The sequence below is a fragment of the Artemia sp. Qi Xiang Cuo genome, chromosome 3 (assembly GCF_049724085.1).
Source record: "Artemia sp. Qi Xiang Cuo chromosome 3, ASM4972408v1, whole genome shotgun sequence".
Taxonomy (NCBI): Eukaryota; Metazoa; Arthropoda; class Branchiopoda; order Anostraca; family Artemiidae; genus Artemia; species Artemia sp. Qi Xiang Cuo.
Window position 1 is genome coordinate 60,385,660 of NC_142796.1, and position 121,896 is coordinate 60,507,555.

The following is a 121,896-nucleotide window of genomic DNA, read 5'->3' on the forward strand; positions in this document are numbered from 1 at the left end:
GGAAAGTACTATATAACCTAACAGAATCAATTATTGGAATTTTATTTGCAAGAAAGTGTTCTTGTTTTATACGAGCATTGTGCTTTGATGGAATGTGCCACACAGATATCTAAGGATAAAGCAGAGCTTTCTAAAAAGGTATATATAACGATTTGTCAGGGGTTATAGAAGGTGTCATATTAAAAAAGAACTGGATTTTTATGGGGGCAACAAACTCGTCTGGTGATTCGTTCAAACAAAGGACAAATACACACACACAAAAATCTAGGAAATGAATTAAGGAGGAGACTATCTCCGTATAAATCATATCAAATAAGTATGTGACAGTTATTAGTATCTGGATCTTCTTGGTATCAAAGAATTACGGGTGACTTACAATAGTGGGAACTGGCGCTTGCGTCGGCAAAATAAACCCTGAACGCTATCTAGCATTTGGTGACACTTGGCATTTTTTTTTTTTTTTCAGTGTAATAATATGAATAATTAATTTAATTTGTGTGGTTGGTAAAATTAGTGTACTAAAAGTGTTTTTTATCAATTCCTCGCAGAAAAACCCATACAAAGCTTGAAAAAATGCTAATGGTCGCCGAACGTTAGATGGCGTTGTTTTCTTTTTTTTGCCGACACTTGTGTCAGTTTCTGCTCTTAAGTTTCCACTCTTTGCTTGGTACTTTAAGGTAGGAAGCGAGGCTAGTGGTTGTTTATTTGTTGAATTAGGAGGTAGGTGGGGTTGTGTTTCAAATTTCAGATGAATTTCGTTCTAAGAAAACTTGGCAAACGCTATGGAAGACTACGGTCAAAGAAACATATAAGCAAATTAAAAGAAGTAGGAGAGTTCCTCCATATAAAACATATCCTATAACTAACTACGTTGAAGTGATATAAACATATAAAACAAACATATATGGAACTTTTAAACATATAAAAGCTCCAAATAAAACATATCCTATAACTATGTTGAAGTGATAGTGCCACGTGCGAGAATAGTATTGCTATTGTCAAAGTGCCAAGGATCATGAAGTTGAAGTTAAATTATTCGAATTGGTCAAATGTAAACTTACACTGCCGTTATATACTTATTATTATATTCTATTATTTTTATTATTATATTGCTTACTATTATATTATATGTTATTATATTAATAATAATTATATTATATGAGTAATATTAAATTAAGTATTATACTTTTATATTATATACTAGTAAATTATTATATACTTTTACTGCCATTATATTCTTAAAAAGTTGAAAAGAAGGCGATTTAATTTTAAATGAAAAAGAGCTAAATGTGAAGTTAGGCAGTTTTTGGGAGTAGAGAGTACCAAATTGAAAAAAAAATGAAATGTGAGCAATCAATAAAAAATAAGCTAAAAAACCGACACCATAATAATTTCAGAAGGTATAGCTTTCCTTTGAAGCTGTAGTTGTCTTTGAGAGTCAACAGGTTGTTAATGTTGTATTTTTTTACGGACGATATGTGTTGTCAAATTTAACTCATTAGCTTTGCTTATTTATTTTCACGGTTCAATGTGGCAACAGTGTCAAAAATGTGATACTGCCCTAAAAAATCCATAATTTGGAAACGACCAAAAACAAAATTTGTGAATCCGCTATTGCGATAGATGAACAATTGCATAAAGCAGCGGTTGCCGACCGAATTCATGTCCCACCTAGGCATCTCTAAAAGTCTGATGCCCCCTCGCTTGTGATATATAAATGTTGTTGTTCAAAATCACCTGAAGGAAGCTTAAAAGACCATTAACTTGGGTTTTTTTTAGGTCTTCCTTTAGGCATATCTTATGCTAAAGAAAAATATTATCTGTATAAAACACCTTTGTTACAATGCATGACGTTTTTACGATACTAACATGCATTTTTGGCTCCTGAAATGCATATCAATATGACGTCAATCACATGATTTTTTTTTCGTAATTAAGGCTCTAAAATGTTGTCATCCAAAGGGTACACGTTCTACCCATAACCTACCAAAATATTCCGACGCACCACCGGTGGGGCTTGAACCCCACGTTGAGAATCACGGGCATAGGGTAAAACAAAAATTCCTAAAGCCCTGTTTGATCCCTTCACAATGTTTATTTTTTGGTCCAAGTCTAAAGAAGCCCCATATAGAAGAATTGCTGTCTCCCATCTTGAGCAATAAGGAAAATAGGTTTTTCCAATGGGAAGTAGTGATGTGTCTTCTTTTTTTTCGTCGCCGCTAGGGGGGCACTGGAACATCATAGAGAGGCTATCATATAATTACCAAAGGTGAATATATGCTTTGGTGACCTAGAGTTTAAGAATGATAGAAGTTGGTCATTTTTACTCTGTGTGGATAAAATTCTACCTGATATTCGAAAGGTCTTTACACCTTCCTTGAATGCTCTTTCTAATGAAAGCAGATAAATTGTGTTCTGTAACCCTTATTGTACCGTATTGTACCCCCCTTCTTTACCAGAACACCTTCACTAGTCATCTGGCTCCTCTACAGAGGCTTCAGAATAAGGGAATCCATGTTCTAAAAGAGTTTGTTTCATCTCCCTCGTCACTGCCAGATTCATATCCCGCGAAGAGTGTCTAAAGTTTCTGAACATCTTGCCTGTCTCTCAAGTTCTTTAGTTATTTTAGATAGTTTTGTAGCGATGCTTCTTCAAAAATATTCTGCTTTAAATAATATATTATCTCGATCTGCTTCCTACTAACCGTGTCCATCATCATAATACTCATTTTGGTTCTAATCCTCGTCAGCCTCTGATCAGATGCGAGCGAGCTAAAATTAGTTTACGTAATTGCCTTATTAAATTTTATTTATTATTGGATGATAAAAAAATTGTTCGCCTTTCACTTTCCTTGTTAAAAAAAAAGTCTGAAGGTGAATTTACTTGATTATTATTAAAAGTTGGTTCAACGTTTTATTTTAATATATTGGTTAATTTTTTTTATTTTTTTTTGTTAGTGGTTTGGCCTATGATTGGTTTTGTCCGTTTTCTCTGATACCCCACCTAAAGATGTTTTATTTGTGTGTTTTTTTAGTCTTGGATCCGACATGGTAAGTCGCTTTTTTTTTTTTTTTTTTTAATTTTGCTTTTATTTAGTATGTCCGGGCATTTTGTTATCTGAGTGTCCTCGCTGCTGGACAAGTTTATATATGTAGTTGTACTTTATTTTGAAGATTAAACCTTGAACAAAGCCACACAAGTCTAACAGACAGCGATACTATATTAATTCCTGCGAGTTCTCCAGTCCTCGAGAGAGACTTTTTGACTGATGTTTTTTTAATCGCAAGAGTAATGCCCATGTTAATTATTTAAAGTTCGGTGATGGGACAGTCCAAAAAACTTTATTTTTAATCTATTTTGTTCCCCCTATTGGCTGCGACACCAAAATCTGCTCGTTTTTTAGGTTGTCTTGGATAAAGTTCGTACGGCATACGGGGTGCTTATATCTTCGAGGTTTTTTGAAATCGTTATTTCTGCAAGAAATTATATACTTCCCTCAATCCTTGTTTTTTTTTTTTATCTTTTTTAACTTTGTTTTTATTCACTTCTAATTTTGCATGTTTGCTTCTTTTTTTTTTGTGTCTAATCATTGAACTTTGTGGAACGGGTACGACCACGGAAGATTAAGACCGATTTTCTATCCGTATCTTGCTAATCTGAAAAGAATTCAGAAGTTACGGCATAGTTTAGTACAAAGAACGCCATCAAATATTTGTCTTTATTAATGATTTTCTGAACCTTTTTTCCTTTTTATTGTTTCTTACACTTCTGATTTTGTATATTCGCTTTCTTTGTACAATAATAACGATTTCCTTATTTTTTCCTATATATATATATATATATATATATATATATATATATATATATATATATATATATATATATATATATATATATATATATATATATATATATATATATATATATATATATATATATATATATATATATATATATATATATATATTTATATGTATATATATATATATATATATATATATATATATATATATATATATATATATATATATATATATATATATATATATATATATATATATATATATATATATATATATAAATGTATATATATATATATGTTTCTTACACTTCTGATTTTGTATATTCGCTTTCTTTGTACAATAATAACGATCTATCCATATATATATATATATATATATATACTACTATATATATATATATATATATATATATATATATATATATATATATATATATATATATATAAATGTCTATATTTCTCTTTTTTTGGCACATATTTTCCTAGATATTAAATGTTGGCTTTTCATCTGATAGAATACCTTTTGATTGAACTTCCAACTTCAACTATTACATGCCAATGAGTGAATCTTGATTATTTTTTTTTTAGATTGTAGAGCTGCGAGACAAGCTGAACAAGGTTGAGAAAGAAAATGAATCTAATAAAAATGAAATTCTGCTTTTAAAAGCTGAAAATGCTAATTTAATTCAAAAATCAAAAGATTCTGAAGCAAGGATGTCAATAGTGACCTCCAAACCGAAAGATGATGAGGTAAGTTTTCTTATAGAAGTTAAATAATGGCATATTGTGTATCAGTAATAACTTCACGAGGCTACATTTTTTGACAGCTTCTGTAATGCCAGAAAAGAACAACTCTAGGCCACCATTATACAATCTTACACGGGAGGGGCTCTATGTGATACTCAGGTAGGAGTTACTATACTAATAATTCCAACCCTCCGCCACCTTTTCTGTTATCATATATTGATATTACTGTACTCCTCCTGGAGGGAGGACATTTGTTGTAATCTGTAAGATTTGGATATTTGAGCCTTGAAGTTTTTTTTAGTATTAATTCCCCCCTCCTTGCAAGCATTCCCTCACCCCTTGAAATTTCGGCCTTGTGTACCATCACTGCTATTACTGTGTCCATCTATTTGCTGATCTATAACGTTCAACATTTTGACCAACTTGTATTTCTAGAGATGGGATGATTCCAACTATACCTATTGGTTCTATTTCCGATTCGATTCGGATTCCGAATCTTACCCAGATTGAGCGTTCTGTATTATCATAATATCATATCTAAAGTTATCGGGCGAAAGAGAGCGTGTGAGGTTGAGATATCTCTTTCCTTTGTAGTTTAACTTGTGTCGTTTGACCATACATCGATATTTAGTTGTTTTTTGTTTTTTTAAGACTGTTTTTGTTTAATTTGATTTGTTCATCTGATTTCTACATTTGGAAAAAGAAAATTTTCAGATAAAAGATTCGTTTAACGAAAGTTGTATTGTCTCCTGTTTACTTTGTATCACGTATTGATATAGTACATATTATCGCACGTACTACACGTTATGTACGTATTTACGTATATAGTCACACGAATATTTTGCCTGTATCACAACAAAGCGTCCTCAGCGTTAAAAGAGGGAAAAATTCAAACAACTATGAATCTCATATCAAAAGTGAATTTTTAAAAAAGTTCAAACCAATATATACAATAACTACTTCATGTAAAATCACGGAAGTAGAATATACTCCTTTGGGGGTTTTGTCATAGGGGTTTCGAAATATATATACAATTTGAAATACAAATACATATTCGAAATACAAAAGAAGCACATTCTACTTCTGTGCTTCTTGTCGTGCTTTTGTCACAGCAAAGATACTTTATTGTGATGACATCATCTTGTATACGAAGATGCAGTTTTTGAAAAAAAAAGTCTTTAGTACAAGGTTTTCGGTAATTGGGATTTAAATGGTGTACTTTTCGTTTTGGCTCGACGTCATTTTTGAGGGTTTCAGGCTATTTTTCGAAGTTCCCAGAAATTGGTCTTTAAAATAACATATTAATATTAAGACTAATCTAGAAAATAGCTACCATTCCTGAATCAGTTACAAATTGGAATTTTTTTTCTCTAGCCAGTTTTTCTTTAAAATGTGTTGTTTTTTTTGTTACTTTGGGCCCTAGTTCGTTTTTTACTAGGTTGCAACTAGCGCTTCGACCATGATATTTGATATATTTGTTTGATTGTTCTTCTTCCTCTTCTTCAAACTGCTCATAGACCCATTTTTTTAAGATTTACTTTTTTTTCATATAGGCTAGTTTGGCGGTTGGTTCTATATTAGTGTGGGTAAGCCCATAAGCCCCTTCAGTGGATATTTAATGACTTTTGGATTATAAGAAAATAAACTTGAGGGCAAGGTCTGGTGATATTTTACTTTGTCAAATAGTATCAGAAGGGAGGTACAATAAAATCACGAAAAAAGGCTTCATTTTTTCGCTTGCTAAGATTTACCTCGTTTTTCTTCCCTGTCCTACGCTTTCTTGTTGTGTCATGCAAGTGTGGTCTCAGAGATCATTTTAGGAAAACAGTAAAAACCTACTATAAAATCAAGAATTCAATAATATAGATGTCATGAATTAAGAGAAGTTTTTTTCTTAATTCTCCAGAAAAATCTGGAGAAGGGAGAGAATAAAATGTTGTTGGTGTGAGGTCTTGAAACCTCGAACGTTGAAAACTGGAATACAATTCGAGTTTTAGCGCGATCTTGTTCCAGTCTAGGACGCCTATTCTTTCTGTAGTTATTATAACGAGATAGGGTAAATGTTAATTGTTACCCGCTAATTAATCTTCATTAAAGTTTTGTTTTTTTTTTTTTTTTTTTTTTTTTTTCATTTACATTTAGGGCAAAAAAATCAGAAAGGCATTTGGCTTTTGGGCAAACATTTTATCTCCTTTGGGGATGTTGTTTTCTAATGGGTACGTTCACCGACAAATTTTGATAAGACGCTGCGAAAACTAACAGAAAAATTAGTGTGGTATCTCAAGTTCATAATATGCTCGTACTCTTCAATGCTTCCATTAGACGTGCTTTAGAAGTGCTTCCATTAGAAGTGCTTTTGTATAGTACATACTACACAACAGCATACATTTACGAGCCACTAGTGAACTCGTATAAAATATTCACTGTGACTTTCTAAGAAATCATTAAGCGAAGAAAGAACTTAAAATCTTAACTGAAGAAAGATTTTTGCGGGAAGAGAAATTACAGATGCGTGTTCTTTTTCTTTTTTTATGGGTTATTGTATCGAACCAATGGTCATGGAAGATCTTGAGAGGACTCATTTGAAAGGAAATCAAAAGTTCTAGTGCTCTTTTTTAAGTGACCAAAAAGATTGATGGGCAACTAGCCCTCCTCCCATGGCCACTGTTTCCTCTTATTGTGTGTCAAAAACAACTTTCCCTACTTAAAGGATCCCAATGTCTAATGACGATGCACCACGATCTGTAATCTAAAGCATTTTAATTGAATTTATTTCAACAATAACATGTTTTAAAGATGCGTTCTAAGATAATTGTACTTGCTCTAATACACATTTGCCTCTTGTACTCTACCACCTGGCTTGGTACTCTTCTCTCCCGCCCCCTTATTCAGGTATCACAAATATTGTAGTTATACTGGCTTATATGTGATTAATGCCATATAAATATTAGTCCATTTTCTTGTTCTGATGACCAGCAAACAACCATGAAAATTTACAGAAGAATATGGTGCTAGTTGCCAGTTTACAATATTTTCATTGTTTCAGTTGTTTGATGATTTATTGTAAGACGTGTCAACATAATTATTTTGATTGCAGATTTATGAAATATTCAATATTCAAGATCGCAGCATCAGGTTGGAAATAAATTTGATATTATCCTCCAGGATTTTTCCATATGAGACAAGCATGATAATCAGGGACGCATTAGGGGGGTGCCCCAAGCCCTCCCCTATAAGCCAAGTGTTTACCTAGAAGCAATGCGATCGATCTATAAAAATCTTTATAGAACCTCCTACTCTCTCCTAAAAAAAAAGAATAAAACCTAGAGTCTCAAATTTTTCTGTTATTTTGTGTTCTGTATTTTTCTAGGTTCCTGTAAGTTAGGCCTTGGATTTAAAACCTGACTAGGACTTTTCTTTGAAAATTTCATGTATTTATTTTCCTTCTTGGTTTTGTTTTTTTGCTCCAGCTCCAATCAACTCTGGCTGATTTGATAATTGAGGGACGTCACTCGATTGCAACAAGCAAAGTATTCAAAAAGCCCATTTCATCTGCATCTGTGTCGTCAAAGCGAGAGTCACTTTCCTCCGTTTCTTCTGCCGAGTCTTTAGGATCAAGTAAAGTGGTTCCTTCTGGCACCGGTAAGTTTTATTTTTACTTCTTTTATTGTTTTTGTCTGTATCTTATAAACCCATGTGCCTGTAATAATGAAATGTTTTTTTTTTATCAAGGTTTTATCAAGGTGCTGTTCTGCTACCTCGTTTCACTTCGAGGTTGTAAGTGTATGTTGTACCTTTTCTTTTGAAGGACTGAACAGAGGAGTTTGCAGGACAAATGCCACCAGGTAGATCATTCCGAAAGGAAATCCAGCTACCAATGGGAATCGTTCCGTAATTACTCGTTGTCTCATCAGCATATGCACACACGACGATTGTCAATCATAGAGGGGGGCGGGGGTGTTGGCAAACTAGTCAAAACAAGCGAATTATAATAACAATTATAGGAAATTATACTTGGAATTAAAATGGATTCAGGTTTCGATGGATCACATTATTGTGTCGATTACTGGACAAAATACGTTTCTCCGTATTTATATTTTCGAGCTGACAAGGGGAGGAGCTAGAGGGCTCAATACGGCAGAGGTCGTGAGTTAGAAGTGAATTCATTCCTGCGCATGTAAAAAACAGGTATCGACGTTACATCACGCCTTTCTCTTAGAGGCCAATATCATATAAGCTAGAAACAGAGTCAGTCCTTCAGGTCGCTTAGGCCGCCAGCCTCTGTAAATATAGCTAGAGACTATCTTTCATTGCTCGGATCTTTGACCCTCGCAAATTTCGGCCCTTGCTCATTTGTTATCATGACGTCACAATTGTGACTTCGTCTCGTGTTGAGCCTTGTATAGTATACTTTTTCGGGAGGAACATCCTCGTAAAGGTAGTCAAACTATAACATTAAGAGTGGAGTTTTAGGGAATGAACCGGCTCCCCCCTCATATACAGGATAATCTTTATTAGTTGTAAGTTTTAATGTTTTTATTAACTTTGTTTGAAAAGACCTTTTTATTTGATTTTTGTTCGTTTTAAATGTCATATTCAGGGCTATCGTAAATACGAGAGGGTCTACTGTCTCGTTTTGAACTATTGATACTTGTATAGTAGAATTACTTTTTTTGATGGAACATCCTCGTAAATGTAAATAATCAAAAGAAGTCAATCTACTATTGACTTCTTTTGTCTCTTTGCTTTGATGAAGGCCTAATTGTAGTGTTAATCTCATGTTTATGTTTTGTTTCATGTTGTCATTCTTATTGACCGCCTTATATCATGGTTGCAGCAGTAGCTGCAACCTAATAAAAGATTGAAGCCAGGGCTGCTATCCATGCTCAGATTTACAATATTATCCCAAAAGTACTAATATGGAAGTTAATTCGCCCTTTTTGCTTGTAACGATTGTCACAATTTGTCAGGACAAATGCGTACCATAGTCTACAATAACATACCTATGGCATATACAAAAAAGCACCGCCTGTGGTACATTATTACCATATATACCAATTTACCATATTACCATTATTACCAGGTAATCTTGATTGAATTATTTGGTCCTCCCCAGAAAGAAGTACCAATATTCCAAAAGGACAAAAAAATTTGCCCGGTTAACAATGAGTTTTTTTTTCCAGATCTATACCCACACGAATTGGTCACCAGGTATCCACAACCCGTTGACCATTGGTAGCTTAATTTTGGTTTAAGGGGCCGTACCAGCGCACAAGCTATTGCCTAAAAGTGCATTTTTTTTTCCGTGTTTTCACACCCCTGTAAATAATCATAAATATTTACAGGTAAAATGTTCAACTGTGATGAGGAGGATGGAGAATTTTTCACGAACGCATCGCTTGCGGACTTGAAGGCTGGACGATGTGTAGTCGACGATATAAAGGGGCGAATGTCAGAGCTACATCGACGAAATTCCCTCTATCCCCAGCATTTGAGGTCTGCATACCCTGTGGAATTTGGTTATGAAGGCCTCAGAGTAAGTTCTCGTTTTTATTCCATCTCCTTCCTTCTTCTTTTGTGAAGTTGGAGACGAAATAGTTAAATAATACTTATCTATATAGAAATGATATAGAAATATGTAGATAAATAATTGAAAATATAGATAGATATAGAAAAGTAATACATAGACAAATATATAAATGAATAAATTATTTATATAATTATAGATAAGTAATATAGAAATAATATTTTGTTTGTATCTTACTCCATGTCTCACCTTCCTTTTTACATGTCTCTCCTTCTTCCTTTGTGAGTTCGTAATTTTCTACATTTGGTTTTTGTCTTTTATTTCTTTCCATTATTCTTTTCTCTTATATTAATTGTGCATTGCTTCTAGGCTCTCTCTCTCTCTCTCTCTCTCTCTCTCTCTCTCTCTCTCTCTCTCTCTCTCTCTCTCTCTCTCACTCTCTCTCTCTCTCTCTCTCTCTCTCTCTCTCTCTCTCTCCTTTTGCAAATGGATTTTGAAAAATATAGCTGAATGATTCTATATGTATATGTTTCTTTTCACTTCTCTAGAGTGATGTTCCTGATTTAACTGCTGCCACAGAAAATCTTTCTTTATTGACGCCACCTGCTCACAATACAAGAAAACGAAAGTCGTTGGGTGCCGGTGCTAATGTTTCCCATTTCTCGTTGGATGCTTCTTCTGCGAGTGGTGGCAGCTCTGATTCAAGTATAGAGAAAAGACGGAAAAAAGAAGCTCTACAGGTGAGTAAGTTATGCAAGTCTTTGCAAGTCGAGTAAGTAATTGAATAACACAGGTTTCAGATCATAGGAGCACGTACCCTTTGGGATAATATATGATTAGTGGGGTGACTTTTAAGGGACTCCTATACAATTACCTTATATGGTAGTCTGCATTTATAAAGGTATGTTTTCTGGAAAATTCTTTGTTTGAGGGAGTGGAATTTTTGTTTGAGGGAGTGCGAAATAATATTCAAAGGGTTGACCTGTAAAGTCTTCGTTTGTGTTGGGAATTTAGCTAACCTCCTTCAGAGAATTATTGTTGATTTTCGAATTCTCAGACAAGCTCAAGGTGGATCATAGGCACACACTGTGCTGGTCCCTAGGGTGGGATCTGGGGATTTTGTTTGAATGATGGGTTAAAATATAAAAGTGGATTTTGAGCATACGTTTTTCTAGGGGGTAGGGGATTTGCAGATTAATTTAGTGAAAACCCCGCCTCCTGTTCACTCCTCTGTTTAAATGTGTGAAAATAAATCAATATATTTGTTGCTGTTCAAGGGGGGTGGAAGTGTTCGCTTACATTAATATGATTTTTTATGAGACCTTATGTCAATAAAGTCTTGTAAGGGCTAATAGGCGTGTTATGTTAATGTCCCTGAAAAAAAACCCATAGAAAAGTAAATACTTAATAATATGAATTCAGGTAAGGTATCTCTTCAGGTTAAGAATTGGTCCAAAATCTGTATTACATTTAAATTGCCTCCTAATTTCCTCATTTTCACTAGTCAAAATTGTGCCAAAATACAATTTCTTTGGACAATCTGAATGAAAGAGTAAGGAAAACTGATAAGTACTCTGATGGGTTTAGCAGGATTTAAAACTCATGTGGCACCACTGAGATCCTATTTTGATCTAATATTACTTTATTTTATTTATAGTGAAAGAGTGTTTAAAATATATTTGTTCAGTTTGCGGCGAAAAAGGACACTCTAGTTCTAAAAATGATCCCTGTTCTAGACCGAAAAAATGTGCACTATGTAAATCTACTGATCATCCCTGCTATAGCTGCAAGTGTCCCGTAGCTCAATCTCTACAACAACAAGTTTCTAAATAGTGCTGCGTTCGAATTTCACTCAGCCATGGAAAATAAAAGGAAACGTTGCTGATAAGATCCGTATTTTTACCCAGCTACTTAAGGAATTTGATATTATTTGCCTCCTAGAACATTTTTGTCAGCAGACAAAGGGGAATTGATTAAAATCTCGTCGGATTGCACAGTGTTTTTCTCTCCGGCAAAAATAACAGCAGCTTGTAATCGCCCTTCCGGCGGCCTCGCTATTCTGAATCGCTTACCCTGTAAATTGATTAAAGCAGGGGATCATATTCTTGCAGTTTCATATCTGAACACGTTCATAATAAATTTTTACCTACCAACAAGCTATCGTAATGAGAAATCCGAGCGGAAGTTTATGGGGCTTGCGAGAAACTGTGTAAGCTGATCAAGAAAAACGTAAAATCCGCAGTCACTCGCTCGATATTAATAGGTTACTTTAACTGTGATTTGACTGATAAAACGCTCCCCAGAAGTCAGCTCCTTTGGAGCTCCATTCCTCCTTTGTATTCATTTCTTGACAAAAATGAATCCTATACCTATGTTGGCCCCAGCTTCAACTTCAAACCTCGATCATGTTGTTTCTTCCTTTTCGATCAAACAAGCCACTTTACTTTGTGAAGGCTACTACTTTGACCGCTGATCTTTTTGTGCGACAATTGAGTGCAATGTTTGAAGCAAAACCCCGCATGAGGAAAAGTGGTTTTATGTTCAAGAACGGAGTCACGTTGATCGTCAGTTATTCATGTCCGAGTGTGACACGTTACTCGCAAAATTAAAGTTCCTTTTCACCTGCTTAGTTCAGAATACAGGTCTTATATTAGTGAGTTCGAGATCGAAATACAGCTTACGATTTATCTTGCAGAAATCAACCACGCGCTTCGATGCGCAGAAAAGTGTGCTGTCCCATCTAGACGAGGTCGCAAAAAGACAGAAATCACCGACTGGTCTAAAAATCAAAGTCTTGTTGCAGCTTGTAAAGCAGTTAAATTGTGGCTCTGAATCTGGAACGAATCCGATAAACCGCACTCCGGTATAATAAGCGAATTGTGTCTGAAGACAAAAAGAAAGTTCACAAGAGCCCTTAAAGACCACAAAATAATGTTGATTCAAAAAAATGTTGATAAGATAGCTAGTGATCCTTTTCTTTTCTGGAAAACTTTTAAACGCAGTGACCGGACTTCTGTCGGTAGTATTCCAGAAAAAAGCTGGATTGATTATTATAAATTTGAGTTTTCGTCTCCTGACCTTGTTGCAGAAAGTAAATATGAAAAAGAGCTTGACCGTTTGCTTGTTAATTCTATTCGTTCTGCTTTTATAGTGACGCCGTCCGATATTGGGTTTAATCTAAAAAAAATTAAGAAAAAATCTTCTACCGGTGTTGATTTTATATCTGCTAAACACTTTGAGCATTGTAGTAGTCTTTTGTTGCAGTACCTTTCGTTACTTCTTCAAATGTCTACTTCTTCTGGTATTGTGCCTCAACAGTTTTGTATTGATAAGATAAGATAAGATATTTATTTCAAAAAATGGCTGTCACAAGCCCCGAAGGGCCGAATTCGCATTTCGGGGTCATATAATAAAAAAAGACATAAATAGCACAACAAATAAAGAACTGGCTAAACAATGCCAAAAACAACAATATCAGAAAGGCAAAGCCATTCATTAGTCTAACAAAAAGTGTCAAATGTAAGAAAGTTAAAAAGGCACAAATTAAAACAAAACCAAAAAAAAAAAAAATTGAGATAAAAATAATGTTAAAAAGGTTTAAAAGAGATTATATAAAAAGGGGAGGGAACGGAAGAGCCAAACGGACACCAGCATGGGTATCACCATAAAAAAAAAAAAAAAAAAAAAAAAAAAAAAAAAAAAACTAGTGGTCAGATTACGGCTATACCGAAAAAAGGGGAAAACGATCTCGATGATTGTCGATCATATCGGCCTATAACGATCTCAAGCACCACTTTTAAAATATTTGAGTCCATTATTCTTAGAGATATTTCCCAAGAGTGCTCTATGCCAGCGCATTAGTTTCGTTTTCAGAAAGAACTTATTCGTGACCATGCTCTTTTTTCCCCTTTTACAGTTCTTGTAGTTGTGGAAGGTTCTGGGGATTCTATTGTTCTATGTGAACGGGACATAGCCAGAGCATTTGATTTGTGTATTTTTGCCCAGATTTTGGTAGAAACTCTAAAAAGAGGGGTGACTTCTCAGTTATAACATGTATAAGCATCTTCGTGCCAAAATGAAACGCAGGTCAGAGACTTTTAGTGTGCTAAAGGGCGTCAGACAAGGAGGTCTCACTTCCCCCGCGCTTTTTAATAATTCAGTCATTCCAGCTCTAAGTTCTATTGACTTCACCTGTATTTACGGGGGTTTAGACGTCTCTTTACTTACGTTTGTTGATGATATCCTAAATCTGAGTCGCACTTTCTCTGGTTGGGAGAGCACTTTCCCGAAGTTAAAACTAGAATATCAGCAGCTTGTTTTAAGTTTTATGTGGATAAAACTGTAGCTGTCGGTTTCAACCTCAAAGGGTAGTCTGATAAATCCCTCCAAATTACTGAAACTTGAATCCCCCTCTCTAAAAGCCTTATTTACCTGGGAATACCCATTGGAAATTCAATTAAGGAAACTATTAAGCTTGCCATTCAAAATCATGAAAAAAAGACAAGGATTGTTTATGCGTGACTTCTCTCTAAGGTTACACACCTTTGTCTTTCCGACCCTTCTAAATTTTATAATTGTCTAACTCTGCCACATTTTCTTGCGCTTTCCCCTATTCGGAACCGCTTTTCTTCTTCAAGAAAAAACTTTTTAATTAGATATATTTTAAATTTGCTAAATTTCTTTTAAGTATGTCCTCTGGGACTAGTTACTCTTTTTTGTCTCAAAAATTCAAGCTCATTTTCCCTTCGACAATTATTGATAAAAGAATGAAAGATTTTAAATCTTCCACCAGTAAACTAAATCATGATTGGTCCTCTTTTTTTATGTCTTTTGATTTATTTCTTATCTTGTGATTATGATATATGATTTGTGATTATGTCTATGATTATTATGATTGTAAAAACTACATATTTTTGTTCAGTGTATAAGTTTTATTTGTCTTTTATCTTTTTTTTCTCTTATGTATTCTGTCATTTAGGGGACTTGCGCCCTTTTTTTTTTGACAGGTTATAAATAAATTGAATTGAATATTATTTCCACAAATATATATAATTATATTGATCTTACTGGACTTGGTGATTTTTTTTTCTTCTTCTTCCTTAAGCCCTCCTTCTTTTCCTTCTTCATTTTACTCCTTTTACCTGCTATTCTGGAAAGAATTTCTTTTATTTATTTGCTTTCCTTGCGATTTTGTGCGATATTATTACTCGTTGCCAGGTTCTTTTCTTTGATAATATTTTTAATATTTGTGAAAATTAATAAGTCGAACATCACATAATAGTATAATATATCGTATAGTTGAATAATATCACATAAGCACAATCAATCGAACGTCCCAACTTATTAAGCTTGGTCTTTTTTCTTCTCCTTTGAGAATCTAAGTTTCATAGCCCTTGAATGCTAGGGAGCCTAAGGAGACGTTTGCTTTAGAAGCTGACCTTTACTTAATATTATTACTTTATCTGCATACATGTGTAAAGAAAAAAGGTTATATATATATATATATATATATATATATATATATATATATATATATATATATATATATATATATATATATATATATATATATGTATATATATATATGTATATATATATATATATATATATATATATATATATATATATATATATATATATATATATATATATATATATATATATATATATATATATATATATATATAGAATAGTAATATGGACTATTCTGACATAAATATTTCTCACTAATTATATTTTTCAGACTTCTTATCATAAACCAGGATTGCCTACACCTTCCAGGAATGTAAAAAATTCTTCCATGTCAGTAAGTAATTTTATCGTTTTTTTTTTCAACTGATTCGAGTTATGTGAAGTAAAAGCTAAAATATCTAAAGAAGCTTTTAAGTCAGTGTTTTTAACCTTTTTTCTATCACTAAGAACTAGTAGGATCTAAGTTGCCATTGTGATCTGAGACAATCATAGTTCACAAAGGTCATTTATTTAGCATGAACTGTAGCCATTTATATATGATAAGTTCTAGTTTTGTGTCCCTTTAAACTTATGCCTACCCTTCAAAATGTTCTAAAGCCGTAGGAATAAAATCAGTCTTTTCCTCTCGGTATGAGAATTTTATAGAATTAATTTGTGTTTTTCAAGATTTTTCTAGTTAATTTTTGTGTTAAAATATGGTTACTAACTATTGATCGCATAGGATAAGATTTTATTGCAAAAGCCCGCGGGCTATAGCAACACACAAAATAGAACTGCAAACAAAGCCAGAAAAACAAATACTACCAACCAACTAACCAAAAAAAAAAAAAAAAAAAAAAAAAAAAAAAAAAAAATGTCAGCACTTCACAATTCCCTATGTTTAATCCTAGACGAAGAAACTTACACAACTATTTAGTAGCACTTGTGTTCCTCTCAGACATCCGGTCAATTAACCAACACTCACTCCCAGACACTTCAAAACAATTCACACTCGGATGCAAAATTTACACATAATATATGTAAAATTTTAATGATATGCAAATTTTCAGTTGTCGCTTTTATCAGATATTTTGAAAATGTGTATTGTGATGTCACCCAGATACAGAAAAGATGTTGATGTGTGAATGGACCTGCATTTCACCAAGCAGACGGGGTAGACTCTGCACCTGTTCGTAACAGTAGGCGAAGTAAATAGTAAATCGTTATTAGATTAGTAATAGGCTGTAGATTTCCAGCTTGCTGGAAAGATACTTTTATTCAACAATCACTTCATAAATACAACAAACATAGTTACGTTGTACAATCTGCTAACCGTCTACCAATAGATTGGTTTAAACATTTAGTATTTGATTGCAGATTGTCTACTTTTTATGACAACTTACTTTTAATAAAATGACAGTAGACGTTCACGATAGTAGACGAAGTAGACAATAAATCGTTATTAAATTAGTAATAGGCTATAGATTTCCTGCTTATTGTGAATATACTTTTATTTAATTCCTAATTTTATCTAATTTTAAGGTACCTAGATTAGGTTAGGTTACGTGTTTAATATATGCTATGCTTTGCCCCCTACCCCCCAAATGTGCAAATATATACCCCAAATTTGTTTCTAAACCATTATATATTCATCCTATTTTATTTCATTAGCATTAACCAAACAAGACTATATAAAAGAGTCCGTTTAATAGAAGAGTACCGGAATAAGTTTGTGATGACAGTAGACGAAGTAGACAGTACAATATGTCAACCGTCTACCAATAGATTGTTTTAAGCATTTGGCATTTGATTGCAAATTATCTACTTTTCACGTCAACTTACTGTCAATAAATTGAATAAGAAACGGAGATATGTAAAAGTTGTCAGGTGCCTATATAGGTTTTTCAGGACCCAGGGACAATTTCAGTCCCCTCTCATCCCACTAAAAACGTGAATAAATGTGTCGGTCAGGAAATACATCCCAGTGGATGCTTTGTTTGATTACAAGTGCACGCCTGTGCCCAAAAAAGTATATCAAGGATATCATTTTTCACAATTTAAGACGGCAGATACGGAATGCAAATCCAGACGATTTGGATAAAATTGAAAAGAACTAAATAATTAAGTAATACTTAATTCTGCAATTAATCTCTTAGATTGTAATGGGCGATAGTTTAGAACACCAAAAAACCTGTACAACTTACATCCTGTCCCAAAAACACTGTCACTGCTGTTTTCCTCACATCTATAACTATAATAAAAAAAAATTAAGGTTTTTCACTTGTATTTTAATATATTTATAATAATGATTCTGGTTGAGAATCATATTGTTAATTTAACTACCTTACTGTTAAATGAACGACATAGCTGGATTGAATCTTCATGGCATCATTTATGGCTCTTTGCCACTAAAAAAGGTGCCCGATCAAGGGTATATTATGGATTTTTTTTTTTTTTGAGGGGAGGGGGGACTTTCTAAAAAGCATCAAAAATTTGTTTATAAACAGTTTGTTGCGTTTTTACGAGTCGGAAAAGTTTCGAGAAGGGGGCTTAAACCCTTAACCCCCTTCCCTGGATACGGCCTTGGGCCTGATATGTTACTTGTCAGCATTTTACCTAGGTTTTCCCTCTAGAATTGTCATCTTTTGAAATAATTTCTTAGATCACACTGCTTTTCCATTTAAAAAAAAAATAAAAAAAAAATTTTAAACAAGAAAAACGGGTTTTAATTTTCTATAAAGCAGTGAAATATAAGACAATTAATTATACACAAATACTCCGAATATTTCGGCCCCACGTCCGGGAGCCTTTCTCAACGGAAAAAAATATGAAATGAAACAAAAAATGTTCTTTTTAAAAAAATCTTAACTTACATCAAAATAAAACATACTAAACACATAAAGAGAAAGAAAAAAACAAAAGAAAAAATATAAATAAATAAGAAACAAAACTCACATATTAAATACACGAATCAAATGCTCTGGCAATGTCCATTGCACATAGAACAATAAAATCATTATTTTGTCAAGTTGAATCATTATTGACATTCAGTGCATGGAAGTGTTTATTCTTGCTCTATTGCCAAATTTGTCTTGCTCTATTTGTGTTTAATCGTGACTGCTGTTATGCATGAGTTAGTCCCCCGTTTCCTATTTTTGTGTTTTTTGTATGATCCCTTTTTTTCTTTTGTGTGATAAGGGGACAAATGACCAGTAACTGTGTTTATGACCAGTAATATATTTCATCGATGTCCTCACGGAGCAAGTCAAATTTGTCACTAAATGTGTACCAAAAGCCATTTCTCATTAAAAAAATACCCCCTCCCCCCAAAAAAAAGTATTTTTCAAAATCTATGGGGAACATCCCTTCCTATTTGAAGTCACTGGGTAGACTCAGTGCAAAAAGGAGCCAAGTCTCAACAGTGGAATTTTGCAGCATGTTACAGACTGACTCAGGATACAAATGAGCTAAAGGCCGATCGGTAAAAAAAAGAAAAAAAAGTTCCTTGGTTTACTACTAAGAAATCAGTAAGGCGAACTAAGTCTAGGCTTAATTTTTTCGTTCACCTGACAAAATAGCATGGGAATTGGGAGTGTAAGTTGAATTAGCCATTTTAAAATGGGTTTAATGGGAACTGAAGGTTCTAGTGCTACTGACAGTTGAGGTTTACTCAGGATGAAATCAAAATAAACTTGATTTTAATGTATTTGTGGACAACAACACGCACTTGATTTTGTGTAAATGGCAAGGGCCTCAGTTCAAAAAACGTGGAGGGGGGATTTTTTTCAACGAAAATGCCAAAATACATATTTTCAATGAAAATACAAAAAAAAATCCCACGCAAAATGAAGAACTTTTTCTGAAGATTGGGAAATGTTTACTTGGATGGGTGAGGGAGACTGTTCAAAAATGTTTTTACGCTTCCATGCTAGTCCATGTCTAGGGAAAGGGTCTTTGAATCAATTGTTTGGACATTTCCCGCTAATGCAGACTTGCTTCTCTGGTATAACTTCTTTTCTGTTTTTTCTTTAAAGCGAAATGTAAAAACATTCATGGACATAGTACTATCATCGCAAAGATCTCCTTTTCCTTAAGGTTAGCTCTCTATCTCTTTTGTAGAACAAAAACTAACAATTTCTCTTTATTAATCCTCTTGTGTGCCTTTGGTTTTTGGGGTACAATATCTCTAGCTTAGTTTTTTTTTAGATTAATCCTTGAAATGGTAGTTTAGTGATAAATTAATCAAGCGATTGCTACTTAGAGGCATATTATGAACTATTCAATCTCAACCAAATTCTGTGTCGTCTGTACCTCCAATCTCTCGCGGTCTCCGCTCTCTCTGTTGCTCCTCGCTCTCTCTCTTCGCCCACACTCTGTCTTACTCTTCGCTTTCTCTTACTTGCTCTCTGTCAATCCTCACTCTCTTTCGCTCCTCTCACTTCCTCTTGCTCTCTCTTTCGCTCTCTTTCTCTCTATCTCTCTTTCTCCCTCTATCTTTCACTCTCTCCCCCTCTCTATCTTTCTCTCTCTCCCTCTCTATCTTTCTCTCTCCCCCTCTCTATCTTTCTCTTTCTCCCCCCCCCTCTCTCTCTCTCTCTATATATATATCTCTCTCTCTCTCTCTCTCTCTCTCTCTCTCTCTCACTCTCTCTCTCTCTCTCTCTCTCTCTCTCTTTTTGTTTCTTTCATTTTTTTTCCTTCCCTCTATCATGAAACAAAGGGCGATTCATAAAAACTAATCCATTTGCTTTCATAAAAAGGAATTGACAGATTGCCCGTGGTTTAGTGTTCTGGTTTAATTTAAATTAATTTTTTTTTATCGTATTAAGCTATGCTTGCATGTTTTTATCATTTTTTTATTATTGTAAATGATCTTCTTTTTTTCCATTTATGTTTTGCCTTTTTATGTCTTGCAGATTGTTTAAAATAAATTAGATTACATTAAATAGCCATGCCAATTCACCCAAGGATATCAAAATATCTGTAAAAAGTAAAAATACATAACAATAGGCTATTATTAGAATAATAATAATAAGGATGTAATATAAAAAATATATTTGGACCCCCCCCCCCCTGATTTTTTTCCGAATCGTAAACAAAGTAACAAAAATGCATGTAAACAAATTTTTAATGGGTTTTATAAATTTTTGTCTCCCCCCCCTCCCGAACAAAAATCCAGGATACGCCATTGGTTGTAGGGTTTTAATCTTGACCTGACGTTATTCTTGCTAACTTGTGTTAAAAGACGGGTCTAAAAGAAAACAGATATTGGCTCACATTTGGAACCTCCCGAGTTTCTTTTTAAGTGAACTTAATTGGATTGAGTAATTTTGAACGTCATCCTTAGCAGAAGTGAGACTCAAATACTATGAAACGACAGCGTATATCTTGTCGTAGTTTTTGTTTGTTTGGGTGTGTCAGGAATTTAATGATTTATTAGTGGTTATTGATTATTAAATATAAAGTAAGCATTTGATATTCATTTGTCCTTCTCCTTTTGGTCTGGAATTATTTTCGCTTTTTGGTGTTTTTTTTTTTTTTTAGTTATTTTCTTAGTATAAAGAGGAAATGTTTAAGGAAATAGTTTCAAATAAATGGTAATCTAATAAAAAAAAAAAACCTATTCTTAGTATTTTATTGCCTAATGTTTTTCAAATTTTGTTTTAACATGAAAAGTAAAATTTTGACCAAATTCTTAGAAGGGTATGGAATAAATTCACGACGGAATATTCTCTTGTATCGGTTTTCATTGTTTGTTGTTTTTTTTTTTTGCCAATATTTGCAATTATTATTCAGGACCGAGCCTACCCTTACTTGTTCTGTGGATAATGTGTTAGTTTTTAGCTTTTTTTTTTGTCATGACACCGGAAAATCCTTTAAGGGTTCATCCTCAGTTGAGTGCAGGTTTGTTAGTGTATGAATAAAAGATGACAATTTTTATTTTTCTGATTCTTCTTTTAATATCAAATTTGACTCTTTCTTGTGTGATTTATCTTCTTTTTTTCTTGCGCCATATTTCTTTTTTTTTCTATAAGATCTTGACAATCACCTAATAAAAGCAATTTCCTATATAATATAAGAAATGGAATTGTATAAACTAAGAAATGAATATAATTAATAAAATTAAAGAAAAGAAATATATAAAGAAAAGAAAGGACCAAGAAAGAAATGTAACATACCTTTAAAACTTTCTATGGAAATCTAGGAGATCATGTTATAGAGAAAATTTAAGATTTTTTTTTTTTTTTTTTACAAAAAAAACTTTTTTTCGGAATTTTCGTTTGCATTTTAATATTCTTGCTTTCTTCTCAGAAACATCAGCTAAAATAAGAATTTTTGAAATAGGTTATTTATTTTCCTTGCTGTTTTCTAGGCTACTCCCACTGATTCAGCTGGTTCTAGGACACCCCTGGGTGAGAGATCAAACATGTGCCAATCATTTGAAGTATTAGTCAAGGACAAAAATAAGAAACAAGCCACGCCCTCTATTGCAAAAAGACTATCTTTGCGCATTAAAGGAAAGCAAAACGATGAAAATAAGGTAATTAAAATACAAAATTAAAAATTTAAAGAATGTGACACTGTGGAGCTTTAGCATAGGTTTGAGTGGCGAAATATATAAGACATAGAAAAACACAGGACAGGAGGGTCAATCCTTTGGTTATAGGAGCGTATCGGGATTTATATGGTAACCTCGTGGTCCAGATTTACATTCCTGGAAAGAGTGATGTTTATGTTTTACTACCGGTTTATAAGGGAGTGAGACAGGGATCTATTATTTCACTTGATTTATTCGACAACGCAGTAATAAAGCCGCAATCGCAAATTGAGTGTTCATGTTTTGTTTGTGGTTGGATCTAAGTCCAGTTGGTTATGCTGAGGATTTTTTTATGCCTTGTCGGACCATTGTGCGCATTGAGGAGAATTTGAAATTTTAAATGATGAATACCGTAAAATTGGTCTTAGTTTCAGTGAAGCTAAGTCTGAAATCGTTCTTTTTAATTGGGATGATTCGACTAATGTATCTATTAGACATGGTAATGCTACCTTTAACCCAGTGTCTTCGTTAACTTATTTGGGCCTCCCCATCGGAACTGCCATGCGAGCTACCCGCTCCCCCTTGTGAGTCACCTGCAAAAGTGGATTCCCTCGTCATATGGTAGCATTGTGGCAAATAAACTCCGTTTTAATCGCATTATTCTAGCTACATTATATAATGCAATTGCTCTGTCGCATATTCTGCATGCTGCACCGTTATGGAGAATGCTTCAGAAATCAGATACTAAGCAAATTCGGTCCTGTCACTTTCGTTATGCAAAGTATCTGTTGAGACTACCTCTCTGGACGCGTAATTCTTGTATTACCCTTTGCTATAAAATCCCAAGACCATGTCAGGCCGTTCGAAAGCGGATTAAAAATTTTAACGCAAGGCTTTCGCACGAGTGCTCGTCCCTCTTGCTTTAGTATTGTCTATATAGTTTTTTTTATTTATTTGTCTTTTTTCTTTCTTTTCTTTTTTCTTTTTTCTTCCTTTTTTCTTTCTTTTTTTAGTTTGTATTGTGTAATAATCTGTATGTTTGCTTTTTGTAGTGACGGGTTAGAAATTAAATAAGTAATTATAAATAAATAGGCTTGTAAGTTCCCTCTTAAATAAGATTTTGTGATAAGCCTATAGTTGCAACTTGCATCCTAAGGACAATATAATTATGCAATTCGGCTGATTAGTTCCAGATTCATAGATTCATTGAGCCAGGGTTATTATTACTTTGAGTTTTTTAGAAAATGACAACTTGTTTAAAAAAAAGGAAAAGTTTTTCTATTTTCGCACTTTTGTCGCCTATTTTCAATTTTATTTTTCACTGCAAGAAAAGGAAAATACAAAGCATATTTCAAAAATGTGGTACAATAGGTGTATAAAGTGGAATATCAGCTAAATATTTTGATACAAAACTTATACATAGAGTATAAGCCTCGACTGGAATTGAAGCTGATTACGTCACTGGTAGCGGTTACGGCAAGCTTTAATTCAGTTTAATTGTAGTCTATCAAAATTTGGATCTTACAAAAGGTCAAAGCTTTTATTTATTTCCAACCTAAATAGGCTGAGTTTTTCTTCTTAAACTTCATCTTGTTTTTAAGATTATTCTGGATTAGGAAATAGTTAAGGCTAGGTTAGTTTAGAAAACATAGGATTGTGTCCCAAGAGTTGTATCATCCTATAGGATTATAGGACTCTAAAAGACAGGATTATTTCTCGAAAAGCAAATCGATATTTCTTTTCTATTTAAGTTAATTATTCTGTCTGAAACAATCGAGTTTGTGAAAAGCCTACTGTTGTAACTTGCACCAAAAGGACAAGATATTTTATATGATTGAATTCATTAATCCCAGATCCAGCCATTCACCGAGACAGAATTATAATATTACTTAAAAATTTTCCGCGGGGAAGGATCTAAAATCGCATAAAAACGGAAAATGATCCATCAAGAATCTTCAACCAATTATAACCATATTTTTGTACATTTTATATATTTTTAACCATATTTTCGATATAAAATACCAAGTAGACTAAATTACAAAGATGTAATTACCGTAATTAGGTAGATGGATACAGTTGAATCTTAACTACGAAATGGTATCAGGTTTGTCGTCTTGTGTTAATATATATAAAACCGTAGGAGAGCAGAAAAATAACAGACTAAAAATTCTTTACTAAACAAGATCAGCTATTAGAAAAGTGACTGAAAAAAAATGTACATGAACTGCTTAAAGAACTTAAAACTTTTCTGCGCTTACTTCAAGTACTTAAATACTTACTTTCAAGCACTGCACTTACTTCAAGTACTTAAGTATTTCATGTACCAATAAGCACTTTCCTTTTAATGACTGTTTAATTGAACTGCATGGGTTCTGCATGAATCAAAGGTACTGTGGTTTTCGCTGTTGTTTATGTTAGTAATAAAAAGTAGATAAATTGAAATAAAATTTCGGACACTTTAATTTGAAAATCAAAATTGTTTTTTTTGTAAAATTATATAAGCATCTATTAACTCTGAACCACTGTATGGAAGCTACTCAGTGGATTTTTTAATCGTAATAAGAAATGGAAGAGTATGGTCCACATTCTTTACCGTAGGTTGCACAGCCTCTCTCCCAAGCCGGCTTTATAAGGGCTAACTTGTATCTTCTAAATATTGTTTTCTTTATGGCTTATCCCCGCCCCCGCTTCCAAACTATATTTCCTACTTCGTTTCTCTGTATTGGCCATCTCTTATAGGGGACATAATTTTTTTAGTTTGTAATTTCCTTCATACGTGGATAAAGTTTAAATAGAAGAAACTTTTCTTCCTCAGAAGTATCCTTTTTTACTGCTCTAGAGTTAGGTTTAAACCTTCTTCTTTTTTTTGCTAGTTGCACGACATTTCTGTTTTTTTTAGGTGGGAGTAGGTGTATTTCAAATAATACTGCAAATAAACACCTTTTTTTCCTCACAGGCTGATTCTTAATTAAACTGCTATCCTTGTGCATGCTAAGTTTTATTATAAGTTATAGAAAATGCAGTTCATGCCTCGATTCCAGCCAATCAGAATGAAAATGGATGTGAAAGCACCCGTCTTTAACAACTCATCTCCTCTCTAGATTGGTTGAAACTCAGGCACGAGTTGTAGCTTTTACAACTAGAATTTTAATTAGGCGTGCATGAGGACACCGCCTTAGGTCGTTTCCTTGAAAACTTACAAGTGTCGTAAGAGAAATTCTTTAAAAAAAAAATTAACATCCGGAGTGACCAATTAAGCCCATCTCTGGGAGCTCAGTAGAATATAGTCCCTTCAGTATTCTGAATATGGAACCCGCCACCTTTAGGCGGAACTTGTCAATATTTCAGTTTTTACATTTATTCGTGAATTTATCCTTGTTTTTTACACTTTTCCCCGAACTTATCCTGGTGTTTTACACTTTTTCACTTTTTTTCATTTTATACACTTTTTCATGAACTTATCACGGTTTTTTACACTTCTTCATTTTTTTCATTTTTTACACTTTTTTGTTATTTATCCTCTTAATTTACGATTTTCAATTTTATTTTTATTTTTTCATTTCTTTTTGTTACTTTTTCGTGAATGTATACTTTTTTCACTTCTTCATTTTTATTTCATTTTTTACACTTCTTGGTGAATCCATCCTTTTTTTTTGTCGTTTCGTGTAATTATCATCAAATCGCCAATCGCCGAAAAGTTGCACTTCTGAACTTCATCTTGTATCTTGACGTTTAAACATAATTTCGTGTTTTTACTTTATTTTATTCGTCTAGAACAGTGGTTCTCAAACTGCGGTACGCATACCCCTTGGGGGTACGCAAAAATTCATAGGGGGTACGCGGGCGACCAACAAAAAAAAAAACAACCTTTTAACTCTGGGACTGGAATTTTATTTATATTTTAGCTATAGTTTACTTAGTACCGGTAACTAAGAAGGTGTACCTAAAATGTTTTGTGGGTAAAAAGGGGTAAAGTGTCTAAATAAGTTTGAGAACCACTGTTCTAGAATATTACGTCGATTTGTTTAAGATAATTTTGTGTGGGCAAGAGGGGGAAGTGGAGTATTATATAAGTTGATATATACCAAGAGGCCCTTAATTTAAAAAAAAATGTGATCGGCCCCCAGCTTAGAGTGAACGAGACCCACGAGATTCTCGTGGGAGGATGATTTTAGAAGTGATTTCCACGTGTTTACCAAATATGGTAATTAAATACATATATAACTTTGAGCAAAATCTTGCAGGCATTTCTAAAAGCCCTGCTTCATTAAATACTAAAGGTCTGGATCTAGGAGTGCTAGGGGTGCTAATGCTACCATACTTACGGATTTATTGTGAGAACTCATGATTTTATTTTTCATCATACAGTCGAAAAACATGATGTTCTATTGATAAATACTGATGCTCTATTCAGTGGTAATTCTAGATAAATTTTGCTAAGTGAAATCCAAAAAATTCACCCATTTTTCATTTTTGACCTGGTAACAATCCCTCAGACTCATAGCTCAGATTGCAGATCTTGAACCGTATTAAATAATACACTTGCTCTTGGGTTACACCAAATTTCGGTGAAATTTGACAATCCTATCTGTTAGATGTTCCAATGATGAGAATTTAGGGGCTTCTCTCTTGCAGAGGTCAATAGGGTTTTGGTAACTATTAAGTCAGCTTATGTTTGCGTCTTTATATCCAAAGTGAATAACTATTTAATCAGCTTTATGTCTCTATATTTTTTTTACATTTTTGATAGAGTTTTTTGAATTTTGTATATTTGTGTTTTCTTTTTTTAGGAACTCACGCCAAAGAAGACTAAAATTGGAGGTTTCAGAAAGCCTTTTGGTAGTCGTTCATATTCTGTTAATAAATAATTTTGATTGTTTTACGCTTCCAGATCGGATTTTATAGGATTAGAGATTTTATGAAAGGAATAAAGTTTGATTTCGTTTAATTAAATCATTGCGTCTTATTTTTCTTCTTGTTTTGGCATACATTGGCTAGTTTCTTACTTATTTTCTTAAAGGCAGATGTCAGTAGCATTCAGTAGTGTTAAGTAAAAACTGTCAAGTCATATTGTTTAGTGAGGGTGAATTGTTAATGGATTCTTCCGCAAAATGTAGGGCCGTATACAGGCCTGGACTTACCAATAGGTCCACTAGGCCCGGGCCTAGGGGCACGTAATAAATTATGACTGAGATCTTTTTTTTATTAACAAAAATTGCACTGATGACATTTATCGTCAAAGTGCCAGGTCCACTCGCTGCCGTGCTTTCTACTCATAGAAAAGTGATTTTAAAACAAATCAGGAATTCCGTGGCCTTATAGACTGTCAGATGTCTCCCAAGAATGGTAGCTGAAACTTCGGTATTACCTCTCTTTCATTACCTTTGGCTCATCAGTTTCGTTCTGTTCAGCGCTTCCACTATCCCCGAATTTTTGGGGACTTTCCCGAAATTTCGCAAAAATGGAGCGGCAAAAACGCTTGGGCCTAGGAGTGTCAAAGGTTTAAATCTGGCCCTGGGTGTATGGATTAGTTCAGTTGTATGTTTTAATGTTCAAGTTTGGTTACAATTCTTATTTCCTTACAAATTTTCGTTTAAATAATTTTTTAAATTGCAAGGTTACTCTAAGTTCAAAAATTGGGATTGGTTCCCTCTCTCGAAACTAGTTTCAGTGGTAGTCTTATAACCAAAATCTCTTCATCTTTCCTCGAATAGCACAATCACTTTTCAAATTCTTTTGTCGAACCGGATTTTCCAGCTGTTTTCTAATAGCAAAGTTTCTTTAACTTTCCATGAATATTAGGATTACCTTACTCCAAATTACCTTCTTGCTTTTTTTTTTTGCTCGGATTCGCAAATTGTTTTCAAACTGCAGAATTTCTATATTTTCGGTTGAACCCCCAATTCCCATCGCCATCTTTCAGATTACTAATAATACTACTGCTACAAACAACTCTGCAGCTTTTTTTATCCTTTCCCATGAAGTTGCAGTTTTTATATCCGTATAATATTTTTTTGTAGTTTGAGAAAGTTCTGTGAATTTCAAATTTCAGCAGCAGTTTTAGACCTCATATTTGGGAGGTTGGTAAGGTGTACAATAGGATTGTAAAAATATAAAAGAAAAGGAATTTAATGTCAGACTTCATAATAACTAGGAGGGGGCAGCTCATCCCCACCTGCCCAGGCCTGGAACGGCCATTGGAACAGATTCTTTGCTTGAAACAAGATTATTAATTTTTGGATTAGTGGTGATTTTTTAATTAATTTTTTTTTATTTTTTTTTTTACAAACTAATGGCTCCACCTTTTTACGAATAAACTTACTTTCAGATTATTTCTTCGTAATTTCTCTCTTGTTTCCTGTCAGCCAAATATTTACTGCAAAGACAAAAAAAATGAACGCAGACAGGCTTCTGCTAGGGGCTGCTGATTGATAAATGTCTGCTCGTTATCGGTTTCATCAAATATTGTTCTTTCCTTTAAAATAAAATTTCTTTTATTCCTTTAACTCACTAATCCATATGAGATAGTTTGAGTCATGACACCTGTAGGAAACATCTGTGACACCTGTAAAAACTTGTAGGAAACACCAGTCCCAAATATAAAGCGTAGCATTGTTAGTCCAGAAATAATTAGATTTATTCAGAAGTCTTAACCGCCTCTCTCATTTAAAGCATTTGAATACCAAATTAGACGTTCTAAGTTTCTCTCGATATTAGTAAATTAATCTATATTAACATATAGATCTGTACACTTTTTTTCTTTGTTTTTCTTTTTTTACTTTTAAAATCGATTAAAAAAGTGTGGTTTCCTAATTTTGGAAGATTTGATTACCTCTACTGCGTAATGTTTGTTATTTGCTTTCTTTTTTTTTCTCTTTTTTTAGCAATAAAAAAGCCCTTGTCGCTTTCCCAATATTTCTTAAAATTTGTTTCCAATGTATTGTTTTCTTTCATTTCCTTTTGCTAATTTTTTTAAGCAGCCTTAAAAGATGATTAAAATGCAAAACGATGGGAGAATTTTCTTATTTTTGGGCTGAAGCCTCGACGAACAAATAAAGTTTCGAATGGGGATAAGTCCATTTATTTAGACAGTGAAAAAAACAGGTACAAAAGTCCAGATCACAAAAGTCCAGATTTCGATCACATATACAGCGACCGACCGTCTTCCCAAGACGGTTTACTGAACGGTCTATTTCTACTGAAGACGGTCGCTGTATATTTGATCGAAATATCTGGACTTTTGTACCTGTTTTTTCACTGTCTAAATAAATGAACTTATCCCCTTTCGAAAGATTATTTGTTAGTCTAAGAACGGCAGTTTGGTCTAAGAAGACAACACCTAATTTAAGGGTGTTACGTTGAAAATGTGAAGCATTGACATTTTTTCCTAAAAAAAAAGAAAAAAAAGAAACGCTAGTTTAAATTAAAAACTCATTGGACAACGTGGGTCTCATAACGTGTCTTGCATCTTTACTTTTGGCTAGTTGTTCATTTTATGCTGGGATTTCTTGTTTATTTTAGCCCCACAAACACCTGAAAGTGTCATTATCTAGTCATTTCTTACACGTCTATTCCTTGTTTTTTCTAAATGAGTTGAATTCAACAAAAATGGTACAAGCGTTGGGCTTTAGAAGCTTATGCTTTTCCAAAAAAAAACCACTAACATCCTTAGATGTAACATATAAGTTACCTAAAACATAAAATAAGGAAAAAGCAGTGATGGCAGTTAACGAAAAGAAGCAAATTCCAAGTATACGTAGCGTCACTAAGAAAAATTTTGGACGTCAGAAATCAGTCGGCAACTAAAAATGCAATTTGGCTTAAACAAGATTTAAACTAAACGATAGGCGTCAACCAGCTTCCTTAATCGACTGAAGCTTTTTTTTTAAACAAGAGGGCCCAGAGACTAAGCTTTGCTAATAGTGGAGGGAGCAAGGCACTACAAACCATTTTGTAATTTTTATTTTAATGTATGTCTTGTTTTCAAATCTTCTATCCCTCCTGGCCATCTGTGAAATGATGAATTATAATTTTTTTCTGGAAACAGGAGGGTCTAAAGTCTGCTAATAAAGGAGGGAGCAAGACTTCACAGATCATTTTGCAATTTTTCCTTTTAATGTTTGTGTTTTATATTTTCAATCTCAGCGGCCTTAATGCCATCTGTAAAACTGATGAACTGCCTTCCTTTTTTTGGAAATAGGACGCCCAGAGTCTAAAACCTGCTAATACAGGAGGGGGAAAGAATCCACAGAGTATTTTGTAATTTTTCATTTTGATCTTTGCGTTTTGTTTTCAGATTTTCAATCCCCGAGGCTCTCTTGGTTATCTGTAAAAATGATTAACTATTAGGGAAGGCAGATGGTAGGCTTAGTGGATGGTTCCAAGTTGAGTTCAACCTGGAAAAAGTTTCATTCTTTTAACTGGAGAGTTGTGGTCTTGTTCAAGTCCAATTAAACCATGCCCGTTCCTTGCATGGGCGCCCATAAGGGGGGCAGGCATGGGCGTTGGGTGGGGCGGGCAGCTGCCCCCCACCTAGACCTTCAAATTTACATTAGATATGGCTGAAAAAGCAGTTGATAAAAGGCCCTCCATCGCACTATCGACTGCCCCCCCCTAGAAAATATGGTGCCTACGCCCATGGGGGCGAGGGCTGAATGATGCTGCCTTATTTTTATATTTTCGTTCTGAGATTTCTATTATATAGCATTAAAAGTGCCGATTGGACGAGGTTTCCCCCCCCCCCCCCCCTGGAATTCAGCTTATGGACGCCCATGGTTCCTTTTGGATGTATTTACGCCAGATTTTACAATAGAAGTTAATTCTAAATTAAAATTCAATTTAATTATCTATTGCACTGACTTATTTAAATTTGAAAGTGGTTTAACAGTAGATTCTTGGGAATTCTTTCAGTACCTTAAGCTCATTCAAACTTACCCAATATGGTTCTCTGTAAATAATTTCATAGACCAAGCTGCTTTTTGCTTTACAAATAAAACAAATGAAAATATAAAAAACGTGTATAATATTTTAAATAAGACAAAAGTCAGTGCACGTTTATTTTTCCATTGTATGTATGTTCTGTTCATGGTAGAAGTGACATAGCAACAGATTTTAGCCCGTGGTACAACATCCAGAAAGTCAGCTCGAATTTAATGTTAAATTAGCAAAAGATGCCAGGGCAGTGATCCAAAACTCATAAGTTATATTTTCCACGTTTCTTGTATAATGCAGGGACGGATCCAGTTTTTTTTAGGGGGGGGGGGCAAAATAGGTTGATTCGAAAAAAAAAATTGGGGGGGGGGCAAAATAGATTGATCCGATAAACTTGCGATAGGAGCAAGTTTAGTTAACGCAAACTTTTAGTTAACGTAAATTACACTACTTTAGACTACGCTAGGGGGGGGGCACGTGCCCCTCCTGGATCCGCCACTGGTATAATGATAATGGCGGCTTCCATTATAAATAAAAATATTTTTATAAAGCAAATGTTATCACATATTTATACGAAAAAATTTTAACTCAGTCTTCGTGAATTTAAGACATATCCATTAAATTGTTCTTTCATAATTTTCAGGTGTAAGGAGCAAAATCATCAAATACAGATAATAATTTCACACCTTTTTTTCAATTTTTCGCACCCTATTATAACAATTTTACCCTGCTACACTTTACTTACGCAAATTGAGCATCTGTAACTAATCCGCAAAAAAAAATATAAAATAAACCGCTTCGAGAATCTTTTACGTACTATACTTTAAGTTGACATCACCGGTAAGACTCTATTTGTTTCTTCAGTTATATTTCAGTTGAACCATATTCTGCAGTTTTTTCAATTAAGTGATGAATTGGAAAGCTAACAATGATATCTAATGAATTTAATGTAATAAGAATAAAATCTAAAGAATATCACAAGAATAATCTAAAGGACTAAAAAAACACTAGTTTGGCGTCCCTCAAAGGTCTCTCCCGGGGAAAGCCTTCACCCCTGCCTTCTCTAGCTAGTCTACTATACAGAATAAGATTAAATTAAATGAAGGACATAAGTGCGATTCCCTGGTTTGTAGTAATAGCCGTTTTGGCCCGAAAATTGATATTGCATGACGTCCCAAAATATTTAGTACCACCACTGTGTATGAACTACGTCTTTTTAGTTTCAAAATTTACCTTTTTGAATTCTTCCGAGAAAGCTGTGTTTTTTAGCTTCCTTTGGCATTGACCATGTCCCACTTTTCAAGGCTTCAACGTTTAGAGTGCAAACGGGCCAACTCGTGAGGGGAGTGGAGCAAGCCCTGACATAAGATGTCGGTTTTCCCCGGTTTCCAAACATCAGTCTAATATTTTACATAATTTTGTAAAATGTACCGTATTTTGTGGGATTGTACTAAATTGTACCAGTAGAGGTGAAACGTTCCAAATGGTACAATTGTACCACGTTTGGCATCACTGCCGTTTGGCAATACCGGGCCAACGCGTGAAGGGAGTGGAGCAAGCTCCGACATCCCCCGGTTTCCAAAAATCAGTTTAATATTCTGGACCCCATGTAGGGACCGTATCAGATATTACAATGTTACAATTGTACCATTTTGGTACATTTCACCTCTACTGGTACAATTTAGTACAATCCCACAAAATATGGTACATTTTACAAAGTTATGGTACAATGTGTTACAATTTAGTATTTTTGAACCTATGTTTGTATTCTTTCATCTAAAATATTTTATTTCATCCTGATCTGTTCAGCATAGTCAAGATAATTTAAAAAAGACAAAGTTTTTCCGAGGGAAGCAAAGAGCGAAGTTGAAACTTCAAACGGACAAAAATTGTTATTTCACAGCCTATTTAATATATATCAATATAATTAGTACAAATAAACCAACTAATTACGTTTCCCTATGCTTTTATGATTATAGAAAACTAGCGCTTTACTGAAAACACAAAAGTCATGTGTACAGAACAGGGTTATTGATTTAAGATTCAAAAGTGAGTATGTAGCCTGACAACTCTAAACGAAACGATGAATTGGAAAGGTAACAATGATATCTAATGAACATAATGTAATAAGAATAAAATCTAAAGAATATCACAAGAATAATCTAAAGGACTAAAAAAACACTATTTGGGCGTCCCTCAAAGGTTTCTCCCAGGGAAAGCCTTCACCCTACTACTACTACTACTACTAACAACTCACCGCAGCACCAAGCCGCCTGAGGCCAACACAGCTACGCACGCTTCTCCACCCCAATCTATTCAAAGCCTCCCTTTTTACACCCGCCGACGAAGCTCCCATTTCCTTTAAATCTTTCTTTATGACGTCCTCCCACCCCAGACGGCGACTACCTGTTTTCCGTTTAGCCCTAGACGGTTTGCCAAAAAGAACAATCTTCGGCAATATGTCATCCTTCATCCGCACAACGTACCCTAGCCACCTCAACCTTTCTTTCATTACAGCCCTAGAGAACGGTATTGAACCACATTTTTCGTATAGCCTATTGTTTGAAATACGGTCAGTCAGCCGAGTTCCCAGAACAATCCTTAAGCAAATTCTATGGAAAACATCTAGCAAATCTTCATCCACTTTTCGGAGCGTCCATGCTTCAGAGCCATATTTGACCACTGTCATCACTGTAGCTTCTAATATTCGAATCTTGGTTTGCAGACTTATCTTCCTATTCTTCCAAACTTTTTTTAACTGTGAAAAAACACCCTGAGCATTGGCTATTCTACTCTTCACTGCTCCCACCATCTTTACTAATAATACTACCAAGGTAAGTGAAGCTGCCCACCTGATCAATCTTTTCATTATCCAACGTCACCTTTCCATCTTCACTTATTCCTAGCCTTAGTGACTTTGTCTTCCTAACATTAATTTTCAAACCAATTCGAGCACCCTGAACTCGCAAAACCAAAACTTCATTCATTTTGCTCACACTTTCATCTAGGATGTTTAAATCGTCAGCATAATCCAAGTCCAGGATACTTTTTCCTCTCCATTTGAATCCATGGTCTCCCATGGCCTTTCTTGTGCTCCTTAAAACAAAGTTCATCAAAACAATCCATATAAAGGGGGATAGAACACAATCCTGCTTAACTCCTGATTTAATACAAAACCAGCTGCTAACATCATTACCTACCTTAACCGCAGCGGTGTTATTCTCGTACATAGCACTATTCACTTTAATGTATATTTCTGGTACACCATACAAGGATAAAACCTATACCAAAGCTCTTCTATCAACAGAATCGAACGCTTGCTCATAATCTATGATACTGAGGACCAAAGGTGTTTGAAAACTCAGGCACCTCTCAATTATTAGCCTAAGAGTGAAAATTTGGTCAACATATCCCCTACCTTGTCTAAAACCGCACTGTTCTTCTCTTAAAACATTGTCTACGGCATTTCTTAGTCTAAAAAGTATCATATTACTAAGTAATTTACTACCTACAGAGACCAGACTAATGCCTCGATAATTACCACACTCACTTTTATCACCTTTCTTATAAAGTGGCTTAATTAAGGTTTTTCTAAAATCGTTAGGTACTTCCCCCTTTTCAAAAATCATATTCATAATCTTCAGTAAATTATTTCTAACCTCAGAACCACCATATTTAAGAAACTCATTTACCACCCTATCAGCACCTGGAGCCTTATTATTTTCTAATCCTTTTAGTACTGTTGCTAATTCCTCCTTACAAAATAAATCTTCCTTCACATCCAAGGTATCACAAACTTGTTCATTTTTCTCTATATCTTTTCCTGCGACTCTATCTCGGTTAAGCAAAGTTTCAAAATGTTCGGCCCATCCTTTTGTAATTTTTTCAGTGCCGGTGATAGTAGCCACATTCCAATCTTTAGTTGGGCTAAGTCCGCCTTAGCTATTCCCTCTCATATTATTAACAAGCCTACAAGGTATTTCATTATTATACTGCCTAGCTGTATCTTTCGGATCCTCGGCAATTTCATCCATGACCTCCACTTCACACCTCCTTAGTTCATATTTTAATACATTCTCCACTTTCTTTACATTCCTTTTGTTTTCATAAAATCTATCACTCAGATAATTCTTGTACAAGTCCTTTCTCCTTTCTATTAAACATAAAGCTTTACACTAATATTCTTAGCTGCAGTTCTAGCTTTCTTCCCTAATACACCGTCAGCAACTTCACAAATTATTTTTCTAAAATTATTCCAACCATCTTCCACATTATCGAATTTTAAAATCTCAAGTTTAGTATTCAACTGTTCCTGGAAAATTTCTCTCAAATTTTCATCCTGGAGTATACCAACATCATAACTTCCCGAGAGGTAGTTACTTTTCCGATATTTCAGCTTTAAATTAACCCTTGACACTACTAGATGGTGATCTTTACTTTTAACATCAATAACGGCACTCCTATATACCTTATGTATCTTGTATTGATCCTGCCAGTCTTCGGTTTACTATGACATAATCAATAAGGTTTGCTGTTTTACCACCACGTGAATACCATGTTAACTTATGAGCCATTTTATGACCAAACACCGTATTGGTTATAACTAGATTGTTATACCTACAAAAATACAAAAGTCTGTATCCATTACTGTTTTCTTTTCCTACACCAAAATTACCAAAGCTAGGGTACCATCTATCCCTATTTCTACCAACCTGGGCGTTAAAATCTCCCAGTAATAACATCATATTTCTACCTGGGACCCTGTCTATTTGCTCCTGTAACTGTAAGTAAAATTCATCTGAGTCACTAGTATCTCCGTCAGTTGGTCATACAGGGGCGTATACTACTATAACTGATACCCTGAACTTTTTAGTCATAAAATGAGCAATTAGTATTCTATTATTAATACCTTCCAGCCAAAACAAGACTTAGCCGCTTCCTTATTCATCATGAACCCTACTCCCTGTCTGTGTACCCCATCCTTCCTGCCTGAGTAAACAAATTCTATATCACCTAATTTCATGCTTCCTACCCCTGGGATATGAGTTTCTAAAACTCCTAATAAATCCAGTTCGAATCGTCTGAATTCGTCAGTCAATATGTCGATACGATAGTCATTTTTTTAACTTCGTAACATTCCAAGTTCAAATTTTCATGTTCTTTAAATCATTGAATTTTTTTTCCCCTCAGGAAAAGCAATGATCCCGGATACGAGTGCAGGACGGGGATCACATATCTTCTCAAGTCTACACCGAAGTGCTTAAGCCGGCTTAAAACCGGACAGCAAGAAATCCCTGGGACCTCTATGAATGGAGGCTTTGTGCAATTCAGGGCCCATCTTGGTCACAACATAGTTTTCAGCACTTGGCGATGCTCCTCTATTAGCAAGAGTCAAAATCCTGCACAGACAATCTCAAGCCTATTACCTCTGACTCATTATATATTCATGCCTACAAATATTATGCTACTACGGGGAGGCAGCCCATAATAGATGAATTAGCTATGAAGAGGTTTTTCAGCCCGAAGACGCACAACAAAACATACCAAGCCCAGAAGAATTGTCCATTAGTCAGAATCCCGTGCGAATGCTGTGTTGTTTACTAGAATATAATTTCCTTGAGGGGCGCCATTCTTCAAGTGGGAATAGAGTTAAACGCAAGGTCCCAAGTCTTGCAGGTACCCCAAAAGGGTCGAGGCAGCCCTTTGCAGAGGCCGTTGTCTATAGATCTGGATCTTACGCCCTGCCACAGTTGTCCTCCTATAGAGGATCCTCCCACGATGGTGTTCTGCATCACCCTACAATTTAACCCATTACTGGGAGAAGGTTTTAACTCAGGGGACTTGTGGACAAACCAGTGGGCCCTTTTTGAGTGTACATTTGAGGGCCCTTCTTCCTCCTCCGCCTGTATTTATGACCCCGGGCGAGGGTGCTCCAGTTTCTATCATGGACCCCCAGGGACAAGGTCCCTCCTTGGTCCGTGCCTCCTATGGAGGTACCCTACATATCTGTAGGGCGTTCTCCTTTTCGCCACGATGAGACTGAATGGCCTGGGGAGGCCAGGAACATAAAAATTAAACTAATTAAAAATATTATGTTTCCTTTAAACATGGAAAATGATATAGTCTTCTGTATGACTTTTTAAACATCAAATTATTATAGAGAAGTATGAACAAAGTTATACAGAAGACTTTTTGGTTTTCTTTTTGGTATTTAATATAACTCAACATAGCTTGTAAAACTAATGTCTATCCGAATTTATTGACTTACTTCAACATTAGCTTGTAAAACTAATGTAAAAGTAATGTCTAGCCTGTTTTATTGATTTACTTCAACATTACTTTGTAAAACTAATGAAAACTAATAAAAAATTAAAGCCTAACTTATTAATTTATTTCAACAATAGCTCGTGAAACTAATATCTGGCCTAATTTATTGATTCACTTCAACATTAGCTTGCAAAACTAATGTAAAATTAATGTCTAGCCTAATTTATTGATTTACTTCAACATTAGCTTGTAAAACTAATGTAAAAATCTAATGTAAAATTAATGTCTAGCCTAATTTATTATTAATTCATTATTAATGTCTAGCCTAATGGTACAATTGTACCATTTTGGTACATATCGCCTCTGCTGGTACAATTTAGTACAATCCCACAAAATATGGTACATTATATAAAATTATGGTACGATGTGGTACAATTCAGTATTTTTGAGCCTATGTTTGTATTCTTTCATCTACAAATATTTCATTTCACCTCACCTGTTCGGCATAGTCGAGATAATTAAAAAAAAATAAAGTTTTTCCGAGGGAAGCAAAGAGCGAAGTTGAAACTTAAAATAGACAAAAATTATTACTTCACAGCTTATTTAATGAATATCAATATAACTAGTACAAATAAACCAACTAATTATGTTTCCCTATACTTTTATGATTATACAAAACTAGCGGTTTACTGAAAACACAAAAGTCAAGTATAAAAAATAGCATTATTGATTTAAGAGTCAAAAGTGAGTATGTAGCCTGACAAAACTAAACGAATCTATAAAGCTTTCCATCTAAATATTTTTTAATAACCGTGAAGTAATTGAACAGCATACAGAAATATTGGATTGATTTATCAAGCAGCATTTTGCTCTCACCAGCTATAACACCAATAGTGGGTAATATACAGTCATAAATTGTAAGAAATATGCTTTAGTATCACTTGAAATGAAGATCAAATAAGACACAATATGAACTCTGGAAATCCAAATATTTCTCTCTATGCAAGAGTGAATTTCATGCTATGATACAAATTTAAAAGCTTGTCTGCTTCCATAATACTATTAAGATGGCCTTAATTTGAACTTGTGTAGAAAATTATCACGGCATGTCCTTTCAAGAACCAATACAAGAGCAGGTCAGTCAATTGAGCAATTTTGGAGAAGTGATACCAAATTAAACGTAAAAAAAGTAAAGAAGATCCTAAAATGGATTGTTGCTTTATCATAAAAGGGATTGATCCTAAGAGGGATTGCTAATATTTTGATTCTATAAAAGGTGTCCTTAATTGGTTTGCTTTTACTGTACCAAAACTCCTATATTATTTTGTGTTTTCAGTAAAGCGCTAGTTTTGTACAATCATAAAAGCATAGGGAAACATAAGTAGTGCAGGCCCTGAGTTTTCAAAGAATTTCCTAGGGACTACTCCTTTCTTCTATAGGTTCAAGAAGAATGTTTAACGGCGATTTACTCTTTTAGCGACCAGCTGTCGCAATTTTAGGCGATTTTCCCTCCCACGCAAGATTTGGCACGACCAGGTATCACAATTTTTGGTAAAATTTCCACCCCTGGCAAATTTCCAGGCATAAATACTTGGAATATGGTCTGTATAATACACAAGTTCTTACCCCCTTGCACCTGTTTCTAGGAAAATTTCTGCCCAGGAAAGATTAGGCATGTCCAGGCAAGATTAGGCATGTTCCAGGCAAGATTATGCTGGTGCGGGCAAGATTAGCATGTCCAGGCAAGATTAGGCATGTCGAGACAAGATTAGGCATATCCAGGCAAGATTCGGCACGACCAGGTCTCACAATTTTAGATAAAATTCCCAGGTGTTTCAACTACTCGGAATTTGGTCAATATAATACACAAGTTTTAATAATAAGTTCCTAACCCCTCGCACATTTTTCTAGGCGAAATTTCTGCCCAGGCAAGATTAGGCACTTCTATGACATGCCCTCCCCAGTTTCTAGGACATACCCTCCCTTTTCCATTGAATTTCTATGACATGCCCTCTGACTTCACGGCATCCCTGTTTCTAGGCGACATTCCCGCCCTTGGCAAGAGTTCAAAGGTTAGGTGACACACCCTTCTCCCTGTTACTAGGCAAAATCATGTCTAGACACGTTCCCAGGTGGTTTAAACTACTGATAGAGGGCCAGTTTCTTTCTGGAAGTGGGACAGTCAACATAGTTGCTTACACATTATTGAATATTAAAAGTGTTGATGAAACGGGACCTAGAGTACCTAAGATGATTGTAGAAATTACAAGGGGTTCTCGACTAACCCTAGAATGGGATAAGATTATAATGGATATGTTATAACATTAAGTAAATTCAAGTCGGAAGAACAATTGTGCTTTGCGGCTAAGGTGAATATAGCGCATATACAGAAACTAAAAGATGGATTAAATGCGCTGGCGAAATATATTTTAGAGAACAATTTAAAGAGTCTGTATTTGACAGTGAAAGTGTTTAAATGGATAGATTTGAAAAACAGAAAATTATACTGACTCTAGTAAAATTGGAAAAGTGGTAAGTTTTAGATGATGACTTTCTGGAATTATCTCTTCGAAGAAAGATATTTTCTGGAGAAATGTTTAACGATATAATGGGAACCGATTCCCCTTCTTTGGACAATCGTCGTCGTGACCCGCGAGCTTCTACTCAATTTATAGATATATTGATTGAGACAAAATGACATAGTGGTTTTGTTTTAACCACTACATAGACGGCCATTTTATAACCCTCCTAGGAGATGTTGTTTGAGAGTCAGTTTGTTTTTGGAAGTGGACCAGTCAACAACAAAAAATGTTTTACACGTGCCCATTATGCTTGTATACTTTGGGCAGCTGGTCAGTGAGAATTTTACTTTTGCTGATGAGTATTATGAAAAGTGTAAATTATGCAATCCATGTAAATTGCATAGAGGATATGCAGTGCAAATTAAAGACTGTAATTCTTGTCTTGAAGAGATTTGTGAGCCTCATAATAGAGGATTTTTTGCTCCAATTTTCACTATGATAAACTTGATCAATGGAAAAATACTTATCCTGGCCTGATTGTGAAAAACCCTAAACGTGAGTTCAGTTTATTTTTAAGAGACTGGTATTGTCGTGGTTTTGAATTAATTTGAGAGGAAGAGCCTGGTATATGCTTCATTTCTTTGATTGGTATATGACTGTGATTTTTATGGCATTGCTGTGAAGATACTGGCTATTAGGATTATTAGCCTAGAGACTTATACATTGCCGTTAATAACAGGAATTCTTTATATAAGAGTTGGTTGCGTTACAATATATCATATACCCATAATTTGACACGAGATTCCTATAATATGACTCAGAATAATAGTATTGTCTTTACAAAGAGATTTAATAAAAATGGAGTTACCCTATATTGTGGAAAATGTGATCTTGAATTTACACGTCAAGACGAATACAAGTTGAATCTCGACGAGCTACCACCACTTATCGTTTCAAATGATTACCTATACGTAGAAGAAGAAATGTAAAGGACGCAATGTTTTGTACAAAATTTTATTAATAAACGAATTTACATACATTTTTAAAGAATTTCACTTTTAGGGCACCGAAATTTATATTATAGAGGTAGGAATGAGTATTTTCAACTAGAAAATCGTTCACTCGAGGATTGTCGCCATAAATCTTGATAAATTCCATGTAAGTATGTCCACGACTTCGAAAAATAAAATATAATAGGGCATGAAAACCACAGCTTTTCGTTGATAAATCTTGTACTCGCTTCCGATTTTGAATAATAGATTTTCCGCTCTGCTCGAGAAAATTTTTAATATGAGGTGTGTAGAATGTACGGCAAGCCAAGCAGATCAAAAAATTCTATATTGCTTCTTGTTTGAAAGATGCATAAGCAATGCCCGGCCTCTACGCTCGATGGACTGCTATTAACAACGATTAGAGTGTTGTCAACATTTTGAATATGCTCCAGGAAATCTTAAGTTATGTAATAAGATTTATGTTTGGACATGTAGGAGTCCATGTTAAATACATCAGTTATTTGTTTTGTGTTCATGGCGCCAAGTCTAATAAAACACTGCCATCAGGAGTAATTTCCCAATAAGTTTCAAATTGGTTTAGTGAGATTAATGCAATACTTTCCTCCAACGTTTTGGCAAAGGTACACTCTATCCGTACATTTCCCGTCCGGACAATACTAATATACTGAGTAACAGACAAATCTAATTCAATAATACCATGTGTTTTCGCAAACATTTCTTCATTTGTACCATTTTCGAATAATTGAGAATCTTGATCTAGGGATTGCAAGTCAATTCATAGAGGGTCCTATAGGATTTATCAAAGGATAAATTGTAGAGTGGGATTCCATTTACTTTACATACAAGCGATGAAAGTCCAAATAATTCAAATTTATGCGAAAATGCCATGTAATCACAGCCAAACGTTTTGTTATTGCAAGAGGGTCACCCCATTCGCTTCTTAATGTTAACTGACAGAGCTCCAAATACGAAGTGTTGACTGGAATGAATTTAAGGTGCTTTATATTGTAGTGGTGAATATCGTCATTTGAGGTTTTTCATTCAAAAACACGTAGGAGGGGGACACTGGTATTGCCAACTCTTGATCTCTCGACAAAGGATGCATAAAGGTATATACAACTGTCCGAGGTGAAGGCCGGCGGATACTCTGCGGAAATGACACGATTCATGCCACTAGCGCTTCCTGCACTTTTACCGTTGATTACATTACGTTTAAAACCAAGCACTTCTCTTAGATTATCATTGGGAATAACCTTTTCATTGGCAATGGGTGAACTAATATAGATCTTGCCCTTTTCCTTTGAATAGTTGAACTGAAAGGCTCCTTTTTTACAAGCGGAAATCCTTTTATTGATAACACGAAACAATTCGTTCATACTCCCAAACCCCGTATATGATAATGTGGCAAAGGGGTATTCAAATGAATTCATATTTACAATCACATATTGATCGTCAACAAATGGCCAATCATGGGGTCTAATTTTTATATCATATATACGATCCTTTCTTAGGATATCATATGTATTTTTGAGAATACAGAGGAAAAGAGCAACTTCATACCTTCCCTCAAATTTAATGGCCGGGGAAAATTTTGTCCAAAAATCGCTAGTCTTATTCAAATCGTCATATATAGGATCAGATACATTGGACATGAATGTCACATAAAAATCTTCAGACATTATGAACGTCTTCAGCAGATATCCACGCATCAAAATCAGAGTTGTATCGTAGCCAGCAAAAAAGCAACTGTTTCTTACCCTGGCGAGTACGAGTCTTTAATACCTTTTCAATTTGATACATTCCAGTGTTTTTAACTTTTTGTAATTCATAATCATAAAATCTGCCAATAATCTCTTCATCTTTCATATCACGAAGTCGATATGCTATAGGTTTAGTGTCTAGGATTTTTGACACTTTAAAAAGTTCAGTAGACCACAAGTAATTTCCCTTTTAAAAAACATTTCTTGTACGATTCATTCGAATTGTATCACCAACATTAAATTTTTCTTTCTTGCTTTTTCATTAGAATATTGTTGAAGGAAATGTATAATCTCACTATAATGAATTTCCTGAGGGCTAGTACAGAATAGGATCGATTAGGACGTTGGTTGTATATTTGCATGATTTTATCTAAATCATGAATAAATGCAGCCGTATTTTTCAGTTTACAATATCTTGAAATTAAAAGTCGAATAGTTCGTATTAAACGTTCTGCCAATGCGGCCTTTATAGGACTATGACTATGAAAGAGTATTGTTTTATATTTCAATAAAATTTTGTTTACCTGAGGATTAACAAATTCACTTCCACGGTCTGTTTGAATTTTTTTTACATGAATCTTGTAGAATTTTAGGTTCACCAGGATAAATTTGTTGGTTTAGAGTTATAAGAGAACTTGAATCACGAACAACTCTATAGGTAATATAATAGGTACAATTCAAAGCAAGAGTTCTCATGCATTTACTCTGATGTAAAAGATAATGGAGAACAATAGTTACAGAAATTTTTCGTGATGAGTCCGGACAGTAAATAATTGTAACATTTCTCGCGGCCATTCTTCAAAAGATTTAGCTAAATCGTCAATAATCAACCACGAGGTTGGTACAATACTAGTAAACACGTCAAGTCCTTGTATGAATTTTATGCTTGGATCAATCTTCTTTATTTTTCCATAAGATTCTTGCCATATACTGTAGCAATAATAAATATTTTTTGGGTTCTCTAAGAACATTTTATCACGATTTGAATGATTCTCATTAAAAGTGTCGTTTTGCCAGACATAGACGGTTCGCAAACAAACGTCCTGAAGGGTGTTTTAAATTGATTCATATTCTTCAAATGCCAAAATGCAACTAACCTATCCTAACCTCAATCCTAACCTATCCTCCAGAGGACGCAACGGTCGTTACCGCGGGGGGCAACGGACGGTACCCGCGACGGCCGGAAGGTTCCGCGGCGGGCTAGTAAAAACAAGTAAAAACACAACAAACATAAACACTTCAAAAATACCGCTTTGCGCAATGAAATTTAATAAATTTAAATGACTAGATGAAAAAGGCCAGTACCGAGCATGTGACGAAAAAACGACTAGATATAAAAAAGGCAGTGTTAAGCTGTTGACGGAAAAACTGGCCCCTCTCCCCCAGCCAACGGCCCTCCCCCCTCCCACAACTATAGAGCTCTCTCCAGACCGAGCTCCTTCCTATAATTTACACATTCAACACGATTTGAATTAAGATAATGGCCATGTGGTAGTAATGTCACACAACCCTCGAGTTCATTGACTTTGTCCGATATGGTGGACATGTCATTTATTTCGACTCGAACTGCATAGTTTTTGTATTTTAAAGCGCGAATGGCCATGACACTCTCGGAACTAAATTTTGTTCTATACAGTTCCTATAAATACTCATCTTGAAATTTTCCTTTACATAGTATGATGACACCCCTTTGCAGACTTTTTTGGTAGTTTCATTGTGCTTTTCCAAACAGTACACCTTCAGACCGGGAAATACACAACGTGATACCAAATCACTTCCCGTTTCCGATTTTAATTTTAACAACTGATTTGAGGCTTGGCGTTTCACTAGCTCCGAATAGCGGAACTCATCCCAGTTTGTGTAGTCCATCCGAAAGCTAATGTACTCTCCATTTTCCAAATCGTCTAATAAATTATGTGTTTTAACTTTTAACAATAAAGAATCGGTATCCCCATATAAAACTTGAAATTGTCCCTCCCTCGGCCATTGGCACTTACATACATTGTAATAAAACTCCAACATTAGTTTCTTTGATATTTCTAAAATGGCACTGCCAGCGGCAATGTTCCTATTTAAAATTACGTTTCTTTTTTTCCTATGTAAGAGGACCATAATGGAGTCTATGCTTGTGAATGATGTGAAGTTTGGATCCGCAATGATTCGGGCACATTATTCTGGGTCGGTCACAGCGTCACAACGACCCCTGTTTCCCACACTCTCACATATCTTACCAAAGGCCGAATTTAAACTGAGTTTAAAGATTTCCTTTTCGACCTTTGTTTTTGCTTGAGAGCGTTTGTTGACAAAAATGTCAACAAACATCTTCATATAAGGTTTTTGGTCAAACTGGAGGGCTCTATGAATCCTTGTGACATTGAAATCGTTGCCAAGCATCCACCGCAAAAGAACATGGTGTACAACAATATTCCGTTTCGGCTCCAGGTGTGCAGTAAACTTTTTTTTGAAGGTGTCCATTGCATACCTTCATTTTATACTAATGATAAATTGTAGGGACTCAGCGAGTCCCTATGCACTGGTCTATTGATGCAGGGGGAAACAAAGTCTTTTACCGAGTCACGGAGTTTCAGAGGAATTTCACCATCAATTTCGAAAATCATCCCTGTGGTTTGTTTTCCTCAACAGTGTGAATATTGGGGAAATTTGAAGCAGAAGGATCGTTAAGCCATTGGTAATGCCCACACGGCAAATAAAAGTGAGACATTGCCGACGGATAAAGGGAACTAATATCCAAGAAAACGGCATCCGACTTTTCACCGATGAGTTTTCCAGTCGGGTCGGTTTCAAGGATACGATCCCCGTAAAAACATATCCTCTCCGAATGGATCTCTCTACAAACAGGTGCTGATCCACGTTGGCGATCAGACCTATTTCTGCTCCACTGATTTTAAAAATCAAATCCATCACAAAATGAGGAGTGGAAAAATAATACCCCAAATCCAACCAGAATTCTTCATGAATTTTGTCCGTGTTTTACAGACAATATCCAACAACGTCAATACATCACTTGCCAGGTACATTTTACAATCATCCTACCCATTTTTACACCCTCCCTCTGCCCAAACCCTCTTGGCAAATTCATAATCTGCAGTGGTGCATTGACGATCGTGAAGTGAATCATAAAACTCTGCGATGGGCGGTAATTTTCCTCACTTAGCTTCGAGGCTGAACTGTAGTACTCGTACGGGTATATGCCCTTACACGTTAATAAATAATAAAGTTCCTCATCTGGAAATTGCTGTGTGAGGAGGAGTAAAATATTAGAATCGTCGCTTTTTTGTACTTGTATGAATTGACTTAGGGAATTAGGAAGAAACTAAAAGAATCAAGGAAATGGATTTTATTCCAACAAGTATTACCATTATCAATTGTTTGCCATTTAAATTCTAAGACTAGCAGCTTTTCAGATGATTTCGGTATGATGTTATATGAAAACGAACCATCTACCCATGCGCCATCTACAATTTCCCCTTTCTGCAATCGTACCAACGCTGGTAATATGAATTTCAAATCATAGTTGGAATTGTGCATGCCAACCGGTAAAAAGTATTGTTGCTTAACATTTAAATTACACGATTTATTCGCAACCCCCCCGAAAGTTACTCCCCCGTGATGAAATTTCATGGCATAAATGATCATGGTCCCGGGTTTTCGCTGACCACTAATTAATTTTTTTTCTTAAAAACCCAACAAATGTCTTTATTTTTAATTGCCAACTCTTCCTTTGGTGATAGATCCATTGTATAGTGTGTATGACGCAGCCGTGAAATTGCCTCATTTGCTGTTTTAATGAGAGCAACCATAGCGGTGCCAACACAATCTTTTCCACCCAACGTCTCACAAAATTCTAACAATTGCATGGTATTACTTGAATCTCTCCGCGCATGCGCAAAAAAGATCATATTAGCTTCATTTTTTTCACATGATTCGAATTTGACGGATCCGACACATCCATGAGAGCAGCTCCAATCTCCAATGATACCTTGTTGCTCTGCAACAGTGTGTTCTGAAAGCTTTTGAACCGCAAGGTAGCATTGTCCCCTGAGACCGTTTCCACAGACTGATACCCATGACCCTTGCAGTGTCTCAAATAATTTTTAAATTTCAATTCACTATAAAATCTAGAAAGACACATTAGGCAGTAATAGAATGTTTTCCCATCATTATAATTTTTACCCTCACTTAAAACGCTGATAATATTTGTAATAGGAAAAAAGTGTCCAATTGATTCAGGATCGTAGAGAAGCCATACCCAGTGTTTCAATGAGTCAATGGACGGTGCTCTTACGGAATAAATTACCCCTTTTTTATCGCTAAGTCCCCATCTTCAAATTCTTCGTCAAACTGTGACCGGGCTTATGACCCGCTACAAGGATGTAATACCTGAAACACTCCAAGCCTGTGTCAAAACGAAAGTGTCGTACACCCCTGGTAGCTTTTAAATTACTATTATATTTTTTAAAGTTACCTTTTCCAGCCCCACTTCTCAAAGCAACCTCCGTTTTAAATTTAGCTATGTTTAATTCTAATTTTTCTAAAAATAAAACTGATAGACCACTCCCATTTTCATTGTATCCCTCCATCCTATTAAAAATTTCACCCAGCCAATCCGAAGAGACACCCTCAAAATTATGTAGATCTGGGTGTAGCATCTGCATCTGTGTTTGAGTATGATGCTCGCGCAAAACACCCAAACTTGTACTAAAAAATAATTTTAAATGTGATGCATGCTTTTAAAGAATCCCGCCCTCCCGCCTCCCGTAAATGTTTTTCAAGGAGTGCCCGAATCATTCTGATCTAGAGGTGTTCGGTTTCTATGGGGTTCGTTTGAATAGTACCACCTGACAGGTAATTGATTGGGTAACAAAACTCGGCCCTATATACATGAATATTGCGCAAAGCGGTATCTGCTAGATACAAATCAGGCAATACTGGGGGCGAGCCAGCTCCACTTTGTTCCATATCACTGTGAGGGGCGGGCGCTTCTAGCACCCTCTCGACCTCGTTAGCAGGTAACTGATCAACCCATTCAAAGTCAATATTGAGGCCGATATCCCTCACGAAACTTTCTAAATAAAATACACTCGCAGGACTCGCCCCGGAACTTAAATCCCCCTCGCGTTCACTTTTATCCGGGACCTCTTGCATATTCATAAAACTCTCTATATCCTCGTAGAGGCTGTAGGCCCCTTGAGATGGTGGTTTGTGAACCTAGAAAAATAAGAGCATATTAGCTCACTGGAAGCTATTGCCCTATGAAAAAGAGAGAACGGTTATGAAAGTCATACAGCCCCACTTCTCATTGCATTATGCATTATCGGGTACCATGCCCCGTTGGAACTATATACACCCCACTACTCATTGAAATATATCATTGAATTATGATGGGGTACCATGCCCTCTTGGAACTGTATGCACCCTATTGCTCATTGGAATACAAAGGCGTCCTCACTACTGATATAAATGGAATGCACCTTCCATAGAACACCTTTTGTATGTATTATGTAACATTGAAAAGTTTGCCCAAATTAGTACTATACCCTTTAAAAAAAAGGCATGAGAAACTTACCGAAGGGGGGTTTGGTTCTGACCATTTGGTAATAAACTCCTCAGCCCAGGCTAATAGCTCGTCGGAGGCTTCCTCTGGGGGTGTGGGTCCTGCTCCGATGAATTGGGCTACAAGTTGGTCAATGATATCCTGAGAAAGGATCGCAAATATGATATAAAAATTATATTCTATGATTGCCCACCACCTGCAGGTGATCAACAACAAATTAAAAAGATCAATTGGATGGATTAGTTGTATGAGGAGCTTAGTTGTATGAATGATTTGTGTCGTTCAATCAATAAAAGAGTTTCCACTCATAAAAAAGGAGCCTTTCATTTCAACTATTCAAAGAAAGAGGGGAAGATCTACATTAGTTCACCCATTGCCAATGAAAAGGTCATTCTCAATGATAATCTAAGAGATATTCTTGGCTTTAAAATCAATATAATCAATGGTAAAAGTGCATGAAGCACTGATGTTATTTTAGCTGAGTATCCACCAACCTCCTCCTCGAACAATTGTATATTTATGTATGCCTCATTAGTTGAATCGTCGAGAGTTGGCAATAGCAATGTCCCCCCCCCTACGAGTTCTTGAAGGAAAAACCAATCAAGATCATATTCATCATTACAATATAAAGCATCTTCAGTATGTGCCTGTAACAACTTCATGTCTGGAACTTTGTCAGTTAACACTAAGAACTGAATTAGGTGATCCTCTAGCAATATCAAAAGGTTTAGCTAGGATTACATGTCATTTTCGACCCATCGTCATCACTGCCAAAAATGAACAATAGAAGAATTCCATTTATCTGTCCAGATATTGACTGCTATGCTGGTCCGAGTCCACGTAAAAAAGGTCATGGATTGGACAATTACAAAGGGCGTACTACAAAGTCTGGCTATGCTCTTGGTAGTTGGTTTTCTAGGCTATTTCTTACTGCACTACCCCTTGCCAGAAAATATCTTGTACCTGCTGCATCAAATTTTGCTGCCTCAAGACTAAAGGACTGGGGATCGGGTAAAAATTTCAACGAGAGTGTTAAGAAAAGTATTAGATCTTCAGCAAGAGCCGTTGGTGAGCAATTAAAATCTCAGCAAAATGGGAGGGGATTAAAAAGGGTGCGTGGTTATCATTCACTCATCAGTCTCTACCCAGGCAGGAAGCGAAAGACATCAACAACGACTTTGGGGAATAAAAGGAAGAAGAACAATAAGCAGAATAAAACTAAAAAGATTGTTAGATCAAAGAAGGATTTCTTCTCTTAAGATGACCTATCTCCCCCATAAAGAATCACATCCTTCAATCACCTCCTCATTGAATCTGTTCAATGTTGAAAATATTGATGTAAGTGTCAAGTATAACTACAATGAACAATTTCATCCTCAACAACCCCTCTCGGAAAATATACACTTTCAGATATTTTCCAATGAAGACAATTTCATTGATTTATCGTCAACATTTATTGATTTAAATGTTGTGGTGAAGAAAAAGTCCGACAATAAAACTCCAACTGCTACCGATGGTCTGTCCTATGAAAACTGTATCCTACACAACCTGTTCAAACAAATTAATATGTTCATTAATGGAACATTGGTGAGCACTAGCAATAATTTATCCAACTATGCAAGCTACATACAGTTTATGATGATGATACCAAAGGCATATAAGGAGTTGACAGGACAGTCATTGGGTTATGAATATTGATCAGGTGTTGATACTGACGGTGAATTAACGACTGCAGTGACCCAGGAGTATCATCTAGTTGTAAAATTAAATCATGAGATATTCAATATATCCCAATGGCTACCCCCCAATGTAAAGATTAACATAAAGTTGCAACTAGCCCCACCAAATTTTATTTTGAGAAAAACACTTGCTGCAGCACCTGATGCAAATGTCATTATCACTTCGGCAATTCATCATGTTCGAAAACAACAGGTTATGAGCTCTGTTCCATTGGCAGTGGAAAAAGTAAGAGCCAATGGTAAAAACATTAAACTTCTTTTCCCCCATACGATCACCAGTCAACGGCTCTCGCAGACTGCGAGAGCCACTGGCTCTCGCAGTTATACCGATGCATCATTTATCAAAGGATAAATCCCACCAAAACTCGCTTTGGCCTTTGTGAAGAATGGCAGTGCCGTTGGATCCTGGACGGTATCCCCCCTTGATTCTAATTATTTTGGTCTATCTAGCCTTGTGTGCAAAGTGAATGGTATTCCATCTACACTCTTATCATTTGATAAAAAATCCTATAGAACTCTGTATGAGTTGACCATGCAATCCCTAGATCAGGATTCAGAACTATTTGAAAATGGAATAACCGATTCAATGCTTTAAAAAAATGGTGTAATTGTTTTGGACCTGTCTGGTACCCAGGATATGAGTATAGTACGAACGGGAAATGTACGTTTAGAGTGCACATTTGCCAATGCTTTGACTGAGAGTATCACACTAACATCATTCGAGTCAATTTGAAACCTATTTGGAAATCACACCTGACGGCAGTTTTCTACTAGACCTAGCACCATGAACACAAACCAAATAATCAGCGTAGTTAATATAGATTTATACATGTCCCAATACAAGTCCTATTGTATACCATCAGACTTCATTGAAAAAATTCCAAGTGTTAACAATACCCTAATCATTGTTAATAGCAGTCCATCGACTTTGAAGACAGATCATTGGCTATGCATCTTTCAAACAGCGAAGAATATCAAATTTTTTGATCCTCATGGTCTATCATATAAATTCTACACTCCACACATCAACAACTTTATTGAGAGCAGTTGGAAAACTATTATTCAAAATCAGAGCAGAGTACAGGATTTAACGACTAAGACATGCGGCTTTCATGCATTACTATTTTTCATATTCAGATGTCGTGGCTATACCTACAAGCAGTTTCTCAACATTTACGTTGACTTTCCTCGGTTGAACAACTTCCTAGTGGAAAATATACTCTCAAGCGTGTTTAATATTGATTTTAGTGTCCTACGAATTAAATTTTCTAAAAATGTATGTTAAATTGTCTATTAATAAAAATAATGAATATACATAATAAAAACGACTTTTTCTACACTTTAGATTTTATCTTCTATTACGTAGAGGTATTTGTCGAGAACGACTAATGCAGGTATATTATCTGAATTCACAGTATACTGATCCTGATATGCTGAAATGTAAGGATCACATTTTCTAAAGTAAAGTGTAACTTCACTCTTATCATTATATTCTTTGTACAGTCAGTGATACTATTCTCGTTCATTTTATAAAATTCGCATGTTTTAATTTGCTTATTTGAAGCAATGTCATATACAGTGTCCTCAAGTGATGAATCACATTCCGTAACAGCCAAATAAAAATCAGCCAAATAAATATCTTACTTTGAATAGATAACTCCAAAAAATCATCATCTAGAATCAAACTTTTTTCCATTAACACAAGATTCCCCATGATTCGCTCCTTCTCAAATCTATCCATTTTTTAGAGTCCTAACACTCTCACAACCAACTTCAGACTAACCAGGATTCTTTTCTACTCTAAAAAGTATATGCTAGCCTACTATAGAAGGAAAAATATCTTCGATTTAGAAACAATTTTATTGAGTATAATTACATCAATAATAATCACTGATTCAATTTGTTTTCAGCAATATATTTCAATAGTGCATCTAATGCAGTTTGAAGTCTATTTATATGCACAATGTTCAGTTTCGCAGCAAAGCATAATTGCTCCTCCGATTTAAATTTGCTCAATGATATCACGCATCTAGCATACATATTGTCCCATTCAAGACTTAGTCTACATCCTCGTGTTATTTCCACAGCCACGTTTGGTACTCTCACCCTTGTATCATTGCTGCTACCTGCTCCACCATCAAGCTCCAATAGTGTAAATTTACCACTCATTTTCTTTACTAATATCGTCTCAAATAAAATATTCTCTCTAAATTCAATTCTCTTACTAATATGATCTAAAATAAAAATCACTCCTTATGTTTGAATCCGATTACTAATCAAGTTACTGTATATGGAGTAGCCTCTGCTCTCTCTGATTGGCTCCCTAGCCAATGGGCGTTGCCTAAGAAACCTGTCCGGTTGCATTACACAATCTCGCCCATTGTTCCAAATATATCGTGTTTGATCGCTTCATAAGTCCATTATATAGAGGGATTGGTCACTTTATACCATCTAGTTTTGTACCTTATACATGCACACTACTGAAATGACATTCAGATTACCCCACTCCCTCCAAAAATGGGTACCCCGAACACCCTGATTCACAGAAGAAAAACTTTTGTGTAATTTTTCCAGGAGAAAATCTTTCCAGGTTTCCATCTAAAAAATGGAAAAACAACACTAAAGTACAGTGTAATTACTGGGACAGCTGCAACAATTTTGAGAATGATCATTTTTATATTTTCATGGAAAAAATTTGTCCCGTCCTTCACAAATTTTGATAAACATCGGTCTAATTATTTCTTTAATAAAGAAAAGATCAAAAGAAAATGTTCTTCTCCCAATATTTTCCCGTTTATTACTGACAGTTAACTAAAAAAAACTATTTACATAAAGTATGTTTTTCAAGGAAAGTGAAGAACTCCATTAAAACAAAAATAGGCAAAAATAAAATAAAATACTCTACAATTACTACTACTACTACTACTACTAACAACTCACCGCAGCACCAGACCGCCTGAGGCCAACACAGCTACGCACGCTCCTCCTCCATACCAATCTATTCAAAGCCTCCCTTTTTACACCCTCCCACGAAGTTCCCATTTCCTTTAAACCTTTCTTTATGACGTCCTTCCATCCTAGACGAAGACGATCTGCGTTCCGTTTAGCCCTAGAAGGTTGGCCGAAAAGAACAATCTTCGGCAATCTGTCATCCTTCATCCGCACAAGGCAGCCTAGCCATCTCAACCTTTCTTTCATTATCAAGGAGGCACACTTGTGCCTCTATCAAGAGGCGACCCACCACAATGTTAAGCGATTTCAGGTCCTAGAGGTTGCAGAGAGACGGCGGTAATCGCATTTTGTAGCCTAAGCTCAAACTAAGAAACTTGCAAAATTTCATCCTCCTCCGACTTTATCTTCATGGGGTAAACTGGGCCGGAAATTTCGACCCTCCCACCACAACCCCCCTTTAACGTTGTCTGATTGGGCTGAAATTTAGAGGTCAGGCTTTCCTATAACCCGGGAGCTTAACCTCTAACTATCAGCTCATTCCGATCACTCCATACCAGTTTTCAAAAAAAACAAATATAGCCACTTAACTTCATCATCATCTCTTTTTTTTTCTTAGCCACGCCTACAGGACACAGTTGGCAACGGATCTGGGTGAATGAGGACTCATTCAAAGCAGAATTTGACGTGTTAGGGCCTTTTGATATTTTCTGACCGAAAAAATTACCCCCCGAATTTACATTTACGAAAAACCTCGTTTTCCTATATTAGCCCATGTTAATTTTTCCCACCACAACCCCCCTTTAACGTTGTCTGATCGGGCTGAAATTTAGAAGATAAGCTTTCCTGGGGCCTGGGAGCTTATCCTCGAAATTTCAGCTCAATCTGATCACTCCTTCCCTGTTTTCCAAAAACCAAATATCAAGTTTTTTGGGAATTTGCTTGCGTCGAAAATAGCTTCCATATACTAAAAAACAATTACCATTGTATCTGTATTGTCCAGCGGTTTATACTTCAAGCTTTCAGGCGGAAAACTCGGGTTCGATTCACCATTAGAGCAAATTTTTATATACTGAATTTAGACTTTGAAAAGAAACTCAGTTTTTTTTTAAATTATTTAAAAAAAAATTACGTTTTCTAAAGAGTTAAAGAGGCTGAGTTACAAGGTCGACCCTTAAAACGTACAGGGATTAGGAGGCACAGTTGGGGGGCTGTTAAAGAGGCTGAGTCACAAGTTCGAACCTTAAAACGTACAGGGATTAGGAGGCACCCTGTACGACGTGATTTGAGTATTCAGGAATTAAAAGCCTTAACACAAGAATGTTCAAGAGCGGGGGTTTGGGGGGCGGCAGCCCCCCAACTTTAACTCCTGACACGATCAGCTAACAGTTAGTCAAGCAATAATAAGTAATAAACTGTACAAAAACGTGCAGAAATTATTTGAAAAAAACTACGTTTTCTAAAGAGTTAAAGAGGCTGAGTTACAAGGTCGAACCTTAAAACGTACAGGGATTAGGAGGCACAGTTGGGGGGCTACTGCCCCCAAACCCCAGCTTTCGCAGCCTTTAAATATAAAAAAAATTTCTTTAAACTGAAAGTAAGGAGCGACATTAAAACTTAAAACGAACAGAAATTATTCCGTATATGAAAGAGGCTGTGCCCTCCTCAACGCCTCGCTCTTTACGCTAAAGTTTTTATTGTTTAAAAAAAGAGTTGTGAGAAAGTCAAACTTTAGCGTAAAGAGCGAGGCGTTGAGGAGGGCACTGCCTCTTTCATATACGGAATAATTTCTGTTCGTTTTAAGTTTTAATGTCGCTCCTTACTTTCAGTTTAAAGAAATTTTTTTTATATTTAAAGGCTGCTAAAGGGGGGGTTTGGGGGCGGTAGCCCCCCCAACTGTGCCTCCTAATCCCTGTACGTTTTAAGGTTCGACCTTGTAACTCAGCCTCTTTAACTCTTTAGAAAACGTAGTTTTTTTCAAATAATAGCCCTATAGAGCGGTATTGAACCACATTTTTCGTACAACTTATTGTTTGAAATACGGTGAATCAGCCGGGCACCCAGAACAATCCTTAAGCAATTTCTCTGGAAAACATCTAGCTAGTCTTCATCCGCTTTTCGAGGCGCCCATGCTTCAGAGCCATATTTGACTATTGTTATCACTTTGACTTCTAATATTCTAATCTTGGTTTGCAGACTTATCTTCCTGTTCTTCCAACTTTTTTTAATTGTGAAAAAACACCCTGAGCCTTGGATATTCTACTTTTAACATCTTCACTGCTCTCATCATCTTTACTAATAATACTACCAAGGTAAATTGATATAACCAAGTAATAGTCTGACAATTAAATGTTTGCACTTTTATAACTTTAACAAATAAAAAATGATTAACATTTTAAAGAATAAGTATGAGCAAATGTATATTAAACTGACAATGCACATTCATTTGTATTTTTTCAGTAGAGTGAAAACTGTGTTTTGGCTCTGAGAAGGCATAGGGGTTGTGAGCCTTAATCATGTTAATTTCTTCTCGCCTTGAGTTTGAATAGGTTATTTATTGTAGTTTCTGTTCATTTTGGGTTTTATTTATTTATTGATGCTGATTCGTGGTAGTTTTACACTTGGTAGATTATTTGATTCTATTTTTGCTCATTTTTGGTTTAATGGAGCTCTTTACTTTCCTTGAGAAATTTATTTTGCGGAAAGACTTTTTTTTTAATTATTCGCCCGTAATAAACGGAAATATATTGGGAGAAATTCATTTTCTTTTGATCTTTTCTTTATTGAAGACCGATCCTAATTAAAATTTGTGAAGGGCGGGACAAATTTTTCCTATAAAAATATTGAAAAAGGTCATTTTCAAAATTGTCGCTGGTGTCCAGTAATTACGCTAGCTCAAATAAAGTGAAGGAAAATAGTTCCCATATTGGTTGAGGAAAAAACTGGGGTTTTGAATGGGCAAGGAAAAAAAATTAAAAAGCAAAAGTAAATTTTTGATTAGATCATCGATAACCAATTCGGGGGAAAACCTTTCGGGGGATAAACCCAGGGTACCAAATTAGGAAAATACAGGAAGGAAGCAAGGATTTTATTCTATTCTTTGCATAAAGATCGATTGAAGACCGATCCTAATTAAAATTAAATAAAAAAAACAAGTTTTTTAAGCTGAAAGTAAGGAGCGACTTTAAAACTTAAAACGAACAGAAATTATTCCGTATATGAAAGGGGCTGTCCCCTCCTCAGCGCCTCGCTCTTTACGCTAAAGTTTTTTATTGTTTTAAAAAAATAAAGTTGTGAGACAGAGTCAAACTTTTGCGTATTCGCTACGAATGGCGCGAGTCGGAAATTGGAGAAAAACTTGCGAACTAATTAGGCTATGAAACTTTGTAATTTGAATTTAATTATTGGGAACGATACAGACATATAAGAAAAGTGATTAGGCCTATTGCCGCTAAGCTACTACAAGGAAACCCTTTAGATATCTCATAGGAGATAATAGCCTCCCCCAATACATATATACTATATTTTTATTTTCTTTAAGTTTTAAATGTTGGAGGTTGGGAAAACTGAATCGAGTTGACTAAATAAAAATTGTATATTGAAACAGAAATGGCTTTGTCAAAGGAGGAAGGTAAATGGACTTCGCTTTTAGCGGCGCTTGAATTAGCAAAACTTCGAGCAGCTTTGCTTGAACTTTGGCTATTCGAAATAAATTTGTATCCCCTCAAAGAGTTGGGTACAACAGAAAAAATGAAGAAAAGGCTCGATGAAGAATTGTAAAATGAAAAAAAAATAGTATCCAGTTTTTAACAAGTAGAAGCAAGTGTATAATTAGTAATTTTTTTAGTGTTAGCAATAAATGCAATGTAGAAGCGACATATATTACTAAATAATAAAGTATTTGTAACGTGAGTTGAAAGTATAAAATAAAAGATAATACGTAAAGAAGAAAAAATCTAGCTGGACCGATGAAACGTTGGTAGAAACAGAAGAACTTTAGGCAGAATAGTAGCAAATGGGGTCCTAATTCAGCCTTACTACAGGTACAGGCTATAATCTTGTTGTTCAAGGATAACACTGCTACTGTTGGGGTTCCACCCCTGTTTCTTTTCCTTTCAGATAAATGACCTATTTTCGTTTCTTTAATTACATTTGTGACCCTTTTGGAAGAATACAAGTAAGGTATTCTACAAACTGTGTAGTATTTTCCGTAACCCAGGCAGGGTAGAAATAGAGCTACAAGGCACCGTCATTATTATATTGACAGGGAGAGTTATTACCTCCAAGGAGAGAGTAGAGATTTTCAAGCCGTAACCCAAGGCGGGTACATTTGGCTTTAGGAACTGGCCATTTGACCACTCGATCGCGTTACCATACCCTGGGACAGGGTATACTGTAAATAGGGTAGTACCAAACCCGATATTTGCAGAACCATTTGGGTAAGAGTGGGAATCTCACTAACATTAGGGCCGACAAGGGGTCTCCCCTTCGAGTACGTGGCATATCAATCTTTTTGCGTCATTCGAGTAAGTGGCATAGCAACCTTTTTTGCACCATTTTTGCCTTTAAAAGTGGTGACCCCGCACATACACCCCAATAAGTGGTGCCAGTGGTAGCTAGCACTACGAACACTGCCATTTCCGAGTGTTTTAGGAGTAGAGATGCTTCGAAAATATGGCATTTTACGACGTAATAAGCAATAGAATTACCTTTGTTGAAGCTAACAAATACTAGGTTAGTTATGTAGTTTCACAAGCAAAGGGAAGGAAAAGATATATAAATATATAATTAAATTACTTGAGGAAAAGAATGGAAAAAAAACGAGAAAAGTAACAATAAGTAAGAAAACAAAAGTGGAAGCTTAGCATTCGGCGAAAGAAACCGTTAATCACAGAAAATTGAGGCATAGGGATAGGTCTTAAAAGGGTCTCCTTTACCTACACAGATGACCTTCATCTGAATAATGGTGATAGAAAAATTCGAATTCTGAATTAGCTCCGCAAAATGAGTGAACAAGAAAATTTGAATTTTAAACCATGGCTGCTTTAGAACCATTTAGATGTAAAACAAGCCAGTGTTCATGCTTGTTTACAAAGAATGTAAGCCCACGGATGACCTACACAGATGACCTTCACGTGAATAATGGTGTTAGAAAAAATTCAAATTCTGAAGTAGCTCCGCAAAATGAGTGAACAAGAAAATTTGATTTTAAACCAGGGCTGCTTTACAGCCATGTAGATGTAAAACAAGCCAGTGTTCATGCTTGTTTACAAAGAATATAAGCCCACATTAGGACAAACGGAGAGATATTGATAATTCTGGTCCGCTCTTATGGTTACTCAATGATGAATCATCCTCAAGTTTAGTCTGATTATAAATCAGTAGAGTTTAGTCGAATATCAGATAGATTTTATATCAGATAAATACGATCTGATAGTAGAAATCAAATAGAATGAAGCCAATAACCCCTTATCCAATTAGTTAAGAAATAGATTGTGCCTAGAAAGCTTATCATGCTATAACATATACCTTATCACGGAAACAATTACACAGGGCGTTAATAGGTGACACGTAACTTTTAAATATATAATATAAATATATAGTATATATGTAATGCAAGTGATGTCAAAACGTCGGCGATCAGGGAGAAAGGCCCAAGGTGGGAAGCTCGTGGTCGACCAATGGTGACAAATAGTGTTTTTAGGTCCTGTGTGGCACATTTTGCCTATTAGGTAGCAACCTTACGAAAAAACAACTACTGCCTTAATATATTAGTAGGCGTTGAAAGCGGGGCGGGGAATCATTGAGCTACATTGAAAATATTTGAACATGGACCTTTTCAAGGCTACTTGATTTTGATCTTCTAACTCAGAATATTAGAATTGACATGTATCAAAATTTGTTTTTTTATGCAATTCTTTATGCTATTTCCTGCCTTTGACACTATTTAAGAAGTATGCTTACTTAATATTTTCTTTTGAGAATAATTAAAAATACATGAATGTATTTTTTTTGGGGGTCGAGTGTCATTTGTATTGCTGGGGTCGACTCCCCTCGCACACGTTAGGTCCCCTAGTGGATAAATATCCGCGTTATTTGTACTTATTAATTTTATGGGTTATTTGTAATGATGGCAAATATCAGACTTAACTTAATACTTTTTTTTATAAACAGATACCATTCAACACAATTAAGACAGGTCGTCAAAAGTCTGTCTATTGTTCTTAAAAACTGCTTATTTGAAAATGTCAATTTTCTTTTTATGTTGTTCTATTTATTTAAGAGCGAGAGAGGATGAGCATATGTAGGTTTTATTTTTGTAGCTAGACATAAGACATACCTTAGTACTTCAGTTTAATTAAATATACGTTCAATGTTTTGTCACAACAAGCATCCTTGATTGCTATACTTTGCGCACCTTAGACTAAATTAGTCTATGTTACTAAGGATTTGATTAAGTTTTAGATGTCTTATTTTTGTTAGTGTTATTTCTATGATCTTTCAAAGGATAATAGAAATGTTGGAACAGAAAATAACCAAAGGTAGGAAGATCTTGGTCGACTGAAAACGACAACTGGCGTTGTACCACGTCTTGTGGGAAGCCGGGGGCGGAACAAACGGCCATTTTTTTTTTTTTTTTTTTTTTTTTTACACGACCGTAGGAAGGGATATTTCTCAGTCCTTCAAGTGTAAGAAATTAGTATTTTTATGCCAATCAGGGCCAGTCAATACAATACTTAAAGGTTGAATAGAAACTTCTGTGAACTAGTTAAGTTTTCGTTTATTTTTTGGATCAGAATGCTTTGAAAGAGAAACAGAGAGTTTACTTTCTCATAGCTCCGAGGAAAAAAAAAGAGAAAAGCCTTTTAATTTCATTATATTATATCTATGACGTATGCTGTCCTACAGCTCTGTGTTAAACATTACTTCCAAAGAGAAACAGAGACATTAATGTCTTTAGCTCCTTGGCGAAAAATTTAATTTCATTAGTTTATATCTATGACGTATACAATAACAGAGAGATCACTGTTCTATAGTTCTGTGACAAAAATGTTCTTTAATTTCATTGGTTTATCTATGACATATCTTGTGCTCTAATTTTTGTGATATATTTTCGCAATTCAGTCACGTTATATCTTACCTATACCGACTCAGGCCCCCTCGGATTTTCTATGAAAAATCGACCCATGTCCTAACTAAGATGGATATTATCCAAAACAAGAAATTATCAGTACAGAAGCGTCTAATTATATGAAATATTTTGTGTTAGTGCAGATTATAATTGTTTTAGGCCTACACATAAAATAGGATACCAGTGTAATTATGTGCTGCAAGCTTACTTATTCATGTGTTTCTTACTCGAGAAATATAGTGTTTGGTACTCGAGAAATATATGTACCTATAGTTGGCTATTGGTACGTTTATATGTAGAATTTCACGGTGGATGTGGAATTATATCTCAATAATAATATGTAAAATTTTAAAACCAGTTTATCAGTTAAGATACATGGATTCAAACCCTGTGTGTGCCCAGTGGCAACTAAGTAAAACCAACACGGAATTCCCCATTAATGTGAAGGTGTTTCTCACGTAACGGATTCTAATAAGACTTTAATATCATATTTATTTATTTAGTGCTGGAGGGTTTGCTCAAACAATAGCCTTCTAAAAAGATATTGATGTCAGTTCTTCATTACGCTTATATTCTTTGCCAAGCATCAACTGGAATCTATGCAAGAAAGCTTGGAATCCTGCATCTAATGACCTTATTCGAAAGGCGAATATGAGGCACCAATGTTGACTTGTAATTACGGAAAATCCAAGAGAAGAACACGGGGAAACACAAAGAAGAACAGCTCTGCATTTCAGCTGAGGTTAAACCCGGAACCCCATGAGAACGTCTAAGCCAAGAAATAGGGAAGACATCAGAAAACGAGTGGGCATTGAGGTCACCATTTGTCCTTGTTATGTCTTGTTCCCTCACTGTAGTATCGTTTACGTAAAACCGTGTGGTTACGACGCTGCAACATGCGTTTCTTAAACAGCACTGACGTGCATAAACAATGCAGGCATGAAATAAGTTGTAAAATTAGACCTCAAAAATTAACCATGTAGCATAAACTCGGTTTAAATGATTATTTCAAATCTAATGTAAAATTACCTAAGTGTTAAAAGAAGTTAAAATAGAGTGTATGTAGTAGTGTATTTTAGAAAGTATAATAAGAGACCACACTTATAGTTAAAGAATTAAGATTTTATAAGAAACTTCTATGTATTGAATTTCCCAATGGGAACTATATTGTTTTATTATAACCCGATTAATGCGTGTATTATTGTATGAGTATTTACTTCAAAGAACGTGTGATTCTGCCTCGTTATTTTTCTTACAGGAAGTAAATGGCAAATTGGTCATCGAGTATTACAATGAGCTGCCAAGTACAGATACGGTCCAGTAGCATCTATTTTCATCATATCTCAACCAACGAAGAGTACTCACATTAGACTTCAGGCAATTTTCATCCCAACTTCCTCTACGAAAACAAGAGTTACCTTTGATCGTTGTTTCTTCGACCATGAACCATATTACGTATCAGGTAACACTATATTTGAACCTCTGTATCAAGCACTTTAGCGAATTATATAATCACATAGATGCTGATAAACACATTGATAAATACAAGATAAACTATATTTGACGATGTTTGAGGTTAAATGACGCTTAAAGACATTTGAAGTTATTTGCAGTTGAAGTTAGGAACAATTTGAAGTTTAATTCTGAGAATCCCATCAATCAATACAACATAAACGATATTTAACGATATTTGAAGTTAAATGATATTTAAATACAATTGAAGATATTTGAAGCTGAAGTTAAAGCCAATTTGAAGTTTCATTCTGAGAACCCCATTGATTGATACACGATGTACAATATTTAATGATATTTGAAGTTAAACAATATTTAAATATATTTGAAGTCAAAGCTAAATACAGTACATTGAATGTCACTATAGTGTGACAACATTCCGTTTCAAATCCAAACTTCAACTACCTTATTATTAACCGATGAATCAATGCAATGACTAATTGACGCAAGCCGTACGCTAACAGTTTTATAAAAGACAGAAATGAACCATTTTAAAGCGAGAATTCATTCCCTAGGTGCCTTAAGATATCCTAAACATTCATATGCTGAGAAGAAATACGCCAACACCTATAGTTGGAAGCATTATTTCCCAGTTGAATATTAGAGAAAACGTCGCGTAAAGACAACCAGGGTCAAACTGTTCCATGAAGAAACCATAACGTAAATACTTCAAAATTTCTACCGAGATAATAAGAGTGAAGGACAATTATTTACAAAAGAAGGTTGTAGTACACTAAGGACTCTAAGGTGATGAATAGATGTGAACCTACATGTGTTACTTCCCAATAACTTGGACAATTCAAAAATTCCAATAATGAGGGTATTAATGTTACCAGCGAATATGGTGAACCCAATGTTGTATGTTTAAAATCATTCAAGTATGTACCAAAAGTAGAATTAGTTGTAATATTATCATGTTATTCATTTAACGTAATGTAGATAGAATGTAGTATGTCATATAGACAGCAAAATAAAAAAAAAAAGCCTTGTAAAAAATCAAAAAAAAATCCTTAGTATAGTAGCAAACCTAGAACCATGAATAATCTTAGTCCGGTAGATGAATTTTAGATAGGGATGTAGAATAAAATAAGAAAGGTAATAGTGAAAATTTTAAGCACTCCTGATTAAGCCATAACATAAATATAAAATAATTATGTAAAAGAAATAGTTAATAAATGGCGAACATTTAAAAAAAAATACCAAAGGCGAGCAGTTGCTAATGAAGACATGTCATTAATTAATATGAATGGTTATGTTTTAAATAAGTGAAAAACTACTTATTTAAAATACAAAACTAAATTTCATCCCTTTTTCAGATAGCTCAGATTTTTCATAATTATTTTACACCTAGTTTAAAAAATGAAGTTCTTAATCAGAAAAGATAAAAGTCGCACTCACCCCAGACAAAGAACAGCACTATCCAGGCTTAAGATTTCGCTAAGAGAGTGAGAAATAAAAAATATGCTACGTACGATATTTCTAAGGAAGTTTAAATGGCAAAAAACCGTGTGAACGCTTGAATCATCAAAAATATTCAAAAGTAGTTACTGGACGAAAAATTTACATCCTTGGTCCTCTTGAGCCAATGGCGAGCAGTCCTCATAGCGCAGGACTAAAGAGCTTTGGTTGATAGTGGCGTAGAAATATTTTTTAAGATTATTAACAGATCAGAGTTAAGATCATTCAGACAAAATTCTTATACTCTTCCGTCGTTGTCACCGTTATTGTCATCTGAAGTGACCCATTGCTGTGCAACTAAGTATGTAAGTTCAATAAATCTATTGCCTTTTTTATCTGTGTTTATTTCATCTTATATGTCTGCATCTAGTCTGATCATAGGCCATTAGTTCGCATGTCTCCAAGGTAAACGCTCCTAGAGGGAATCGGATATCCAACTGGTTCGAGAAAAAAGGGGTCATATCTATATGTATACATATTAAATTTTCTCTCGCTAATTGTGATCGGTGTTAGCCTAGTTGACACATTCTCCCGTGCTATAAGTGCCAATCTCGGAAACATTTCTATCGCTACAAATATCAATCTTTTTTATCGCTACACCAATAGTCCCTGACAAAGAAAAGGGATTTCTTGACGTGATTTGACTGAGGGTCAGAAATTAAAAAAAAATGTATTTAAGAGTAAGGAGCAATATTAAAAATTAAAAGGAACAGAAATTATTCTGCATATGAGGGGGACTGCTCCTTTACTCAATCCTCCTATTTAAGTTTTACTTTTTGTCACCATTCTTTAAGAGAGATTGATCAAACAAAAGGACCGCTGAATTTTAATGGTTTTATTTTTAGAGAACATTAAGAATTTAGCATAAAGACCGAAGGTTGCGGAAGGGGCAGACGCCTTCATATTTTGGTAGTTTTAGTTAGCTCCCAAGTTCCCCCCCCACTTACTTTGAAGAGGGTATCATCTGCTCAGCTAACAGGGGTATCACGAAGAAGACTATCTTCGCTCATGTCGCCTGGTTTTGCTAAAATTACCTTTTTCTTTGCCTAAATAGAACTGGGAAGATGTTCTTTTTCTCTCTCTCTCTCTATCACTCTCTCTCTCTCTCTCTCTCTCTCTCTCTCTCTCTCTCTATATATATATATATATATATATATATATATATATATATATATATATATATATATATATATATATATATATATATATATATATATATATATATATATATATATATATATATATATATATATATATATATATATATATATATATATATATATATATATATATATATATATATTTTTATATATATATATATATATATATATATATATATATGTTTTAGTTAGCTCCCAAGTCCCCCCCCACTTACTTTGAAGAGGGTATCATCTGCTCAGCTAACAGGGGTATCACGAAGAAGACTATCTTCGCTCATGTCGCCTGGTTTTGCTAAAATTACCTTTTTCTTTGCCTAAATAGAACTGGGAAGATGTTCTTTTCTCTCTCTCTCTCTCTCACTCTCTCTCTCTCTCTCTCTCTCTCTCTCTCTCTCTCTCTCTCTCTATATATATATATATATATATATATATATATATATATATATATATATATATATATATATATATATATATATATATATATATATATATATATATATATATATATATATATATATATATATACATACATACATATATATATATATATATATATATATATATATATATATATATATATATATATATATATATATATATATATATATATATATATATATATATATGTATATATATATATCCAAATTTGAGGCAAAAAGATCATATTAAAGAAAATATTTTTTCAGTAAAGTGCAATTTATTTTCTGGCCTTAGGAAGGCATAGGGGTTTTGAGCTCTACTCATGTTAATTTCTATTTTGCTTGGGTGATTAAAAATTCAGCTTTTGTGTCCATCTTTGGAGCAAATACAAGTTGTATTTATAATGTCACAATACAAGTTGTATTATTATTAAGTAGCATCGGTGAAGAATACCAGTAGCTTCAATGGGGGGGATGTATTTTCCTGCAAGATTTATTTCTGCATTTCCCCTTCCAGATTCAAGAAAGTCTTTTTGTGGCATCGTTATTGAAAAAGGGCTTGATTTTTTTGTATTTTTGTTAACGAAATTGAAAAAAACAACGAACTTTCCCTCCCTGGATTATAAAGAATACTCCACCCCTCCTGAGGGCTGGGTCCAGAATTTCGTTTGGAGGGGGGTATAAAACGGTTAAAACGCTCATCGAAAATTTGTTTAAAAGCATTGCGATACGTTTTAACGTATCAGACAAAAATATCGGGGGGGGGGGGGGCACTGCATATTACCTAACAACTTAAAAGTTCGTGAATTGACGCCATTGATGACGCCATGTGGTGTCGATGGGGAAGAGGGGACATTTTCTTGTAGTATTTGCTCGGCTAATTTTGAATCCAGTTTTTGTTTTCATGTTTAGAGCAAATTTAATAATATCACAACATAACTTGCATTATTGTCAAGTAGGATATATCAACGTAAATGGCTTTTACATTGGAAATTGAACGAAATCAAAATACACTATTTGTATCTAAGGTTGTCAAAAGGGAGCACATGTGATATTGACGGAAAAATTAAGAAAGTTAAGTTAAAACTTTCAGGGTATGTGGAGGGTAATAGTTGCGTAATAGTTTCTATACTCAAGGATGTAACATGATAGGGGCTGGAATCCCTTCAACCCTATAGAAACCAAAAAATTGTGCGGATTTTCAACTTCTTTATATTTGAGTATTTCTCCCCCTACCTACCAATCGAAAGCCTTATATTACAACTTTTATTAAAAAATTGTTGTAAAATTTTGGCCAACATATAACTAGTAAGCCAAAATTTGAATTCTTATAGAGAGAAACGGATAAGATCTAAACTATTCTTTCCTAAACCAATGAAAAAGAATATGTAAAATAAAAACTGTCAGAAATTGTCGTTACATAAATGACAGAAATTTTTGTTCAATAAATAACATTATTTAGCAAGAGATGTAACTAGGGAAGACATTCATAATAGTATTTCTTAACTAAGGCACCACGTTATATAGGTATTGTACCGTGTCTTATCTTTCCCTTGTCACGTTTCCCCTATATTTGGGACAATCCTTTTTTTATTTGGATTGTCCCAAATCATTGCTTATATTCAACAAATTTCGTAGGATAGTGTTGAACCGTTAAAAACAGCAAACGAAACTAATCACCTAAGTGTTGCAACTCCTTTGGTACATAAAACTTTAAAATCAGCAAGTTTAACGTAGCTTACTAATTACCATATAATGCAAAACAAAATTCAACGGCTCCTAGCGCAGATGATTATGTGTGTGGTGAAATCAATGCCGGAGAAATCGTATGGAGGCTTGAATATTTTTTTTTTTTTTTTTTTTTTAAAGCAAAGATAAAATCCTTGAAAATAAAATTTACTGCTGATTTCACAAATCAATGCAATTGTTTTTTGAAAATGTTTTTTTCTATGTTAAGATGTTCGTGGTTTTGCCAACATATAACGTTAAATAAGTTTTAATATAAAAATTCAAAATTAAAATCAGAAATTAATATAGGACTTCAGGTTATTTTGGGGGGGATTTTAAACTAAACGAAAGAAACTTCATGCATTCAGTTTTGTCCAAAGGGCGATGCCTCAGGAACGGCTAAGGGTACTACGTTGAAATTGTCAGGACATGTTAAATGGGGAATTGAACTAAATCATAATATACTATTTTCAAATTATTGAATTTTCTTTGGGGGGGGGGGGTCGCCTAGAAGGTCTTTACACTTCTACCCTGATAGATAAAATATATTTTCGTTGTATGTTATTGAAAAAGGGCTTGTTTTTCGTATTTTAGAGTTTTCTACTAATTATAAAATTCTTATATAGTGAGAGTCATTAAAACAAAGAAATATTTTTTGTTTTTTTTTATTTTGTTTAATAAATTACATTTAATTTTTTTGCATCATTTCTGTTTATTGGTCTTTTTGTTTCACTTTTGGTTTACTATGTACAACCATGTAATTTAAATTGTGTTTCATGGAACTTTAACTAGAAGTTAGTCATTCGCGCATCTCTGGGGCCATTTTTTAGTTGTTTTTTTTTCAAGAAATTTTCCGTTTTTCGAAAATTTTCCGAAATTCCTGGTAATTAGTCATTGTATTCGTGGTTAGTTTCAAATCCTGTTAAAAAAAATAAATAAAGAAACAAATAAAAAAAAAAAACTGATATACATTTACGGTACTGTTTTACTTAATGGTACACACCGCTATAGATTCTATCAAGGAAACTAGTCAAACAGGTGAGGCAGATACACGGTTATAATGGTTTATGAACCAAATTTCGGCTATATATTTGCACATTAGGGGGGTGGGGGTAAAGCATAGCATATATTAAATAAGTAACCTAACCTAGGTCCCTCCCCCCCCCCTAAACCCCAAAAAACAACAGTTTAAATATTGTAAACTCAATGAGAAACCACGCTTTGCGGTCAATTTATATATCAATTACCCGTTTTACGGGTCTCCATGCTAAATTGCTATAGAGTCTATGGCGGTGTTTACTATTAAGTAAAACAGTACCGAATTTACTAGGATTTATTTTCGAAAAGCTAAATGTGCAATCAAGCGATTAGGACTTTTTTATCAGAAAGGAAGCATGACTTTACTAACTAAATAAATAATCTAGAACCTTGATATGTTAATATGAAAATGTTTCACAACATTCGGATTTGTAAAATCATACGGTAATTGTGCATTATATCTTACACACCGCTATTTACTGTATCGAGAAACACTAAAGGAAACCAGTCAAATGGGTATTTGCAATAGAGAAATGGATCACAAGGTTTGGTTTCTCAATTCGTTCACAATATTTAAACTATCGTTTTTTGGGGTTTAGGGTGGGGGGGGGGGGAAGGTACCTAGGTTATGTTAGATAACGTATTTGATTCATGCTATTCTTTACCCCCCCCCCCCTCTAATGGGCAAATGTATAGCCCAAATTAGTTTCTAAACTATTATATTTGCATCCTATTTTATTCTATTTCATTAGCATTAACCAAAATTGACTTCTTTCGTGTGTAAGATATAATGCACAAGTACCAATCATATTTATTTTGCTTTTGAGCTGCCTTGATCATGAAGGAGGCCCTCCAGGGGCGCATTTGCTATGAGGCAGGGGGGGGGCAGTCCCCTCCAGACCCAAGCTTGACCCCTTTTCAGACCTCAGTTTGTCCCCCAAGCTGAAATTTAATTTCTGCAAAATATCTTGTCAAAACTTAGATAAGCCTGCATAATTCAAAGATCCAGATAAACAGGTCAGTTTTTTTTAGTATATCTTTGTCTGATTTTGGCATTTTCAATAACAATTTTGTCCAAGTCTGGATTGGATTTTTTTCCGTTTACTATTCAAATTTTGAATTAGACTTTCATATTACGGGAAATGTTTTATGCTGCTTATAAAAATCTAAAGACGAAGTGATCAGTTAATTGAATGTTATTTGAGCATTGCAACTGAAATTAAATCTGCGACGAACTTTGTTTCTCGTATTGTAATAAATTCTTTGACAATCCATGTCGAATTATCGCTTCTCGGCCTTTTAAATAAGATCAAAGTGTATTATCTACAGTGTTGGGCGATAATTTGATCAAACGATATATTGAAATATCGATAATTTTATTTTCGATATTCGATAATTGATTTCGATATTTCCGATCAGTTTTTATTCAGATTAACTTTTGGCTTTGCCAAAGTTAAAAAAAATTTGGGTACTTATCTATTTCCCAAGCATAGCGGTTGTTTCTATCCCTGTACCTGTAGATCCAAATTCTCGAGTGTGTACTGGCTGATAGAAAAGTACCAAAAATTATAATAAAAGGGTATTTTGCACATACCCTTTGCATCTTTACATACCCAAAGGTCAATTGAATAATTGAAAATCAGTATATAAAAACAAACTTCAATTACAAGAGTGAATGTCATAGAAATCTAGACTTGAAATTACTCGGACTCAGGATAAAGACAGATGACCTACTGGCTACTTTTGGCTATTTAATCTCAGCAAGATGTCAATGTTTTTTCCCTTAGCATTTGTTCTACCTTCCAGTGATTAAATAAAAATAAAAGAACACAGGTTTTTTCAACTGAAAGTAAAGTTCATCATTACAACTTAAAACAAATAGAAGTTATTCTGTATGTGAGAGGGATGCCCTTTATACACATATTTTCTAGTATTTTAAAAACAAGCTTCTTATTCTAATTAAGTAGCCCTTGTGTTTCAGGAGTTGTTTTTAGATAATTGGAACTCTTTAAAGGAGGGGGTAACTCCCCTCACATACGGTAGGATTTCCTTTTGTTTTAAGTTTCAATATTTCTCCCTAGTTTCCGTTGAAAAAACTTTTTTCTTATTTAATTTTTGGTTGTTTTCATTTAATGCCCGGAAATCACCACTACAAATCCGTCCTGCTGAAAATTTCACACAGAAATTTTCTTGTGGACAATTTCGCCTAGAAAATTCTCTTAAGCCTATTTTCATTTGAAAAAAAAAGACTTGTCTTTCATTTAATTTTTGATCTTTTTCAAATCATGCCGAAAAGCCCCTTAAACAGGAAATTTTTCATTGAATTCCCATCCTCCGAATGGAAAGTTTCTTCCACGGAAAATCCTCTGATGAAGAATTTCTCCCGCGAAAAATTTTCACATGGAGAATATATCTTGCAGAAAATTCCGCCACGAAGAATTACTCCCACTAAAAACTTTCCCATGGACAATTTCCCCCTGAGAACTCCCTCCCTCTTACAAAAAAATGTCTCAGACAATTTTAACCTCTCTGAAAATTTACCCCGGACAATATCCCCGGAACATCTCTAGATGTTAAATTGAATCGGCAAAGAGAAAGTAAAATAAATTTGATATAGAAGTTCTGGCAAATTCTCCCGTGTAATATTTCTCCTTGTAAGTTCATCTTCGGAAACTTCCCTGCCCATGGAAAATTCTCCCCGTGGAGAATCCCCTTGCGGAAAATTTCCCTCCCTAAAAACGTCTGTTTACTTCCAAATAAGAGAAACTATATGTAAACAACAGACAAAATTCATAACTTATCGCCCTTCCCCGAGTACCATGGGGGATCATGACAATTTCCTCGGAACATCTCTACATCAAAAATTGAATCGGCAGAGAAACATTATGACGAATTTCGTAAAGGAGTTATGACAAATTCTCCGGTGTAAAATTCCCCCTTGTTAGTTCATCCCCGGAAACTTCCCTGCCCATGGGAAATTCTACCTGTGGAAAATCCCTCCAAAGAAAATTCCCCCTCCCCTAACAAGGCCTATTTACTTACAAATAAAAAATACTATACGTAAACAATAGGCAAATTCATGTCTTAAAGCCCTTTCTTCAGGTTGCGGGGAGTCAGGTTATCACTGGAGGAACATTTTTCTTATCTTTCAACTATGGTGAACAAAATGAATATCTCGAAATTGGAATCGGGTGTTTTCAGGGAGAAAAGGATGTGGGAGGGGGGCAAGTGGCTCTCCAATATCTCGGGTCACTTTAAAAGGGAACTAGAACTGTTATTTTCTTTCGAACGAGCACTTTCCCAACATTCTTGGGCCTTTGATTTGATGCGATCACGCTGGCGAAAAAAAGAGGAATAAATAAACATGCATCCGTGATTTTTATTCTGACAAAAAATACAAAATTCTACATTTATGCAGACGGGAGGCTAAAATCTTTACAGCTGGGTTTCATGATATGCTGAATCTGATGGTACACTTTTCTTTAAGATTCTTTGAATTTTTTTTTTGGGGGGGGGGGTGGTTTCTCCCCTTTCCCAAAAATCACGGAAATTTTCTCAGGCTCGTATCTTTTGATAGGAACATTAAACTGAATGAACCCTATATACTTGGAATCAGCATAAAAAGCCAATTCTCTTTTATATGAGCAAGGCCTATCAGCTTAGAAGGCATTAATACAGCCAAGGCCTTTTGGAAGTTCTCAGCAATATTTGGAAGTCCTCCTGACTAAACGTATTTTGAGTTTGAGAACAGGCTATACCAACTTATGGATACAGGTAAGTATGCGGTGTATCAGCATGTATGAGTCAATGGATTAAATACATCATTGTTCTTCTTCTCGCCCATTTCCCAAACAATTTTCTGTGTTTGATCTTTTCTGCAGGACGTTTACCTGTAGCAGAAAAGGCCGAAAATAGTCAAATATGTTCAAATATCGTTTTCGATATCGAAATTTTCGTTTCAATATCGATATTTGCTCTGATATATCGATATATCAATATCGATATTGAATATCGCCCAACACTAAGTATCTGTTCTTATCAGCTTAATATCTGATACGGTTCCTTCATTGGGCCCAGAATATCAAACTGATTTTTGGAAACCGGGGGGATGTCGGGGCTTGCTCCGCTTCCTTTACGCGTTGGCCTGGTATTGCAGCCTTTAACCCTCTCCCACTTTTAAGTGTCACTACTTCAAGGTTGAAAAGAACGCTACCTATTTTAGAAATTAACCGCCAAATTTGCTTGAATAGTTGATGGCACTGATTTGGGCAAATAAATTAATGTGTTCGAAAACTTGTTAACACTTTCACTTATATAAGGCAGATGCCTAGAATACTTATCAGGCACATTTCTGTATAATTTTGAATGGTAAATTATTCTTAACAAGGTAGGTACTAACTTTTATGAGATAATAAATAGCCTAGTAGGGACAGTATATGCAAGACTAGCTTCTAAGCTTGGCTACAGGAGTAGACAGGGTATAAAAACAGTAGGCTATCCAATTGAGCAAAATACATAAGACCAAAACCCTCACATCTTGTTACCAAAGATGAATTAGGAAGAATTGTATATATCAGAGAAAAGCTAAAAATCTAAGCTATACATCAATATGGTTAGGCTATTCAGTGCCAGATCCAGGGGAGGGGTGTGCTCCCCCTAGCATCATCTAAAGTAGTGTAATTGGTCAATATATACCAAATCATATTATTGAGTTAGGAATAAAGTGAATACACCATTCGATGCCTTTTTTTATGCTGATTGCGAATATATTAAGCATTTATTTTGGAATTGAATTTCAGCCCCCCCCCCCTATATCTGTCAATTCAGGGTTAGGTTAGGTATAGCCTATATAGGGGGAGGGGGCTGAAATTCATTTCCGATAGAAATGCTTAATACATTTGCAATCAGCATAAAAAAAGGCATCGAATGGTGGATTCACTTTAGTCGTAACTCAATAATATGATTTGGTATATATTGACCGTGTAATTTGCTTAATTTACACAATTTTGCATTAATTAAACTTGCTCCTAATGCAAATTTATCAGATCAACCTATTTTGCACACCCCCCTAAAAAAAAAGTCCTGGATCTGGCCCTGAGGCTATTAGGCTAGCCTATTAAAAGTGTTTAAGATCAAACACTTGAAATTATCAGTTTATTGACTTACATACAAAGACCTCTTTTTGGAAATGCTAGTTGTCCTATTTGGATATATATAGCATATATATATATATATTTATATAGCCTATATATATATATATATATATATATATATATATATATATATATATATATATATATATATATATATATATATATATATATATATATATATATATATATATATATATATATATATATATATATATATATATATATATATATATATATATATATATATATATATATATATATATATATATATATATATATATATATATATATATATATATATATATATATATATATATATATATATATATATATATATATATATATATATATATATATATATATATATATATATATATATATATATATATATATATATATATATATATATATATATATATATATATATATATATATATATATATATATATATATATATATATATATATATATATATATATATATATATATATATATATATATATATATATATATATATATATATATATATATATATATATATATATATATATATATATATATATATATATATATATATATATATATATATATATATATATATATATATATATATATATATATATATATATATATATATATCCTTTTAGCATTTCAGTTTTATTCACATATTAAAAGAAAGGTGACTTTCTTCTGATTGTAAAAAATGTAACTTTTATTGCTTGATATTTATTTAATAAATCACATATTAGATAGTATTTTTGTCTTTTCAATTGCTTGTCAAAATAAATATCATATTTTTAATTTATGCTGGCAAATTATTGGTGAAAATTTGACCAAGAAGGTAGAGTTCTTGTTACTGCCCTCACATTGCATCATGCTATAGTAAAATAGGGGTGGTCCAAAAACCCATTGCTATTTTTTTGGAATGCCAAAGAAAAGTGGTGTTTCCTAGAAAGAGGTCTTTGGTAAAATACTACTTTAGCTACTTTTGGTTATCTTGGAAAGGGGTTAGGTTAGGAAAATTAAACTTTCAGGGATGGGTCTAGAGGCTAAAATATGTCCTAGGAAGGTATTTTGAAGTACCTACCAACACTCCTTCTTCCTATAGAGGGTCCTAACCTTTGATGACCTTCAAAAATCTGTGTATTAAAAAAGTGAAACCATGCAAAACAGATCTTCTGCTTAAATGAAGTACAACAAAATTGTTTTCAGCTTCACAACTTTGCTCAATCCCAACTTATAAGTTTTAAAGATATGAAAAGACATTTCCTAAATTTTGAAAAAAACATTAATATGGCTTAAAATTCTACTCAAATAACAGGAATTTCAGAACTAAAGCCAGAGAAAAAGAAACTGATAACTGAAAATTAAGGTAGAATGTTGTTTTGTCAAAATTTCAATAGGTCATGTAGGCAAACCTGTCATGTAGGCAAATTTCAAGACTCTAGAGAAAGAAGTGAAGGTAGGTACTTCAAAATACCTTCCCAGGACCTACTTTAGCCTGTAGACCCATCCCTGAGAGTTCCATTTTCCTAACCTAACCCCTTTCCAAGATAACCAAAAGTAGCTAAAGTAGAATTTTACCATACTTTAATGTGTAGGTATAAGTTTGTCATATTTGATTTAATTTATGGGTACACTGGTTGAAACAAGAGAGACACATTTGGAGAGAAGTATCTGAGACACATATGAGAAGTATCCAATTTTGGTTATATGTTTATACATTAGGGGGGTTGGGGGTAAAGCATAGCAGAGCTGCATGCAAAATGTGTCAGCTACAATTATTCTACATATTAGCCTATGAAGTAAGAATTGCTTTCGTAACATGTTCTCTTCTTTATAGTGCCTAATCTAAACTGATACCAACATTTCCACTCTTCAGAAAGAAATATGTTAAAGAAATAATTCTTACCTCATTACCTTAAATTACCTTAAATCGCACTTGCTAGCGATATGGACGAGTCCAGTGTACGCCAGTTAGTGATGATAGGGCCGCGGGACATCAGCTTCATCCCATTGCGTGAGCCATAGTTTGGTTTCCCATTCCTTATCAAGATTGGCTTTGAAACTGTCAATGGATGGTGAACTCACTGTTGTTTTGCTCAGATTGTTCCAGAGGCTTATGATGTGGTTGGAGAAGAAATGGTTCCTCTTCCTTGTATTAGCACACTTCCGAAAAAGCTTTGCTGAATGACCCCTGGTTCTTGACAACTGGGCAGGCTGAAAGAGGTCCTTGTCGTCAGACTTGAGCAGTTTGTAGGTCATTATCATATCACCTCTTTACCGACGGTATGTCAGAGTTGGTAGCTTGAGGCTCTGCAGTCGGCATTCATACTCTTTGTCTTTGAGCCCCTTTACGCATTTTGACGCCCGTCTTTGGACAGACTCGAGAGCCATCTGGTGTGTTTTATTAATTGGCGTGGCGACACACATTCCAAATTCTAATCTTAGTCTCACCAGGCTCTTGTAAAGTTTTGTGATTATTGTAGGGGATCTACTTGTCATTGTACGTTTGATGAGGCCAAAAGTTTGGTTCGCCTTTGCTACTGCAGCTTGGGTGCGGCAGTTGAAAGTAAGGTCTTAGTCTACAACAACCCCCATATCTCTTTCAGAGGTACTCTCAGAGAGTGGCTGTCTCACACCAGCATTTGCTGACATCGAGTATTGCCATCGTGGGTTATTTCTTCCAAAATGGAGAACCTTGCACTTTTCGACATTAAACTCGAGCCTCCATATCTTGGCCCATTCGCCAAAGCTGTCAAGATCTGACTGTATTGAGGTAACACCTTGCTGAGTTCCAACAGGACCAATGAGCTTTAAGTCGTTGGCGCACAGGCTAAGCTTGCTTGTAACGGTTCTTGGAGCGTCATTAATATATACATTGAAGAGTGTAGGTCCCAAAACTGTTCCTTGAGGAACCCCGCTTAAGACCTCAGCTATTTTGGAGTAGTAAGCTCTGCCACCTTCACCAAAAACTCTGACCTGCTGCTTTCTTCTCTTTAGGAAAGACGTGATCCAGTCCACCACTCCCTCTTGAATTCCAATTGCCTTCAGTTTCAAATGAAGCCTTCGATGGCAGACTTTATTAAAGGCTTTAGCAAAGTCTAGCAAGATCATATCCACTGGGAGACCTTGGTCGAGGAGCTCAGTTATGTAATTATACGAGTCAATCAGATACGATTGACTCATAATAGACTATTCACAAAATTTATACTAAACAGATTATCGAGGTGCAAACCATATCTTTTTACTTTTTCTTTGTAAATGAATAAACTAGTATAAGCCTAGAATTGGGGCTATTGAGAAGGAAGCATGTTAAGAAAATAATTCTTACTTCATAATGTCATCCTTGCATTTAAGATGATGACCAGTAACACCATCAAACCCATTTTCAGTCACAGTGAATACACCAGAACAAAAGGAAATCCCATAAAACTGTGTCAAAAATTAGCAGAAAGCATGATAAATTCAACTTCTTCACCAATTGCGTTGTTCCACTGTGGAATTCACTTAGCAAATCTACTGTGTTGGCCAGATCAGTTGATAGCTTCAAGGTTGGTGTTGACCATGATTGGAGCAACAAGTCATTGAAGATGCAGCGGGACAAACCAGCATCATTGAGCAGGGTCTATTAGGTGCCACCCGTCCCCAAATACACCTGGCTGTCAGTACATCTAGTGACACCCAAACAAGGAAACCAAACTGTCCTGTAATTATGAAAATTGTGTTAATTGTCCTGTTGTTATGAACTGTGTTAACTGTCCTGTATATATGTGAATAGTGATAATCCAACTGTGACATGAAGATGATCAAGTCAATGTTACCTGGCAACATCTATAGGTTCTTCAACCTTAGTTGCTAGAAGATGCAATTTAAGGTAATAATTACCTTAATTTGCACTTCAGAGCAAATTAAGATCCATTTTGATCTCTTAATTGTTCTATACTTGATGGTGTGAATGATTAAACATCAAATGCATCCTTTTGGTACTTTCAGGGAACACAATTCCATTCAACATCTAATAACTTCTTGAAAACTTCATTATTGGGTGTTGAGACTGTTGTATTTGAGAGATCATTCCAGTGGTTTACTACTTGGCAGGAGAAAAACTGTTATTGGTGTCAAGTTTTGACAGATGGCTTGAACAGCTTCTTTCAATGCCCCGTCCTGTCCAGTGCCAATATTTTGGGAAATTGACAAATGAATGGGGGGAGGGGGTCTTGTGAAGTAAGCTTATATTTCATAAGCATTTCACCTCTTTGTTGTCAGTAAACCAGTATAGATAATTGTGGATAATACTGCCATTGTGTAGATAATACTGCCATTGTGGCTCTTTTTACACCCCTTCCAGAAGCTGTATCTCACCCCCATATCCTGGTGATGCTATGCACATTACAAAATCAAGCTCTGGTTTGACAAGGGCCTTGTACAACCTCACCAAACCATAGGGAGACCTACTGGATTTTTTTTTTTAAGAGTGCCAGGACAGATAAAGTAACTATACATAATATTGTAGTATATAGTAAAATTGTAGTTAACACGTTTTAAAGGCCCTTCCAATAGGCTTTACCCCCAGTTCACTTAATATGTAAATATATAGCAAAAATTATGTATTTTCTATGTATTTTTCCATGTGTCACTCTTGTTTCAGTCCATGCTCCCATAAATTGAACCAATGCTGACAAAACAAAGAAACATAAAACCACATCATTTTGGCTGTATATTTGTGCATTAGGGGAGGGGGGATGTAGCAGGATCATCTTCAAAATGTGTTAATTATAACTTATCTGCATATTATGATGTAAGATTTGTATTCATAACTTGTTTCCTTCTCAATAGCCCCAACTCTAGGCTTATACAAATATTAGAAGCTCTTCAAAAAAAGTAAAGAACTCCATTAAACCAAAAATGGACAAAAATAGAATCAAATAATCTACCAAGCATATAACTACTGTAAATCAGTATCAATAAATAAATGAAACCCAAAACAAACAGAAATTAAAACAAATAACAGAGTCAAACTCAAAATGAGCAGAAATTAATACAAGTAGGGTTCAAAACTCCTATGCTATCTAAAAGCCATAATATAATTTGTTCATTGTCAGTTTAATGACAATTAACTGATATTTATGCTGATATTTGTTCCTTAAGATCTCAATTAATCTTTGGTTTCTTAAAGTTATAAAATTGAAAACATTTCAAAGAATTTTTTTTCAGTAAAGTACATATTATATTCTGGCTTTTAGAAAGCATAGGGGTTTTGAACCCAACTCATATTAATTTCTGCTCATTTTTAATTTGACTCTGTTATTTATTTTAATTTCCATTTGTTTTGTGTTTTATTTATTTATTGATACTGATTTGTGGTAGTTTTATTGTGGTAAAGCTTTCTAATTTAGTTAATTATGAATTTACTAAAAATATATTAAGATGCAAATACAAAATTTAGAAATACCACTTTTTATTAAGATAAGCAATATATCCTGACAAGTTTCTGCTTAATGGGAAATTGAGAAATCACCACTTCCTAGCTATTGCGTCAGTTGGTTAAAGGAAGGTGTCGTTGATAAAAATGTATAAAATATACATTTTATCAGAAGGGGTAGACTGATACTAACTTTATGCCGGACTGACCTCTGGTCCGTTGCTTTTAGAAATACCTTGGAATCTTGTCCGATTATTGTAAGTGTCTAAGTATCCTATTATATATTATTGTAGTTTTCCGAGACTTGTGGTCTACTTGGGACAGCCAGTCCCAGTAGAAAGTATATATCTGGTATTATTATATGTTAATTGAATAAAAGTATTGTGTTATAGCCAACCTCTCTACAATCTACCTTTAGCCCCTCAAACATACCCAGCTGGTACGCCTCATTAGTCTGGTCATAGCCTAAGGCATGCTACCAAAGTTTAATTACCTTAGGGCCATAGTTTATCTCCCCTATAAAGGGAGAATAAAGGCATCTACCACTACATCCATTTAAATACCATAAGAACCACGTTACCACAGTATGCTTGGTAGATTATTTGATTCTATTTTTGTTCATTTTTGGTATAATGGATTTCTTAACTTTTTTTTTTGAAAAACTTATTTTCTGAAAAAAGTTTTTTTAATTAATTTCTCTTTGTTTTATATTGATGTAGTCTTTTTCAGGGAAAAAGAAAATGATAGTTTGAATCTTTCCAGTTTTCCTTTAAGAATTTATAGTTTGGCCTGCTATTTATGTGCTGAAGAAACTTTTTCAGCAATTTTTAACAACATAACTCTTTTGAAAATCATGACACAAATAGTAGTTTTTAATTTAGTCATATACATCCTCTAGTTGACCTGATAAATAAAAGTTAATACCATTCCCCAAAAATCATATCTGCTCTTTCATAGCCTGGATAAAATTACACTCTTTTGACTTAGTAAAATTTTAAGAGCAGAAGTAGCAATAGAAGTAGCCCCAAAATTTGAACTTAATACCCTCAGTTGTTCTTGGTATATTGCTGAGATTTCTTATTGACAACCAGCATACAAACAGTGTGTTTTGATTTAATTTTAAAGCAGCTTTTTAGGCATAATAGACATATTACATAACTGTGGGGGGTTGACCTACCCAATAACCCTAGAGATATGGTTACTAGACCATTCAGCTATGCTGAAAAAAATGGCTGTCTTAAAATTTTTAGCTAAAGAGTAGGACTGATTGCCCTCCAATCATTTTGACTCTTAAGTGGGCACTATAACTTTTAATTTTCTATCAAATTAGCTCCTTTAAAATATCAATGTTATTACTAGCTATGATGGAGCATCACTGCCTACGTCCTTATATGCCATTTTAATACCTGCATACATAGAGGTTTTTCCTTTAATTGAAACTCCTCCTAAATGTTCCCTAAAAAGTTTCAACTTAATGCCATTAGTATCATCTGGGTTGCAGTGGTAGCTAGCAACCTAGTAAGAGACGATCATGTCCAATGTTAAGAAATATAAAAACCCATAACTCCTAAAAAAAAGTCAGATCAAAACGAAAAGTGCACCATTAGCACTGTCTTGTCCAAGACCCCTATATAGAAAACTTTCTGTCCCTTGGCTTGAACAGCAAGGGAAATATATTGGCTTGAATATCAAGAAAAGTGGCAGCTACTGCAACATTCTGCCTAAATGGCATATTTTTTTCTTTCTTTCTTTCTGTTTCTTTTCCACAGATAGCTTGGCACTGGAATATTGTAGAGAGTTGTTCAATGGTTCATTTTAAATGAAATTAATTGGGTGAAAAATCTTTTGTTACTAAAATAAGTTATTTCTAAAAGAGAATAAATTTTTCCACTAAAAACTGCATTTTTGATGTCTTTTCATACTGCAGTCTTTTCAAAGATATTTGATTTTTGTACATAAATCATAATTGTATACCAGCAGTAAGATTTGACCCACGCCTCCAAAGAGACTGGTGGCTAACTCCAGCACCTTGGACTACTTGGCTATTCTGCCTCTCATAACTATATATGTGAATCTGGGGCGCAGCAGTAGCTAGCAACCTAGTAAGAGATGATCAGTCCAATGCTAAGAAATATAAAAAAAATAGAGTCAGATCAAATCTGGGTTGCAGTGGTAGCTAGCAACCTAGTAAGAGACGATCACATCCAATGTTAAGAAATATAAAAACCCATAACTCCTAGAAAAAAGAGCCCAATCAAAACAAAAAGTACACCATTAGAACCGCCTTGTCCAATACCCCTGTATAGGAAACTTTCTGTCCCTTGGCTTGAACAGCAAGGGAAATATATTGGCTTGAAAATCAAGAAAAGTAGCAGCTACTACAACATTCTGCCTAAACGGTATATTTTTTTATTCTTTTTTTTTCTTTTCCACGGATAGCTTGGCACTGGAACATCGTAGAGAGTTGTTCAATGGCTCATTTTAAAGGAAATTAATTGGGTTAAAAATCTTTTGTTACTAAAATAAGTTATTTCTAAAAGAGAAGAAATTTTTCCATTAAAAACTGCATTTTTGATGTCTTTTCATAATGCAGTCTTTTCAAAGATATTTGATTTTTGTACATAAATCATAATTGTATACCAGCGGTAAGATTTGAACCCACACCTCCAAAGAGACTGGTGGCTAACACCAGCATCTTGGAATACTCGGCCATGCTGCCTCTCATAACTATATATGTGAATCTGGGGTGCAGCAGTAGCTAGCAACCTAGTAAGAGATGATCAGTCCAATGCTAAGAAATATAAAAAAAAATAGAGTCAGATCGAATCCGGGTTGCAGCGGTAGCTAGCAACCTCGTAAGAGATGATCATGCCCAATGTTAAGAAATATAAAAACCCATAACTCCTAAAAAAAAAGAGTCCAATCAAAACAAAAAGTACACCATGAGAACCGCCTTGTCCGAAACCCCTGTATATTATGGTAATTTTTAAACACTAAGCCTGTATATGTAAAAATAAGCTGATCCTTTAAGCTGTTTTTGCAAAATAATTTGACTTGTACATGCTTTTGTGGCTGTTAGATAAGTTCACAATTATTTATATGAATCAATAGAAAGTGTTTTGTTGACTGAATTAAAAAAAGAAAAAGTAAAGAGCCTTGATTTTGATGTCAAAATCCTATAAAGTGACTTATTGTCTGACCTTAAAATTAGGCTTGGCCATTGACAACCAGTTGGTAATAGTTCTGTTGATAAAAACCTTGGGTGGAGGTAGATTAAAATAACCTATAATGGAGGTTGGATGGATGATGCAAGAAGTAGAAGAGCAATAGTACAACAACTATTTTGCTCAACTTTTTGAAGTATAATGATTTAAAAATGTAAGCATGATCCAGATTTTGAGGTACTAGAGGTAAGTTTAGCCAACTATAGGGTATAAGTAAGGAAGGTAAGAAAGGAATTGATATAAGCTCTCCGAGATAGTGAATATCAAAGGCTCCTAAAGTCTTATAATAAGTGCCTCAGTTGAAAAGAAAAGTTTGGAGAATTATCCTATTGTTCTTGGGAATGTAGGCCTATGCTTAATGTTATTGGTAATGATAGCATGTTCCATCACCTGTGTAAAATGGATCAGTATTTAAATCAAAACGTGTAAATGGACACAACTAGACTGACAGAATGTTAAAGTGATATATTTTATAAAGAATGTGTGACAGTTTATGGACTGCCATCTTAACTTCAGGGTTACTTAGGCCATTACAATTGTTCTATCCGATTGCTTAGAACAGTGGTTCTCCAATTGGGGTACGCATACCCCTTGGGGGTACGGAGGAATTTTTAGGGGTATGTGATTTGTTTAATATTTAGAAAATTAAGATTTGTTTAACATTTTAGCTATTGTTTACTAAGTACCAGTAACTGAGAAGGGGTACCTAAAATGTTTTGTGAGTAAAAAGGAGTAAAGTGTTTAAGTAAGTTTGAGAACCACTGGCTTAGAAAGCAATCATGTCTTCCTATGCTTGACTATGACAATGAATGTGCTTGAGTCTGAAGTAGTCAAAACTAAATATTTGATTAAACCAGATGCAAAAAATCTATTGTAAATTAGCATTAAAAAAAATATAAAAAAAATAAACCAAGAATTTCTGTGGGGGATATTGCAAATTAGTAACCCTCACAACTATAAACAATGCTAGGACACATATGGATTCACTGAAGACTTCAAACCATTCTAGCTCATTCTGAGAAGTAGAGTATGAGCAGGTGGAAATGTCAAAGGTGTTGCAATCAAATCATGGTGCATCACATATCAGCCACACCTGTAAACAGGGTCCACTATTTTTTTTTAAAGTTCTTAAGGTCCCCCCTCCCCTCTTGAAAAGATCTATGAAGGTATATCTGACTATAGCTGCATTCTTAGAAATGTATTTATGTAAGAAAAAACTGTAATGGAATAAGAGTGGGGGTCTGGAATATGCAAACTAAACAGGGTAGCTAGAAATGTGACTTATCTCCATATAGTGATTTTATATATTTATAGTCTTAGGCAGCGCAATAGCGCTGCCAAAGTAAAGAACGATGTTGGCACAATGTATTTTTTTTTCTGTACCAGGGCACTTTGTATTGAAGGAGTTGTCATAGAAACTTTGAAAAGGGCTCATTCAATTGGAAAGTGGAATGGCTAGTGCCCTTTCTAATAGTCGAAAGTGATTGGAAGGCAACTAACACCCCTTCCACGCCCACCAATTCCCCAAACCCATCCAATCAAAATTTTGAGATATCCATCTTGTTCAACATAGTTGATTTCCAGACAGAAATTATGTTTTTAATGAAGATATTCCCCCACAGCCCTCAGGGCGAGGGTTGAAAGTTATGCCGTGGGGGCATATAAAATTCTTATAGAAAGCTTTATAGTAGAAACTTCAAAAAGGGCTCATTTTATCGGAAATTCAATGGGCTAGTGCCCTTTTTAATAGTAGAAATGGATTGAAGGGCAACTAACCCCCTTCTCGCACCCACCTTTTTCCCAAATACATCCAATCAAAATTTTGAGATAGCCATTTTGTTCAAAGTAGTTGAAAGTTCTGGAAAATAGGTCTTTGATGATGACACCCCCACAGTCCCCAGGGCAAGGTTTGTAAGTTATGCCCTGGGTCATATAAGGTTTTTATAGAAAGTGTTGTCGTAGAAACTTCAAAAGGGCTCATTTGATTGAAAATGGAAAGGGCAAGTGGCCTTTTTAATAGTAGAAAGTAATTGGAAGGCAACTAACATCCCTTCCATGCCTACCATTTACCCAAACACGTCCAATCAAAATTTGAAATAGCCATTTTGTTCAATGCCAAATCGGTATCAATAATTAAATGAAACTCAAAACAAACAGAAATTAAAATAAGTCAAACTCAAAACGAGCAGAAATGAATCTGAGTGGGGTTCTAAACCCTATGCTTCCTAAAAGCCAGAATATAATTTTTACTTTACTGAATTAAATTCTTTTAAATGTTTTCATTTTTATAACTTTAAGAAATCAAAAATTAGTTACGGTTTTAAGGAATAAATATCATCGTATGTATATGAAACTGACAATGCACTTTTTTTTCAGTAAATTCATTTGAATTTTTTCAGTAGAGTACAAATTATATTCTAGCTTTTAGAAAGCATAGGGTTTAAAACCCTATTCAGATTAATTTTTGCACGTTTTGAGTTTGACTTATTTTAATTTCTGTTCGTTTTGGGTTTCATTTATTTATTGATGCTGATTTGTGGTAGTTGTATGCTTGATAGATTATTTATTTCTATTTTTGTTTATTTGGTTTAATGGTTTTTTTTTTTTGAAAAACTTATTTTGTGCAAAAAGTCTTTTTGGTTAATAATGGAAAAGGACAGAATTAAATTGTAAAGTTTATTGTTTACCCTTTTGAAAGACAAAAATGAATGTTTGTGACTTATCTGCAGTAATTTGTCTTGTATTATATATATACTACTTTAAGCAAATAAGAAATCGGAGACTCCCCCATAAGAGGAGGGTTGAAAACTTCAAAAAAGGGGTTATGTCATGATTGTCCATTTTTTTTATGCAACTCCCTTTATCCTTTTTGCAAAATATTTGCTCTTAGTTGAAACATTTAATTTCTATTTGCCAAATTGCTTTTAGGTAGTTAAATTAAAGATGGAAATGGACCAAGATGTGCCTAACTATGGGGTTTCCATAATCATGTCAAGTACACTAATGTTTGCTGCCTGCAATGTCTTGTTGCTCAGAAGGATTACACCACAAAGTGCTCAGAAAACTAAATCACAATTCTGGAAATGGAGGAATATTGCCAACTCCCTCATCCACTCCTTCATCACTGGTATATGGGCGTGTGTTTGGTAAGTTTCTTTTCTCCTTTTTTAACATATCAATTCTCTTCCTGACTGAGTCCAAATGTACTTTTTGTTTCTGATTGTAAATCTCCCAATAATCCTCTTAACAAATTGGTTTTTGTAATTGAATTTGATACTGAACCTCAAGACAAAGAAAGAAGTTGACAAGCTGTTTTTTATTTTAAGTAAAGAAATATAAAAATTTTTCAGATACAAGGGTGTATCCAGGATTTATGTTCGGAGAGGGGGGAGGGTACAGAAAATAAATAAAAACATATAAAAAAAATTTTTATACGCATTTTTGTTAGGTTTTTACGAGTCAGATAAAAATTCCAGGGGAGGCTCAAACCCACTAACCTTACTGGATACAGCCTTGCCCATATAGTTTGTGTACATTAAGCTATCTATTTATATTATTGTTTGTAATCAGCAAAGACAGTCTTAATAAAAATTAATTATCTGCTTTAATTTTTGGAATTTTTACTTAATAATTTTATTTTGTGCTCGGACACATTTGTCTTTTTTTTCAAAAACAATGGCCCAATGGAAATTTGGCTAAAAATTTCTATTTGGAACAGTTTTATTGGGAATTATAGAGCTGATTCTAAAATTTTTTAAAGGATCTCTGATGCCCATTCTCTGTTTGCTTGCTTACAAGGTTTACAATGCAGGATCTCTGTTTGCTTGTTTACAATGCTTTTTATTTATTTATCAGGGAATGCATCATTGCTTGTAACAAGATAACAAAAGAAGGCGCAAATAACCACGAAAACAAGAATAAAATCGATACATACATTAACATAATTTATTATAGTGAATCAATTTCTTCAACTTTAAATGATAATTTTGTGCCTGATCCCTAAAAGTGGGGTTGCAGCCAGGGCCAGATTTAAGGCTTTGACGCTTCTAGGCCTTTGGATTTTTGCTGCTCCGTTTTTGCGAGATTGTTTTGGAGATCCCCAGAAATTCAGGGATAGTGGAAGCACTGAACAGAATGCAACAGATGAGCAAAAAGTAATGAAAGAAAGAGGGGAATAGTCTGAACTCTCATATGCCATTCCTGGGAGACATCTGACAGTTTATAAGTGGTCATGGAATTCCTGTGTTGTTTTAAAATCACTTCTCTGTGAATAGGCTGCACGGTGTTGGAGTGCATCTGGCACTTTGGCGATAGATCAGTTTTGTTAAGAAAAAAAATCACTCAGTGATAATTTACTCGCCCCCTAGCATTGTGCGCCCCTAGCCCCGGGCCTAGTGGGTCTATTGGTAAATTCTGGCCTAGTTGAAGCCACTAAATCCCCTGCTTTTTATCCTAAAGTTTGACTTTTTTTTTTACCTCGCTTTGACTTGGGAATTTTTGCTAAACTTGAGTGTATTTATGCTTAAGATCATTTTTAAATTTAAAAATAAATATTTGTCGTTAGATGTACTGTTTCTGCTAGAAGAGGGGGGCTGTAATACCTCCTTTTCCAGTACCTACTTTGCATGGTTAGTCCAAATATATGTCTGGCAGCCATGAGTTTTTGGGTAGGAAGTTTTTTCTTTCAAAATTTTCAAGGCATTTTTTTTCGGGTGTCCTGGAGCAAATCAAGGCGTAGTTCTCCTGTTCTAATTTATGTTTGGCCGAAATCTAGTCTGGAAGCGTGGATAGGTAATGATCGTTTATTTGAATTAATTAAAAAAAAAACTTCCAAAAAAAAAGTTTTTTAAAGAATAGTAAAGAGCCATATAAAACTTAAGACCAGCAGAGATAAATTCCTATATTGATTCAAACTTTAAATGACTGTAAATTACTATTAAAGAATAATTGAAACCCAAAACGATCAGTAATTAAACAAACAATCATAGCCAACAAACATACAATAGATACTAATATTGTTGAATAAATAAATCTTGAAACGAGTAAAACTTAAATAAAATATCAAATCAAAATTAAACGAACAAAAATCACTACAAACAAGAGTTTGGCTATCGCCCCTTCCCCCTCCCCTAACTGTACAAGTCTAAAGCCTACTGTCTCATTTGGGTTTTATTGAAAACTATATGTCTTGAACAGTCCTTGGAAAGAACTAATAAAATTAAACTGAATATTTGATATATAATAATATTAATTGCTGAAAGCGCAGCAATTCAAGATTTTAAGCACAAAATAAAATATTTGCAGTATAGTTCGTTTCCCTTTAAGAGCAAATCACGCATTGGGCTTTAGACTTTACAGTTAGGGCCCTCTGTACAGTTTTTTGTATGGTACCCTACTAGTTAGGGCCCCCTGTACAGTTTTTTGTACCCCTGTATAGTTTTTTGTACCGTTCCTCGTCCCTCAGTTGTCAACATTTTCCCGTATTCGAAATTCATCATCTTCCCACTCTAGACGCTCCTTTTCAGTTTGTTCCATATCATCACATTCCTAACTTATTACTGATGTATTTAAGCTGTTGTTGCTCCCCTCCTTTGCGTGCAAATTTATATGCTCAAAGTTGTAAAAAAAATATCATTATCATCGTATGTCTGTTATCAGAAAAATCGTAAGATAGTATTATTAGACAACGCAAAAATAGTAATTCCGAGAAATTATGTAAGAATTAAATGCGTTCCACGTGACTATTCCAGTTTTTTTCAACATTAGATCAGCACATTTTTTGATTTGTCATGATAAGTTGCTTGCAATATGGAACGTTATATAATGCTTTTACGTAATAAATTTTTCTGTATATTTAGTACTAGATGCGCGTTACTATGGATAGTTTCCTAACTTGTCATTTATAATTTTAAAACAAATTCACTTTAAGGCTAACAATTGCAAAAAATCTCATCTGTGTTAGAGGAATATTTCTTTTTATGGTTTTGTATCTACGGTTTTATCTGTTTTTATATAGATTATTAATGAGAGTTATGTCATCAGTGACAGCGGGGAGACAAAGGATGCTAATAGGAGTTAAGCTGTCTGGCTATGCTGCACTGAGATCTGGTTAAATATCTTATGATGTGCAGAAGTTTTTTTCCTCTTTTCATCAATTCCTTGAGCTACTTTAAATTGATGACTCCCCAGCAAATGCTAATCAGAGTTGCTGCCTAATGTGTAGTAGAAAGGTTCTAGATCATTTACTTTGCAGGTTAACGTTATCTTGGTAACATCATATATAAACATCATATACTTTTTTTTGTTAAAAAAATCGCATATTTTTTAAAACGCATCTCTATACGCATTTGAAACGTCTTTAAAAATTCTCTTAGACTTAAAGAATGCTATTGCTAAACCCATAATTTCACATTGGCTGCTCAACATAACAGAAGTACAATTGTGTGTCTTGCAGCGATCAAATTTCTGTCCTATAACAAGAAAACTGTTTGACTTTTTTTTCTGGAAAATATCTTATGCACTTCAAAGTTCGTAAAAGAAGTTCTCGATAAAGCCTGGGTTGAAAACTGTCTTCTTTGTCCAGCCACAAGTATTGTTGGACTATTCTATTAAAGAGCTTTTCACTGTACTAAAGTGTTTGATTTTGACGCTTCCTTATATTCATTGAAAATTATCACTGTCTGATTTCAGTGTGAGAATTGTGAATGAGACGGTAACACGTGTTGTTGGGTTGTCCAATAAATCGGTTTAAGTTGTCAATGAGTTTTATCTTGTCAATGAGTTTGATGTTGTCACTGAGAGTTTCTAAAGAGACAGCGACAATTATCGTTGTCTTTTTCGATTTCGATTTTGTAGCTGTTCGAGCCAAAAGTATTGTTGGATTGTTTTGTAAAAAGTATTTTCAGTGTCTCACATCCCAACAACGGTCATTTCAGCATTTAATCTAGAAAAAAGATGCGGAATGTGTATTTTCCTTGAGAAGGACAGGTCCGGGAAAAATAGAAAAAGGCTTTTGAGAAGAAAAAGAAAGTGTTGGAATTTTTTAAATAATAAAAGCTGCTGGCTATTCAACAAAGAGTATGTGTGTGTCTGTGCTTATGCCTTTTAGCACAAAATTTGGTGAATTAATGTGAATCTCAGGCCAAATTTGAAGCCACCATTTAGAGTGAAAATATTAACTTTATGCTTTCATTTGTTGTTGTTGTTTCTCGTTTTTTGTTATAAACAGTCTGTGGGAACCGTGACGGCAATTTTATTGACAAACTGAATTGGTTCTAATTATGTGACTAGTGTTCCTGTGTTTACGTAAAGCTGAGGACCCAAAGGATCCTTCTATTGGCAAAGTTAGAAGCATGGGCTCACTCCCAGGACATGTTTTTGACTATATAGAAAAATGTCAAAACCCTCCTATTAAGTTTGAAAGCAAAAGTAGTTGTTTATTTATTGTTGCTTAAATGTCAATGTTCTATTTGGTTTATATATTGTGTCATAATATTGTTAAGTTTTGTCACGAGGCAGTGCCATTTCAGAAACCTCTTTCTATTGCTAAACAAGATTCGTACAGTTTTTTTTTTTTTTATTTTTTACTTGGACAAGAAGATGGGAGAAGACCTTATAAATATTTGGTCAGTAACAGCACATTCCCTTGTAGCAGTTTCCATTGGTATTATTATTCTTATTTATATACATATACATATTTTTTTTTAGTCTTGCTTGTGTAATTAAGATAAAAATAGAGGAAGAAACTCCTTAAGGTGCATGAAATTTGGACATTTCTCTAGAATAGTCTCAAGAAGGCACGTGAATGGCAATGCAATTTGCATATTCGGGTCTTAGAACAAAAATCTTGTTCACCTACACGGACGAATTTATTTTGAAGGAAGGAATGGGGAGGAGATAAAGAATAAAGATCTTCCAGAGAAATTGCTGGCGCATAAGACATCGAATTGACGTTCAAGTTGCTGCATCTTTTTTACAGGGACAATTAGCAACCCTGTCGCTTAACCTTGCTGGGGTAGGGATTGATCCCTGGGTTCCATATTGCCAAGCAGAGTATCAATACACTGCCCTATAATAGGGTCAAGGTAAAAAGATGAATAAGAAAAGGAAAGATGAATAAGGTATAAGATGTAAAAAGATGAATTTAATCAAAAGCATTAGAAACTATGGGGAAAATGTCACTAGACATAGGGGGCGAGGGTCTAGATGTGACATTTTGTTTATTGTTATACCTATACTTATTCCTGTATATATCCGCTGATACTCCTACCCCAATCACTTCTTTTACTTGCCCCCCCCCCCCCCCAAAAAAAAATCTTGCTTCAAAGGCTTATGAACCTTACTGAAAACTCTATTTCTACCAGCTGAGGGGATGGTCACTGCCAGGGTTGCCCCTCAACTGAAAAGAAATTCTTGGAATTTCTTAGAGAAGTCTTAATTTGTACTGACTAGCACGTATTACAGCGTTTTTTCTTACGGTACTTCTCGTGGCTCACATGTCTATGCTTATATCGCCAATTCCAAAATAAAAGGACGTTTTCGGAAAATTTTTATTTTTTCGGATTAAAGCAAAAAAAGGCGTTTAAACTCTTTGAGGGAATAAGTATTTGCAGCATGATTGAATAGTACAAATATGCTTAAGAGAACCTGGCTACTGCGACTTTCATTGGTACATTTGAATAAATACTGCTGTTTTATGCCCGAGCCCACTATAGTCACACCCAAAATTTGAAGCTCTAACGTCATAAAATGTCACAAGAAAAAGTGCAGATCGGATATAAAAAACGTCAGCTAATATATATGCATTTAAATATGTTCCTTTTGCCTCTAAATTCCCACTAAAGTCAGTAATAAACCCTGAAATTTTTGAAATAAAGTCAGGAAATCCTGGATCTCCAAAATCCTGAAAGAAATCCTTCCAAAGTCCCAAAGTCCTTTAGTTCTAGATTAGTCCTGAAGGAAAAACACTCCTTCCCCCTTAGACTAGCTACCATCAAGTCAGAGCTTTTAACCATATTTTGATGGAATGATGAGAAAGATTGAGATGGCTAGGACTCGATCTGCAGATGAAAGATGACAGATTGCTAAAGATAGTCTTTGTCGGTCAACCGTGGTTTGGAGGATTTAGCAAGGAAAGATTTAAGGGAAATGGGGACTTCTTGGTAGGGTGTAAAGAGGGGAGCTTTAAATTAATTCGGACAGAATAGGAGCATGCGTAGCTGTGTTGACCTCAAGTGGCTTGGTGCTGTAGTGAGTTGTTGTTAGTAGTAGTAGTAGTAGCTATATTTCCTGGAAATGTATATTCCAGTAAAATATATTCTGGATTTATTTCATTTCCAGGATTTTTGTAGTTTCGGCCTGCTGAATCAAATGGAGGAAGATAACGTATTTGTTAAATACTTTGTAAAAAATATTTTGCAGCCGATGGGCATCATGAATACCTGGTTGCGCTTAGTCCGACTAGATGTACGGTCTGGCAATGTCAATATAAATGTCAGCGTGTGCATTTCAGTAAATGTCAATTCAAGCCTGAGTAGATCAAGGCCGCATTCTTTTTTTTTTTTTTTTTTTTTTTTTTTTTTTTTTTTTTTTTTTTTTGCTTGTGTTGAGGATGGCTTTTGTTTATACACGCAAAATATTTCGTATTTTTCACATTTGCATTTAATTAGCTAAAAATGCGTTTATTCGTTTTGCTTTCTTTTTTTCTTGTTTTTTTTTTGAAAATAGTTTGTTTTAACCTTTTGTATTTGTTTTCAATATCAGATGTGCACAAAAGACCAGACATTTTGGCAAATACGCCAAAATGATCTGGACACAAGAAAACAATAAAATTTTGCCAAAATTGTTGTGTTTCGAAAATATAGCGAAGAATATTGGAATCATTAACAAGTGGAAGGACGTCGATTTTGTAACATGGTTTAACAAAAAAACTGTAATTGTCTCTGATGGCGTAGTTTTAAGCAACAAAATTAGAAAAAATATAAAACAAGCTTAGTTTTAAGCAGCAAAATTTTGATTAAGATTAGAGGTCTATGTCCATTTAGATCCATTTTAACTCCTGATCTCTTTAGTCAATTAAAAAAAAAAGATCTAACCTCTCTCTAATCTAAATCTCTCTAGTCAATCAAAAAATAAAGCAAAAAAACAAACAAAAAGAGACGTATAAGCTCTCAGATACAATAAATATACTGCCACTGCTACCACTATTTGTAATAACTTATTCTAGCACCAAGCCAAACTCAATTTCAGAAAGCCTCCTGAAATTTTTTTGTTAGCTTTGGCAAAGGATGCTTTTCACCATCTTTACCATTCCTTGCAGTTTGAGGAGGCAACAGCCATCTGCGATAATAAAGGTTTAACATAATAGGCGAGGGAATTCATAGAAATAATAATAATAAAAAAAATACACATTTTTGCAGACCTGTCAATAAAGAGAGAGACTGGAAATTGAAATATTGCTTCAATCTATAATATTATTTTTGAAAATGAGCTCGTATTCAGAAATTACAATAAAGTGAAATTAAATTTTTTTTAAAATTACCAGGGATTAAAGTAAATACCAAAAAAGAATATAAACATTGGATGCCAACAACAAGGATTATTTCCCAACAGAATAATTAATTTTATGTTCAATTCATTTTCTTATTTTTATCCAGTTGCTTTTGTGTGTTCGTAGAGATGCCTCTCTAATTGTCATTGTCTATTTCCTAGGCTGTGTTTATCATGCAATATTATAAAGTTCAAATTGCTTCATAACCTCCTCCCAGGACGCACACTTTAGAGGTTCACTCTTTACCCCGTCCGAGTGAACCTCCTTGAGTTTCACTACCCTCTTGGAAAAGAATTGGAGCTATAGTTCCAATTCTATTCCGATCCCTTCTTATAACCCTTCCCACTCCGTTCGGGGAGGATCTGCTTTTTGTCTGACCTCACATGGATACCCAAAAAGTGCTGTCAGGGGTGATCTACCGTCCTTCATTCGTAAAATGAGGCATAGCTATATTAGCCTTTCTTCCATTACAGCCCTAGACAGCGGGCTTCATTCATATTTGCACAGCTTAATGTTTGACCTATTGCTAGTCAAAAAAGCACCTACAACTATCGTAAACTCGTACAATGATTATACCTATCGTAAACTCTGCAACTAGAATAAATGTAGAAGACGGGTTTTTTGTCTTTCTCATTTGCTTGACACACACAGGGAAATTTTGTCGGAATCGTAGCATTCGATTAGTATTACATTAAATTTGGCTGCTTTGTTTGCATTAATTTATTGGTTGGTTTAAGAAGATATAATAAATTTTTTTAGGAATCGGAAGAAATCCAACAATTTCTCAGCAGTTCGGTTAGCATTTTCTTAGACAAGAGATTCTGTCAAACACTTGCACTTTAAAGGGGTCTCCCCCTAATCAGGTTATATTTTTTCACATAGGTAATCATTTGCTTTGCTTGCTTAGAGGCTTCTTTAGAATCATCACCAATTCTTTTGAAACTAGATGAATTCTTTTTGTGTTAAACTCTTTTTGTGGATTTTAAAATATTTAGAGATTGGTTACACTAATATTTTCTGGCTTGACAATACGATCTAGATATGTCACGGCTATGGGAAAATTCATTTAGAGCCTTAATTTTGGAAAAAAAATTCTTTGAATGACGTCACAGGGGTATTGTATCGTCCCTATGTAAACCAGAACGTAGTCTGGTTTGAAATAAAAAAAATGTACATAATCTTACCTGTTGTGTCCTTGTGGCAAAAGTGGTTCTTTTAGCTTTGACCCAAAGTAAAGCAAAAATAAAAAAAGATAAACAATATGAAGCTAATAGTTCCTTTTCATTTTTGTTTTAGTTAATTTTAACATTTTGTTGGGTCTAGGTGGAGATGGCTGCTTATTTGTTAGATAAAAAATACAACATCTCTCTTGTCAGTTTCCCTTACCATGCTCTGTGGTAGTGGCTGCAATAAGTGTTCTTCAGAGCTCAAGTGAATTCATTTGAGCTCGCTCGTGCCTTGCAACACAAATTCGTTGGCCCTTTGCCTGGCCCTGTTCTAGGCACCAGCATTTTTCTATTTTACTTTCTGCATTGGGGCCCCCTTAATCCGAGGACTTAATGGTAATTACCTGATCGGCAAGTTTTTTGGCTCTTTTTTGGGTCCCATTTCTTAGGGGAGGGGGGGGAGCTGCCTTTAGTAAGTTTTGTAAAATAATCTCCTTCTGACGTAAGAATTTAGGGCTGTAAGTTTCAAACTTATCGGAAAAAAAATTATTATATATTATGCAAATATTATGCTTTATGGTAGGAAAGGAAGTCCTATTTTTGTTATTATTATCGAAGAAAATGGGTCGGGGTAGTTTCCTGTTTCACAGTGGAAGCTTTTAAACTTCTGATTATTGTGAGGGGGATGGTTGTTAATTGAAGTTAGTGTTTATGTTACTACCAACCATGTGCACGGAAATTCAGTTTGAAGGGGGAGAGGGTCATAGTTTGAGGAGCAAAAAATGTTGAACCCCCTTGAAACAGGTTTGTTCTACAACGACGGTAGCATTAAAGAGTAGGGTGGTGAAGCTCCCCCTTTTACAGCCCAGAGGTTGTTGTCTGTTGTGATATGTAATGAAAGCAGAGAATATTATTTTAGAAAAATAGTATAATCACATTTTTATTCCCTTGCGCTTATAGTTAGTTTGATATAGGCTCTCGCGTTTAACTTTAAAACATAAACAGTCGATAATTAATTGCAATAGATGTACATTGCTTTTGACTCTCAAGTTTTCTAATCATAACACCCCGTTAAATCAGTATCTATAATTAAATGTTTGATACCAGCGTTTCCTTAAGGCCGAATTATTAATATTGCTCATGTTTTATGCGGCTGCCGTGTGCGGATTTCACATTATTAAAAAACTCAATTTTTCAGAAGGTAAGAATCTTTTTCATATATTTTTATTCAGTTAGACACATCTGCATTAATGTTGGCATTCTTTTTTGCAAACAGAAGACGAAGTGTCGGATGTTTATAGATTTTTTTTTTTGGGGGGGGGGGCTTTCAATTTAGTCTCTTATTGGGATCACAGGCCAAAGAAAAAGAACTCTAAAAATACATTTTAATTAAAAACATCAACAAATTAAATTATAATAACAAAGAAATAAGTGAAAAAGGATAAAAGAATAAGTGGATGGAAGTGAAAAGTTAAAAAATAAAAACAAAAAAGAAGCCTAAGAAGATCTTTGTCTAAGTTTTAGAATTAGTGAAGCTTTAAATGAACTTAAAAAAAACAAACAAAATGAATGAGAACATGTTTTTCTCGGAAACTAAAGAGTCATAAATGCATTGACAAATTGCTGCAAGGAGAGCGGGGGGGGGGGATGTTGCTGGATCTCTTGGAGAAAAAATTCTGACGGCCTCATATGCCGCGACGGTGTCTTTTGCCCCCAGGTAGTTTTTTTTATGTAGCATTCATATTTCGGGGATCATCTGCGAAATTATTTTTGTGCAAATCGTAAAGAAGATCTTAAGAAAAAGCGTAACGGAGGCATTTGCTTAGCTTCCAAGATATGCTGTTTTGGATGGATAGCTAGTGTTATTCCAATTCGGTTTCAATGCAGCCCTGGTGTCAAATGCTTATATTATAATATTATTTAATATAATAGAAGATAATTGTTTTCAGCCAAAATTTGAAAATTAATGTTCCGAGGTTAATTCTGATAATACCGACTAAGATTCCAAATTCAACTTCAGCAATGACATAACTATTTGAAATTTTTTTCGTCATAATAAAAAGTTAAATCTTCAAATAGTTTTTTCGAAACCTCATGTAGGGTATTTGGCGAGGAAGTGGGCAATTTTGCCGGGGCGATGCACTGAAATAGGAGCAATTCATTTAATGCTCGAGTGTGTTTTTAACAGTAGTGAACCAAGTTTCTCTTTAAATAATTTCACCTTTTATATATGTACCTAGTATTTAGTTAAGTTTCTTATATTTATTTTTATTAATTTGCAGGCTATTTTATTTATGATTTTTTTGACATGGCTTGGAACAACAGGAAAAGAAGTTCATATGAGTTAATGATTCATCATACTCTAGTAAGTCTTTATCCTAAAACGATTTATTATTGTTCAATTGAGCAAAGATAATATTAAATGCTAATTAATGTAAGGAAAATACTAGGAGATCGTCGTTGGTATGACAATTGAACCCACGAACCCTTGGTACCTGGCTAAAAACTTTCCCCATAGGCCTTCAGGTATACGAGGTATTTTTTTTCTCGTAGTGTTTTTTTTAACTGGAAGATTCATAAGTAGACGATTTATAAATGGAAGATCTGTAAATTAAACATGAAAGGATAAAGATACTCCAGAGCCATTGCTGGCACATACAGCGTCAAGTCGATGCTTCTGTTGTTGGGTCTTTTACAGGGAGAAATAGCAAGCCGGTTGCCCAACCTTGCCGCATCTGGGATTGTTCCCTGGGCCCTACATTGCCAAGTAGAGCATCAATCCGCTGTGCTACCATAGAGCTTAATAAAACACAATAACATCAAATAACGACCCTATCAAACTGAGATCACAGCTCGATAAGTCAGCTTAATATATAAATATTTGCAAATTCGTTCTGAGACTACACTGATTATAAATGATGTAAGAAACGAAATATGAAGAAACAGACTACTCCAAATGAGGATAATTTTCAACCAGTGAATAAAATGAAAAAATGATTAGACTTTTTGTTAGAGACTCACTAAGCCGTCATCAATGTTATATATATGTATTAACTTAGACTTTAGTTCCTCCTGTGCCTACAAAGACATACAGGGTGTCAGTGAGGAGCATCCGATCTTTCCTCAAGTGTGTTGCTGCTTAGATGTCTTCCCCCTTTGGGATGAGACTCGTCTGGAGGGTTCTTCTTTCACGTTCGTACGCCTTACGGTACGTGTTTTTTTGGTCTTCATCATTGACGGGTGCCTTCCCGTTGCCAGTATAGGAGCATCTTAGGAAGTCTCTGTTCTGCCGTACAGAGGATATGTCCCAGGTATCTCCATCTTCGGTGCCTCACATCGGAGGTGATGTCTGGTTGGCATGTGTGAGTACAGATTCGTCGTTGCTCACATGGTCTCTCCCGCTGATCCTTAGGATCCGGCGAAGACAGTTATTTTTAAAAGCAGTAAGATATTTTTCCTGTTCCTGGGTTAGCCTGAGGAATTCTATAGAGTAACTCAGAATATAAAAAAACATTGTTTCAGAACAGTCTGAGTTTCAGCTTATGTGTATACACTATGGATTTCCAGCCTGGTAGAGGTTTCTGAAATGCTGCGTTGCTTAGGGCTATTTTGGTGTGTAATTATTTTTCAGAGTCGCCACTGGAAGACTGTCGCCTGTTCGATGTCTTCATCTCCTATTTGGATTCCCGTGGGTTAACTGCTAATTGACTTAGCTTTAGTCTTTTAGCATTTATGTGTAATCCGAACTGTTCAGCTTTCTTAACAATTTTGTTCAGGACTTACTGAAACTTTTAACAGAGCATTTTGTCTCCTCATACATGGTAACTATTAGACGCAACTCAGGAATGCCATAGAACCGTAAGGCTCTCCAGAGGGTTTGACGATCCACTGAATTAAACGCTTTCTTGAAGTCCACGAAGAGTATGTACAAGCGTTGTCTCCAATCATTAGATTTTCTCCAGCATCGTGCGTAGAGCAAAGATAAGGTTGACACAGGATCGTTTTGGCTGGAATCCATGTTTTTCGTCTCGCAAGTGGGGTCAAAGGTAGTTTGGGATCGTCCTAGTATTATGGTCGAGAAAAGCTTTGCTGGGTTTCAGAGACGATCGATGCCTCTGTAGCTGGTGCTTTTTTTTAAATCCATCGGTCTGCCACAGGAGTGAGAAGAAGGATTGCCAGATAGCCAAGGTTTGTCTAATGTTAAACTTGATCATTTCCGCTGAAATGCGGTCTGTGCCGGGAGCTTTCTCATTTTTCAGTTTTTCTTTAACTGCTGAGAGTAACTTTTTGGCTGTTGGCTTGTCGTCACTGATGCTGAGATTGAAGAGAGACTGGTTTGGGATATCAGGAAGAACTACAGGAGCAGAGCCATTTAATAGAGTTTCAAAATAACTAGCCCAACGTTCATTTGTTCTTCCACATCTATCAGAAGCCTCCCTACTTCATTCCTTACTGGGAATTCATGTAAGCTTGACTTGTCTACTATTTCTTTGGAAAGGCAATACGTGGTTCGTAGGTTTGTGTGGTTTGCTGCTTCTACAGCTTGCTTAGCCTCTTCGTTCATATATTGTCCTCTGTCGGACCTGGCACTTTTATTTATATTTTTGTCAGCTTCTTTGTATGCCAAGCTCTTGGTCGACATTAATTGACCGTTTTCCACAAGAGAGTTTGGCTTCTATTTCTATTTTATTAGACAGTTTTATACGAAATGAAGATTGGACATTCTTTTCACTTGGATTGTCAATGTCTAAACTTCTGAGTATATGCGTTTTCTGGTCCTGATTATATGACCTTAGTTCCAATTTCAGTCTGGCGACTACCAATTCGTGATCTGAACCCACTTCGGCAGCTCTGAAACTTCGAACATCTTTTAAGCTCGTCCGCCATCTCAGGCAAATCAGGAAATGGTCGATTTGATTTTTGGTGGTTCTCAGAAATCCTTCCTCTTGGCAAAGCGGACAAGTTAAGCACCATTTTCGTTTATACTGCCGAGTCCTTGGCGTCACATCACGTCAAGGCAGTAGGATCTTTCTTTGTCAACTATTGTATTAAGGCCTCTTGCGACACAGGCTACGTCGTGGAGGGAGATCGAGTCGATCACTGATTGAAATTTATTGTAGAACTCATCTTTAATCCGCATCTTCATAATCAACGACAATTTAGTGTGTTTAGAAGCAAATCTTGCATACAAAATGCTTTCATTGACTGGTTTCCATGAGCACAGGACATTTTTAGCCTTTGGACCTAGTATTACTGCAGCTCCGGCAAAGTGGCTCTTGGTTTTTCTGCTCTATAGGCCTTTAAACATCGTGTGGTCAGCGCCGATTTTCTTCTCGCCGCAGCCTTTCCATTTTGCTTCCGAGATACCGACTATGTCAAGTTCGAACTTCTCGTATTCGCGGAAGAATTGTTTGGTTTTTTAATAGACGGTACTTGTGTATCATACGACACTCACTCAACTGCTTCATTTAATTAGAACCTGTTGCTTTGAAGCTAAATCCAAATGAAATATAAAAATATATGATGAAAATATAATACATTAGAAACAAATTTAGGCTGTATATTTGCACATTGAGGGGGGGATGGGGGCAAAGTATAGCGGGTCTGCATGCAAAACGTGTTAGGTACAATTATTCTGCATATTATGAAGTAAGAGTTGTTTTCGAACTTCAAACTGTCCAAATACTTTATCCCCAACCCCCGTAATGTGCAAATATATAGCCTAAATTATATATTTCCCATCTATTCTGTCACTTGTCTTTGTCTTGTCTCACGCTAAGCTAAAAGAAACTAACGAAGAAACCGGTTTGTTCTCGAGTTTTAGACAGCGTAAACTTGAGTGAGTGGCGTATAATACACAAGTACCAAGTAGAAGACAAATGAAGAACCATTCAAGGATTGGTCTTGTATTTTTCTTTTTTTTCGTTCTTTTTTTCATACATTAAAATAAATAAATTTTAAAGAGAAACACAATGATTTTCAGACCAAAAAATATGGGAGAAAAGTCAAATGAGAAAACAAAAGACAGGAAGAAAACCGAGACGAGGCCACCCCCATGCTATTATACTGCAATCAAAAATTAAGCCTAAACCCACTTGTCATCCCTACATCTTGATAAAGAATAATCCATGAAAAAATGTGCCCCAAAATGCCCAAAAATTTATATCAGTAAATACTGATTAAAAGTTCAATATTAATAGTAATTAAAATCATTCAAAATTGTCTATCCTCGAGTTGTTTACCCTTCCTACATTTCTATTCCCCTGATAATTTTTGTTATTAGTTTTCTAAGAAATTTTGGAATTTCTTGGAAGTTATATAAGCCGGCTTAAATCGCGCAGAAATGAGTCTACTTAAGCTGTGATTCTCACCCCCTGATGTCCCTATGATACTCTATTAAGTTTCCACATCCGTATAAAGAATAATGTTCAAGACACACCTTTTCACTGAAATATGATTCATTGAAAAAAAGATCGTTAAAATTGTTTTAAACGAACTTGAAAGGCTTATCTAAAAAATTAATATTTTTGATGTTGAAATGAAAGATCATGGCGGTGTATCTTATTAGAGAATTCTAATTATGCGATAACAATGTTTGTTTTACTCTTTATATGTTTTGACTTTTCACGAAATTGTAGTGAAAAGACACGAAGTTTTTTTTTTAGGGGGAATCCCTTTCAGTAAATATGATGCAATGTCTTGGTTACTTTAAGTTCATATATGGTTTTAATTTTTTAATTCTACATAGTTCAAATAGCGACTTGATAATAAAAAGATAGAAATAAAAAAGGGAAAGAAAGAAACTGATTCCTCCTCTTGGATTTGACCAAAGGGCCTATCTCATGGGCAAAATTTAGACCTAAAATATTCCTGTTTTTAACTCTCAGTCTCTAGGGAAGATTCCCTGATTTCTCTGTTAGCCGACCTAAGGAAAACGCCATTTTTTGGCCACAAAAAGTTCCATATTGTTAAATGCTACTCACGGAAAATCTTACGCGACGCAGCTTTCTTAGTATAATTTCACTGACATTCGGAGTCTGGTAACGGAATCTCAACGAGAGACCAGTTAGTTCTCAGGTGAAAGCGTTGAGTTTAGAGACCCTTCCCACCCCACCTCCCTAGCAGAGGTCGGATAGTCAAAGGCATTGCTAGAATACTAGCTTTACTTCATATTTACATTATTGAGACCTGATAGTCCTTTTTTGTAGATGTGCATGTGACAAGAATCCATAAATCCAGGTCCCCGCCTCTGAATGAGCTGGTTAGCAGCTAGACTTCTATCATTTTACACCGAGGCTCGTATTATCAATGAAAGATGCTTTTATTATGTTTCATTGGAACAGTAGAAAAAAAATAAAAAGTTCGCCTCCCCTAGATTTTGAAAAAAGACCCCCCCCCCCATTAAAATTTTCGTGAATTACGGCATTGTATATTCTATAAGGTCGTACCCAGGATTTTTTTTTCGGAGGGGGTTTTACTGAAAAAAATTTCTGGGGGGGGGGGGTTTACACAAAAAAAACTAAAAATACGCATACAAAATTTGTTTATATCCATTTTTGTTACGTTTTTCCGAGTCAGACAAAAAATTTTTTTTTTTTTGGGGGGGGGGGTTCAAACCGGGTAACCCCCCCCTCCCCCCCTGGATACGGCCCTGATATTCTATGATTTCCGAGTCTCATTCTTTCAGAAAAAATGAACAAGCCGAGATTTGTGCTGTTGGCCCATTTTTCATTAATCTCAATTTTTCGTATAAGCTCTCTGTTTTTTTTAAAGCTAGAATTACAGCTAAGCTAGCGTTATTAGAAAACTGAAGACGAAAAACAAATAGCGAAGTCCAGAAAATAAAATCCGGCTATTAAAAGACAATAAACACCCAAACAAAGGTTACATATCTTTATCGTAAATCAGGTAACAGGTAAGATCAAGATAAAAATTTATGACTATTTGAAAATTCAGATTATTAGATATCGGACATCAGATTCAAAATTTACCCATGAAAAGGGTTATGATTTTCATTTGCAAGGAAAAGTCTAAATTTACCAAAATTTATTGAAAGGATTCTTATATCTTAGGCCCAATCTAAAGCAGAAATATAAAAAAGACGATAAAGCAAAGTAAAATTTGAAAGCATAAAAAAGGAGGTTAAAATATAAAAAAAAAGAAATGCCCACTGTTTCTTCTTGGCAAAAGTGATTGTTTTGTCTGAGGCCAAATGCCAAGTCTAAAGTGGACAAAAGAAAAAACAGCAAGACAAAGTGAAGTAAACTAGGAAACATGAAGAAGGAAGTTAAAACGAAAAAAAGACAAAAAAAACAAACAAACAAGTGTCTACTTTACCATTGTGGCAAATGGGATCTTTTTAACTTATGCCCAATCCAATTCAAAGCAAAAAAAAAAACCCAGATATTAAGAGCCATGCCTTAGTGACAGCTTTCAATATATATATATATATATATATATATATATATATATATATATATATATATATATATATATATATATATATATAACGATAAATAAAAGTTCAAATAGGATAAAATCCTTTTAATAGACAGTGAAATAGAAATTCACAAAAATACCAGATATTTCGGTCACATATACAGTGACCGTCATCAGTAGTAAAACTACTGTTTTACTAAAGTTTTACTACTGATGACGGTCACTGTATATGTGACCGAAATATCTGGTATTTTGTGAATTTCTATTTCACTGTCTATTAAAAGGATTTTATCCCTATTTGAACTTTTATTTATCGTCATGGAAAGGCAGTGTGGTCTCCGAAATTATCTACGTTATATATATATATATATATATATATATATATATATATATATATATATATATATATATATAGGTGCTTTACTGAGGTATCATATCAACATGAAGCTTCAATTTAAATAATCAAGCGAAAGGTCAATATTAAAAATCAAGCGAACAAATTACATAAGAAAAATATTATATAGAAACTTAGGAGAGGGCCCAAAAGATTGGAAATTGTAAGTTATAGAAAAACATAAGAAAAAGAGTTGTCAACACTATTTAGAGATTTTATAATATTCTGATTTTCTCCTCCTCCCCCGCCCCCCAAGTATTTAATTATTCATTTTCAGCATTAGGTTACGTTAAACTTGAAAAATATGTCCAATTTTCTGTTCACCCTCGCATTTCCAAAGTGTGTTTACCAAGCGACAACTCCATGCTGAATTTGTTCAATTCATTGACGATAAGCTAACAGACGCAAACACAATAGCAAACACGTTTGCTCCATATTAAGCTATTTACATTTATTCCTTTGACAACCTTTTAGCAAATTCTCGAAAAGATTTGCCTCTGTTTTTTTTTTCTGTTTCCATCCTTATTCTTCAGGTTAGAATTGCATATAATATGTCTGTCAACATATAAAGTAACTTCACCATTGGTCTTCTCTGTTTTCGTTCTTTGCTATTTTTTTATACATTCTCTGTTTCACATTTTCTTTTTCGCCATTTTATTCTTACATTCTCTGTTTCAATTTTATTTTGTAGGTCCAAACAGTGTTATTTATTTTATATAACATGTCTATCAACATATAAGGTGTTTTTGCCATTGTTCTTTCCTGTTCCCATTCGTTGATATTCGTTTTTTGCTTATTTCGTAAAATAAGTATATCAATATATAAAGCAATAACGATAAGACATATGTATATTTGTCTAATGGCTATCCAATTAAAAAACACCCATTGTTTTTATTTTTTTTTTTAACTGAACCACAGAATATGCAACTACTTGACTTTCCCCCTTTTCTCTATAAAAATGAGTTTTTCTCGAACTCTAAATTAGTTTAAATTCGCCCTAAAATAAATATTTAATTAAATAGCTTTCGAAATTTTTTCTTTCTAGATTTGATATAAAAACTGATATAAAACACTTTTATATAAAACTGATATAAAATACTTTGATATAAAAACATTTTCTCTTAAGAGATATTGTTGCTCTTAGCAAATACAGATAGTTCAGACAATTTCATTACATTCTTACTTCAGAATGACCTGAGATTGTTACATTCGTTCCCTTATAATCTTTTATTAAGCAATTCAGGGGATTCCAAGTTATATCTAAAGATATGTTCAACGTATTATGTACTTAACTATGACACCATCTCAAAATAATTAGGTATGTTATCTCTGTCCTTCAACCTGATATTAATTCGATATATATATATATATATATATATATAACCTCAAATAAGCCTTTAGCTCTTTTCCCCTGCACTCGGAGAGTTTACAAAAGCATTCCTAATACAAACACTTAATAGGAATTGGCATGATACGAGATTCAAAATGACCAACACAGTGAATTCTGCTGGGAACGGTATGGGTTAGACTCGTTATTGTATCAGCATAAGGAGTGGGTTGTCAGGGGTATTATTGCAACCGCGTGTTCATACGGCTAATGGTTTTCAAGGTTTCAAAGTCTGTCAATAAACTTTTGGCATAGAGCCCTGCTAAAAAACCACAAAGCATACGGATGATGTGATCAATTATGATTTATGATTGAAGGCTGTGGTTCCACAAAGTATTATTCCGGATTCGACCCTTTTCCTTGTATATATTAATCAATGACATATTAGTAGTTTGTTGAACGATTCTCAATCCCTTCAAGGCTCCCGCAGCTAATAGAGGTTCAGAGTCTACATTTTAGTAATTCAGAATTGGCAACTGTTTCAAGAGGAAGAAGATTAAAATATTTACAAAATTACTCGGGTCTTTAACTCTTCAGAAGTATTTGCATGATGATGCAGGGGACAGTCAAGTCATTCCAGATATGGCTTAGCCAAATATTCACCTTCTCTGGGTTACTACAGATATTATTATTATTAAATGTACAAGGTAATAAGTATTAGGGATGTTGCTCAGGTTACTAAATAATTTTATGGAAGCGCAGATATTATTTTTAACTCAGCCATTCACAGAGAAGGATTTTGAAGAATTTATGAAACCATTAAGGTAGAAGTCACAGGGTGTACGCTGGTGAAATTAGATTCTTCAATTTTTAGGATGGTTGCAATAAAGACGCGTGTTCAACAACTGGAAAATTGATGAATCATTTAATAGATGTCCAATGATTACTTTAATGAAATAACGATTGATCACCTAAATTTTATCCATAACAACAGAAAGAGAATTTATCCCCCTCAAAATTAAAACCTTTTTTGGATTCGATCATCCAGGACAAACGAGCTGGGAGCAATTTTTACCGCTATATATTTCCATAATGCGACCATTTTTCTATCCAAGTTCTATATAACACATGTTGCCAAATGTACCCGCGACAAAACCTCTCTTATTGCCACAAATTCTATTGTGGCAAATGGGATCTTTTTAACTTATGCCCAATCCAATTCAAAGCAAAAAAAAAAAAACCCAGATATTAAGAGCCATGCCTTAGTGACAGCTTTCAATATATATATATATATATATATATATATATATATATATATATATATATATATGGGTTTTTTCTTTATTTTAGCTTCGTACTTTAACTACAGTTGCAGAAATTTCAAAAAGCGAAATATTTGTTTGACAAGTTTGTATCAACACTAATTTGTTTCTATTGCTGCCTACTAATACTATGTATTTCTATACTTTGCCAGATTCATTTTAAAGATAAGAACAATGCTGTTGTAAGATTCTATCTTCCGTATTTAAAAAAATAATGCCTTGAACCTTAACTCTCATAAACCAATCACAAATTTTAATGCTTGAAATTTGAACATTCTTCAACCCAAGAAATTATGAATAGGAAAACTGAACCTATCAACAAATACGACTATAATGTGGGCCTGACAAGGCCGTATACAGGGGGGAGGATACCGGGTTTGAACTTGTATAATTTTTTTCTAAGAATGTACCTTCTTCCAGTTTGGACATCCCACTAAAAATCCTCTGATACTCTCTCCTCTCTGATGGCTCAAATATGTTTATACCTATGCTTTTTCAGGGTTGGGCCAGTTTGCACCTTAATTAGGTATCTTTTTTCTTGAATGCACTTATTATCCTCCTTTTTTCTTGTGTTTGTGTTTTTATAAAGAAGTTCCATAGATAGTGTTCAGAAAATGGAACTTTCACATCTCCTCAAACTGGATGGAAATCAATTTGTTATTTTACACCATTTAGTGACTGGTAAAGAGAGCTAAGTAGTGTCTTTACAAGATGCAGCACCGTCCAAACCCCATTGCACTTCCTTGCTGGAGGGTCATGAAACGGAGATCAGCACCGCCGGTTTGGATGTGAAATTTTGTGCCCTATCCCATGCTATTAGATCAATTTTTAACTTACAAGGAAATAAATTTAATGAAATTAACCCACAATGTGATTCACTAATTATCATTCAAATTTTTTCATTTTATTTGAAACCTTGCAAATAGGACCAAAATCCTGTTTTCACTGGCCTAGCAAAAAAAAAAAAAAATACAATAAAAATTTTACTAATGATCGTGTCTGTGCGAGCAACAGAAAACATGTCGGTGAAATTCTCTATTAATTCGAATCGTTTTTGGTGAAAAATGTTTATGGATTTGAGGGCGAAATTTAAGAATTTGTAGCATAAGATCAAAACTTGTTATCTTATTATTTAAGAAACTTTTATGGATAACTTGTGTTTTAGGATTTTCCCGTATTGCACATAAATTATTGCACATAAATTTCTATTAAATAACAACTCCGTTTCCACAACTCAACAGATTGTACCAATTGTTACAAACAAAAGGCGTTTAGTTTAAGGCTTGACGTAAATATTTAATAATTAAAGAACGAAAATGCTTCCCAAAAAAATCTACTCACACACTGAACCACTTGCTTAGATACGCCGCTACTACATGCTTGAAGATCCAGTGTAGTTGTTTGCAAACTGTAGTCCGTGGAACCCATCCACCCCCTCCAATACCAGGGCTTTAATGGTTTTAAAACTACTATTCATGGAGTCCTGGGGATTTGGAACTTATCAAAAGGGTCGCGGTGGTTCCCAGTGTTTTATTTATTATGCTGTTGTCTTCTCAAATTTTTTGGTTTGTGCATGTGCATGCAATCTTCTGTACATGTTTAATTTAGTTTTTGTAGTTTTAACTCAAGGGTCAACATGAATTTGAAGTTGTTAGAAGCTAGAATTATTATTTGAAATGTTAAAAATGTTAAATATGTGAGCCAGTGAAAGTGTTAGAACCACTGATCTAGTGAATCAATTTGAGTTATTTTAGACCTAAAAAACCCTTAAAATTTACTTTTTTGCTTACAAATAGATCTTGTTCTAATCTTAGCTTTTAATAAAAATTTAATATATTTTATTCAGTTCTTTAATGAAAACAGATAAACAATCATCATATTGATCTTATTTACTAATTTTATTTTCTGGGCTCCAGTATCAGTCATTTTGGGAGATTTGATGTTAAACTTTAATTTAAAATTGTTTATATTGTCACGTCCATTTTTTGCTTTCACAATCCAATTTTTTAGAGCATGTATTCACTTAGCCTAGGTATTTCGATTATTTTGTATCCTTATATCTAGCAGATATGTCTTTTATCTTTATTTTTTTTTGAAAATAAAACGAGCTTCGATTTGTAAAAGCCAAATCGTAAAAGTCTCAAAATTTTGTGACGGGAGAGGGATACCGGTGTTAATCCCCGTCATGCCTTGTGCTTTTTTCTCAGGACAATTCCCATGATTTATTTTTGTAAGTTGCGTAATTATGAATTGTGGTGAGTGCACCGCTGGCATATTGGATATGCTGCGCAAATTTCTTCTTTTTATTCTTAAGTTTTCATAGGAATACCGACTATACTAGTCTATTTTGAGCATTTTCTTTTCCGGTTCACTAACTTCGCAATTTTTTTTATCTTGTTGGCAACTCTGTGCAATATTTTAGCTATATGTTTGTTTTTTAGGTAATATCTTGTTTTGGACTAGCTGTCATGGAGCGAAGATACATTGGCTATAGCGTTGTTGCTCTTCTCGTTGAAGTAAATAGCATTTTCCTTCATACAAGACAATTAATGTTGATTCAAGGTTTCAGCAAAGATGAGTTTATCTACAGGCTAAATAGCTTAATGAATATTGGTAAGCTATCTGAGTCTTAAAAATTGTATTAGGTATGTGTCTTAATCGCTGTCATTAAGTTTAGTTTCACCCATCAAAGGTTACGATCCTGAGAAAATTTGCCTAATTTTCGAAAAAAGGGAGAAACACCCCCTTAGAACTTATAGAATCTTAATGTAAATCAAACCATCAGATTTAGTGTATCAGAGAACCCGACTGTGTTTCAAGCTTCTATCTCCAAAAATATGGAATTTTGTATTTTTTGCCATAAGAAATATTATGGTTGCCTGTTTATTATTTTTTTTTTTTTTTTTTTTTTCTTTTTTTTTTATTAGTCGTGCCTCGCCTGATTTGAGTTGTAGGCTTCATCTTAATTAAATGAGCTCTCTCTCTCTCTCTTCTTGATTTTTTTCTGTCTCTCTTTTTTTCTTTTCTTTTCTTTTTTATTATTAGTAAGTGTTTTAAATAATGTGTTAATATTTTTTTTTGAAAATTATCTATTAAATCTACCCCCCCCCCTTACAGTTTGGTGTATTTGTCTGTTAAGTGAAGCTACATATTCTTTATTACAAAAAAATAATCTGCTGTCCAAAGTGCGGTCAGTAGACCATAATAATTGCGATTTTTCAAAAAGCAGACTAGATAGGGCTCAATGAAGCCGACAAACAGAAGCTTCGGGAATTCCTGAACAGAGTCGCGAAGAAAGCTGAACAATTTGGATTTCACAATAACAGCCAATAATCTAAAGCCATATTAATTAGAAGTTCACCCATAGGAATCCAACTAGGAAGTGAAGATATTGAACAGATGAAAAATCTTAGGAAGCACGGTAACTTCTAGTGGCGATTCTGAAAAGGAACTACGCACCAGATATTTCTTCGAGAATAATTGCTTTCGCTGGCTGCTAAGGATTAGCGGGACAGACCGTGTCAACAATGACAAAATCTGTACCCGCACACCTTGGACATACCCTCACACGCTATATCACAGACTTCCAAAAATGTGCCTTCATTGGTAACCGGGAGACACCTTTCACCGAGGAAGACCAAAGAACACGCCCAGCGGGACGTACGAACGTAACAGAAGGATCCTCAAGAACGAGTCGCATTCCTGAATCGTAGGACATATACGCAGCAGCTCACTTGAGACTTGGAGGATACTCATTGCTGTACTGTGTGCCTCTAGAGGCACAGGATTAAGTTCTAATCTCGAGAATCAATAAGCAATTGCAGTTAATTATAATATTCTCCATTGAACGTGGGTATACGTTCCATTCAGACTTAAATACCATTTTGCGATCCTTATTTCATCTCCACCTGATGTTTTCATAATGGTGAATATTTGGTTTGTTTCTCTCTCAAGTCAGTGTTGAAAAATTCGTTTCTTTGACTAGCAAAGCTTTCAGTTTATGCCTTGGGAAAAACGTACTATTGGTGTTGTTTATAATGGGTCAGGTTTTTTGATTTATACAAAGAAAAACGTTGGATCTGGAATAACACTTCGGGGAGACCCGGCCTTCAACCCTAAATCCTAAACAATCACATACTTTGTGCTTCTTTGGCAGGCCTCTATGCTCTAACTCTATTTACAGCCTTTGAAATCCTGAAAGTCATTATAGATGTGTCATTTTAAACAAATGCCTTCCTTTTTTCAGATATAGAACTTTACTAGGAAGACTGCAGAAAATTCCGTTTCTTTCAAGACTTACCGGACGGATATATTATCACGGTGCTTAGTCACTTTCGCTTTCGAAAAAATTGCCATCTATTAGAGCTTTTTTTTTCTTTTTTTTTTAGGAAGGATCGGGGCACTAGTACCAATGATGATGTGTTGCAGGCTCGAGAAATAATATTTTCTCCTATTTGATCGACTCTGTCTAGATATGACCCTCTAAGGTTCACTTATAAGGGTGAAATTTTTTGTATGACAACTGACTGACACATGAAAGTTTTTTAAATTCCATATAAAAATTGATTTCTAATTATAGCAAGAACCCAGCAGGCCCATTTCTGAAGTACCTATATAATTTGTAGATAGTCTACCCATGCCCAGAGTTTTGAGGATGGAAACCGTGCGGATAGCAGCAAGTTATAAAACTTGGTTCTAACAGGCGTCAAATTTCACTTCGGTAGCTGCTTTACACGTCGTCCGACGGAAAGGATATATGTGTGGGAGAGAATATTTGGTTTAAATTTCCAGCCATAGCTTACCAATTCCTTTCTCTAGCCAGCAGAATTGTACAGAATTAAGCCAGTAGAATTAAATAAAAAATCATTTTTATGTATTGGTAAAATCGTTCTTCTTGTGGTATTTTTTTGTTGGTCAGATAGGCCTAAAAGTCTTTTAAAGTAAATAAAATAAAGACCAGATAATTTCATTTTTTTTAACAGGTATACAAGCCTGAATTTGCTCGCCTCTTCTTGTCCTTATCATTTTGATAAGTTTTACTGTCTCCTTTTCCAACTTAAGTGGATGAACTATTTTAACCTACACAAACAACACTAGAAATTTGAGTCTTTTGTATGTGGAGTGGGCCAGAAAAGTAATGGGTGGGTGCAAATTCTATGCAGCTGAAACTTTTAGTTCTTGTTCTCTTTTTAAAGGTGTCTGTTGAAACACTAGTTGTTTTTTATTTTTAACTCAGAAATATTTCTTTGTCAAAATTTATTTTTGGTTTTCTTAAGCTTCCTCACCTTCTTTATGTAGCTCACTAATCTCTTATGTATTTATTTATCTATTTTGTTGATCCTTTTTATATTTTTTGTCAGGTACATTCCTAGTCTTCAGGATAATGACATTGGGTTGGATGACAAGATGGCTGGTGATCCACAGGGATGAAATACCAACACTTGCTTACACGGTTGGTAGCATTGGTGAGTCTTTTTCTGTTTCATAACTAGGTTTCTACTCCATCCTTATTTTATTATTAGGGTTTTGCATCTTTTAGGCCTTCGTTTGGGGGAAGTGACGTATAATTCTGGTGGGACAAACCACTATGAAGACGGTACGTAAAGCATATGTAGAACTGGACAATATTTATCATATATTCATTCCAAAGCGTTTCTTCTTGTAGTTGACCATGTATTGGTGGAGTCAATTAACATCTCGTTAAGACTTTTCTTATACGGTTTGATTGCTCTTCAGTGTCATTACAGCTTATCCTTTTAGCCCTATTCTGAATCTTTGGGGATATTAATATCTGAATAATTAGGGAAAGGAACCTTTTTGTATTAGAAAGTGACGTATAGTTTTAATAGGGAAATATACTTTTGAAGATGGTTTCAAATGGATGTGCTATGCTGTACACCATTTATCAAATACTTATTCTAGTATATTTCTTCGTGTAGGCAATTACAGTGCGTTGTTTAATTATGTGTTTTTCTTTTTGTGTTTTGAAATTTTGGCGTAGGGAGAGAAATATCCACAAAAGGAGGAGGAGGTGAGTGGATATACTTGTGAAGGATTTTCATTGGCTTCTCCTAAAACCATTTTATTTTTTTAATGCTGTGATTGCTTTTAAATGGCGCTGCAGCTCGCCCTTCTAACCCGATTCTGAATTCTTGCGGTGGCAATAAGAGAGGTTTTGTCGCGGGTACATTTGGCAACATGTGTTATATAGAACTTGGATAGAAAAATGGTCGCATTATGGAAATATATAGCGGTAAAAATTGCTCCCAGCTCGTTTGTCCTGGATGATCGAATCCAAAAAGGTTTTAATTTTGAGGGGGATAAATTCTCTTTCTGTTGTTATGGATAAAATTTAGGTGATCAATCGTTATTTCATTAAAGTAATCATTGGACATCTATTAAATGATTCATCAATTTTCCAGTTGTTGAACACGCGTCTTTATTGCAACCATCCTAAAAATTGAAGAATCTAATTTCACCAGCGTACACCCTGTGACTTCTACCTTAATGGTTTCATAAATTCTTCAAAATCCTTCTCTGTGAATGGCTGAGTTAAAAATAATATCTGCGCTTCCATAAAATTATTTAGTAACCTGAGCAACATCCCTAATACTTATTACCTTGTACATTTAATAATAATAATATCTGTAGTAACCCAGAGAAGGTGAATATTTGGCTAAGCCATATCTGGAATGACTTGACTGTCCCCTGCATCATCATGCAAATACTTCTGAAGAGTTAAAGACCCGAGTAATTTTGTAAATATTTTAATCTTCTTCCTTTTGAAACAGTTGCCAATTCTGAATTACTAAAATGTAGACTCTGAACCTCTATTAGCTGCGGGAGCCTTGAAGGGATTGAGAATCGTTCAACAAACTACTAATATGTCATTGATTAATATATACAAGGAAAAGGGTCGAATCCGGAATAATACTTTGTGGAACCACAGCCTTCAATCATAAATCATAATTGATCACATCATCCGTATGCTTTGTGGTTTTTTAGCAGGGCTCTATGCCAAAAGTTTATTGACAGACTTTGAAACCTTGAAAAACCATTAGCCGTATGAACACGCGGTTGCAATAATACCCCTGACAACCCACTCCTTATGCTGATACAATAACGAGTCTAACCCATACCGTTCCCAGCAGAATTCACTGTGTTGGTCATTTTGAATCTCGTATCATGCCAATTCCTATTAAGTGTTTGTATTAGGAATGCTTTTGTAAACTCTCCGAGTGCAGGGGAAAAGAGCTAAAGGCTTATTTGAGGTTATATATATATATATATATATATATATATATATATATATATATATATCGAATTAATATCAGGTTGAAGGACAGAGATAACATACCTAATTATTTTGAGATGGTGTCATAGTTAAGTACATAATACGTTGAACATATCTTTAGATATAACTTGGAATCCCCTGAATTGCTTAATAAAAGATTATAAGGGAACGAATGTAACAATCTCAGGTCATTCTGAAGTAAGAATGTAATGAAATTGTCTGAACTATCTGTATTTGCTAAGAGCAACAATATCTCTTAAGAGAAAATGTTTTTATATCAAAGTATTTTATATCAGTTTTATATAAAAGTGTTTTATATCAGTTTTTATATCAAATCTAGAAAGAAAAAATTTCGAAAGCTATTTAATTAAATATTTATTTTAGGGCGAATCTAAACTAATTTAGAGTTCGATAAAAACTCATTTTTATAGAGAAAAGGGGGAAAGTCAAGTAGTTGCATATTCTGTGGTTCAGTTAAAAAAAAAAATAAAAACAATGGGTGTTTTTTAATTGGATAGCCATTAGACAAATATACATATGTCTTATCGTTATTGCTTTATATATTGATATACTTATTTTACGAAATAAGCAAAAAACGAATATCAACGAATGGGAACAGGAAAGAACAATGGCAAAAACACCTTATATGTTGATAGACATGTTATATAAAATAAATAACACTGTTTGGACCTACAAAATAAAATTGAAACAGAGAATGTAAGAATAAAATGGCGAAAAAGAAAAATGTGAAACAGAGAATGTATAAAAAAATAGCAAAGAACGAAAACAGAGAAGACCAATGGTGAAGTTACTTTATATGTTGACAGACATATTATATGCAATTCTAACCTGAAGAATAAGGATGGAAACAGAAAAAAAAACAGAGGCAAATCTTTTCGAGAATTTGCTAAAAGGTTGTCAAAGGAATAAATGTAAATAGCTTAATATGGAGCAAACGTGTTTGCTATTGTGTTTGCGTCTGTTAGCTTATCGTCAATGAATTGAACAAATTCAGCATGGAGTTGTCGCTTGGTAAACACACTTTGGAAATGCGAGGGTGAACAGAAAATTGGACATATTTTTCAAGTTTAACGTAACCTAAGGCTGAAAATGAATAATTACATACTTGGGGGGAGGGGGAGGAGGAGAAAATCAGAATATTATAAAATCTCTAAATAGTGTTGACAACTCTTTTTCTTATGTTTTTCTATAACTTACAATTTCCAATCTTTTGGGCCCTCTCCTAAGTTTCTATATAATATTTTTCTTATGTAATTTGTTCGCTTGATTTTTAATATTGACCTTTCGCTTGATTATTTAAATTGAAGCTTCATGTTGATATGATACCTCAGTAAAGCACCTATATATATATATATATATATATATATATATATATATATATATATATATATATATATATATATATATATATATATATATATATATATATATATATATATATATATATATATATATATATATATATATATATATATATATATATATATATATATATATATATATATATATATATAAAAAAAAAAAAAAAAAAAAAAAAAAAAAAAAAAAAAAAAAAAAAAAAAAAAAAAAAAAAAAAAAAAAAAAAAAAAAAATATATATATATATATATATATATATATATATATATATATATATATATATATATATATATATATATATATATATATATATATATATATATATATATATATATATATATATATATATATATATATATATATATATATATATATATATATATATATATATATATATATAAGAAATATTTTTTGTAATTTAAAAAAATAAAAAATAAAAAAAAAAAAAAAAAAAAAAAAATAAAAAAAAAAAAAAAAAATAAAAAATATAAAAAAATAAAAAAAAAAAAATTTAAAAAAAAAAAATAATTAAAAAATAAATAATATAATAAAAAATAAAATTAAAAAAAAAAAAAAAAAAAAAAAAAAAAAAAAAAAAAAAAAAAAAAAAAAAAAAAAAAAAAAAAAAAAAAAAAAAAAAAAAAAAAAAAAAAAAAAAAAAAAAAAAAAAAAAAAAAAAATAACTAAAATAAAAAAAACACTACAAAACACAAAACAATAAAAAAAAAAAAAAAAAAATAAAAAAAAAAAAAAAAAAAAAAAAAAAAAAAAAAAAAAAAAAAAAAAAAAAACAAAAAAAAAATATAAAACAATAAAAAAAAACAAACAAACTAAACCAAACAAAAACATAAATACAAAAACCCAAAAAAAAATACAAAATATAACCCAAAAACACAAAAACAACGTGTGTGTGTGTGTGTGTGTGTGTGTGTGTGTGTGTGTGTGTGTGTGTGTGTGTGTGTGTGTGTGTGTGTGTGGGTCTCGGTGTGGCTGGGTCTAGGAGTCTCTGTGGGGGGTTCAGGGGCGGTGGTGTTGTGTTTGAGTTTTTGGGTGGGTGGGTGTTTGGCTTTGGGTCGGTGTGGTTTAGGGGCGTGGAGGGTTTCTTGGTTGTTGGGTTCGAGTCCGTACCTGTGAGCGTTCCGGTATGTTTGTATGTGTGGTTGTGAGTGTCCGTGTGTTTGCGTGTGAGTGTGTGTGTGTGCCCGTGTGTGTGTATATATATATATACATGCTTTTTCTGTTTTCCACCTTTTTTCTCCTTTTTTATATTGTTCTCTGATACTTCTAAAACTCCATTCAAAGGATTCTGATTTCTAAGCATCTGCTTCCAGCCCGCCTAAGTACCGCAATACAAAAGAACCTCTGAGGCACCAATGGTCCATAATGAAACCATTTTAAAAAAGAAAGAAAAAATCTGAGGCTATTTGGAGCGTTTCTCCCAATAACAAGGATCTTGAATTAACTGTAACGCAGTCAAAATTTTAAAACTTGTTTTAAATACTCGAATAGTTTAACCTTTATAGAACTAATTGAATTGAATTTGAGTCTTTAAACAGTATTTTTAACTTTTAGGCTTGAGTGTGATAACCCTTATGAGCATTATTCTCTTCTTCTGGTTTATTATTCTCTTCTTCTACTTCTTGAATAGTATTAATTGAATTGACATTCAATCCTTAAATAGAATTTTTAGGTTTTAGGCTTGAGTGTGATAACCCTTTTGAGCATTATTCTCTTCTTCCGTTTATTATTCTTTTCTTCTACTTCTTCGATAGTTTTAATTGAATTGGCTTTCAATCTTTAAATAGTATTTTTACTTTTAGGGTGAGTGTAATAACCCTTATGAGCATTATTCTCTTCTCTTCTTCTTCTATTTCACAGCGGGCGGGCTTTTCAGTTGCTACTATTTAGCCCTATTCCTTTTGCTTCACTCTGTGGGCTACAGAGCTACTGGCTTGGTAGTCTCTTAATTAATAGATATTCTTAGATATCTTTCAGTAGATCTTTCGACTCAAGGAGTTCTATTATATGATGATAAATCTCAATTTTTGTGATCTCTTTAAGTATATTTGGATAGACTCGTTGCTGATAGTGAGATTGTGTGGTGTTTGAAGCACATTAACGTTTTACGATGCGATGCATAGTGTGCAGACGTCACCCTCATACATTCACATAGGCAGTGATCAAATGTTTCATTATTAATAATACCATACCTGCCGTGAGTGGACAGGGGAACTTAACCATTTGAATTAGGAAGCTGATATAATACAGCCAGAAAGTCGAGGCTACTGTTTCCAGAGCTAATTCTATGATAAGTTTTAGAAAAATACTTGTTGGAAAGGGGGGAAGGAGTAGAATTTTTCTTACTAAACATAATAACCGATAGTCTCCATTGGTAAATATCTCTAATGGAGATTGGTCTCACACTTGGCTGGTCAATATTTATAGGATTTTTTGATATTTTATCAACCTGATGATTACCACTTATACGAGTGTGGCTACGAATATACTGAAGATAAGTTCCTGTTCCACTTGAAAAAATATTATTTATATTACCAAGACAATTATAAGTATCAATATCCAGCTTATACGGAGGAGCTGAAGACAGCAACTTAAGACTTGATAGAGTCAGAATAAACTATAATATTATTTGAATTAGCAATCAAGGGTTTATTATCCATAAGGTACCCTAATGTCATGGCTAGGTCATCTAATTCTGCACACATTATAAATGCATTGTTATAGAATCCCTCACCCATTGCAATGTTCTGATCAGAAAGGGAGGCACCACATGTTGCATTCCCATTCATTTTAGTCCCCTGAACATATATTTGGAAATAGTTTTTATAGGCAATTGTGCTAAGTTCAGCAAACTTTTTCTGGACGAAAGCGCTGGGGGTTAATTGTTAGCTTCAGTTAGAGAAATGGTTATTTATCGTGGGGATTGACAAATTTCATGGAGAGGATGCGAGGAAAGTATGATCAACCGACTTTACGGGTACAAGAAACTTCTTCTGAATATTGGCATACTCATTCGCAATGCCTCTATACCTGGCTGGATTTCTTAACCAATTATGTAGGGTGTGTGAGCTATTTAATTTAATTTTTTTAAGATTTTTTAATAAGAGAAAGATACGTCTCTCCCTTATTGTTCTTAATCCACTCTCCATAAGCAGAAAATTCGTGCTTGTGTGTTTCCTAAGACCAAATATGAGACGTATTATATCATTTTGTATTGTTTCAATTTTATGCATCTGGGTCTTTGCACGTACACTAAAGACGATGAGCCTATAGTCAATATGGAGTCTTATATGTGGTATATAGACCTGAAGTCATATTTTCCCCTATCATCCCCATAATATGGAAAGAAGTCTTTTTAGTAAAATTTTGTTATATAGCATTTTTTTTATTGATTTTCATATGTGGAGGTGGACCTTGAGTTTTTAGTAGAGCATTATACATAGGTATTTCATATAATTATATTCTAGAACAGCTAGTCCATTTAGAAAGAGTCTTACATTAACATGAATTTGCTTTCGGTGAAATTGGATTATTTTTGACTTGGTAGGTGCAATGGGTAAATCTGAATGTCGAGAGAGTTTTTCAAATTGGAAAAGTAACTTTTGCAGCTTTGACTGTGCTATCTCTAATGTGTTGCCAGACGATCATAGTACCAGATCCTCAGCATATTGTAAATTCGTGTAGGGGAGATTCATGTCCCAGATATATAGGACAACTAGGAGGCAACTCAGGACTGCTTCGCTAGTAAGATCTATTGTTATCGTCTTTTGGAGTGAAGAGGCTGAGCCTGCACAAACAATGAAACTCCTCAATTCTATAAAAGACTTTGTAAGGGATACTAGCTTAAGGGGTAGTCCAAGGTTAGCAGGCTTGATTAAAAGGATTTGCTGGTTCACATTTCTATATACCCATTTAAAATCAAGGAAAGCTGCAACTAGGACATTATTTTTTTAAAATTATTCTTTTATTGCATTTTCTAACAATATGAAAGCGCCTGTTGAGGAATGGTGTTTCCCGAATCCAGTTCGAGTGTGAGGGATCATGTTATATTTCCCAACGAACCGAAGTAGTCAGTACTAAATCGTTTTGTCCATTATTTTTCTCATTAGAAGAATAGTCATTATGAGCCAATAAGACTCAGGGTTATTTTGGGGTTTATTTACCCGTAGGATTGTCGGAGGGACAAATATTTCCTGATATTGGGAAATATAGATGAAGTTCAAGCATGATTATAACAATTCAGAATTTTCTGTTTGTATGGAGTAATGAGATCCTTTATCCATGTAGGGTTTATATTGTCATAACTGCAACTAGTCTTGGTCCTAATATGATGTATTGCATTATTCAGTTCACGGATTAAAAACGGACTGGTTATATACTTGACTCTTGGGCGAGGTTGGTATCTTGGGTTCATAGGAATTGGGGCATTTTACTACAATTATTTGATGTTAGCTTATTAACAAAATGAGTGGCAAATAGCTTAGCTTTTTCATTATTATTGTCATAATGGGTATTATTATGTATAAGTTCATGCGGGAGTGGATTGGGGGAAGTCTGTTTCCCACAGATGTGACTTATGACTCTATTTATAATTTGCACATGTGTTTCACTGAAGAGGTTATTTGCAAAATTATTCCAGTGGCAATATTTAGCGGTTATTATGGTCCTTTTTGGATTCGATTCTGTTTGTATTTTTTTAAAATATGTATTTGGTGATGGTTTTTTAAGGAATTTTCTCCTAGCTGCCTTTTTGTTTTCCGCTTACTTTGGAAATCATTCGCCCACCAAGCTTTGGGAATGTGTTTAGGCGAGGTTTTCCAGGGTGTTGTCCTAAGTATAGCATTATTTGCTGTATTTATTCGTAAATATGCCAAAACTTCAGCTTATATATAAACTGTTGCGTTTGAAATACATGATTGTTGGATCAAACTTGTAATTTCATCATTTGGTTAATTTTGGAACGAAGGCAACTTTGTTTTAGTGTTGATATAATTGGAGGTATGTGATAGGGTTTCAGCAGATTCGTTTAGGGAGTAAACTATGGCAAAGTGGTTAGCACATAGATTATCAATTTATTTATATAAATTTTGTTCAAAATATTTAAAGACACAATTTTTTGGTCAATTTTAGAGAAACTGCCGTTTTTGGGGTTAAAATTCGCGTTCAGGTTTGGATCGTCAGCAACAGCTAGTTTATTATTGTTCGAAATACTAGATTCAAGGAACTTACCTGCCTTATTTGCTGGTCTATACCCCCACAAAGGCTGTGGGCATCAAAGTCTTCGCAAATAACGATGTTTTTCAACATATTATAGTTATTTATGTGGCTGAAGAAATCCTTGACATCTGTAGTTTGGCCATTAGGGTTATAAGAGCTTAATATGTAAGTTTTTGTATTATTCAGCCAAACACTGATACCAATTGCATCAACATCATTTACAAAATCTGGAAAGTTGATGCAACAGAATTTTATATTATTTTAAACTATTAAAGCTACTCCACCTCCTTTTCTCTCTGATGTTCTATCCTGTCTCATGATAGTGTATCCCAGAGACTTATTCTGTTGATTTTTGGTTAAATGAGTTTCCTGGAAGAACGCAGTATTGATGGAATTATTATTCATAAAATATGTTAATTCATTTTAATTTGTTTTCTTTAAGTGATCTAACGCTCCAGTGGAGCATTGATATGTGTCGTGTTTTTGATTTATTCTTCGTATGACTATCAATGATTAGTTTTCTTAACAGTAAGGCAAGATATTTTTTTGCTTGAATAAGCATATGATTAGGGATGTAGATTTTTGCCAATTCATCAATGATTTTTGTTTTCTGTTGTTGTTGTATATTCATGGCCTGAAGTGCATTGCAGTTTAGAATGAATAAGCATATATTTGGGGTTTGTATGTTTGGTTTTGCATCCCGTTTGTCAGTTAAGGGATTAATTCCTGGTAGTGTTTCTGATTTGTTTCTTGTTGGGACGGGGTGCCAGGCTGACCTCATCTCAAAAGATAAGGAGGCTTGTTGGCTTGGTGATTCTTTCTGATAGAGAACTGATCTAGGTGGCTGAATGGATGGTTTTTTTTAAAGAGTACTTGATGTATTGGGGGTTTTTAAATTTAGAGTTCTTTTTGGTTTCAATATGGTTTTTTTTGGGGTTATTGGGCAGCATTTGCCTCCATTGCTGCTAAAGGGTAAGGAATTGCCTTTGCTCCTGCTATTTAGAGTCTTAGTACTCTTTTCTTATGTGCAGGGCATTGCGATTTAGTGGTGGATTCATGTGAGACTGAACAATTGTTACGTGTTGGCTGAGTGTTTTTGAAAGTTGTAAACTCTTTTGGATGAGACACTTTACAATTAATATAGTTTAGGAGAATTTCATTCCATTTATTTGCTGTGTATCCCAGTTTTAGACATATCTGACACTGGATAGGCTTCGGCTTGTATTCCTTGTGCGGTTTAATTTGCCCAAATAGGATTAATTTTTCTTGAATATCAATTTTTTCTTCAGTGTAAATAAGACAGATCTTCTGGTTTTTAATTCATAAGAGTTGGGTTTGGCCTGTTGAGTGATATTTTCTACAGGGACTGCGTTGGCTGCTCTATTTGAGGGATTTTCTTGTAACTCCTGAATTAGTATTGCTAGGCGAACATTATAAGCTACTATTTTTGTTGGGGATTGTTTTGGGTTTCATTTAGAAAAACTAAATTGTATATTCAGAAGAGATTTTAGATTAAGTATTAAATCTACTAATTTCTGATCTCGGACAGCTATTAGCAAAGATCCATTACGGTGAATGTTGAGAGAAAATATTGATTTTAACATTTTGAAAATTGAAACTCTTATTGTATTAATCCTTTTTATTTCAAAGGGGGTATTAGGAGTAATTTCGAGGTAAATGCCCAAGTTTCGGGAAAGAGAAACTTGGACAGGGGAAGGGAAATACTTTTGAATGGGGAAGTTTTTTTCCTTTTTTTGAGCTCCTAGAAAGGACCTCTTGAAATCCATTATCATCTATGGTGACATTAGCTCCAACACTGATCATTGTCCTATTCTCAGAATTTGAGCTTTCATGTGAGCTTCGTGAAAGAGAGCTTGACCAGCAAAAATGGATAAATTTCATTAGTATTTGGGGTGGGATCCGAGGGGACTTTTTTTTTAGGGGGAGTTCTTTCCATTGCCTATTGGAATAAGCTTTAAGCTAAACTAGAAAAGGTTACCACTATGATACCAGACCGTCTCACTCTAATATGGTGAAAACTTGACCATCCACAAAGAAAACACCACCGTATGGCCCTGAGGAGGGTTTTGAGCACGATTGGTTCGGTACACTACTGATAAATCGAGACAATAATTCACAAGAAATTTAGTTTTAAATTTCTTAAAATGTTGCTGTTGCTAAGGTTTTAGGCTTGAGTGTGATAACCCTTATGAGCATTATTCTCTTCTTCCGTTTATTATTCTTTTCTTCTACTTCTTCGATAGTATTAATTGAATTGGCTTTCAATCTTTAAATAGTATTTTTACTTTTTAGGGTGAGTTTAATAACCCTTATGGACATTATTCTCTTCTTCTGTTTATTATTCTCTTCTTCTACTTCTTCGATAGTATTAATTGAATTGGCTTTCAATCCTTAAACAGTATTTTTACTTTTTAGGCTTGAGTGTGATAACCCTTATGAGCATTATTCTCTTCTTCCGTATATTAAGCTCTGACTTTGGTCGAAGACGGAAGAAAACGGTAGTACCATCTTGTGAATCAATTGAAGATGAAAAGAAGACAAAAGTATTATAGTAACGAAAAGAATATCAAACCATAGTTTCGACTAAGAGTTCGTTCATGATATTGAGAGATTACTTATTTAGTTTGATCATAGGATTACATAGAATTCGGATATTTTCCTATATTAACAGTATTGTCTGAGAAATTGTGTGAAGGGCTCTGAAGTGTGGGGGGATGTGGTTGTGCACTAAATATATTCTTAGATGAACCAAAAATGGTCTCTTCTGAAATATCTTGCTCGATTTTGTCTTTTTCATTCATACGCACAGAACCCGAAAAAAAATATGGACCAAATTTGTTGTTTTGATACAAATGATCCCCCCCCCCCTACCCGTTAAAGAAGGCTAAACCTGTGCCGACTATGATGCTATAGATAAATAATCCCTCAATGGTAGAAACACTGTATATATTTATGGTCAATATCCACTCTTTACTTTTTTCATGAACCGGTTTTCGTTTAGTCGTTCTGTAGCCAGTGGCATAATCAAAACATTATTTGGTGAAATATTAAATATTGTTACTTCTAGTTGGAAATTGTCGCACCAATTGTGACAATTTCTGTTTGTACGTTTGAACAAACAGAATTTTTTTTGTACGATTTTAAAAAGAATTTTTAAATATTCATACCTAATATTCGTACCTTGGATCACTTAGTACTCCGTAAGCAAAAATGAATAGCTATTTCGAAATAGACGAATGTTTCAACCCCTGCGAGGGGTTCAGTGTTAATCCAATTGAGCGGTTGATGCATCACTGACCAAATATAGTTTACTGACTATAAATTTTATGTTATGTAATTGATATTTTGTCTTCACATACCATAGCCTCATCAAACTCCCTAAATTAGTCCAAGGGATCCCCCCACCTTCAAAATCAGAACATAGTAGCAAACAGAGGTTTGTATGTATTTTCAATTCCATATGTGAATTTCCGCTCAGGATAGGGGGGGGGGGGTAGAGAATGTGAAGAAGTTAATTTTAGAAACATGTTTCCTTTTCTTCAAGTCTAAGATGTACTGGACCAATCTTAGGGACCCCGCCCTTATTTTCCTCTTCGCGTTAAGGTATGGTTAAAGAGGTATTCCTTCACTGCTCGCTTGAAGGGGAATGTGTCCTTAAATATATTTCGCACAATTTTCATGTGGATTTTAGTACAATCTT

The 121,896-nt window shown here is 34.4% G+C and overlaps 2 protein-coding genes and 1 pseudogene across 3 annotated transcripts in view; all 3 read left to right on the forward strand.

The window, feature by feature from the left end:
• LOC148954358 (uncharacterized) overlaps positions 1 to 27,025 on the forward strand; it is an 89,500-nt gene extending 62,475 nt beyond the window's left edge. Inside the window, 7 exon segments of the mRNA XM_089086305.1 lie at positions 4,391 to 4,552; positions 8,020 to 8,191; positions 9,895 to 10,085; positions 10,625 to 10,816; positions 15,820 to 15,882; positions 21,901 to 22,068; positions 26,856 to 27,025. Coding sequence (XP_088942431.1) covers positions 4,391 to 4,552; positions 8,020 to 8,191; positions 9,895 to 10,085; positions 10,625 to 10,816; positions 15,820 to 15,882; positions 21,901 to 22,068; positions 26,856 to 26,933 — 1,026 coding nt within the window. The 3' untranslated portion in view covers positions 26,934 to 27,025.
• Positions 27,026 to 71,259: 44,234 nt separating this feature from the next.
• Positions 71,260 to 71,441, forward strand: LOC148954359 (U2 spliceosomal RNA; annotated as a pseudogene).
• Positions 71,442 to 71,529: 88 nt separating this feature from the next.
• LOC148954360 (TLC domain-containing protein 2-like) lies at positions 71,530 to 120,779 on the forward strand. Of its 2 annotated transcripts, XM_089086308.1 has the most exons (7): positions 71,530 to 71,655; positions 83,999 to 84,216; positions 88,651 to 88,733; positions 95,068 to 95,150; positions 106,709 to 106,880; positions 109,628 to 109,732; positions 120,612 to 120,779. In XM_089086308.1, exons 2-7 carry the CDS (start codon positions 84,014 to 84,016, stop codon positions 120,746 to 120,748), a joined length of 783 nt encoding a protein of 260 aa, XP_088942434.1. In that variant the 5' UTR covers positions 71,530 to 71,655; positions 83,999 to 84,013; the 3' UTR covers positions 120,749 to 120,779. The 2 variants fall into 2 exon arrangements, with proteins under 2 accessions (XP_088942434.1, XP_088942433.1); XM_089086307.1 differs by lacking the exons at positions 71,530 to 71,655; positions 83,999 to 84,216 and adding an exon at positions 86,990 to 87,026 and having other exon boundaries at positions 88,650 to 88,733.
• Positions 120,780 to 121,896: the final 1,117 nt, after the last annotated feature.

Coding starts and splice junctions, on each gene's coding strand:
- LOC148954360 (XM_089086308.1), top strand. CDS start 84,014: ATGGAAATGGACCAAGATGTGCCTAACTATGGGGTTTCCATAATCATG. Junction 106,881..109,627: donor AAATAGCTTAATGAATATTG/GTAAGCTATCTG, acceptor ATTTTTTGTCAG/GTACATTCCTAGTCTTCAGG. Junction 109,733..120,611: donor TTACACGGTTGGTAGCATTG/GTGAGTCTTTTT, acceptor TTTACTTTTTAG/GCTTGAGTGTGATAACCCTT.